Source organism: Coffea arabica, chromosome 10e, assembly GCF_036785885.1.
Source record: "Coffea arabica cultivar ET-39 chromosome 10e, Coffea Arabica ET-39 HiFi, whole genome shotgun sequence".
In the NCBI taxonomy this organism is placed as follows: Eukaryota; Viridiplantae; Streptophyta; class Magnoliopsida; order Gentianales; family Rubiaceae; genus Coffea; species Coffea arabica.
In genome coordinates this window covers 47,660,537-47,798,252 of record NC_092328.1, presented here as the reverse complement: position 1 = coordinate 47,798,252, position 137,716 = coordinate 47,660,537, and the positions used below count along the sequence as shown (strand labels likewise).

The following is a 137,716-nucleotide window of genomic DNA, read 5'->3' as shown; positions in this document are numbered from 1 at the left end:
CTCCCAAAACCAATCAACAGAAAGAACTGTACCACACACCAAACAAAGAAAATAGTTAACCCCAAAAGAAAGTGAAAAACAGGAAGAAAGACAAGAGCATGATGAGCAAAAAGGAAAGCCCCCAAATAATGGAAGCAGATGTGTGTGGAGAGCCATTTGGATATAGCAGATAGACTTCTATCAAGAAAACCCACCTCCTCCAAAAAAAAAAAAAAAAAAAAAAGAATGGAGAATCCCAATGCCAACCAACACTACATAGATGGATAGATTGATAGCCTCCCTCTCACACAGATAAAGAAAGAGCAAAAAACAAATGCCCACTAGACATGGACAGCTGAACTGAGGTTGTTCCCACCCCAGCCCCCCCCCCCCCCCCCCCCCCCCCTTCTCCCTCTAAGAAAATGAGAATTTATCCCATTTCTCCAGTTGTGAAGAAAAAATAAGAAACACAAAATATATTAACATCACAATCAACCAAAAACTCTCCCACCTTTATGATCTGAATTCTGATGAAGCCCATAATTCATAAAATGCATATAAACTATTATTATATCTAAATATCACTAGCACTTGTTATTCTTTTTACTTGATACAAACTGATGGTAACACTTAAAATAAATTATTATATAGCATAAACATATCAAACACTACTTTCACTTGAAGGGGTGGTTGGGAGTGAGGGGGGTGGAGAGGGGGAGTGGGGGGAGGAGGGGTTCGTTGATTCACAATAAATCTAACTAAACCGCAGACCAGATAAGAGTTTTTAGTACTTACAACTAGTGCTACTATTTACTTCTCCTCCTCCTCCTCCTCCTCCTCTTATGAGCAGTGAGGATCGCTCTTCCGAAATGTCAGAGGACGAGGAGCGCCCCCCATCCTCAGATCCCGCCACTGGGGTCGGCGGAGTAAAGCCCCCACGTAGTTCCTCAACCGTTCACGGCGGCGATTTGCCCTGCTCCTATATATCCCCGAACCCAGATCAAGTCCTCGAGAATGTGCTGGAAAACGTGCTCTGTTTCTTGACCTCCAGGCGGGACCGCAACGCCGCCTCCCTGGTCTGCAGGTCATGGTACCGTGCGGAGGCTCTGACCAGATCCGACCTCTTCATTGGCAACTGCTATGCTGTGTCGCCTGGTCGGGTCATTAACCGGTTCAAGCGGGTCAACTCGGTGGCCATTAAAGGGAAGCCCAGGTTTGCTGATTTCAGCCTCTTGCCGGCGGATTGGGGGGCTAATTTCACCCCTTGGGTTAATTCTATGGGCCAGGCTTATCGGGGACTGGAGAAAGTTTATCTGAAGCGGATGTCCGTTGCTGATGAGGATCTGGCGGTGCTGGCTCACTCGTTCCCGAATTTCAAGGAGCTGGTTTTGGTTTGTTGTGATGGATTTGGGACTAATGGACTTGCTATTGTGGCCAGCGAGTGCAGGTTAGTAGACCATTTCTTAGCTTAGCACTAGTGTGTGATTATGTTTTAATTGAAATGGGCACTTAGATCTATATGCCTTTGTGGTAGCTTTGACGGCGTTGTGGGTTTGTCGACGTAAAGATTGGATTTTGCGATGCGGGGTTCTGATTTTTCTGAGCTGAATATTAGTTCTCGTTAGCGGGTTTTGGGTTTTTTTTTTTTTTTTTTGGGGAGGTGAACTTTGGATTTTGGGAGATGATTTTATTTTTGTATCTTTTTTGCGGCTAAAGAATGTTTCTTTTTTGGTTGGATTGATCTTTTTGAGCTAAAGATTATTTCTGTTTTGTTGAGCTAAAGGTAGGATTTTGTTTGATTCCGGACCATGTTAAGATCTATTGTATTCAAAATTTTTATTTTTTTAATACATTAGTTGTGGAACAATATTTTGCTGAATGAAACTCTGGCCTATAGTATGCACTTTACATACTACTAGGAATTTTTTATTGGATGATTGAAGTCTGGAATATTGGGATGTTTTGTGTGGTTGCATTTGGATTGGCGTCTTAAGATGTTGTGGATTAAGATTGCAATTCGATTTAAGTGTACCTGGAAGAGTGTAAATGGTGTGAGGCTCCAATATGGAGATTATGTGATCTTCTTTTGTGTAATGTGAGTTGTTTTTACGTGATCTCAGGAAGATTAGAGTGCTCGATTTGATTGAGTCAGAGTTGGTAGAAGATGAAGTGGACTGGATTTCATGTTTTCCACAGAATGGAACATGTCTCGAGTCTTTGATATTTGACTGTGTGGACTCCCCTATTAATTTTGAGGCATTGGAGAGACTTGTGGTTAAGTCACCGTCTTTGAAGAAGCTTAGATTGAATCGACATGTAACAATCGTGCAGCTCTATCGTTTGATAGTTCGAGCTCCACAGCTCACCCACTTGGGAACTGGTTCATTTGGCCCCGCAGAGATTGTTGCTCAGGGTGAACAGGAGCCAGACTACGTTTCTGCTTTTGCTGCATGCAAATCTCTAGTTTGCCTTTCTGGATTCAGAGAAATCAATGCTCATTATCTGCCTGCAATAGTTCCAGTGTGTGCTAACCTTACCTCTCTGAATCTTAGCTACGCCACAATCAGTACTGAACAACTGAAATCCTTTATCTATCATTGCCATAAGCTCCAGACTTTGTGGGTAAGTAAATGGAATTTCCGTTTGAATGTTGATTCTGTCAATCTTTTGGTTTTCCTTACCCTTGATTTATGCAGGTGCTTGACTCGGTATGCGATGAAGGACTGCAGGCAGTGGCTGCAACATGTAAGGATCTCCATGAGCTTCGTGTTTTCCCAATTGATCCTCGAGAGGATGTCGAGGGACCTGTTTCTGAAGTGGGTCTTCTCGCAATATCTGAAGGCTGTAGGAAACTGCAATCTATTCTATATTTCTGCCAGCGAATGACAAATGCAGCTGTTGTAGCAATGTCAAAGAACTGTCCTGATCTTGTGGTATTCCGTCTTTGTATCATGGGAAGACACAGGCCTGACCATTTGACTGGAGAACCAATGGATGAAGGTTTTGGTGCCATTGTCAAGAATTGCAAGAAGCTCACTCGGCTTGCCGTATCTGGTTTGCTCACTGACAAGGCTTTCAGTTATATTGGACAATATGGAAAACTAGTGAGGACCTTGTCTGTGGCTTTTGCTGGTGATGGGGACATGTCACTGAAGTATCTTCTTGAGGGCTGCCCAAATTTGCAGAAACTTGAGATAAGAGATAGCCCCTTTGGAGATTTGGGCTTGCTTGCTGGTCTACATCACTATTACAACATGAGGTTCCTGTGGATGTCGTCTTGTAGAGTAACTCGTGCAGGTTGCAGTCGAATTGCTCGCCAATTACCTCGCTTAGTAGTGGAAGTTATTAGCTCAGATGACGACGGAGAAGGAAGGGATATTGGTGATTATGACGACGTAGAAGGAAGGGATATTGGTGATCTTGTTGGGACATTATACATGTATAGGTCTCTTGATGGGCCAAGAGCTGATGCACCAAGATTCGTAAACATCCTGTGAACATGCATCTGGGAAATGTTTGTGCTGATAATGAAGTTGACGTTGAGCAATCATGGACTCTTGGTTCCGCGATATTTGATGTACTGTGGGTAGCTTTTATGACCCACATGAAGGTCCTGGCCTTGGTGAGCAAGACAGAATACGACTTGCGCGCACGATTGAGCAATTGAAATGACATTCAATACAGTTTTCCAAGGCAGTCGACAGAATTGTAGAAATTTTAGAAGCTCTTTACTCGAGCAAGGCAATGGACCATCCAATGTTGTATCGGTACGCATTTAATTTTAATGTTTCTTAATGCTTCAAATTCATTTGACAAAGAAGCCTTTGGAGGTAGTGAAAGGAGGGGTTGTTGAGCAGCACCAAAGATTGGTAGACACTGGTGCCATGTACCACTGGATCTGATTGTTTCTCCGACAACATTTAGAAAAAAGGGTCTTCAGGACCTGGAGATTGAGAAACTGAAAGTCCTCCTCAATGCATTGGGTATAGTGAATTAAGCGGATTATTGATAGAGTTCAGCAGGCGTAATTTTTAGAAATCTTAGTTTTAAGATTCCTCGCTGTAGCTGCTGATAACTAGTGCCCAGGAATATACATCAATCAATCTCTCCATCTAAATCTTTAGAAATGTTTGTTTTTCTCAGATGTGTTGTTCTCAGCACCTGACTGTTGAATTTATAATTGTTATTGTTAGAAATATGAGATGAGTAATAAATGCCAAATATGCATGGACCAGATGCAAGTGTGAGTGTGTCTTGCCTTTTCTGAATGTGGAATGATCAGCTTCATAGTGAGCCCCAGTAATTATGTATAGAAAGCATTTGTACAAGTACAAATTGCAGGACCACCGTGTGGGTTCCATGCACGAGAAAGGAGATGAGACTCTCCCTATTTTCTACCCCCTTGGATGGTCCTGATTCTGTCTCCCCTTTCTCTCTCTCTCTCTCTCTCCACATGCATACATAAGTAGTAACATAACGGAGCTGGTGCCTTGGTGTTGTAACAGTAGCGGGATGGTGTACAATCAGTTGCTGCAGAATTTCATCATTATTCTTTGAACTATATGATTTTTATGGATAAGAGTTTTCAGCTTGCTCTATTATCTGCATTGCATTCTTGATTTGTGTTGAGGTAGGATCCTTCTTATTGGTGTGTTATTGGGGCCCATCTCTTTGCTGATTTGTCACAGCCCTGTAAAGTAGCTAACTTCCTTGAACCCTTTTTTAAGGGATGAGGTATCCCTGATTGTGTTTGTGCCTTTGTGGGGTGATAATGGGCACAGAAGTCTGCCACCCCCTCTCCTCCGCTAGTATTTACTCTGGCAGGGGATGTAAAAGCAGAGGTTATATCCTCAAAGTGGGATCTGAGTGAGCAAACTTGATGAGTGATGGGAAGCAAGCTTTGCCTTTTCTGTATCGGTCTCTAACCATTTCTAGGTAAAGTGGACCAAAACTTATCACCCCATTTGGCTATGGAGAACCGCCAGACTTGCTGTCCTTCCAATACAATACCTCTGAAAGTCTCAGATATCCAAAGGAGTTAATTATTTGCAATAATCCTCCCTCCAATAGTGTTCCAAAATGCAAAAAAAAAAAAAAAAAAAAAAAAAAAAAAAAATTCTCCAAGTGTGGATCTTCTACACAAAGTACATAGCATTTAGAACGTGGGCACTATTTGCCAGACCACCAGCGGGCAGAAAATTGAGGGCTCTTTTTTGTTTTAATCTGAAAGATGGAGATTGCTAGTCCTTTCTCCCTCCGCAACAAAGACCTCTTGTGCTGCTCCAGAGATAAAAGTGCTGCATTGAAAGAAAAAACAGAGCGAAAATGACCTCACATCAAGGACACAGGCTCAAGCATCTTTCAGTGTATTTGCCATGGTCTACGTAAAAAGACCACATTGATATGCCTGTCTAACCTACTACCGAGTGTGGACAATTTAGTACAGCAATTTGATAGAAGAATTTTGCAAAAAGATGTTGCCTTGCTTCTGTACCGACTAGAGACATTGACCCCAGATTGGTTTTGGCACAAATGCAAAGGAAGGCATAAAGAAATAAACATCACTCACGCAATTCACATCTACCTCTCAACCAAGTCCAGAATTAACCAATTCAGTAAGAGCCCTTTTAGTTTCTACACCATTACAGTTTCTGATCGTCTCTCAATAGTTGATGCTCCTGGACTGTCAATAAAAGAGAAAATTAAAAAAAAAAAAAAAAAAAAAGAAAGTCAAGCACCTTCCCTTAGGGGGGCTGGCTATATCTTATATGGCGAAGAATACACAACTGATGTCGTGGACCCACCAAACTGATGGGTTGAATTTGGTGGGAATACACTAAACATTAACGAGATTTGTAAACTATATTGCCTTACGCCTTGTTTCTTGTAAGCATTTCTAATCATGTAGTAGTGGTATACTACTACTTTATTAGTACTGAATCAGCAATTTAATAACCTATACATGATGCATAGTTCAAGAAGAATTTATCTTTTCTACACTGTCGGTCGATCGGTGTACACATCGACACGAGTTGGATGAACGTCACATCATATATGAATTTGAATTTGAACATCGAATTTTATCTATATGTGAGTGACGTGACGTGTTTTTTAAGATCGCTGGTACGTACACTGTCTGTTTATCTATCGGTGCATAAAAGATTTACTCGTTTATTTAATTAATTATTGTAAGCAGTACAGCGCACAAAGAAGCTAACCAACAAACAAGAAGAAGAACAAAGGAGGGAGTAGAATTTGGAGCCAGCGAAGAAGTGGTGGATGATGGATGGACGGATGGCGTGGAATGGCAGGGTGGTGGGGAGAAAAAAATCAAAAGGTCGGTGAATCCAAAGGGGGGGTTCGGGTTTTTCCACAACTTTTGTCTGTTAAGCACATTCATGGCTGAACTAAGCACCCAGGTCAACCACTAAAAAGTACTATGTAATGCCCTCTCTCTCTCTCTCCTCCCCGGTGCTGCTTTAATTTTCCACTCCATGTTTATTTGCTTACGTATGTTATAGTACTACTCTATACTATAACTTCCCATCTTTATTTATTAGCTCTTGTTTCATTTATTTATGCATAATTCTTGACATGCTCTCTTGATGATTCGAATCAGTAATCTTTTTTTTTTTTTTTTTGTCGACACAGGGGTGTCCGGGTCAATCCTTAAGGGTCCGACTAATCCCCTGCGATCCGGCGCCCCAACCCGGCCCGAACACGTTAAGTGCGCGGAGGAATCCAGCGTAGCGGAGACTCGAACTTGTGACCTCAAGGGTCACTGGTGAGAGGCGCTGCCGCTGGACCATTCACGCGGGGCGATTCGAATCAGTAATCGACCTCTCAATTATTGATAAAACGTCTTATCAATCGAGCCGAAGAAATTCTTCGTTATCTGCAAAACCAAAACCAATTTCTCACCGGCTCAAACTCTAGGATATAAAATGCCACATAAACAACGAAACAAAAAGGAAGGAGTGCGAGATGATAGCACTAGGTCCCTTCATCTAAAATTTGAGTTTGGAGGCAAAATTTCATGGTGCGAGAATTTAAGAAACAATATACTCCTAGTAAATCAATATCACCACTCCTTGATGAAAATATCAATCTCCATTCAAAAGGGCAAAGGGGACAAGCTACTATCATCAAGGGGAATTAAATAATGAGGAGGGATCAAGTTGAAGTTTGCCTGTCCACTAAATTATTCATATGAACAGAGACTTGGTACTTGCTGGTTTTTGATCCCATGCTGGCGATCGGATCCCGGATTAAAAAATTCAAGATTGATGGGGTATGCCCGTGCTTGATCATTCATTCATTCTATTTATTTATTACGAGTCTCTTTAATTTGGTCATGGAGGCTGCTGCTAACGCTGCGTGACCGACATTTTTTTGGCACGGTCTGCATTGCTTACGAGGAAAATTGCTCAGAGAATCAAAAGAGAATCAGATGGAAGAGACATAACACAAGGAAGGAAGGAAGGGTAAAAGAATCCAGCAAGTAAATAAAGTCCATTAATAAGCCATCGGGCCTTTGGTCCAGTGGTCATCCCAAGCCTTCTTAGACTTGGTGGTGCGGGAGGTCAAGGGTTCGAACCTTGCCTCCCACAAAATTTGTCACAATATATGACGGTCTTCATTGACCAATTTCGATGGAGTTTCTACTCACATCGAGTCCCCTCCCCTTCCCCTCTAGAATAGGCTAGTTTAGGTTTATAGGAATTCTATCGTGTCGACAAAAAAAAAAAAAAAATTAATAAATAAAGTCCATTAATACACAGCTGAAAAATGAGGCCCGGAGATTTTGTTTTATTTTATTTTATGTGGGCTATCTTACTTTTCCTGTACAAGAACTACTACAATGTTGAATGGGTTTTTTTAACACGCTTGATATTTACCTAATTTATCACATATATATATATATGTATACATACTAATAATTATTATCTTCTCTTATATTTATATATATATTTTTATTTAATCTTGCTTAACCGCCCTTGTATTTATTTATTTTTTCTAATTAATTTTATATTTTTAAAAAATATAACACCTGAAAATATATCTTTATAGCACCCGTTAGTTAGACAGACCGATGTTGAATTTGACGATGTAAAAAAATCGACCATCATTCGTAACGTGACCGGTTATTATTAGAAAACACTACTAATATGATTAAATGTGTTTGGACAGGAGATTATTTGAAATAATTACTGTAACACTTTTTACGATACGATGTATATATGAGATAAAAATGTAATTAAAAAATAAAAATATGTGTTAAAAAATATATTTGTGATGCAAATTACTAATTTTATTCGTCTAAATACTTATATCTTGACTTTGTTGCTAATTGATACTCCCACATGATAAAGGTGCCCTTATCTTGACTTTGGTACTAATTGATGCATTATAAAGTTTGCCCTTATCAACATTTGGCAATCAAAGAGGTGTGATGGTTTTCGGCACCAAACCAGAACGTGCATGTGAGGGCCGTGCGAGAATTGGGGGAGGTTTCCGTGAGGAAGGAAAACTAATGCGTGAATACTTAACAAACAGCTTTGGGAATCGTGGATACTCTGTATTGGTATTGGTATGCAAACAAAATCATAAACCTAATATTTGACTTCCTGTGTAGGATGTACTGCGTGAGAATCTTCTGTTTGAAATCCTAGGCAAGCAAGGTTTCAGGCAGTCAGATTTTTACGATCTCATTTAATTTCCCTTCCTCCCTTCCCGGGGCACAAATATCCGTGATACTTTTTCTATTTCTTTTCTCTTTTTTTTTTCATATTTTTCAAATTCATACTGAAAAAAGGTGACCATGAATGACGCTCCTGTACATTTCATTTATGAATCTGCTCTGTTTGGATTGTAAATTATTTGAGATATTTTTACTGTAGCACTTTTTGAGATGTGATGTATGTGAGATAAAAAGGTAATTGGAAAGATAAAAAGGTGTGTTGGAAATTGTAATGATGATGTAAGCAAATAAATTTTGGCTAATAATCCTCTATCCAAACAGATAGATTTGAAATAGCGACGAAAAGAAATAGCGAAAGCAAATCTTTATTTTTTGATGGTATTTTAGAGAAAGGGTTTTTCTTTAATGAATATATCTAAATTTCACCTGATCTATCATGAATATATCCACACTAATAATTATTTTCGTCCTTTAGATTTATATGCTTTCTCTAATTAATTTTACTCTTTAAAATAAAAAAAAATTTGATAAAAAATTATTAATCCCAACCAACTGTCCTTTTTTATTTTGGGTGGGGGAACTATTAACTTTGGATTGACCCTTATTTTATCTAGCCAACAATCTACCCTAGGCATAGTGTATGGGTCAAGGTCATTTTGATTAGCCCACAATGGAGGGGTCACTATTCACTTCACTTTGTAAAGCTCCAACTTTATGCCCTCTTTGCCAGTCATATGGCTAAGTAGAGACGCGGGTGGGGGCCCTCTTCCATACATCCAAAGTAGAGTATTTACTACCACTACACGCTTTATTATGAGAAAGAATATCTAGTACCATTGTACTATCACAGAAAGAAAGTGAATCCACAAAGAAAAGATGAGTTGATGTTTAAAAAAGCCGCCACCATTGTACGAACAATAATATGATCCTGTCATCTGCTATTTGCAAGACCCCCATTCCAATTTCATACTCATTTCATCTTGATTTATTACGCGACTAAGCTCAAAAAAAGTCGTAACAAATGTAACTATCATATACCTACCAAAAATATCATCTCAATGCAAGTGAAGTTTTTCTTATCGAGCTTTGTAATTCTTGACCGTAATTTTAGCTTGGGGAGAGTTACAGTTTTGGTTCCCAATGTTTGGCATGTGAATAAAATTGGTAGGCACAATTAATGAAAATTTTACACTTTTGAATCCTAATATATTGATTTTGAATCATTATGTTCACCTAAACTTTAATTAGTGTGATATTAAGGGTTTTAATGTAAAACTGAGATGCAAATTAAAATAAATCAAATTGCATTAAATGGGTAATAAGAATTCTAATTAAATTCATTTTTCTCTTTTTTATTTTTATTTCATTTATTCATACCAATAATATCTCGTGTACTTTTATCTCTTTTGCGTAGTTAGTCTCAAGTTTAATATAATTGCTACTACATAAATTTCTGTATATGTTGAGCACTTAGGTTTTAAATTCTCACAGTTAGCCATTGTGATTACAAAAACTAGTACAGGTACATCTCAATGTCTAGTTCAACTATTTGTATTTTGGAAAAATAAAGTTAAATAGAAAAAGTTGATATATGCAAGGTAGTGTAATAATCGTTAGCATGTGCATTTACACAATAGGCTCTGTATACTTTAGATGTCTTAACAAGTACCCACTAAGCATCCATTAAATTTTTTTTTAAAAAAAAGCTGAGTTTACAAATATTTTATATTTCTTATATTTTAATAGGAATCCAATTACCTATTTTATTATCATTAAAAATAAAGAAAATGATAAAACTCATCATCAATTAATTATTAATAGTGTAAAACAATAACATACATATTTTATACCAAAATTTGAGATTGACTATGCAAACGAGAACAAGTATATGAGACGTTAGTGTCATGAATAAATTAAATAAAAAATAAAATAGAAGAAAAATAAATTTAATTAGAATTCTTATAATCCATTTAGTATAATTTCGTTCTAATTTGCATCTCATTTCATCCTAAACCCTTAATATCATCTTTTAAAATTTAGGGGATCTAAAATAAGAAAATTGGGGTACAAATTTAAAGTTGTTAACTAATGGAAATTTGATGTTCACCGTTTGTCATTCTTGAACTTTCATTAGTTATCCTAAATGGGAGGCCCAAAATTAGAAATTTTAGGAACAAGACTTTATTTTGGACGAAACATTAGGGATTAATATAGTATACAAGTCAAACATTAAGGACTAAAACTACAATTCTATCTTTAGCTTATCCTCAATTCCTTCTCCTTACTCCGCATAATAGGATTACCATTAGTAAGGACAAGTACGCAAGTTGAAATGATAAGATGATAGCACCATTTCTCGCAAAAATGACCGTCGATAAAAAATGATAGTAGCTTTTCTAGTAAAAGGATTAGTTCTCTCGTTGTTCTGTGATGGTCAAGCATTTTTCTTTTCTCTAGACCCGTGGAACCTATGCATAAAAGAGAGGGACTTTCATAATCAAATCAATCAGAAATTATGATGTAGGTTCGTTTTGTTGATTTTTGGCAAAACTTCCTTGGCCTTCAACTTGTCTGTCAATAAGCCATTGTCACCACCGGATTGAGCACTTGGGGGCACAAGTAGCTCTCTCATGCCCTACCAAATGGTCGTTACTAACATTCTTCATCCAGTGATGTGTCTAAAGAAAATGAAAATTTGTGGCCTTCATTGGTCTCCGAGAACTAAATCCATTTGGCCGCAAAACTTTTCGATTAAACAGCTTCATCCACTTGCTAAAAAGGAGGCACGGCTTCCAAACCATTGATGAACAATGGTTTGGGGTCATGGGAGATAATGAAGCTTCATTGATTTGAGAGAGAAAGAGAGTGAGTGAAAAAACACCGGAGAATCTTCTAATCATTTTTCCTTTTCCCCTGAGGTTTTTGATAATTTCGCTCGGCACTTTCGAACTTTAAAAAAAATCTCATTTGGCTCCCCAATTTTAATTTTTTTGCAACATTTGATTTCAAAATATGAATCGGCTCTGTTTGGATTGTAAATTATTTGAGATATTTTTACTGTAGCACTTTTTGTGATGTGATGTATGTGAGATAAAAAGGTAATTGGGAAGGTAAAAAGGTGTATTGGAAATTGTAATGATGATATAAGCAAATATATTTGACCAAATAAATTGTTGTCCAAACAAACCTAATTAATATTAAAAAACTCATTTTGGGAGAGAAAATACAAGTTCATTCCAAATTTGCCATTTTCTTGTGATTTCTTTATTATTATTATTACACATCAAATTTACCTCTTAATTTTGTAAATTGATCAATGTAGCACTTTAAAGAAATTTTAAAGTTGATAACAAGATCGAAAAACTCTTTAATAGCTTTTGTGTTATTGGTTCGAACAAAAAATGCTAATTTACTTAAATTATGAATGATGTACAATACTCTTAAAAATAACTTGCAATAATTTACAGCCATGAGAATACCTTTCTGCACTAGTTTAAAAACAATACAAACAAGTTTACATATATATAACTTTTAGCATGTTGTATCTTTTTACTTTTCAAGTCATCAATTTGGAAATAAAATTAGAAAATTAAAAAATATGTAAACAATTTATAAAACTTCTTAAATTCAAGTAATTTCAATGTGCAGTCGAATCGAAAATTGAAAACGTCTAGTCATAGCAATTCCGGAATTTCATTCAAATATCTTTTAAGTTTTCCAAAAACCATCTCCACAACCATGAATTTGAGCCATAACTCCATAGCCCTTCTTCCCATCCCCACCAAAATCGATAGAAGAACAAAAAAAAAAATTTCCCTCATTTTGATTTGGAGGAGAAGAAGAGTGGGGGTTCAATTCAACACTTCAACTTAAAAGTTGTATGGTCACCCTCCATTGGGAGGGGAAGAGCCTTTGAGGAAAAGTAAAGGGTCAACCTGTCAGGATTCAACTGCAAATGGTCAAAAGAGCTTTCAAAAGAAATTCCTGATGTTTTTCATGGTGGGGACCCAGTTTGGCAAGGACCGATCGAGCTCACACTCACAATCTTGTGAACTCGATAGTACTCTTTTTTAGTGTAAGCATGACTATAACGTCAACAAGCATCTATAAAGAAACCGTCTTCAGATATTTTGAGGCCAGGTTTGATGAGAAATAAAGCAAAGTCTTTTCTTGAATCTTGATTAGGGGCCAAAGTTTACGCTATCCCTTTATCCATTAAACGAACGAAGACGAGAAAAGGCCAATCATCAAGTTGAAAAGTACTTTAACGGGGAGCATTTGCACCTTTAATCAAGTCAGAGTTTAACTAATGAACGTTATTTTGTGAAATTTTTGATTAAAAAAATATACTGTAATGATTTGATATACGTGACGTTAAAAAGGTAATTGAAAAATGAATTTACGTGCAGAGCAGAAGAACGTAAACGCTGAACATGGAAGAAATCATTATGAATATAGAGGTACATGAGGGACGAAAAGATTCCAAAACAATCACAGTCCCCAAGGGAAAAAGAGAGATTACTTACATCGCTAACTAATTAAGGATACAATATCTGATGATATTTATATGTACCTCAAGTTCTTGGACAAGTACTGGAGGCCTAAACGCCGGATAATGATAATATGCAACCATATATTGTGATTATAGATGAAGTCAATGCGTCATGATTATTGCAATACTTTCAGTTGTAGTTATCTGAAGCAAAACAAGAGAGGCCCCATTTATCATTTACACGGCGGAGGATCACAGAATTGGAGAACAAAAACATCCACTTACTAAGCATTATGCAGTGGTTGAAAACAGCGCAATTCGACATGGTCGTTCAAATTTCACAGTATAAGAAGCTCAGGCATATGATGACACGAACTCCTAATTGCAGCACTGCTGAAGTACGTATTCTGAGCAGTTTGATCCCACAGCCCGCAAAGCTACATCTCATGTGTGCATGGTTCAAAGGCGCGGTCGTAGTCATGGTCGCGGTTCGGACCGTTCCACATCAGTTTCGTTATATCGATCGCGGTTTCGACAATATGCAAATTTTTGAAATATTTAATATTCTAAAAATTGTAAAAAAATTGATAAACAAAAATAATAAAAAATTAGTAAAAATAATAAAAATTCGAATTGATTCGAGATGACTCGGGATGATTCGACCGTTTCTATCGATCTCGGAGACGTTTAGGTCGAATTTTCGACGATCCATTATCTCAGAATGATCTCGTCTCGGTATCGGAACGGAAAGCCCTGTTTCGATGGTTTCGATGACGACTCGGCCAAGTCGTCTTAGTCTCGACCGAGTCTTTGAACCATGTATCTGTGACACATGTTTTTTTGCCGAAAGTCGAAATTGGCAATGTATATCTACGTACCTAAAATGTATATCATGCAGTAGCAAACTCCAGATTTTAAGCATGGTAGTGGACATTTTATGACATACAATAGCAGAAGAGAGGAACCTACAGTAAATAATATGACTCGAGTGGAGAAGAAAATCATCCTTATCCGAAGAACTCCATGGACATGGTATATTTGTCATACACAGCACTGCTCTTGTAGGCCTAAGAAAGAGATTCTCTACACATGACCTGACTTAGCATGCATATGAGAAAATAGTTACTTAACAACCCAGAAATAAGATCCCTCCGGAAATCTGCAGTCATCATGGCTTGCATTTGAGTGAGGCTACCGGCAAAAATCATTTTCCTGTATTAAAAAATCAGATGAATGTTTGGCAGGGTCTAGAAATCTGCAGCACATTCAAATGCTTGCATGTCGTCTAAAGACAAATGCAGAAAATACAGATAAAACATCAATTACCTGGACTCGAGCTAAACTTATTTGGTTATTCAAGTAATTGAAAGATTGCTAACTTCATAATTTGCAAGAGTGGGAACCCCTGAATTTTAAGAAAGCTATACAAGTTTCTGTAGGTGTCTATATCTGTGAATACTGAAATCACATAATCCACAGGAAACCAGTTTGGTGAGTAAGTTTGGCCCGTAGTTTAGAAACATTTCTGCCGCATCCCCAACCCCAGAAAATCGGGCAGATGAGTTTCGGGGCATCCATGCTGCTACTAACTATGCAAGGAGTGCTCGATCAATGAGCGCACACGCCTCCCCCATAAGCCAGAACCTGGTGCAAATTGGTGTCTATGCCCAGGAACATGCTTTTCTACCATTCATCTAGAGTAACTGATCAAACAAGAAATTGCAGAGATTATTTTATTACAAATGGACCAAGAAAATGCATAAGATATATATCAGTTACACGATCAGTACGATAGATAGGAAGGAAACAGAATATCAGAATTCACTGGATAGAGCAAGCCATTTATGCATACTGAGACTTATTTACAAGTATTAGGGCAAGTTGCAATACTTAAAGCTGAAAAAAGACATTCTTCTCTTCATCCGTTTAAACCTTTTGAAGGCACATTTGATTTGTTATCTTCTATCAGAGACTAATATCCATCTTCCTTTAACGTTGTCGATTTTTTTTTTCGAGTCCGTGTAAATAAGAAGAGGAAGAGAAAGAGCTGGACGCATTTCCTGTATATAAGGAAATCAACAAAAGTGAAATTTGAAAGGTGTAATATGGAGTTTTTCAAGATTATATATATATATATATATATATAGAAAAGCAACAAATTCAAGCACCCCTTTATCTAAGTTCAATCAAGCAGAAATCAGAGGTTGTTTTCTTAGGTTCCCTGGATAATTTCTCACCCCAAATTTAGCTTCAAAACAATGAGATTTTCCATGAAGAGGAAAACAGCATCCTATTAGCAAGACCCTATGTTTCTTCTTCATGTTCATTTAATCATTTTCCCCACAAAAATATTACCCTTCACCACTTTTTAACGAAAAGCACTGCATGCACAATGTTCATGGACGTTGATGCCTCTACATATCCTACAATGTACATCCTCAGTCAAAGCATGTAATCCCTAGCGCACTCCTTGTACAACTTCAACGAGACGCAGAATCCACCTTCATCTGTATTTTTGGGAACGAGTCCACATTACCAAGCTCTGTGCTGTGATCAAAACTTTTTAAAGTCGTATGGCTCCAGTTTACAACCTGATCTCTCTCAGACAATTCATCAAGCAGTGTCCGTGCCCCATTCAGGTAAAGCTACTCAAAACTCGAGCATTTGTTCAATGGTAAATGACCCCACCAATTGGCAGACGTGAATCGATCACAATCTTGGAGAATGGAGGAAGAGTTCAAAGACGCAGTCGACACTTGGCGCCTTATTAGAGAAGGCGTGAAGTGAAACAGGTGTTAATAGTTAGCTTTTGTCAGGAGCCCATTACTATTTTTGTGTGTCCTGAGTTGGGAAGGGGCATTAGTGATTAAAGTTTCAAATCAAATACCGCTGAAAATAAATCCGGTAAGCAAAATTAAGTGTAGTGCTAATTCCAAAGGCTTGAAGCCTTTGATTTTCTTACTGTGGAAGTTGTAAGTAAGAGGCCTTGGATTCAAGACTTCTCATTTACAAAAGAAAAGAAAAGAAAATCCCTTCAAGGACAAAATCTGAGAGCATAATTGCGAGATTTTCAACAAGTTCCACAACTATCTAAAGGGAAATTTCGTAATATCAATAATTACTATAAGAAGTCTGCAGGTACAGAGCCACAAAATGGCTTGTATAATTGAAGATATGGTCACTACATGCTTCGATTACAGAATTCTTCCTCTAATACTCTAGGAAGCTTTCTGTGAAGATACTTCTTGTTCAGTATAACTAGTGTTAACCTCTTTGTGTAACCTATCAAGGAACCGATGCATCTCCTCCAAAGTTTTGTCGTCTGACATAGAAAGACAATGTTGCATTGTTAGGCTTAGATCATACGAAACGAAAAGTTTACAGGAAGGAAATTGGAGGATTGAATATATAGAGCATTACCAAATCTTGGTATTGTGTGGCCCTTTGGATGATGAATGACCAAGGGGTCAACACATGATTCTATTAGTTCAGTCCCATATGGCTTCAGGAAATCCTGCTCCCCTGCAAAAGGAAGGTTGTTCTTCAATTGTCTGGAGATGATTGATTGACAGTCCAACAAATTTCCTTGTATGTTTTTGTTTCTAACATCAAACAAACTGCTCTATAGAGTATGTCGTCAAAGTTTTGCATGTGCTTGGATACCATCATCATATGATAGCTTTTGCTCAACTTTTCTACTGTGAGTTACGTACCAAATGAGCAAGTAACATGTCTTTGCTGATAATTAATCAGAATCGTCAATGGATCACAAGATATGACACAAAAGTTTCACATGAATTCAGCGCAAATTGCTCGTGCATGAGCTTGATGGGCAGGTTAAAAACAGCACTATTTATGGATCATCAAATGCAAGTGGCATGTTATGTAACCAACAGCAATATGAAATGCAAGTAAACCATGATGAGCACAGAGGCAATTGAGAGCAGGGGACATACACCAACTATGACTCAGTATTGAATAAAGATGCTCAAAGTAGCTGATAAAGAATTTGAAAGCTGCAATACTTCTAGTCTTTTTGGATATTGCTCAGTATTGAATAAACCAATTATCAAAATCCAATTACTAAAAAATGTTAAAAAAAGAAAAATAATCAAAATTCATTGTTCTCATCTCCTCCCATGAGCATAAGTTGGATTATATAGAGACCTAGCTACAATCCTGAAATGACTTCATTCTGATTTCACTTGATTTTCTCTGAAAAACGCAGTTGCAAATTTAGGACATGAATGTTATACTGCTAGCTCTCACTAGATGTGGTTATTCTGTGCTTGAACTTATTATACACATAAATTCGGATCATCAGAAAGGAAAGAATGGCCAACATAAAGTTTGAATATATACATGCAGATTAACAATATCATCATCATCAGGGATACCTACCTATGAAGTGAACAGAAGTGCACTGAATTGGTGATGCATAGGCTTTCTCTGCCACAGACTGGTTCCTAAATTTTGCCCCTCCAACTATTATCAAGAACTTTATCTTAGGTACCTTCGTAAGAGCCACACCCTGCAAAAAAGTAATACCATCTCTCCACAAGGTCAAATCACCAGGCTCCAATTGAAAATTATTTTTTTTTAAGTCCAGAAAAAATTCTCCCAACTTTAACAGCTTACCTTCTCTTGAAGTCCAGGCAATGCAGCTGATAAAATTGCTCCCTGAATTGTTCAGGAGCCTCAATTAGATAGACACACCAACCAAAATTCACACCCAAGTAATACATAATGTTTAATTCGATGGCATGCCATAATTGGCGGTTGATGGAAAGGATAGTAACAAATCCGCTAATGCATCCTTTTTGCATATTTGCAATAGCAACCAAATTATACCACGAAGGAATGTAATTCCTCTAAATGGTAGTAAGAAAGACATAGAATACGAACCTGTGAGAAACCAAGAAGACCATCAAAAGGGCCATGCTTAACCATGCAATCTTCTATGTAAGCAAGACACTCATCGAAGTTCTGATGCTCTGTAAATTCCTGAGCAAGGAAAGTAATATCATGTACGAGTATGACACTCATGTCAATTTCCAATCTTGAAAAACAGTAATTACCAAAATTTGAGTGAAAATATATCTGACCTTATTGAATTGAAACCATTCATAATAAGGAGGATCAAATATCCCTTCAACTTCGGATTTGCCCTGGCATGGAAAAGGTGCATCCACGTATACAAGATCAAGCTTGTCCAACACAGATTGAGGCCATTTAGTAGTCACTTGTTTCCTGAGAATTTCACCACTTGTTCTGAACCCGTGTAAGCACAGAAATCTGGGCTTCATGGGATTGCATCCTTCACTGCCCATCCCGGCCCCTTGATTAATTCTATTAAAAACTCTGCAATTTCAGGTTTTGGGCAGTTTCTCGAAACCTTTTTTCCGATAGTTTTGGAGAGGAAGAGGCCAGAGGATGGTGCCAAACTCAGGGAGCGACAACAACAGAAGCAATGGTTATGAGTTCTGAATGTATTATACTAGTAACTAGTCAGCGTCGTCTCTAAATTACGGTATTCTAATAAATAGATGGGTGGAGCGAGGATCCTCAGAATATAGTAAAACGCGGTGAAATCGATGGCTTGAAGGGTCTTTGAAAATTTAGGCCGTCAGCACTCAGCGGAGCGTGGACTATTAGATGGATTGGAATCTGGCAGCGGCCCAACGTGGGAGGCCAGCAGAAGAGCAGGTCCGACTCCGCGGGAGGCACGAGGAAGTTTACATATAAAGAGTTAAGCACGTGAATTAACCGGCTCTTGCCATGCCACGTGCTTCTAATCATTTTTCTTCTAAGGGATAATTTCAGAAATCTCTCCCTGGCTTCTTTCTAAATTTATAAAATTACACTAACCTCCCTTGAGGTTAATTATTTTGTATAATATTTAGGTCCAATCAATAATTAAAAAGTGATATTAAGAGAGAGAAGATAATATGATTCCATCATTGTTCTTCCTCTACTATATTATTTAATTAATTTAATGCCAACTCACATATTGAAGAAAAATATTAAAATTTGCTATTTATCATTAGAGATCAAATCACATATAGTACCAAAAAATAGTATATTATTTTATATTTTTCATTTATAGTACCAAATTACATATAGTACCAAATCACATATAGTACCAAATTACTCTTTTCAATTATATTTCTATTATCAAACATGATCAATAATAAATAATTAAAAAATTTGTAACTAAAATATTACAGAGAACAAACTTTAACATCATAAATATTATTGTCAATATATTAAAGTTAGTTGTTGACATTTTTATGGTATTAAAGTTCGATCCTTGTAATATTTTGGTTGCAAAATTTTTTAATTATTTGTTGTTGATCATATTTGATAATGGATATACAACTGAAAAGAGTACTTTGAATCTTGCATTAAGTGACGTATATATAATGATTTACTATTTTTGATGTCATATGTGATTTAAACCTTGATGATAAACAACAAATTCTAATATTTTCTTTAATATTTGAGTTAATATTAGATTAATTAAATAATTTAGTAGATGAGCATCAATGGTGAAATCATATTATCTTTTCTCTCATAATATCAGTTTTTAATTATTGGTTGGACCTATATGTTACAAGATAATAAAACCTAAAAAAAAGTTAATGTAATCTTCAAAACTTGAAGGAAGATCAGTGAAATAGTCAAAAATATCGAGAGAGGTTTTTAAAATTATCCCTTCTTCTAACCAACATTCTCTTGCACATGACCTATATTTTTTTAATATTTTTTATCTCACGAACATCAAATAATCATAATACTGTATATTTTTTACCAAACCATCTAAAGATAGCAATCTGAAACGGACTAATTTTGCTTCTTGAGAAAGTCTTTTAACGTAATTGATTACCTAACTTTTTAGTTTTATAACGTGTTTAATGACTGGACTTTTAGGTAAGGTATTCTTTGCGTCATTGCCAACACCTTTTTCCTTTGCTATAGTATGCGCACAAAGCAATTTGCCAATTCCTCTTCCTCTCCAAAACTGACGTAGGCTGCAGTCCCAATTGGAATATATTGGCGCGTCCTAAATTGGCGTCTCCCTTAAGTGACGTACTAGGAGGCATAAACCGTGCTATGCACGGTGGGAAAAAGGATGAAGATGCCCAATTTAATAAAATAATTTGTACTAATTCAAAATGGATCATTAATGAAATTTGTTTGTTTTTTGATAGAATTTAGTTACAAATAAACCAAAATTAAAGTAAACTTTCATCTAAGTATGAATCATGTAAAAAATAGTAAGTGTTACTCTCATTAAAGAACCAAAATATTATAAAACTTTGTCTAAGTTATCAGCTGCACTTGCTATTTCAAGGGTAGGTTGCATTATGATTTAATTACAAGGTCCATTAATATGCATCATTAGAGCTTAGATTTTACTTCCCATGCTCTCAGATCATTTTCAAGATTAGAAAAAAAAAAAAGTGGAGGAGAGTTAATAAGGCTGTACGCAGGAAAATGCAAAATAGTAAAAGCCAAAGTGAGTAAGAAAAAAAATGAAAGCGACTTCATCCCATTTGGTAGAAACAAAATACTTCATCCCATTTGATTGTAAACAAAGGTACAACAGCCGTATAATCAATGTTTCAATTCATATGGCATAACAACCATATAATCAATGTTTCAATTCATATGGCATAACAACCGTATAATCAATATCTCAAATCACATCAGCCAGCAATAAGTTTCCTCACTTATCAACCTACAAATTGCATACAACAAATCTTAAATCTGAATAACATCCACCATACTCATGGTTAACTAAGTACTATGGCTGATATCAAAGCACGTACATAAATAAGATAATATCACATTTGTGAAGACTATGGTTGGGGACTTGCTTAAAAGAAGTAATAACAACCAGGAATTGCCAAGCAAACTTATTGAAATGTTTGACAGCAATCCAAGAGGCGTCATCTTCAAGCTGCCCTTTGTAGACAACATTGCGAGCTCTATCTCCATGTTCTGATACAATGTTTTCAATTGAGAATCTTGAAGGTGCCATCTTTAGCTCATCTAAACTGCATTCTTTAAATGCTGGCAGTTTCATCCTCGCATTTTCTCCGCATTTCTCTAAAATCCCAGAAGAAAAAAATCAGAAAAAGGGAACAAATATTACATTTTTATACGTTTAACAGAGTTTTAAGAATTACCAAGATCAGAGGAATAAGAGACGTTGGATCTGAGGTTAGAAGGTTACCAGCAAAAGCCTAATTTAGAGCAGTGAGTTCCCATTGGAATGAAGATGAATAATACTGAAAAACAAAACTGGCAATCAAGTCAAGAAAACAGACATAAAGAAGTATCACATATGGATAGAACAAAATCATAGGGACATAAAATACATGTAACACAAAAACTTTCACCAACCAAGTCAATTCAAGCGCCATTGCAGCAAAAAACTTGCAGACAAATGTGCAAAGAAGTCTCATATCATCAAAACACAAGGACAAAACACGAGAAACAAAGGACAAGGGTAAATCCCAAGAAAAGGAAAAAAAAGAGAAACCAAAGGATAAGACAAACATGTAATGGAAAGATGTAATGTTTTTCCTTTGGTCACCTCTGTTTTGAAGGAAACCATGGAAAAAATACATTTCAGAGAAAATACTAATTCGGCAACTTCTAAGGTAGAGATGATGCCGGAAAGAGGCATCATCTCCACCTTGGACACCAGAAAGAAGCACCAGATAAAACAGAAACACATTCTAAAAGTAACTTGTTATACACTTAGATTCAAACTTTTCATTGCCAATGAGGGCAGCCTCATCAACCTTATCAGCTTCAGTCTCACCAATATCAGCCTACAGTTGCTGCTCCACATAAGAACAAAGTCATGTTTAGTAATTAAAGAAGCATGACAATTGGCCATCATCATCTACAATTCGAATCAAAACAATCACAATTCAGCACAATAGGGAATCAACAAATTCAACTAAGATAAGCATGCCTTTTCAAAAACATTTTTTCCTCCTCAAACTCCACAAAATAAATCAACTCAAGAAATTAAAATTTACACTTTCAGAAACGAATTTCTTACATCAATACCAAAGAAAAAACACAGATGAACAAATCTAACACCGCCTTGATTTTATGTGTCAAATCCCCTAGTAATTAGAAAATTAGACCAGGTAAAAGGAAAATTTTGAAATTCCAAATTTACATTAGACTCCATGAAAATTGAAAGGAAGAAAAAACCTCCATAGCCAACTCGAGATCAATCCTAAACTTGGCAGAAACAAAATTCTACAATAAAATCACACAAATAACAAAAGCTGAGACCCTCCCCCCACCCACAATATTAAAGCATAACACCAACATATTATTCACAGAACCCATAGAAATTAAAGTAAGAAAACCTGAGATCCTCAAGAAACCAAAAGTACAAAAAATGCAAAAAATGTAGGTCATGACTTAAATTTACTAAAAAATAAACATCATTAATATGTGTAAAAAAGACTGCTTTTTCACTGCAAAAGACATGTCTCTAGCAGAAGGAAATGATGGAGAAAATAGATGAAAAATTCTATATATGAGGAGAGGATGATAGGAAGAACGGAAAAGAAGAATCTGTCGATCTCCAACTGGGAAAAAAAAGAATTTAAAAGGTTGGCAATTTATCAAGGTTGACGGAGTTTTCCCAACCGCTTACATCGAGAATTGGATCTGGGAGTAGCTTCCCAACCACTTACATCGAAAATTAGTACTTGTTGGATGTAAATAGACCAAAAGGAAACTAATCGCTGAAAAAGCCCCATAAGAAATTGAAAACAACCACATCTTTACTCTAGCTTTCCCACTGGTTGTAGTGTAAGGAGGAAGAGCAGATACACTTCCTTGGGAAAGAACGAAGATTCCAGCTAATTATATTTCTCTCGTGGACAACGATATCAGAGAAGTAGATGAAAGAGGACGGTAAGGAAAGAAGGCAGCAGCGATCTGTTAATTATTTGCTACTACAGGAAGATAACACGAGAACAATGGAAGAGACTCAAATCAACCAAGTTTAATCCTCTAAGGTCCAAAGATTTTGATGGACAATGACTTGGACTAATTTGGACAGCAAAAGAATGGGAAATTTTTTAAAAGCACAGATGTAAGATCATAGTTTATGGCATGCCTCGCAACATACACTCAACTGAGGCACGTAGAAAACTGAAGATAGAATAACAATTTAAAGAAACAACTGTGAGCAACAAATCACAAACAAATGTACTACCTTTGATAGTAAACGTACAACTCCAAGAAGCCTTTCCAAAAAGTTATATTTGCCACCATCACACCTTCTCCGCTTCAGACTGAAACCCAAATGGAAGGCCAAAAGTTTTGGTATGTGCAATTTGACAGAAAGTAAGAGTCTAATCATTACTAATTGTACATTACATTCACAGACTGGTCATTTAATCAAATTTTCTTGGATATTAACTTTCAACTTCCAATTTAACTTTTCAAAACCTCTCCATCAAATTACTAAGAAAACTTTAAGAATTTATGGCTTTGCGATCTACTGATGAAACCTCAATGAAATGTTGCTATTTCCTCCAGAAAAAAAATGCATGAATCACTAATCAATGCATATGGTAAACAACAATGTTGGAAAATATGCCCTTCTTTATGTTTATACCTTTCCAAAAGCTACAGTTGTTGTTTAGGCCCTTTGCCATAGATTACCAGAAAGCAGGAATTCAAGATTTCCTCCAACTTTGCTGATTGCAGAAGGCTCAAATCCCGTCTAACCTGTCACAAAATCACAATTAATTTTAAACCAACAAACCCAATAAGCAAATGCTTGAAGGCATACAGGTTAGTGCTTTTCACTGAGCACGTAAAAACTGAAACTTTAGGCCAAAAAAAAAAAAAACCAACCTTAAGCAGGTACTGAAAATAAGAGCACCTCCGATGCTAATTCTTATTTTTGCAGACAATTCTATCAAGGATTCCAAATTCTGTCTGCAGCTAACCCAAAAAAAAGTCTTCAATCTCTCCTCAACTACTCCAAACTCCAAATCCATTACCTTTAATAATACTAATAACTACACTCGTAGCTTCTATGGGCATTCACGTTTTGTACTCCACCGTAGATTCCGAAGACGAATGCACAAGGCCAGGATGAAAAATCGGTAAAATAACCTAAATCATAAAACGCCAAGAACAACATCAACAAAGTACAGTATGCAAGAGAACATATAACAAAGAAAAAATAAAGGAAAGGAAAAGTCACAGGAGAAAACCTACAGCATTTAATTCACCATAGCTGAAGACATACTTAGAACAACTAAGGTACCATCTATTTCCTTTTTTCAGTGAATAGGCAGCAACAAATATACGGAGTTATAAAAATCAAGCACGCCTCATACAAAAGAGAAATGAATTCTTTCATATCCTGATAAATACTTCAAATGTATACTAATCCCATGAACATGGTCTGCAAAGCAGACATCTTTAATGGGTTTTAAGTGGCTTTCAAATAGAGCCATGAAAAACCAGTGCTATAAAATTTAAGCCCATAATTACTCAAAATTCAAAGGAACAACAATACCACAGGTTTTGAAGCTTTAACAAAACCAATGGCTTTGCATGGCCTTCATAGTCAATCCCATGAACAGCAAATTCTACTTTTGCAAGACGATTCCAAGAGCTGTTATAGCCATGAGAAAATCATAAAACACAAAACAAAATCTAAACCTAATCAAAGATTCCAAGTTAGTTCCTTTACATTTCTGATCATTTTCTTTAAAGCTTCCACAATCATTTTCCTATTTCGCAAACAGAACACGAAAATAAAGATCAATCTGCAAATGCCTTATATATAGCGCATTTCCTAAAATATTAAAAAAACTAAAAAGGACAATTTTTTTCAAGTGAATCACGATGATATACCTTGATGGAAATTTTTCGGTCACTCTGGGGTTGCTTGAACTTGTTAACCTTTTTCTTCATTGTCTTCTTCGAAAGCAAAGGCACCGCCATCGTTGCTGATTCTTCTTACCTTTTCCCTCCTTAACCTGCACATTTCACACACAAATCACAATCAGCTATCGATCTACAAACGTCTGTAAAAAATAGCGCAGTACGGGGAAGAAGAAGAGGAGGAAAGCTGCGGCATGTTTATTAGTGAGCCAAAAATCAAAGACTCTAAAGGGAAAAAAAAAGGGAACAACCAAAAACCCAGATTTAGTAATAAAACTTAAAAGTGAAAGGCAATAAAATCAGTATCTCCATCTTCACAGCTGAAAAGAAGAAACGAAATAAAAAAACAAGAAAAAAAGGGAACAAGAAAAAACACAGATCGGGGAAACAAAAACCAAAGGCTCAAAACATCAGCGCACACCCGACGGAAACAACGAATCCTTAAAAAAAACCCATAAGCCACCTGAAGATCGGTGAAATCGACCAAGAGAAGTAAATGGGATAAAACAAAAGATTTTCTAACCCAAAAGCTATGCAAAGGCCTACCAAAAATCTCAAACTTTGAACTAGAAATGATGGCCACAACACACTCCGGGGAATTTCAATACCAGCTGCATCCATCCCCAGCCCCCATTCACTCTATCTTTCAAGCACAAACATTAGCAAACATAGCCAGTAAATCAACCAAAAACGTGCAATATGCTCAGAAACAATTAATTAGTCTCTGTCAGAAGAAGATTCTCCTCTCCAAGCATGTAATGAATATGAAAAATTAATAAAAAGAGAAGCTCTTGTGCAACAAAGATTTGTAAAAAGTTAAAGGCCAACTTAGGCATTTGTAAATCATAGTTAGCACTCAAGACCAGTACGAAGTCATATAAACTACTAACGCTAAAAACAGAATAAGCAAAGGCTAATGTAAAGCAGATTACATGCAAACATTAGTATCAGAGAAATAAAATGAACAACCAGTAAAAGACATTTTTGAATATCTGTACAGGTGCCAGCTTAGGTGGAAGCATTAAGCCAGTGCCATCACCATGAATCATGACAGTACCTCCAACAATTCACATGCTAATAACCCATGATGTCTGCCACACATATTGCCTTTGTCCATTTTCATCTGTAAACTAAACAAGCAGAAAGACTGTTTAGGGAATTGGACCTTTCATATTTCAAATACCACAAATAGAAAAGCCAAAAATTGATGCAAAACAACTATATATAGTAGGATATTTTGCAAAAGTCTTCAGCAATGAAAAAAGCTCAATAAATTTTAGCATCATCGTCAATTACACCAATTGCACAGCCTGTAGAAAATCACTGAAAAGATAAAATGGTAAAACAAAAATTTTCTCAATACACAGTACAAAATGATGACAGACACCTTTTTAACTTGCATACAAGCAATCCTGTTGAGAAACGATCGCACAGTTCAGAAAAGCACAGATCCAGAACATAACTTGATCAACAACTACACCTTTTTTACAACTTTTAGGGATCTCCTAATTCCTAAAGAATAGCATAAAAATTCAATCTTAACTCATGATTAACTGCAATAACAAGTGGTCGTTGAACTTACCATGTAATCAGTGGTGATAAATGGATCATTGATAGCAAGATGACTCTAGCAACCAAACATCCAGTTCTTCCAAAGCCTGTTAGACAAAGACCCATAATAATAAAATTACAAAAAGAGATATCACAGATCTCAACTTTGACAAAAAAAAAAAAAACAGAACTCATCGTCACAAAAATACACTGAGACAGAATAGCTAATCAAGAAAAACCCCTGCGAAAAGAGAAAAAATAGAACTGTGTCCGGTGTAACTGCAGGTGGTAGTTCAAGTGAGGGATACAGGAGGTGTAGTTTTTGGCCATTTATTCATTTTCTTGTGTCCACCATATAAGAAAACTCTTGTATGCCCTAAAATTTTAAGTTTTTTTAGACACAGTTTCATATACTAAAATTGAGAAAGGTACCAATGAATTCTTTGAACAACGACTTGATAATAATAATAATAATTAGTCATAAAGAAGGACAACAATTCATGAAATTCTATGATTATTGCGGATGTTTATATATGAGATTAAATACTCTAGAAAAGATGGGAAACAGATAGGTTAAATAAAAAGAGGAAAAAAAAAAGGAAAAGCAAAAGAAGAGGGTAAAGACTAAGAGTAAACAAAGTACGTACCTTCTGGAAAACAAACCCTTGCATAAGAACCCAAATTGCCACCAACGTCTTCTTTTTTAATTTTTTTTCCTTTTCTGTTTTTCACAGACAGAGCTAACTGCTGAAGCATTTATCCCTCCGGCCACTCCCCTTCCTGCCAGCCGGTGGAGCAGATGATTCCGACAGCCGAAAATAACAAGAGAAAAGATGAGAACCTTCCCATTTACAATAGCAGTCGAGTACTTTTATCAGTATAAATTAATTAACAAGCAGCGGAGCTATTGGATTTGGATGAAATAAAAATAAGAGATGCCTCCCAAGTAGCAATCACAAGACCTTTGGTCTCAAAAAAAAAAAAACAAGAACAAGTCAATACCTCAAGCAAGCCGTCCAGCCGAAACCTGACCCCTCCCAAAATCAACGCCAAGAAAGAATTGAAGCGGTGGTGGTGGTGGTTGTTGTTGCGGCTTGGGGGAATTGGGGGTTTTGAGAAGTGGTGGCCGAGAAGAAGGAAAGGATCAAGTTTTCTATTCTGTAGATAGATGAAGATGAAAAACAAAAGAACAAAAAAGAGAATAAAGAACGAAGGAGAGGATTGGAAGCAGAAGCGGCGGAGGTCTACAGTAGGCAAAAGAAGCAGACGAAACCCTAATATGTGAAACAACTTTTTATTTTGGTGGTGCCTCGCGCGAAGAGTTTAACGAGCTCATAAAAGACAGGGCGACCCACGTGCCGCGCACATGGGAGGACGACGAAAGTTTTGACTGAATGCTGGTGGGACGTTATCTACTTATGTTGATGAAAAAGTTTGTCAACCTCTAGAAGACGGCATATTCCAAGAGCGAATGAAATAACTAGTCATTTGACAAAAAAAAAAATGAAATAGCTAGTCAACCAAATTATTTCGAATCTTATATTTTGTTATCGGAATAGGAAAAAAAAAATTTTATAGTTATTATAAGCCTCAAAAGAAATTCAATGTTTGTTTACCTCAAATCGTTTTAAGATCGGCACATCAAGAAAATATCTGAGTGCTCGTCCTAGTTTTGGTCTAAGTTCTTAGTCAGGCTAGTAGTTGTACTACTTGACCTTGACAATGGTTGATAATATGATTCAGGAGCGGAACCGAATTGCTTCATCTCTATAGTACACAATTTTCCAAGGTTGGAAAAAATTTTGAATTAATCTTTCCTAGGATGAAAGGTATTAGATGTATACATATAATTTCTCCCTAATTTACAATTTTATTTTTTATATGTAACATGCATCTAATAAAAAGATTTTACATTTTTCATAAACACGTTTTTTAATTATTTTTTTATTTTACATACATTAAATTGTTGTAATATATTTTAAAAAAAAACTGCAAAAAAAATAGCAATTCAAATGACACGTAGATCCACTCATAAGAATTACCTTTACATTGACGATTCGGGGAAATTAGATTGAAAGTTTTGCTTGACGTCCAAATGTTTGTTTATAGTAGGCCTAGTTCTTCTTGGTTTCTCCGTCCAATTTTGTAGCAGTACTGGTCCCCTTTTGATTGCTATTTTTAGGTGTTTTTATAGAAAAATGTATTATAGCAATTTGATGTATGTGAGATAAAAAGGTGATTGAAAAATATGTTGACGAAAAACGTAAAAATTTTTCTGCAAAAAATCACAATGCAAACAAGGCAACTATGGTTTTTTTTTTTTTTTTGTCCCAACGATAACATTTCTATAACCTACTCTATCCTATTCTAGATTGAGGGGAATAACTGACAGAAAATACCATCGGAGAAAATCACTGAAAGTGGCAAGCCATAAATAGTGGCTAATGGGAGGTAATGTTTGAACCCTTGACCGTCTTGGTGGTGACCAAGAGATCAAATGGATGGATACGATAGACCTACATTTATTCTATACTAAGGGAACGAGAGATCTAAAGAGGTCCAAAAAAAATTTGGAGGGGACTAAACCACTATCTACTCAAATGGGTGCGTAGACCTACACTTATTCTATACTAGAGGGACCAGATAACATAAAGAGACTCAAGAAGAATTCAAAGGGGATTAAACTACTATCGATTTAGACGGGTGCCTACGCATCCGTTGACAATACTTTTAAAAAAATCTGAATTTTTAAAATATAGATAAGAAGATTTGATCACTTAATCTACGTTCAAACAGAGGTTTAAAACTTTCTTGGTGGCCGAGTAGTGGATTAACCATGCCTTGTTTACTCAGTAGTAATTGTTTGACTCCAAAAATTGGACCCCAACCAATATTGACTGAGTAGTATTTGTTTGACATGTCAGCAATAATAGCCGCCCTAAAAACTAACTCAAACCGTTGGATTGACCAGCCAATCATCAGAACCGACGGTAGATCACAACTCCAATTACGTCACTCAGCTCCTCCCAACCACATCCGGACACGTCAAAAATCCTCCATCACTCGCCGCGTCTGTTGGGAAAAAAAAATTCAATTTCAAACAAAAAATAAAATACAAATAAAAACTCTCCTCGTTCGAATTCAAATCAGAAAACCAAAACGATCCAGAATTCACAGCAGAATAGTAATCACCCGACTCTAGCCCTCCGCGTTGCAGAAGATCCTCTCTTCGGCTTTCCCTTATTCTTTTTCCTGTTTCCTGTTTTTTTTTTGATCAATTTTCATCTGATGGCATCGAGTTCTAGCAGACCCGGCGATTTTTATGGCGCCGCTGCCTATAGATCGAGGTAATCTTCTGCTTTTGAATTGGTAAAGATAATTGTAAAGTAATGATCTGATTTTGGTTTCATGTACAATATTTTGCCCTAATTTATAATTTGATTTTTTGTTTTTTAACCTATGTTATCAATTGTTCGATGAAATTGTGCAGAGAGGGTTTAAGTACGAGACAAGTGGGGGGATCAGATGAAATTCAATTGAGGATCGATCCGATTCATGGAGAGTTCGATGAAGAAATCACCGGTCTTCGTAAACAAGTTCGTCAGCTAAGGAATGTAAGTTTCTCATCGACCTTTTTCGTTAATTAAGAACATAATAGCATTTCAGCTTGAGAATATGTATAATTTGCTAGCTTTCTTCCAAATATTCTGAATTTTTCCATTTTTCCGGTCGTTTTTGGGGGGTATTTATTGTTGTTAGTTACTTGAAAGATAGATCAGTTAGTGGTTAAAAAAATATGTTGTTGCTTTTTTCGATATAGTGATGAACTTGGAGAAATTTGGGTATTCTGTGCTTATGGCAATTGGCGTCTGTAAATTTGTTGCAATTTTTATGTACGGGTGAAAGACAAGCTGGAGAGTACATCGTGTACGAGGTATCCACCATTGCGAGATTTGAGAAAGATAAGTTTTTCTGGGTTTAGAATGGAGTCTGTGAATTAGGTTTTGTTGTTGCTGTGCCAATGCTTTGCTATCTGCCTAGGTAACTCACGGATGTTCACTCTGATGTTCATTTGTTCCTGTGATACACTCGGTAGGATGTTAAATTTGAAATTAAAACTGAACGGCTACTGCAACACTGTGATATGTCAACCTTCTAGTTATTGGTTGTGTATGTAGATGGGAAGGTTTCATCTTTGTAGCAAAGTTGAATTTTATTTGGATTGCTGGGAATGGATGCTTGTGATTTTTATACCTTGTCATTTAGTTGCTATTTTTCATTAGATTCTATGGATTGAGGGTTATGCATATTGATTGCATCAATATGTAAGTTATTGTTCTAGTCCTTGTAGTCATTCATACATCTTTCCATAGACAGGAAGTAGACAAATTAGTTTTGAGTTCATAAACATCTACTGGAAAGGCTTATTTCTGTGCAAACACTCTTTTTTCCTTTTTTTGGGGGGGGGGGGGTGTTGGATACCGTTTTAATTTGTGAGTGATCACAATACCATGAGAAGTATGAATTGGAGCAAGATCATCTTGCCAAGGAGAAGCTGACTACTTGTGTGTCTAATGCTACTTCACAACATTCTATTTCTATATTTTCTTTCTCTGTGTTTTTTATTATTCCCCCCTGGTACCACGGAAAGCTCTGGGAAGCTTTTTCTCACTTATCCAATGGTTGGATTGGTCAAATTGAGTGGTTTTTCTGCTGCTAAGTGGAGAATCAGTGAAATTTATTGGTATATTAACTATAGTTTTGAGCCTTTCCTTCAGAAACCTGCATCGCAGCTTTGAAGTTACTCGCCTTTTCAATGTTTCTTTTTTAATGCTTGTCAAGTAAACATCAGTACATGGTTTCATGTGTCCTCTATTTTTCATGCTCTTACTCTTAAAATATGTTTGCAGGTAGCTCAAGACATCGAGACAGAAGCCAAGTTTCAGAATGATTTTATCAACCAGCTGGTATGCCAAGAGCTGTAGTTTGAAGTGTTTCAGTAGTTTGTTGATTGTCTACCAAGATTTTGATTCATTAATTTTACTTATTTGATCTCTTTGTCTCTATCAATTAGGAAATTAGCTCCCCTTTTTTTCTTTTTGGTGTGTGTGTGTACATGGTGGTTCGTTTTCGTGGGGGGCGGTGGGGGGCAAAGTCTACACTATATTGCCCATCTGCATTGATTTTTGATTTACCTGTGATATATTGTGCAAACCTGCCTTCCCTCTTCCTGAAGGAAGGGATTTCCGCAAGGCAATTGGTCACTCATTTCTTGTTTTGTTTGGACAGCAAATGACACTGATTAAAGCTCAAGCAGGGGTGAAGAACAACATGCGGAGATTGAACAAAAGTATCATCAAGGAAGGCTCAAATCACATTATGCATGTAGTTCTTTTTGCACTACTGCTGTTCTTTGTGGTCTACTTCTTATCCAAGTTCTCAAGAAGATGACGGCAGATTGTTTTTGGGATAGATTCTCATGTCAATTGTTTCAAGACCATGTCACAAGGGATCTAGTCTTAGAGAACGCAGCATGTGTCAAATGTAAATCATCTCCATGATAGTAATGCTACTTGTATTGACAGAGTTGCTAGAAAAGCATTTTCATTTCCAATCCTCCTGCCAAAAAGTAGAAAATCTGTGTTTAGGCTGCCTAATGAGAGACTACTGTGTGAGAGAATTGTCTTACTCTACTGTTAAAGTTTTGTTTAGTGGCCGAGCAATCAAGAAAGAGGAACTGATGTATAACCAAATGTGCTTTTGCCATCAAATTCTATGCTTTATGCAGTATGATTGGAATATTCATCTGTAGTTTGCTTAAACGACTGTCAACTCTTGCTAGTTGCTTGCTTATTTGATGTTTCTTGCTTTCGTGGCCCGGTTCCTGTTGCCAAAATTGACTGACTAGCAAGCACAGGTTTTTGTAGTGAGCTGCCGATCATCATCTACCTGCCTTTTGGTAGCTTCTTCCAATTTCTCTTGCCTCACTTCGTGAAGGACCTTTTTGGCCCATTCGGTAAAGTAGGTTTTGTTGTGACCAACTTGTCCATCTTTGTGGAAGAAAAAGCATTGAAGTTCATCTTTGGGGTTCGGGCACTCTTGGCCGTTTTGATCCCACCACGCCCCTCGGTGTTTCATTCCTGACATATTTGCCAGCCAGTGGTGGGCATATTGGCCTAGTCCTGCATGCTCCAGCCATCCTTTTGGGAAGAATTCCATAATGCTGCTGTTCCTATCCATGAAGAACATGTTCGTCAACTGAGCCCCGTGTGGAGATGCCACAATGTCGCTCTTGCTCATTACAAGCACCTAAAATTGGAACAACAAATTGAGTCAATGTACCAGTAGATCCATCCGCCAACACGTTTTTACCAGAAAGTGACCGAAGCACTAGCCATTACGATGACTAAGGGAAAGACTTGGACGCCCATCTACTACTTACAAGCTTTTACTCTATGGAAAACTATCCAACATTTACAGGTGAAAAATGTTTCAGTCCCTCTCTCTGTAAATACTGAATAGAGTTCAGCATTGAGAGCACGGGTATACGGGGATACCTGATCACAGAAGCTTAGATCTTCCGACTGAACCACATCGAACTGGCATCCTTCTACTGCAGCGCAAGCTTTTGCGAATATCTCTCTCACAGCCGTTGCATTCTTGAAAGACCTCGAGCCTCGTCGCATTAGCAGAGTGAACTTGATAAGTGGTAAACCTCTTTCATGGACCTCTATCCCTCTTCTTACTTGGTTGAAGCCACAAAACTTTCTGGCCTTGCAGCGTAACAAGTCAAAAGCCTTCAATTTGCTCTCCGATCCCATTGCTCCTGTATCATGCCTCATCACAAGAGCCTTCTCAAAGCAGTAAGGTCCATCTCCTTTATCAAATCCTTCCACCTTAACATCCCCATAGTTTATTTGCATCAAGTGCCCAAGCCACGATCCCATTTTGTGCCTGAGTTCTCCCCAGTGAAACAGCACCCATCTACTTGGCCTCGAGCACCCATTCTTCATAGACCATCTCACGAAAGGGGCCGCAGCAGATACACCATGCCACAAGTTATCGTGATTGAAGTAGGTGTCTGATATAAAAGTAAGGCCTTCCAAGAGAATGGCTGATTCAGGTAGACTCTCTTTCCATGCCAATGCATAGGAATTTTTTGTGCCATCACTTGTGTCACGTCCCTTCAGGCAAAGAAGCCGGCCTCGGGATGCCTCTGAAGGGAAATACAAGTGTTCAGCTTCATTCTCCTCCAGAGTGTCGTTCAATGAACTCATGAACCATGTGTTGCCTGTCATGGCAGATTCTGAAAACCTGAGGTCCTTCAGGGGCAGGAAAGTCACCGACTGCTTTAGTTTGTCAACCAAGGCATCGATGACCTTAGTCTGGTTCCACGCACCAGCCTCTGTTTTGCACTGGGGGAAAATGGCCTTCGGACTCGAACTTGGATGGAAGGAAGAATCAAGAGTGAATGATTGAACGTAGAAGACAATTACTAAGGAGAACAAAAACTGAAAGAGTATGAGGAAGGTGATTGACCGGCATTCTTTCTTGGTCTGGGTGCAAGGTTTTTCATGTTCCTCCATTTTCATCGGGTCTCCAAGATCAATCTCGCATCAATACAGGGGCCGACTTTAAGAATTTTATCACTTTAAAGAAGCAAATTAAGTCTCGAGATTGAGGCCATAATCTAGTTTAATCAAGCAGACGAAGAAGAGACCTCCAAGGTCAACGTGTCTTGGTGGTTTCCAGTCACAACTAAATTAATCTCTCGATGCCACGCACGTTCAGCAGCAAGAATACTTATATTATTTCCAAGGCAACCCACCTTTGGATCAATGTCTAATAAATGCTTAACCAAGGGGAGCTTTAATTTTGATTGTTTGACACAACCAATACTCCCATTTTATTATGGTGATCTTTTGTGGATGCCTGCAACAGGAATGTAAAAATAAAATTTTATAAGGTCTTCCATCAGCCGGCATCAACGCTAAATATGAAAGATGTACCCTTGTGGCAGCTCAGCAGATTTGGATTCTTGATCATCCATTTGCCCACGTTAGAAGATAGTTGACTTCCACCCTTCACTTCACGTAAGATGAAGTGAATGTGAGATAATTTATCACGTCCAAATCTCAACTCAAATGAGCAATGGCCGAGCACCTGTTTCACTTTCATCATGCACTCTGAGCAGATAATTCACACACTGCGCAGAACCCCTAGCTTGTTTAAACATCTTATACGGAAAGGTTAAAGAACTTGCTCAGAAAACAATGGCTGAAGGCAAGCTGGGTGGAGGTAAAGATCGACAAGTCTTGGACAAGCAATCAAGAAGCGCACTAGCGTTTTTCTTTCTTTTTAAATTCTCCAGTGCACTGGCTGCTATGCCAATCCAGCAGGGATAAATTTAACAACATAAGCAGCAAATCACTTCATTAGTCAGCACAGCATGTGCATGAAACGGGCCATACAACGTTAATCTATTTACAGATTCTCTGTATGTACATCAGATTTATTGCTTAAATCATGTAAGCAGAACTGTCAGCCTAAACCATTACAAGTCAATCTAGATTAATCCCAGAAAGTCGTAGGAGGTAGGTTATTGGGTGGAAACCCTCTTAGCTGTAGAAACTGCAGCTAGTTGGTTAATTAAGGCAGACTTGGTCCTGTCAGCTTTATGTACACGAGAGTCAAAATGCTTTGCAGAGGCTGCCAGCCTTCATGTTAGAGGAGTGCTGCTCCCGTATCGGACTGCTGGGACCATGACCACACAGCCTGCTCCTTTTAGGCTCAGATATCCTTACATGTGAAATTGCAACCGCAAGTGCATCAACTAAACCCGAGTCATCTTGCTCCCCTAAATCTTTAGGAAGACTCTCCAGTGATGAAACAGGACTTGCATCCTCAGTGGGTGTATCACCTCTTCTATTGCTATCCAGCTGCAATCTTCCTGCAGTAGCTGACATTGGAGTAGATGCGCCACCAAAATGAAGCCTAACCTTTGACTTGATAGGCAGAGTCTTCAACATCCTCTCAGTGTAGAATGAAATCCATGGATGACCTGTCATTGCATGGAATATCTTCAATGTAGGAGGAAAGCTGGTTTACAAGTTTGTGTCTAATAAGATATTGTAACTACTTCAACTAGGAAGAAAGATTTGGGTAAAGAAGCAAGTGATCAGAGGATACTAACTCCTACTTAGCTAAATTCAATATTTTCAAATATCTATTAAACAAGTGAGATAAAGGCAGCTGGTTGACGATAAAACAGAACGACGGAAAGCCAAAACCTCCAGAACAAATTAGACAAGACACAGATAAAGCTTACATAGCACTTCATCAGCAGTTATTCTTGCCGCCGCATCCCTAGTAAGAATACGCTCCAGGAGATCTCTTGCAAGTTTAGAGACTGATTTCCATGTTTCTGAATGGAAATCAAGCTCGCCATTCTTAATTGCCTCAAACACAGCATCCAAGGAGGTTCCTTGAAATGGGAGAACACCAACCAAGAGAGCATGTAAAAGAACACCAGCACTCCATATATCCACTTTCTCAGAGTAATCCCCCACTATAACTTCAGGTGCAACATAAGCTGGACTTCCAGCCAAACCAGTTAATCTCTGACCTGCTCAAACATCCCACCACATGTAAGACAAAGGCAAAGTAATCACAGTCACCATTATTGTAGACCCTTAAAAATGGCATTTACCATGAGAAAAGAAAAAGGGGGGGGGGGTTTGGGTGGGCAAAAAACCAAAAGCACCAATTACCACTGGAAAACAAGGCTAAAATTATAGTAGGAAAGTGACAATTGGACTAAAGACACATAGAAACAGCGAAGGAAAAGTTCTTCTATTCAAGGTAAATAATTAAGCAGACGTGAATAGCAATGCAGCTGAGCTTCTCTTCCTGTGAAAATGACGAAAACACATATATGCAAAAAAAAAAAAAAAAAGGAACACATCTACACAATCTTGTCTGATCTGGCATGGGGTCAGAGAGTCAATTCCAGTGGAAAATATAATTGATGGTCGAAAAAGGTATGGCCACATTGATTTTCTTCACTCTCCATTGCAAATATTGTTAATTTCTCTTCCCTAACTTAGTTCAAATGCTTTCTATTCGCTTCTGGTCATTTACTTGTCCGTCTGTTAGCAAACTCCCCCAACCCTCGGCACCTTTTCCATTTTTACCTTTTTCCCTTCTTCTTCTTCTTTAAGTCAGCTGGTATATGTAGGTATCAGTATTACATGCTCATCGGTATCCTTTTGAAAGCCAGCCAATGACTTCAACAACACTAATAGTCCAACAAAGAGTGGAAAATCCAATGATCACTTTCTAAGTCCACATTAACAGCTAGCCAGTAACTTCAACAACAGAGCAGAAAATCCAATGATTTCTTTCTGAGTGCACATTAATGCCTTGGATCTGTCCAACACCGTATCATGAGAACAAGAGTAAAGTTTTTGATCCACAAAATTGTCATAAGGTTAAGGTTGCACACAAGTAGGTAAATGGCGATTCATTCTTTGATTCAAACTCTTCCATGTTGCACTAGCATGTCGTTTCATGGAGCTAACGTTCAAGATAAAAAGCTGCCTTATCCCTCCAGGTATCCAAACTTAAATCCAAAAAAGCATTAGTGAAAGACAAAGTAAATTCAGCTACTTCCAAAGCAGCAAATCAAACTTCTGTAACATTCTGTAAAAATTAGAAACATTAAGCATTTTTGGGATCAATCACCAGAAATCAAAACAAATAAGACCAAGAAAATACACAGAGACATGATCCTACAGAGTAAGCATAAAGCGCCAAAGAAGAAAAGAAAACTTCTGTATCTATGTATAAATGCAAATCCTAATGAAAAAATTGAGTAATTTCTTTCAAGGAGATGAGATTTTACCATTGGCAATCCTCACAGCCAAGCCAAAATCTGCAAGCTTTATCTTTCCAGAAGTAGTTAGAAGAATGTTTTCAGGCTTTATATCCCTATGCACAACCCCCATTTCATGGCAATACTTGATTACCAGCATCAAGTCCTTAAATATATTAGCAGCCTGGTGCTCAGAGTACAGGCCTTCCCTGGCCATCTGATCAATCAACCTCCCACCAGAACATAGTTCCATCACCAAATGAAAACTTTCATCATCCTCATAGACTGCCTCCAATGTCACCACACCAGGATGGCCTGATAAATGCTGCATTATCTCCACCTCTCTATGAACAGTCTCCTCACCTTTCTTCAGTGTTTTACATGCGAATTGTACCCCAGTAACCTTACTCCTACACAACCAAACTGATCCAAATTTTCCTCTCCCAATCTTGTCCACCAACTCATAATCATCCTCAAGCTTATTCTTCCTACCAGTTTGAGTTGCGGTATCTATACACCCTATCTTCCGCTTAAGCCCTCGACCCGATAACCCTATGGACGAGGCCCCGCATGGTGGCGCTGTGGCAGCAATGCCAGCAAGCCTAGTACTTTTACATGACTTAACAATTTCACAACCCCCGACCCCACCATCACCCTCTTCCTTGCATCTCTTTTTCAACCTTGAATAATCTTCTAAAGAGTAATGAAATCGTAAATTCGATACCGATGAATTAAGATCATGGGATCCCTCGAAAGCCCCAATCTGTTTTGGGCCTAAAATTTCACTCCCTTTCCTCTTCTTTCTCATTAATCAGATTAAAAACTTAAATTCAAAACAAGAACATGCACCAGAGATGCTCAGGAACTTCAATCCTGCAAATTAAATTGTGAAAAAGGAAAAAAAGTAAAAACCAAAAAAAAGAAGAAGAAAGAAGATAACTTTAATCAATGACCATTGGCATAAATTAAAAAGAACCCATGATTCAGTTTTTTGCGAGAAACATACAAAAGCTATCACTTTACAAGAATTAAAGGAAATAAGACAAACCTTTCGGATTGAGGGACAAAACCCAGATGAGGTAAGGAAAGATGAGACAGAAAATATGGGATTCTTTATGGGTTGGATTTGCTTTTATGGTATAGGAAGAGGGACAGGTTGAGATCCAAAAAAAGAACCCTATATACCTTCAAGGGAAGGAAAGATCATATAGGATGGATTGGAAGGAAATTGTTGCTTAGGATTAGGAATGTTTATGATTGTGGATGATTTGGCTGTCGGAAAAATACAATGAGAGAAAAGGAACGCGTCCTATTATATTATGTGAACACCTTCAATTTGTACAGACTCCAGAAGTTGGTTCTTTCTCTAATTCCCCAAGGTTTAAGAATCAACATAGTACTCCCTCCGTCCCATTGAAAGTGTTATGCTTTCCTTTTTGGTCTGTCCCAAAATTAATGTCACTTACTATAATTGGCAATAAAACTTTCCCTCATTTCCATCTCATGCCCTTAAATATACCAGATTTTTTTTAAGTTTTTGATGGGTCCCATAAAACTACAAGAGTTGCTCTAATATGCGTGAGTCTCATCGCAAATGCAAACAATGGCCGTGCAAGCTACTTTCTAAAAAAAATGGCTGGACACATTTGTAAAGTATGGGTCCCACACATCTTGTCATCCTTGCTTTTTCTTTCTGCCACTCAATGGAGTAATGCACGGAAGGGGTAGCGCTGGAATTTAGACCAAAATGCGACACTGTTGAAAAGAAGCTCAAGACCCGAAGTGCGACATTCATTTCGGGACGGAGGGAGTAACAAAAGAGGATATGTAATCATCCGAAGGGAAAAAAGGATTTTTTAATTGTTAGATTTTTCTTTTTTAATATGTTTGTCTTGGGAAATGGGATTGGCATTGAGTACCGGAGTTTGCTGTGTCTGTGAGAAGGATGATACTGATAGTGATGCTGAATTTACCAAACTAAAAAAAGAATCATACATTAAAAAGCTATTTTAGTATTGTTTCCAAATATATAAAGAAAAGAAAGAGTTTAGTATTGTTTTAGGAGAAATTTGCCTAAATTGACAAATTTAATGACAAAATTAAATATTTATCATTATCGTTATTGCCTAGGAATCCGAGGGAAAGGTTTCAACATTTGAAACCTAAACTAGGGTTTGAGAGTTGAACCAGTAATCTCATTTGATTAATGTCTCCATCAATTAAATTTTATTTTGAGAACAAATTTTTAAACTTTAATACGTAGACAATGCTGGTGATTAGTTTCATTCTCGCCTTAAGATTGAAAAGTAAGAACAAGCAAATAAACATATTACTTATTTTATTCTCCTTTTTTAGTAATTTAGTATTTTGGGACAACAAGGTAGCAAATGAAGCCTTGTTTGGATTGCCGGTTTTCGTCGAAAAATTACGTCGTTTCCGTGATCACATTTCCCTATTACCTTTTTCCCTCACATACATCAAATCCTACAGTAATTTTTTCATGAAAAATCACGGAAAATGCAATCCAAACACATTGCTAGGAAGTTTGATATGTTATTGGTTTCTTGTCCATTTTGTGCACTAATTCACCCCTTTAATTTAATTCATGTTTTCCTCCTGCTTTAATTTTGGAGGCTTTAAGTCTCACAAATTCCAATCCCAACCATAGGCACCTTTTTCGATTGATTGTTTCGCCTAATTAGATATACTATGGTTTTGAACAATTGGTGTTTTCATTTGCTTTTGCATATAGATTTTAGATTTTTAATAACAAAAAAAATTTCAGATTCTACCAAACAATAACTTAGATTAATTTTGATTATTTCTATAATTACTTTAATTTTTCATAACCAACATTTCAAATTCAAAGCAAAAAAAAAAAGAAAAAAACTAAAAGTAAAAATGAGCAAATGAACCTTAATCACTTCTCATCCCTTGTGAATTTTTAAAAATTGATAGTTTAGTTGTCTTATTTATAATTCAACCATTACCTTATTTGTTCAGGAGGTTTTCTAATTTAAATTACCATTAGTTACTCTATTCATTTTAGAGCTTCATTCTCGTTTGCTGTAGATTTTACAAAAAAAAAAAAAATGATTATAAAAAGTGATTATGACAATCAATCAATTTGATTATTTCAATAACTAGAGCATGCAATGGATCAACAAAAATGTACATACTCGTTTGATTAATGTACCTCATTATAAATTTTGATTCTGAATAATCAAAATTATTTAACATTTTTTATGTTGATCTATTTTTGGTTCTTTTTCTTTTTTACTTTTTATATTTCTCTTGTAGATCTCTTAATAATAAAAAATTAAAATCTGGAATTTACCGAAAAAAATAGTTACTCATTATTTTCTATACTATAATCACTTTCTTTCTATAATTTACTTGTACAAAATTTATAAGGGAAAATCGCCAATTTAGTCCCTAAATATTTTCACTAACGCCAATTTGGTCCTTTAAAGTTTTTTACTATGAAATTAGTCCTCAAAGTAAAATATATACGTCAATTAAGGACCTGCGTCGTAGCGCCGCCGCAAACTTGTCTCTTATTGAAGTAGACGGCGGTCCATTCAGGGGCTTTTTGGGCATTTCATGCACTCTCTCAAAAGTTTTCCTAATTTCGGCATATGTTGGACGCAAACCAATTTTCTATCTCGAATTGAGCTCATGATCTCCTTCTGTCCTTTGACAGCATTTTCATAGCTCTGCAAAAGAGAATCAATCCACTTCCCCATTGATCCCAGAGGGATGGAAGTAGCAGCAGCAAGGACGGCCGCAACAGGAGGAACAGCCATAGCAGCAGCCATGACTGAACATATAAGAACAGCAGCAAATGCGGCAACAAAGATAATGCTCGACAATTTTCTCCAAGCATGGATGTACTTAAGCTTTTATCAAGCTTAGTCTTTCGCATTTGCAGCTTCTCAAGCATCAGAATTTGGGCATGGGAAATTTCACTAGGCTTGACAACTGGATTAGAAGCCATGGCTACTAACTTTTTGGGCAACTGGGCATATCCAGTTGGGCAAACTTCCCTATTTTTGGGCAACTGGGCAACTAGATTAGTCACCAAATTTGAAAGACTAAGCTTCTAATCCAGTTGTTTCTCTTGAAAAAATAGATATTGAAATTTTTCTGGGAGAAACAACATATGAAGAAGATTTTTTTACCTTTCATAACAGGGTAAGTGCATTGGAACAAATCTCTGAGTAATTCAATTGGTTGTAAAGATAAAAGGCGGGGAAAAATCCCAAAAGAAAAAAAAAAGGCTTCCATCTGAAAACTCATATCAACCACCGAGAATCAACAATGGTTCTAATCGTCTTTAGTCCTCAGAATTAGGAACCGTTTCAAGTAAATCAGAGCTTTAATCCTCTGTCTGAATTCCAAATCCACTCGCTTCAATTGATAGAGTAGCTATAGAAGACCCATGGACGGAGAGAGACAGATGAGGAATTCCGGCAAAAGCTCCAAAACAAATGTGAAGGCCGGCAACGGTCAGGAGATCAGGAGAGACAGGAAATCGGGTACAAGCATGAATGGATTGCCGAAGAAAGGTAGCCATGGCGCTGTTACTCCGATGCTGAGCTAGGACGGATCCACAAAGAAGCTGTCGCCGTAAATGATCCCAACTATGAAGATCCTATTAAGAACGAAGACTGAAGATCATAAATATCATCGTCGTCGTCATCGGCTGTGATTATGAAATGTTGATCTTCTGATTTCTTTGTTTTTTAAGAACTTGGAGATGTAAATACGCCTTTGATTATACCTAGGTATATGAATCTATGGTGATCTGTGATTTACCCTATTAAACAAAAAAAAAAAAAGAATTCCAATCCGATCTTCACCAACCCAGAAACTGATCTTCCGACTTGAAAATTCCTGCAATCTCCCCTGTCGAACAACATTCAGCAAAAAAAGACGAGCTTAAATTGCCAAAGATTCATACAAGAAAATCCCCGAAAATCAAATTTCCAATACCATCACTAACCTCCAAAGCTTCAGGATCAGACAGAAAAATCAGATTTCTAAGGAAACTCAAATCCCAATCCAAAGAATTCTTCTGAAAACAACTCCAATTCCTCTTGAATATCCAGTTGCCCAAATTTCACCAAGCTTCTCAAGCCCAAATTTCGCAATTTCATCGGGCTTCTTACTCATAGGACTTCCCATGGCTTCTTCTCAAGCTTCTAAGAATTCATGGCATGAAGTGCCCAAAAAGCCCCTGAATGGACTGCCGTCTACTTCAATAAGAGACAAGTTTGCGGCGGCGCTACGACGCAGGTCCTTAATTGACGTATATATTTTACTTTGAGGACTAATTTCATAGTAAAAAATTTTAAGGAACCAAATTGGCGTTAGTGAAAATATTTAGGGACTAAATTGGCGATTTTCCCAATTTATAACTACAAGAAGGATACATCCATAGGTTCAACAACCGTACATGCACCTTGTGCCCCTACATTCCATGGGTACACTAATCGTACCTCCTGATTAATCCTTCCTTTAATCAAACACAACCAAGATACTGAGTCCTGACATACCTGCACCCTCTTGTCTTGGACTTGATGCAGCGCTCGGTGTCCCAGACTGCTATTAATTCCCGGGGGTTGCCTCTATTACTGCAGACCTGTATGAAAACGGAAACTCCCCCCTCCCCTCAAAGAAAAGAAGCTTGACACTTCAGAGTTCGAAGTTCTGTTGCTTTGGGAAAGAAAATGGCCCAGAATTGTATAGGAGGAGCTCTGAGCCCTTCCAAAACCCTTACGCCAAAATGCATACCAATCAACCATCCAAACCCTTCATCCCTCTCGTCATCTTCTTTGCGTAAATTGATACTAACAAAATCCAAGAAGTGCCTTCCTCTGTCAGTTTGTATCTCTGCATCAATGTCATCAAGCCAGCAGCACCAACCGCCACTTTCTCTTGAGGCCTTGAAAACCAGTGAACACAGAAATAAATTCTTGAATGCTATCCAGAGCTCATTGAGCAATTGTTTATCTGAAACCCATCTTGATTTAACCGTTCCTGGTCTTAAATCCAAAACCAGAGGCAAGGTAACTGTTTCCAAAATCCTTTCTTTACTCGATTTTTTGTTTAGGGTAATCTTGTGGTTCTTTTTTTTTTAATTGTACTTTTTTTGTGTTTTTGTGTCTCGATGGACTTTGTATTCTTTATGAGGCGTATAATCATATATCTTACTTCTTGTCTCTGCTGCTATGCTTAGTTCAGTTATTTGATGAATGTTGGAAAAGGGAGTAAGAAAAGTTTGTCATTAGTTTGGGAGAGCTGCGAAGACTTTTTTTAAAAAAATTTTATTTTGTGTGTTGGTTGCTGCGAGTGAGAGTAAAGATAGGTTAACCCTGTTGAACACTTCATTAGCGGCTGGCCTCCTGGGGGGCCGGGGGAGCAAGGTGGGGAATGCTTTGCTGGATTGTTTTTTTTGGGGGGGGTGTGAAATGGTAGAATAAGTGGATTCTCTGATAACATAGTTGCTCTCCAGTTTCTTCGTATAGCTGATACTCAAATGATCATTTGACTCACTTTGAAGGTCAGGGACATTTATGATGGAGGAAATTATCTTGTACTGGTAACAACAGATCGGCAAAGTGCATTTGACAGAGTTCTTGCTTCAATCCCCTTCAAGGGACAGGTACATGATTCTAAACATACAGAAAAGATTCTGATTAAAGCAGAAGAATACGTATGATTGGTTGAGGCTAATGAGTGTTTTGCGGCAGGTGCTTAATGAGACAAGTTTGTGGTGGCTTAATAAAAGTCAGCACATTGTTCCAAATGCAGTTGTATCTGCACCAGACAAGAATGTGACCATCGCAAAGAAATGTTTAGTATTTCCTATTGAATTTGTTGGTGAGATATTAGTCACAATAATAGCATGACACTCTTTAAACTGTTTCGATGAATCTTACTTTTAGCTTCTGCACATTTTTTTTCCTTATATGCAATATTCTGCAAATTTTTCTGTCTCCAACTACGTGTTTGTGTAGCAGTATGAAACTATGTGGTTGTCTTTGACTTGCAGTGGCTCTCATTTCCATAGTGAGTCACAAACTAATTCACTTGTTGATTGTTTTCTATTTCTAGTTAGGGGTTATGTGACTGGAAGCACTGATACATCATTGTGGACTGTCTACAAAAAAGTAGTTCGGAATTACTGTGGCAATGTACTTCCTGATGGTGCGACATGTTACTTACTGTGTCAATTCCATCTTTTGTACAACTTCTGGTTTTTATGATTCTTCAATGAATGTATAACAGAAATGGTGAAAAACCAAAAGCTACTAGAAAATATTCTCACACCAACTACTAAAGCTGCAGATCATGATGTTCCTGTAACTCCGGATGAGGTTTTCATTTACTAAATAGAACTTGTCATTCATTAGGCATGTGTATATATTCTGTTGATTTCTAGTGTAATAAAGTAGAGACAATAATAGCCAATTGCATTTGAGTGAATTGCCTTGCTATACATAAAAAAGGGTCTATCTCATGTTGAGCACCCTACAGAAGGAAGTTCTATTTTATCTGTACAATGCGCCTGCTATTAATGTTCTGTGGGACATTGTGAAAAAAAATTCCAATTTTGCCCTCAATTTGGGCAACACATTAATGAGCATTGTTTGTTTTCCTTATCTTTAGTCGTAACCAGCTAATAGATCATACTGCTTATTTGTGCTAAAAATTTTGCATCTCAGATAATTCAACGTGGTTTAATGTCTAGAGCAGATTACGAGGAAACAAGTAAGAGGGCACTACAGTTATTTGCATATGGTCAGGTAGTTAAGTTTTGGCTTTTCTTAAGGGAAATTTGTTTTTTTATTTTCATGTAGTTTTTTTGGTTGTGGCATGGTACATACTCATGCTTTCTTCATTTGTTTAGTTTTCTGGAAACATTTGCTAGGGACATCAGTCCACTATAGCAGAATGCCATTCAAATTGGTATTAAAATTATTCTTCATCTGATGATGTTGATATCAGTTACACAAGTTGACATGAGCCTTCTGCGTGCAACTTAGGGTTAATCATGTTGAAGTCATGTAATTAGGCAGTTTTTCTAATTCTAATTTAATGATGATGGAGAAGCAGTTACTCCGTGATATTTATTAGAAGAACTGCCTCCTTAGGAATTCTAAGCATTGTGATCATTTGTTCAAACTAGGGAGTATTTGAGAAAATGCAAGAATGATCAAGGGGTGGTGAAGTGGAGCTACCATTGGTATATAAATTCTCCTTTCCTTATCCATTTTTTTTCCATAATTAACTGCAGCGGGTGGCAATAAAACATGGCCTCGTATTAGTAGACACCAAGTATGAATTTGGAAAAGCACCTGATGGTACTGTGTTTTTGGTTGATGAGGTAAATGGTATTTTCTCTCTCTCTCTGCTTGTGAAGTGCTCGTGTTTGTGTGTGTCCTGTGCATCTCTTTCTCTCTTACACTCCCTCACACACATTTCCATGTGTAATTATAACACTATCTTGTGTTCTGATTTTCTTTTGAAGGTGCATATACCAGACTCGAGTAGATATTGGATTGGTCATTCTTATCAAGAACACTTTTGGAATGGCCTTGAACCAGAAAATGTTGACAAGGTAATGCCTTGAGGGGGGAAAAAGGTTGGAATTAAAAGCAAAACCTCAAGAAGGCGAAAAACCCGAAAAGCAAAATCAACATTCCAATAATAGAAGAAGTCATTTGTCCCAAATCAAGTGTGCCTACATATATATATGTCGTGTGTGTAACTTTCTTTAATACAAGATTATACTGTTACTCTTGGAGATGCTATAGCATTCTGACTCCCATATTTTAATACTAAACCTTTCCCAGGAGTTCTTGAGGCTATGGTTCAATGATCATTGCAACCCATATGAAGATAAGGTTATTCTATTTAAATTAGTTCTCTGTGTATCATTCGAATGGCTATTCCCACTGAGTTACTCATCAGAACTGATAATGGTGATATCCTTGCTTGGGTCTTGCCTGATGCTCCAGGAGGACTGGTTTCTGAATTAGCTTGGCGGTGTGTTATTCATTCATTCACCTTTTTATATTTTGGCTCATAATGGCATATATTGTCATTTCTTATTAGTTTTTCTCGATGGAGTGAAGACATTGGCAGAGTTTATTAGTTGTGAACACATATTACTGATATTTCCTTCTAATGACAGATATATATTCTTGTTTGAGACAATAACAAATTCAAGTTTTGAGATACCTACAACAAAGGTAAAATCATAATGACTGATTTGTTATCTCAAGGTTACTAGATTAAATCTCGATATGACTTGAATGTGTTCATTCAGGAGCCAATACAGGATCGAATCACCCAAAATGTCTCACAAGCGCTGAAGTCTCTGTTATAGTGTCAGAGCTTCTTGAGGTGTTCAATGCTTAAATGTCATGATTTTCTACCAGTAGGAGCAACTGCAGCAGCAATCAGTACTACTGTAATTTAGCATGCTCAACATCTCTAGCTGACTGCTATGAATGGCTCAGTTTTGCCTATTATGAGTTTGTAGATGGAAGCTCGATTCCTACTGCTAAGATCTTGGTTCGTTTAGGGTCACAGAACTTTTAGGTTTCTTTGAGGGGACAATAGGAAAGTAAGAAAAAACAAAATGTGGGTTCCAGAGGAACTTTCTAGCCGAGCAGGTACTAATGTTGTGGTGGTGACTGAGAAGCAAGCAGAAAATGACTCCTTTCTTATTTTTTCCATTCTGTTCTCTGTTATAGTCAATGATGAAGAAAGTAGAAGTTTGGATGAAAGAGATGTGCTTCGGCCAAGAATTGGATATTCCTAAGTACTTTAACGACCTCATCCTCACTAATACACAAAATAAGAGAAATTCCAAAAATTCCTGGCCAGATACCTGGTTTTGAGCATGGATAAAGATCACCAAGAAAGCATCGGAATTGTTTGGGCCTCAGGATTCCACTACATCACTCTTCTCTTCCACCATTCTCCTGCATTACTCAGGAATTCGGAAGGAGCCACTTGTACATAACTCTTCCACCATTCTCCTGCATTAAAACATCATCAAACTTAAACATGAAATTACCTATAAATTGTTTTCTGATTTATTCAAGTCAACGTACGTGCAAAAATATTGTAGCATTTGAGTTTTATAACCAAAAACAAAACAAGAAGCAGACATTAGATGATGGGCACTTCTGCAAAAGGCTTAGGAAATGGATTTGTATCGCCTCTGTTGGGGTTAACATGGATGGCACCATGAACCGTTGCTCGAGACAAGTCACTATGAGCATGCCACCAGGCCCACCACATAGTTCCAATCTCATCAGAAAGCCTAATCTTTTGGCTAAACTATTGGTAGATTTTTTTCCCCCAAATTTAGTCCCTAATTTCCATTAAATTAGTCCCTAGTTATTTTTCGTGGGCCTACTTGATATTCATAAATCAGCAATCAATCTCAGTATTGAGAGGGACAATAATATCTGCTGGAGCAAATTATTTGGATGGTTACTAAACTTTTGCAATCGTTGAGTTTTGGTCACTGAACTATTAAAATGCTAGTTTTGACTACTGAAATGTATAAAGTTAAGAGTCGAGGCCATTCCGTTGGATTTAGTCGTTAAGTATGCCAGATCTGAGTATCGGCGTGATTCTCAAGACAAAAAAAAGGGGCAATTCAGGAAGTTCAAGAGAGAACATTATTCAAGGGGCAATTCAGAAAGTTCATCAAGAAGAACAACTTTGTAGACAAATCCACTATTCCCCCTACCAAACTCATTGAACTCCTTGAAACCATTGGTGGCATCCTTCAGTTCTGAAAGCCGGAACACTTGGGCAACCCCAAGACATTGGACCACACACGAAGGAGGATTTGGATCACCATTGACTGCAATCTCCTGCTCAGGTTTGCCAATGCAGGAAGCAAAATGTATCCTTTTTCCTCCTCCTTTTGCGGATGTGATGCGGGGTAAGAGGTACCAGCCAAGTAAAATCAACATGAATCCTGAAGCAGAAGGCCCAATTATAAGCAGCAATTCACGCAATTGATGTTGGTGCTTTGGCTTCATCTCCGGCGAAAATTGGAGCCCATAAATATCCCAGCAAGAGTTGTTCTGGTAGAGGGAGCAAGCCGTGCAAACCTTGTCAGCATCCTCAGTACGAGCACTCGAAGTGAAAAAATCCTACGGAACAATTCTGCGCACAAGGAGAACAAATCTTGAGATCTTTCCGAACACACTAGTTGGTCAGATCTAGCTCATTGAGAATGCTAGCATTGAAGGCAAATTTTCCTTCACCATAAGTAGCAGGGCTGCATAATCCGGGACTGCATAACTGCAACGGAGGATCATAATCTAAAGGTGGAGTACCATTTGCAAACCAACAATCAAGTACTAGATTAGCCTCCCTGATGTCGCAGGTAACAAAATCTGTGGAAGCAATGGTAACAAAACCAGAACTCTTTGGAGACCAAAGACGAATTAAAGTTCCCCCAGCATTCAAGTCCGTGATCATCTTCTTGAATACCACAAAAATGTTTTGCTCCAGCTACCACCGAAACTAAGCGAATCCCATCTGGTAGAATGCCAAAAGAATCATTATTACCTCATCAATTGGGCTAATTACTTAGAATATAGGTTAAAAAAAGAAAAGTCAGACATTTACTGACCTGACACAGGGTGAGTACAAATCTATGGTTGCCGGGCTGACTGACATCAAAAAAATTTTTTTTTTTTAAAAAGATGGCAGGTGTCGGGCAGTGTCAACTCGGCACCTGACATCGAATTTTTTTTAAAAAAGATGACAGGTGCCAGGCTGACACAGCCCGATATCTGACAGAATTTTTGTTTAAAAGATGTCAGGTACCGGGCTAACATGACTTAATTATTTTTAAAAAGCAGGCCAGAGCTGTCAGACCAATAAGTCGTGTGCGAGCTAAGAATTTGGCAGTTTCAGGAATTCGATTTTTGGCTCCTTTGGAAATGTTACAGAGAGAGGTTTCCCTGCTAGTTGGATTGTTGGGTTGTGACTTCTGCCATTTCAGGTTGCTTCTCTGTGTGAGCGCATGCACACACAATGGCATGCCTGTTTTACTTTGTGGTCTGTCCCAAATAAGAAGTCTAGATGCTTACTGTATTTGTTCCTAATCCCTTTTCTTTTCTATCCCTTAGTCAATTTGTAGGGATCTGCTAAAAAAAATGTAGGGATCCTTAGAATTATGGAAATATTGGCTCCGATTGGATTAGCTGTTTTTGGAGGTATTTTTTTAAAAACTTTACTGTAGCTGTGTATATGAAAAACTTTTACTGTAGATGTTTTTTGGATTACTTTTAGAGGTATTTTTAAGTATTTTTATAATTTATAATTTTTTTTGGAATTTTTTAAAAATATATACTGGCTCTGTTTCTATATATTAATATTTATTTATTTATATATATAATATTTTTTATTTCAATTTTATTTTATAATATGTATATTAATATATATTTATATATAATTTATAATAAAAAATGTATATTTTAAACAAAATATTTATATTTATATATAAATGTATAATATTTATTTCAATTGATATAATATATATAATATACATAATTAAAATATATTAATATTACTATAATTTATATATATAATATAATATACATAATTGAAATATACATATTCATATACATATTATAAAACCAAATTGAAATAAATATATTTATAAATTTATATAAATATATAAATATATATAAAAATAAATATATTTATATATTTACATAAATATATATATCAATATATTTATAAATATATTTTAAACAAAATATTTATATTTATATTTATTTATTTTTTTGTATATATATTTTATTAATTTTATTTTTTGTATATATGTTTTATTTTTATTTTTTATATATATTTTATTAATTTTATTTTTTGAAATAAATATATTTATAAATTTATATATATATATAAATAATTATATTTATATATTTACATAAATATATATTTATAAATATATTTTAAACAAAATATATTATTTTAATATTTATATATAAATATATATATTTATTTTTTTGTATATATATTTTATTAATTTTATAAGTATATATATTTATTTTAAACAAAATATAACTATTAATTTTTGTATTAATATTTATATATAAATATATATATTTATTAAACAAAATATATATTTTTATATATTATTTATATATCAATATATATTAATATATTTTTTGTATATTTGGAGTTGTTTGAATTTTTTTTTAATCATTTAAGGAGAAGATAGATCTTTGCAATTCCTCTTTTTTAATTTCAATCATTAAGGTGAAGATTTTTGTGGGAAAGAGGAAGAATTAAATAAAGAAGAAAGAGAAAAAGAAATAAAAGAAAGGAAAACAAGGTAAATGAAAAGTTAAAATAATGTAAGGGCAATTTTGTCCTAAAGAGGGTTAAGTGAGCAAAATTAAAGGTTAGGGGGTAAACTGAGAAATGAGGTATACCTTAAAGGGATAAAATGTGATTAACCCTTTTTTTTATTGATGCTGTCACATATTTTAGCTACATGTTACTTAACATTTTCTTTTTCATTCTTAAATAATGGGTTACTCTATATTAACTTATTTGATGATATTAGAAGAGAAATAAAGGTGCAATTTCCATGATGAACCACTAATCAATACTAGGTGAGCCATCCCGCGCGATGCGCGGGCGCCAGGTTGCTGTGTTTAAAAATCGGTGGAATATGGTTCTGTTAGCATTATTTTATTTTTTAATTTTTTAAATAAATTTTTTAAAGTTTTTTTATGCATTTATTATTTTCAAAATTTTAGGTATTTTTTTATCCGTAATTATATTTTCTTTAGCATTCTGTGTCATGGAAATATAGCTGCAAATAAAGGCCAGAACCTCCAGATGGAATGAGATCTTTAATGAAGTGATAAGTCTGTCCTTGAACTTTGAATGTGTAAATGCCATTAGTTCTTTTGCAGAGGGATTTATCATAATGCACTCCAAAAGAGGTGAAGCCAAACATGTTGTTGTACGTCCTGACATATGTTCTGAAAGAGGCAGCTTCATCAGAACGTCCAGTATACAATTCTATCAGAATATCTGGAAGTTTGTTTTGCTGGAGAACTACTTCACCCTCAGAACAACAGAAATTTGGTGTTTCAGAATGGAACTTTTTTGCTTCACAGTAACTGCAATGTGGTTTTGAAGGCAATATGTCTGGTTCATCGTTAATGAACTTCAATGCTCCAATTCCATCTGGATTTTTTGTCCCTACAATACATTCAATGTAATTGTAATTATTGAACAGAAGAGTAGAAGTTTAGAACAAAACTCTGGGTCTACAGTAAACTATGTTCATAATACCTGTTGGTCTCTTAGTTCTCTTATGAACGGTCTGAGTTTTTTGCAGCATTGATTTTCTGTTGGCTGTACATTTGTTAAGAACACCTTGTGAACATCGAGAGGTAGATTGGTGGTATAGTGAATATTACAATAATAAAAGTTAGTAACAGAGGATGAGTCATACCTCCACTTTTGTTAGCAGTAGATCCTGAGAACTGTCGAGTAGTCTGATATCGTGTAACAAGTGATGAAAGTTCTATAAAGAGGTAGCCATTGTCTCAATTATAGCAAACAAACTTAATGTAATTTAATAGGAAACAACATGTATGACGATACTGAAATATCAAATACCTGAAACTTGTTCAATACTTTCTGGAAAGAAGGTGTAGCAACTCATACAGACAAATGAGTCAGCTGTTAATTTAAGATAAACAATAACTGGATGAGTATGAAGAATGTGGTAGAGAGTCACATGTTGGAAAATAGATTTCTATGGTCAATACAACGCAGAAATATTCAATACAGAGTTAGTTAAAGTAGTGGCAGACCTGCAGTATATGGAATAGCATAATCTGAGCAGGTATGCTTCTGGTTGGTGCCTGAAGAACTACCTGCGATTGAAGAAATTTAGAACAATACAATAGTATTCTGAAGCAACAGTTATGTTAATGATACTAATACTTGTTTAAAAATAACAGGGATCAAGACCTTGTTCATAAGTGGAAAAGCAGGAGACACCATTCTTCAATTTTGATGCACTGTCAGGTATAGAAACCTCATTGTTTACTAAGTAGACAGAAACACAGAGTTCAGGACACCAATAAAAAACGAACAAACAATTGTGACAGTTCCTCGTAGTAGTAAGTATAACCATTAGGTATGTACCATAATCATGCATGGTGGCATCTACCATTAGGCATCTATCAATTAATTGAGAGCCAGTATCAAGATATTGCAAGACAAACAGTCAGATAACTGTTGGAAAGCGTAGAAAAGAAATCTGTATGGAAATAGCTGAGGGTTAGAAGAGGTAGCTATGTTGACACAGCCATCAGCTCTCTGACCAAGTGTATTTGCATGAAGTTTTGCAGCTGCAATACACGGTAGACAAAAAGTCAGGGTTCATACAACAATATCAAAAAAAAAGGATGAATAAATGAAAAAGCTTACGGATAAATGAGAAACCGAAAATTGTGCACTGGATACGTACCATCAGCACAATTGTTGGAGGTAGCTGGTATAACAGAGCCTGAAGTATCTGATGGTTTGGAAATCTGCTGAGATTGTTCAGCAAGTGGCTTGGACAAGAGTTTGGTTAACTTTCTTCTGTGATACGCATCTCTATTTTTCCTTCGATGAGCCTCTTTTTGTTCTACCGAAAGAGCAGCAAATTTTTCTCTCTTTTTTCTATTCCTCTCATTTTTTTTCTCACGAACATTTAGAGGATTATCAGGTCGATGTAACCTAGAGGAACTCATGTTGTCCGTATAACAATCGAGGAGATTCTTTTTAATATAATTACACAGTGAATAAAACAGACGCTTCTTAAGCATAATAAGCAAAGAACACTGATAACAACAACAGGGAAGACGGTACAGACAAACTATGAACTAACAGGCATGTTAATAAACCTAGGAAAACAATACCTCCATTGATGGCTAAGGCAGAAAGCAGTGCAGCAAATTTGTTGAAGACCTGAATAAAAAGCAGTGCAGCAAATTTTTTGATAAACAAAGAAACCAGGGAGACCGAAGTTCAGAATATAAGATGATAACAGAGTAAGGAAAAGATTTCCATCGAATATCAAATATGAGATAATATAAAAATACCTTGTGTGTGGGTTTCTGCGTTCACAACAACTGAGAAGAAGGTTTACGTGCAACTGAGAAGTGAAGTGCGCAGCCGATTTTGCATGAACACTGTTTGCATTTTAGAAGTCAATGAAAGAAACGCGAAATTACAAATATAACCAAGCGGTGGCATGCAGTGGTGTAGAAAAGAGATAGCTTCCGGAACATATTGGTAAACAACAAAGGTTAATGGCCGACAATTAATAAAACCTGGCCATCAATTGTAAGCAAGGGTTGACCGATAAATGACACGTATGTTTTCAGAGGATGACAAGGAACATGTAATTGGATTGCTTTGCCTTACATATATATCCCCATATTTTATATATCTACGTACTTATTTAATTTTTAGTTAAACAGTAATTAAATTTTAGTTAAATTGTAGTTAAATTTGAGTTAAATTTTATATATAAAGAAAATAATATAAAGGATTAGGGGAACATGTGATTGAATTGTTTCATCTTACATATATCTCTATTTTATATGTATCTGTATATATATATCCATTTTATATACCTACGTACCTACTTAAATTTTAATTAAACAGTAATTGAATTTTAGTCAAATAGAGGATTAGGGGAACATGTGATTGAATTGTTTCATCTTACATATATCTCTATTTTATATATCTCTATATATCCTTACATATATATATATGTAGATGTACATATTATATTTTACCCATATATAATAAAAGATATATACATATATATATATATATATATATCTGAATTTTGCACATAGCCTTTAAATTTTGCAGGGCATAATACCAGAAAAAAAGATATATTTACATATTATATTTTACACATATATAATAAAAGATATAGACATATATATCTGAATTTTGCACATAACCTTTAAATTTTGCAGGGCATAATATCAGAAAAAAAGAAGAAGATATGTAGCATATATACAGAATAGCTTTAGCATACACAATGGCTCTGTATACGTGTCTCTCAATTTCTTAAGAGTCGGGGCCCATAAGTGCCAGGAGCACAAAACACAATTGATTGGCAGCAATTAATGTCCACTGCAGTTGAACGCCGACCTCAAGGTACAAGAACTTTAGCAAGAGTTTCAGCACTCAAAAGTACAACACATGGAAGCAAAGTTGCACTTGAAAATAGCTCCACCATAGAAACAGAAAGTGCTTCTTATGTATATGTAAGGATAAGATCTGATTAGACAATCTTTCATGCTTGCAGTTTATAGAATCTGATGATTTGGGGGAGATTACATCGAGGAAAGTGAAAGGATATGTTGATCGGTCGTTGGAAGCTGCATGCATGAGGGTAAATCACGTAAAATGGTTTCAGATATTTACTTCTTTAGTGGATGCCTGTTACTATTTTTGACAAAATAGTGTGGCAACAATAATGTAATGCTTAAAAGTTGATGTCTTGGTATTTCAGGGGATGGATAATATATATTTCGGATCAGAAGTAGATAGGACACATCCCTTGGCTCTCCTTGCAAGTGAGCTTAAAATTATCAGCTCCGGACATCTTTTTTAAAAAAATTCTGGCAGGTTCCAGGCTGTGTCAGCCCGGCACCTGCCATCGTTTTTAAAAAATTTCGATGTCAGGTGTCGAGCTGACACTGCCGGCACCAGCCGTCTTTTTTAAAAAGAAAATTTTGTGACACGATATCCATAGATTTGTACTTACCCTGTGTCAGATCAGTAAATGTCTGACTTTTCTTTTTTTAACTTATATTCTAAGTAATTAGCCAGCAATTTGCCCCATTCTTTTGGGAATCGCACGAGCACTCAGATCTGACATATATAACGATTAAATCTAATAGAGTGGCCTTGAATATTAATTTTATATATTTTAGTGACCAAAATCTAACTTTTAATAATTCAGTGACTAAAACTCGACTATTCCAAAAGTTTAATGACCATCGAATAATTTGCTCTATCTGCTGAGATATGAACTGTCAAAAGTACGGTCACATAGCGGCATCTTGTGCGAAATTAAGAAAATCTGAGCAATCAAATATTCAAATGAATGGCTTATTTGACCCGGCAATTGTCGGAAATATGATGACTTGACTTTTACCCATTCGCTTATTGGATGTCATCCCCGTCCACATCTTTTGGTTGTAGGGCAAAAAAATAAAGAGAAAAGCATCACAGCACAAGAAGTTTGTGGCTTATATTCTCCTATTTAGTCAGCGCTCAAACAGGGAGGATCATTTTTAGCCTTCTTGTCAAGCCTTTAAAATTGCAGTGACATTAGGTGGGTGAACCAAGTAAAAAAATTGCAGCGTAACACTACTGAGATAGACTGAGAAGCTTTGCTTGCCACTAAGCTTTAGGTTCGAGAATGGCAGGAGAGGGTGTCAAATTGCTGGGATACTGGGGAAGCCCTTTTGCACTCAGGGTTAGGTCGGCATTGAAACTCAAAGGCATTGAATATGAGTACCAAGAAGAAGATCTTGGAAACAAGAGCCCCCTGCTCTTGCAGAGCAATCCTGTTTATAAGAAGATTCCAGTTCTGCTGCACAACGGGAAATCAATATCAGAATCCCTTGTAATACTCGAGTATATCGATGAAGTTTGGAAGCATAATCCCCTCCTCCCTGAAGATCCTTATGAAAGAGCTAGATCGCGCTTTTGGGCCAAATTTGTTGATGAGAAGGTAAGTAAGAAGGCATAATTCTGCAGATCACAACAATTTGTACTGTTTACAGTAGAAAATATGAATACTAATATTTTAGTTGGAGCGCAAGGATGACTGAGTAGTCCAGAGATTTTTCCCTTGCTGTGATGTATATTTCAGGCAAATTTTAAGCATACTGTGATCACAAAGCAATTTAATACCAGCTTTATGAAGTTTTGTCTCCCAAGTGAGATTTGTGAGTATCTAACTTAAAAGTCTTAGTCCGAGAGGCAATGAGATCTGTCCCGAAAGTATCTCTCTTTGAGTATTTGAGCAATCAAATTGATTAATTTAGTGATGAGTTAGTGGAAGTTAAGTGAATGCTTTCAGCCATATACAGATTAAAGCAGCTGGTCACCAATTGGGTGGCATTGATGTCGTATTTATCCTGTAATTATGTGTCAACGTTTGTAATCTTATATCCATCATGAGACTACTCCACTAGAAGCAACCAGCATAATAATACAGGTTGTATCATATGCTGTCAGGTTTTAATATCGCCACTTGCGAGTCAATAGAGAGAGAATATTTAATGTTCCCTGTAAAGATTCCAAGTTCACACATTACTGGAGTTGATTTCATTTACAGTGCTCCTTTTTTTTTTTTTTTTAATCTTTTCTTTCCAGTGTGTGCCTGCACTGGTAGGAACAATCTCCAAAGTCGGGGAGGAGCTGGAAAAGGGTGCAAGAGAAGCTCGTGAACATCTGAAGACCCTAGAAAGTGGACTGGATGGAAAACGCTGTTTTGGAGGCACGAAGATAGGTTTTGCAGATGTTGCTATTGCCTGGGTTGCATACTTGGCTAGAATGGAGCAGGAAGCTTTAAAGATACAACTCATTGATCAGCAAAATATGCCTGTGCTCGCTGCATGGATTGATTACGTCCTTGAAGATCCAGTCATGAAAGAATTAATGCCACCTCACGACAAAGTGTTCAAGCACATGATAGATATGCGTGAGAAGTTGATAGCAATTGTATCAAATTGAAGTGTGACACTGCCAATTCGATTCACGGGTTCCTGCATATGATTTGTCTAAGTCTACTGCTAGATCAACGATGCATCAGCTATAGCAGAATAAAATACTCTGATGAGAAACAGGCAGTTGTGTGCTAGCAGATAAGTAAATTATGCAACTAAACCATATGTGTTATGAGATGTTATTCAGAATTATTGGCTTCCATCAGCTTTGGATATTATGTGGCAGCATGAAAAAAATTTTAAGCTTTCTTTGTTTATCCGGGAAGGGGGGGAGAAAGAATATGTCCCCCTTCCCGCCGTTGATGTTTAAGCAAAATTCGTCACCCATGAACAAAATCAATTCTCGCAGGGGAGACAGAATACTTGACTTGGTGTTGTGAAGCTGGTAGTTTGATACACACACCAACCTCAACCCCTGTCCCCAAAACCCAACTAGCTGGCGGAAAAAGAAGAGAAGAAAAAGAGAAATCGCTAATAAGAAGGCAAAAAGAAATTGCTAATGGAACAAGCAAGCTTATAGCATTACCATGAACTCGTTCACAAACAAATTCAGATTACTGATGCAAAAAGATATTGCGGAGCAGAAGATTCTATCCCGAATCAGAAAAACCAGAATTTGGAGATAAGTTATACCAGGATTAACGGATGGGACATAAATGGAAACCAAAATTCTTCCAGAAATCCTTATGATACAGAGTGAAAAACATGAACGAAGGGGAAACTTTGCTGCAACATTTCTGGCATCAGAAGAGAAATTTAAACAATTCTATCAACAAATCTCCGGAATGAAAATGAGAAAAGAGTTCAGAATATGTGCTTTTGCCAAAAAGAAAGCAATTCAGGCATTTATCTGGCACGGGTAGCACGTTCCTCAGTTGGCAGCTACGCATGAAACAGGGACAATGTAGTTGGTTAGCTATCTCAAAGCTACCAAGATGTTGACAGCAGTCTAAAATATGGTTCACTGCTTTTGAACGTTATGCTGTTGCTGTTTTCAAGTGAACTTGAATTTGAGTTCTTGTGATAAAACCCTGAATGTTGGATGCCATAGACAGAGGGACATGCTACAAGTCTACTTAGTAATTCCTTTGTGGTTGAGAAATAACGCGAATGGTGTGGCTTTGCCTGTATGTTGCCATTTGTTAATTTGCCTTGATTTGGTTTAGTATAGGGCAAGGCTGGCATCTCTGTTCACCTTGTGTTTTGGTGTAGTTATATATGTGTGTGTTCGTATCCTCTTGTTTGACTGTAATATGTGAATGTGTATGCATTTGTTGCAGTGACTGTTGGGTAATGTGTCTGTGAAGCATTCCCCACATGGTTTGCATTTCTACTTCTTATTTGAGTTGTCTTAAGTATGGAATCCATAAGTAGCAGATATGCAGATAAATTGTATACATAAATCTATAGTTGTATTGTAAAAATGTAAGCTGTCTAGCACCGAAGTTATGTTTACTCAGACTTGTGCAGTTGCAGGATTTTATTGTACCCTCCTGATTTTGTTCCTAATGGGCTATTATTGTCCAAGCGCTTCATTCATGCCACAGGTTTTCTCTTTGATTTAAAGTGAAAAGTTGTCTTGATTCTGTGGAGATTTTTGTGACCAATTGTGTTATGTTTCTGATTCTACTGCATGCAAATTAATTCGCAGGACCTTCCAATTCCACGGAAAGAGATTACTATGAAATTCTTGGGGTCTCTAGAAATGTTACCAAAGAGGAGATTAAGAAGGCTTTTCATGCTGTGAGTGTATTCTGATCCCTCTATTTAGTGTTAATTTTCAAACTTCACAGCTTTACACACAGACACACATACATTCACATATATGTTTTTCTTTGGTATGTGTGTACATATAGTTTTACTTTTTTTTGGGTGATCAAGAGCTATGATGTATTGCTAACTTCTTATTTGGAGTACTTCGAGTTGAATTTCTCTTTAACTAAGTACTTTTGAACGCTTAAAAGACGATTTCAACTTTTCTTTGACTATGCTTGTAATAAAAGATAAAAAGACACTCAATTTGACAGACACCTGTAGAAGAGGTAATATGAGGATAGGATGCATGGAGTGTGATTAAGATTAGGCATTGTAATTCAATATTTTTATATACCAATGAAGTATAAGTTGAGCATTTGAGGTGTAAATCACTCCAAAAAGAAGAATGAACAAAGTGCAAAAAGACTGGATTAGGTAGAAGTTTTGTTTATTAGGTACATCATAATTTGATGATCAGCACCTATAAACTATGCTTCATCCACAATTAAATGTTGCAAATGGGGTGAAGCAAAAATGGTTTTCATAACTTAATATTGTATGAATCATTACAAGGATGTGGGAGTATAAATCTAATGGTTGAACATGCTCAAGATTATACTTGTTGAAAATGCTCTGCTTGCGTGTCTATTTACTGTCATAGTCTTGGAAATCAATGTTGCCATCTTCTGAGTTCTGACTTTTATGAAGTTCACTGTGCATTTTGTCTGAAAAAACTCAGAGGATAAGTGTTGCTAATCATGTTATTGCATGTCGTGTTAAATGTGTTGTAATGATTAGTCTTAAGATGTTAAGGTGAGATCTATCATGTTGAGAATAAGGGAAAATGTCCAAGATGGTTTGGACATATTTCAGGTCATCATATAGGAAGTGCATAATGGATTCTTGGAAGTAGAGGAAGCTAGAGAAGCAGATGAAATGAACTAATGATGACTGCCATGATTTCAGTTTAGCAGAGACATCAACCTTGAGAAAGGAGACTGAGATAGTGGATTTATATAGCCAACAGAGTATTGATATGTGGTTTTTAGTTGAATATTGTGTTAAGTAATATTTCAATATTTTTCTGACATTTTATTATTGTCTCTTTGGCAAATAATATATTATTGTGTTAGCTTGCGAAGAAGTACCATCCAGATGCAAATAAGAAAAAGGATGCACCAAGCACTTATCTTTTGATGCAGATGTCCCCTGTGATACTTGCAGTGAGTGGATTGTAACTTAAAAACGTGTAATCCTAGATTATGTTTACACTTTCAACCCTGTGATACACTATGTAATTATTCACCTAAAGAAAATGGTTTAATATAGTGACATCACAGAACCATAAAGGTATGATTACTCTTATTTATTTATTTATTTTTGTCGATAACCTAAGCTAGCCTATTCTAGGGGGAGGGGGAGGGGACTCGATGTGAGTAGAAACTCCATCGAAACTGGTCAAGAAAGACCGTCACATATTGTGACAAATTTTGTGGAGATAAGGTTCGAAACCCTTGACCTTCCGCACCACCAGGCTTGGGATGACCACTGGATGATTACTCTTATTTGCTTTGTGAAAATTTGTGCATTTCTGGTTTCAGGTCACTCAAGATCCTCTTTTTGCCAGAGATGGGGCTCATATATATATATATATATATATATATATATATATGTGTGTAGATAGTAATATATTTGTGTATTCTTTTACTCTTTTATGTTTAAGTCTCCCTAATCTACAGGCACAGCTAATGCTTAATATGGACGATATTTTTTGTGTTCACTATGATTCTGAACCAAATAAGTATCCTTTTACAAGTATACTATCTGCCTACCTTTTTCGTTGGACCTTAGCTTGTGATTAGTGATCGGATAGAATCAATATGCATCTCTGTTTGGATCCTTCAGTTTTTAAAAACTAGTTTTTCAAATACTATAAAAAATTTTAAAAAGTACTCTAAAAGGTACTCTAAAAAATAGAGTACTTTAAAAACTCTGTTACAGTAAAATTTTTCAAAAATATTCATAAAAACAGCTAATCCAAATGGAGGAGTAGAGATATTTGTACCATCTCATTATTATATGTTTCTTGGCCCTGTGAAGCTCAAATACCAATGTATGATGGTTTCAGCATAGGCAGAGAGATTTAAAGTAAGGCCTGTTTGGTCTCTGATTACTGTTCTGATTTAATCTAAAAAATTTACTAAATAATCTTTTTCAAAGCATTTTTGTGTTCCGTTATTCAGTTGCTGTGAAAAATTGTACCCAAAAACTAATTAACATTTAAGCTGGAATTTGGATAAATAAATACAAAAATATGGGAAACAAACTCAAAAGATGGGATTTCAAAATGTTGCTACATCTTACTATTACCTTTTTTTTTCCCTGAAACCTGTATCACTTGTTGTTTCAATTTAGAAAGTATAATTTTGGTAAAAAATTGTAAATTCCACCTTGAATGAACCAATCAAGGTGTTTATCTAACTGCTTTATTTTGTGATTGGCATAATTGATTGTGAAAATTGTCGTTGTCAGAACTAGATTGAACAGCATTGCCATCTCTTAAGGTCTTGATTGTGTTGGAAGGGTTCAGAGCTCCTCCTATACAATTCTGGGGCATTTTCTTTCCCAAAGCAACAGAACTCCAAACTCTGAAGATTTTTTTCTTTTTTTGGTGGGAGGAGGAGGGGTGTTTCCGTTTTCATACAGGTCTGCGGTAATAGAGGCAACCCCCGGGAATTAATAGCAGTCTGGGGCACCGGGCGCTGCCTTAGGTCCCACACAAGAGGGTGCAGGTATGTCAGGATCGGCTAATTACTCAGAATATCGATAAAAAAAGAAAAGTCGGACATGTATGGGTCTGACAAGGTGGTACTGTAAAACTATGTAGCCCGGCAGTCAAAAAAGCAAAATTTTTTTTTTAAAACTCTGACACAAAATTTGTTTTTTAAAATAAATTCGCGGCCCGGCAGCCGGCAGAATTCTACAAAATCAAGAAGCATGAAGCATGAATTGAAAAACTAATTCAGTGCAAAGTCCGAACAAGAAGCATGAAGAACTCAATTGTGTTTCCCCTTGTTTTTATGTCTCTTGTCTTGAGTCTCTTTATGGCCCCTTCTATAGGCCAGCAACCCAATCTTGCCCAACAACTTTCAGTTTCCCAGTTAAAGCTGTAAGTGGAATTGAAGGGAATCCTAGATGTTTTGATGAAGCACTGAAACGGTTTCCAGCAAGTGCAATGCCTCAAAAATGTTCATGCAGTGATGCCGTGCAATGCCTCAAAAAACGGTTTCCCAGTTAAATTAAATTTCAATTGAAATAAAGATTTTATAATTATTTAAATTATTCAATGAATTTATCAATTTAAGATGAACATAAATATATATACATTAAATTGTATTATTGAAATATTTGATTTAATATGAAGGAAAGACAAAAAGAAATGGCAAGAATTTTTTTTAAAATTTATATGAGTTCTTTATATTGGTAATCACCTTTATTTGTTATTATAGTCATAATGCCTGATCATAACCGATTGAAACTCATATCCACAAGATGTATAACGATTTTTGTTATACTATTTACAACTAAAATTACTATATACTCAAATTAAAATTTTCTTTTTCCACTAAATTTTATTTTATATATGATTTATGTGTTATCATTTGTTGGTAATTAATTTAACGAAAAGATGCTCTTTAGGCTAATATGTTTTGACAATGTGGATTACTTTTAAGGATTTTAATGAGATTTAGAACTGTCAAGATATATATCTGTCAAGATATGTATCAACTTTGTATATATCTCTTGTATATATAGTCGTTAGCATATTCTTCTCCTAATTAATAGGAGACCTAGCGTAATTGTTGGTAGGGCTCTGTACTCACATGTATATATAGATAATTGCTATGCTAATGATGAAAGGAATTTTCGGCCGCACAAATCTTGTCATGGTATCAGAGCCTTGTGCTCTGATTCTTCAATAGACTTTATTCACTGATATCTTTTCTCCTCGTGCATGGCCACTTCCGATAATAAGAAGGATGGTGACTCATCCAGAAAGAGAGTAACCTCCCCATATGATCTAAATCCTAATGACAATCCTGGAAATCTGGTTACCCATGTTCAACTGAAGGGTGATAATTATGATGAATGGGCCAAAGCTATTTGTATGTCTATGCGTTCGAAGAAGAAATTGGGGGTCCTGGATGGCACAATCCAACGTCCCGATGATGACTCTGATGATCTTGAAGATTGGTATACAGTGAACTCAATGTTGGTCTCGTGGATTTTCAATACTATTGAGTCCACACTCAGATCCACCATCTCTTACAAGGATAGTGCCTTCGATCTCTGGCAAGATATCAGGGAAAGATTTCGTGTGACAAATGGGCCTCGCATTCAACAACTTAAGGTTGCCGTTGTCGAATGTAAGCAAGGAAACTCAACCATTAGTGATTATTATGGCCGGATGAAAAAGCTTTGGGAAGAATTGGCAGACCACGATGCGATTCCGATGTGTCATTGTGGACGGTGTACATGCAACTTAACAAAAGCATTTGATAAGAGAGCTGAAGATGAGAAGGTACATCAATTTCTTATGGGACTTAATTCTGATATATATGGCACGATACGTTCCACCATATTGGGTAGTGATCCATTGCCCAATATGAACAAAGTCTATGCTTCTATGATTCGAGAAGAGCAGGTTCACACTGCTAGCTCGTCTAAAGAGATGAAAGGTGAAGTGATGAGTTTTGTTGCACAAATCAATCCGGGGCGTGGGCGTGAGATGGTGAAAGATCCAACTAGATTCTGTACTCACTGCAAACGCACTGGTCATGAAGCAGACAATTGTTTCCAATTGATTGGTTATCCTGACTGGTGGGGAGATCGTACTCGTGGTGTCGGGAGAGGCACTAGCCGAGGCAAAGGAACTGGACAAGGCCGTGGGGGAGGACGTGGAGGCCAGGCGCATGCAGCTATGGCTTCTGGGTCATCTACTAATGGAGCTCTTGAAGGAGGTTTGAATCAAAATGGTCTCACAGGAATAACTGAGGACCAATGGCAAATGTTGCGGACCTTCCTTAATGCACAAACAAAACCTACACTAAAGATGATTGGTAAGAAAACAAATGTGACATGGATTATCGACACCGGAGCCTCTAATCACATGACAGGCAATCTAGAACTCTTAATTGATCTCCAGGATTTGATAGGGTGTCCGGTGGGACTTCCTAATGGTGAATCTGTTATGGCAACTAAGGCAGGGGTAGCTGTGTTAAACAAACACTTAACCTTGCATGATGTGCTTTATGTACCAAATCTGACTTGCAATTTGATCTCTGTGTCTCAATTAATTCGTCAGAATAATTGCTTCCTGTTATTCACTGACATTTTATGTGCAATACAGGGCCGCACTTCGAGGATGCTGATTGGAATGGGTGAACAGCGGGAAGGGCTCTATTATCTTTGTGGCTCCTCTACCGTAAATGCAATTAAGACTGGTGACTCAAGCACGTTTGATCTCTGGCATAACCGGTTGGGTCACCCCTCCGCTAAAATAATTGAGATGCTTCCTCATGTTGGCTCTCGAGGGTCTAGTAGCTTGACCAATAAAGTCTGTGAAGTTTGTCTTCGTGCAAAACAGACTCGAGCACGTTTTCCGCTTAGTGATCATCATTCTTTGAATATTTTTGAACTCATACATTGTGATTTATGGGGACCCTATCGTACCCCATCCTCTACTGGTGCTATTTATTTTTTAACACTTGTTGATGATTGTTCTCGTGCTGTTTGGATTTTTCTTCTCAATGATAAGACTGCTGTTCCTCAAACCATGCGCAATTTCTTTTCCTACGTGCATAGACAATTCAACAAACAAGTTAAAGTGGTTCGTAGTGATAACGGTACTGAGTTCAATTCTTTGAAGCCTTATTTTGCTGAGCATGGTGTGATTTTGAAACTTCTTGCAAGGGCACGCCTCAACAAAATGGACGTGTTGAACGCAAACACCAACACATTCTAAATGTTGGTCGGGCGTTAATGTTTCAGGGACATTTGCCTATTCAATTTTGGGGCGAATGTATTTTGACTGCCGGATACTTAATTAATCGCACACCTTCTGCTCTTTTACATGGGAAAACTCCTTATGAGATTTTATATGGAAAACCTCCTTCTTATGATCATTTCCGAACTTTTGGCTGTTTGTGTTTTGTTCATAATCAAGATCGCAAAGGGGACAAATTTGCGAGTCGGAGTAGGCGCTGTGTTTTTGTCAGTTATCCGTATGGAAAAAAAGGGTGGCATGTTTATGATTTAGATACTCATGAATATCTTGTATCGCGTGATGTGATTTTTTCTGAATCCATTTTTCCTTATTCTGCTCCTGTATCCTCTCCTATCACTGCTCCTTCTTCTGCATTGCCTACTGGTGTTGATGAGGTTGTCTCTGAGCCGGAACTTGAACCTATTGGCGAGCCTGAGCCTGAGCTTGAGCCTGAGCCTATTCATGTGGTTCTACAGGATGAACCAGCGCTCGATCATCTTGGCGAATCCTCTCGTCCTACTGATGAGCAACCTGAGGAGCTTTTGGGCCGCGGTCATCGATCTAAGCAACAGTCAGTACTTCTTCGAGATTTTGTGACACACACAATCACAACGTCGAGCCCTTCCCCCGCTTGTTCATCGCCCCAATCGCCGTCCTCAGGTACGACCTATCCTATAGCATATTTTATGAACTATGATCGATTTTCTTTGCGACACAGGGACTTTCTTGCTACTCTTACTGCTGGACTTGAACCTTCTACATATACTGAGGCTGTTGTACATGACTGTTGGCGTGCGGCTATGCAACATGAGCTACAGGCCTTGGAGACTAATGGCACTTGGGAGTTGACGCATTTACCTCCTGGCAAGAAGTCCATTGGTTGTAAATGGGTTTATCGCATCAAGTACCATTCTAATGGTACTATCGAACGGTACAAGGCCAGATTGGTCGTTCTTGGCAATCGCCAAGTTGAGGGCATTGATTATAATGAAACGTTTGCTCCTGTTGTGAAACTGGTCACCGTTCGCACTTTTCTCGCAGTAGCGGCTGCACGCAATTGGGAACTTCATCAAATGGATGTTCACAATGCTTTTCTTCATGGTGATTTGAAGGAAGAGGTGTATATGCGACCTCCACCAGGGTTTTCTCCTCCCCAGCCTAACCTTGTTTGTCGTCTGAAGAAATCTTTATACGGGTTGAAACAGGCTCCCCGGTGTTGGTTTGCCAAACTTAGTACTGCTTTAAAGCAGTATGGCTTTATTCAATCTTATGCAGACTACTCATTGTTTACCCTGCGTCGTCATGCCGCTGAGATTCATGTTTTGGTTTACGTTGATGATCTTATTATTTCAGGAAATGATAGCTCGACTATTCATCAATTCAAGAATTACTTGAGCACTTGTTTTCATATGAAAGATTTAGGTGCCCTCAAGTACTTTCTTGGTATTGAGGTCGCTCGCAGTCCTGAAGGAATTTTCTTGTGTCAACGCAAATATGCGTTAGACATTATTTCTGAGGCTGGTCTTTTAGGTAGCAAACCGGCTGCCTTTCCTCTTGAGCAGCATCATCGTTTAGCTTTGGCTGACGGTGCTCCTTTTGACACTCCCGAGCGTTACCGGCGTTTGGTTGGACGTCTTATTTATTTATCGGTGACTCGTCCTGAGCTATCTTATTGTGTTCATATTTTAGCTCAGTTTATGCAAGCACCTCGTGTGGCACATTGGGAAGCTGCTTTGCGTGTTGTTCGGTATTTAAAAAGTCATCCCGGCCAAGGTATTTTGCTACGGGCTGACTGTGACTTGCAGCTCTCTGCTTGGTGTGATTCTGATTGGGCTGGTTGTCCTTTGACTCGCCGGTCATTAACTGGGTGGCTGGTGTTTCTTGGAAATTCACCAGTATCCTGGAAAACAAAGAAACAACCTATTGTATCTCGTTCTTCCGCTGAGGCAGAATATCGCTCCATGGCTACAACTACTTCCGAGTTAAAATGGTTAAAAGCTTTATTATGTGATCTTGGGATTCTTCATTCTCAACCGATGCTCTTATATTGTGATAGTCAGGCTGCTCTACATATTGCTGCTAATCCTGTCTTTCATGAGCGCACCAAGCATATCGAGGTTGACTGTCATTTTGTCCGTGATGCCATACAGGATGGCACCATTCGCCCAGCTTATGTGTTTACTCATGCGCAATTAGCTGATATTTTCACTAAGGCTGTTGGGACGTCGCAATTTGGATCTTTCCTTCGCAAGTTGGGCATTTGTGATCTCCATGCTCCAACTTGAGGGGGGGTGTCAAGATATATATCTGTCAAGATATGTATCAACTTTGTATATATCTCTTGTATATATAGTCGTTAGCATATTCTTCTCCTAATTAATAGGAGACCTAGCGTAATTGTTGGTAGGGCTCTGTACTCACATGTATATATAGATAATTGCTATGCTAATGATGAAAGGAATTTTCGGCCGCACAAATCTTGTCAAGAACACATTTTTTATGCATTTAATCTAATTCACATTTTATTTCATTTGAAATATAATTATTTAAAAAATAAGGGACCAAAAAATATGAAGTCAAACTTTTGACTAATTCTAACTTGATTTTGACCGTTAGATATTATAGTTTTCTATTAGTTGTCCTAAATTTGGCTAAAATAAAAAATTTGGGATCATATTTATTTTGATCAAAATATAGTTTAACTCATAGACCAAATGTTGGGGGGACCAAAATTGCACAAGTTCCTTTATTTTAATCATGTTTGATATCCCGACCCTTTCTTTTATATTTACGCTTCAATTATTTCAAATTTGAAACTCAATTAAAAAATTAAATCCTCCACAATATTTGTTTTGACATGTACAAAATTCACTAAATAATGTTGAAAATTTCACCCATTTTTCACTTCAACAATTTCACCCATTTGTTTTTTTGATTAAAACTTATGCCACTTGACGTACTAAACCCGACAGTTTTTTTAGTTAATTAATTAACGTTTCAAAGTTGAAACGTAAGAAAAAGGTCAAAACAGATTTATTAAAACAATAATTATTTGATTTATCTTATGTTAAAAAAAGGTTTTGTAAAAAAGCTTGCTTTCTTGAGTTCGCAGATCCATTACCAAATCAATTGTCTCCTTCACTATAGCTTCGAGGACTTCAGACTTGTCAGCCATCTTCACTAGTTCAACTCACTTTCTCTTTAGCTATCAATCTGAGCTCTTTAGTTCAAATCTTCTTTTTTTTTTTTAAATTGGCCTGGCTGACTGCCCGGCAGCATGTCAGACTTTTTTTGAAAAAAAAAAAAAACCCTCTTTTGCTGCCGGGCTGCAGCCATAGTTTTATACCCATCGCTTGTCAGATCCATTCATGTTCGATTATCTTTTTTTTTATTGATATTCTGAGTAATTAGCCGTCAGGATCTTGGTTATGTGTTTCGTATTAAAGGAAGGATTAATCTGGAGGCACGATTAGTGGACCTATGGAATGTATGGACATGGAGACGGGTAGGACGGTCATCAAAAGGACCGTCCTTGAAAAGTTAATGGCCAGGATGTGGTTCAAATAAATTATACGGTTCAGATCATTTCTTATATCTCGTTTTTAATGTGTGTGAGATCCACAAAAATTTATTCTAAAGTTACACATTATACAAACAAAGTTACGTTGTGTGCAAACAAAGTTACGCGCAAGGAGCAAGTATAATTGTTGAACCTATGGATGTATCCTTCTTGTAGTTATAAATTTTGTACAAGTAAATTATAGAACGAAAGTGATTGTATAAAATAATGAGTAACTATTTTTTTTGGGTAAATTCTAGTTTTAATTTTTTTATTATTAAGAGATCTACAAGAGAGATATAAAAAGTAAAAAAAAAAAAAACAACAGAACGAAAAATAGATCAACATAAAAAATGTTAAATAATTTTGATTATTCAAAATCAAAATTTATAATGAGATACATTAATCAAACGAAAATAGAGCATGCACCTATGAGTATTAATATATGTACATTTTTGCTGATCTATTACGGAAGTGGTATGCTCTAGTTATTGAAATGATCAAATTGGTTGCTTGTCATAATCACTTTTTATAATCAATTTTTCGTAAAATCTACAGCAGACAAGAACGAAAACGAAGCTCTAAAATGAACAGAGTAGATTAATGGTAATTTAAATTACAAAACCTCCTGAACAAATAAAGTAATGGTTGAATTGTATTGCTAAATAGGACAACGAAACCATCAAATTTTCAAAATTCATAAGGGATGAGAAGTGATTAAGGTTCATTTGCTCATTTTTACTTTTAATTTTTTTTTTTGCTTTGAATTTGAAATGTTGGTTATAAAAAGTTAAAATAATTATAGAGAATGATCAATATTAAATTAAGTTATTGTTTGGTAGAATCTAATTTTTTTTTTTTTTGCTATTCAAAATATAAAATCTATATGCAAAAGAAAATGAAAACACCAATTGTTCAAACCCATAGTATATCTATTTAGGCGAAACAATCAACCCAAAAAGGGTGAAGGTGTGTATGGTTGGATTGGAATTTGTGAGCCTTAAAGCCTCCAAAATTAAAGCAGGAGGAAAAATGAATTAAATTAAGGGCCGAATTAGTGAACAAAATGGACAAGAAAACCAAAAACATATCAAATTTCTTGGCAAATAAGTTCATTTGCTGCCTTTGTGGTCCCAAAATACTAAATTACTAAAAAAAGAGAATAAATTAAGTAATATGGTTATTTGCTTGTTCTTACTTTTGAGTCTCAAGGTGAAAATGAAACTAATCACTAGCATTGTCGAAAACCCTTAAACGCTACTAAATTTTTTTGAAGTGTATGGTTTAAAAATTTCAAAAAAATTTTGTGATATTACTGAAGTTAAAGTTGTTAAAAAATTTATAGCAGACAAATTAGGCCAAAAATTTATTTGCCAAATAGGGTTTTAAGGAAAAATTAAAGGCCCCATTCGACAAATAAGTTTTTTTGGTGTTTGTCTAAAATTTTACTATAACTTACTGTAGAAGTTGGACGAAAATTTTCTGAAGTGTGTACATTTGGGGGTATTTCGAAATGTATAGTTTAAAGATTTTGAGAAATTTTTTGCGATTACTGTAGATATATATAGCTTAAAGACTTTGAGGAATTTTTTTGGGATTCCTGTAGATAAAATTATTAAAAAATTTACCAAAGACACAACAAAGTTTAAAAACATTTAATCAATATAATCACAACAATTATTTTTCTTTCATATTTTTGTAAATGCCGCTCACTAATATTAGATCATTAATCTACATTAAGAGCCATGTATTATTACATTGTTTTTGAAATTTACAGTACTTTAATTTTTTTAATGTAAGAAACAATCTGATTAATGTTGAGTATTCTGTAAATACACAATTATTGAGGAAGTAATTAATAAATTATTATTGGCTTTAGTGGCTTTAAAAAATGGATTTTATTATTGCAACATGAAATAAAATTGTCTGGAAAAAATGAATGCATATATTGCAAAAAAAATGAAATAAAATAGTGCTCTGTAAAATTGTTGAATGCACTGATTGTTTAGCATGTTCAGCAGTAGCTTTTGACTGCATGATTCCCAAAATTGAACAACAGTAAAAAAAAAAAAAAGAAAAGAAAAGAAGTCCAACATTGTTATCACAATTAACCAAAATTGGTTAAGGTGTCATGGACTAAAAATGGTTTCTAACCCTACTATTTTTTAAAACATACAATTATAAAGATATATTAGTCTATATCTCCATAGTACTCTATATAATTATTACAAAATTTTAATGCCCTTGTTTTTATTCTTATTTTTCGTTCTATAAAAAAGAATAATTAGTATGTTATTTAATAATAGTCCGGGCATCCAATAACAATTGTAGGATAACCGCTTGACAAAAAAACATTGTTCATGGTTAACTCTCACTTTTATATTGTTAGCTAAATATCCATATTTAATGTATATATATAATTATTATAAAATTTTTCCTAATGGCTCTAAATTTAATGTATATATATATTCATTTTTCCTAATGGCTCTAAATTACTCTAAATTGAAAAGCAATTTTGTATGCTATTTTTTTATTATTCTTTTAGTCAAACATGCAACATTAATTATATTGTTTCTTACATTAAAAAAATTAAAGTACTGTAAATTTCAAAAACAATGTAACAATACATGGCTCTTAATGTGGATTAATGATCTAATATTAGTGAACGACATTTTACAAAAATATCAAAGAAAAATAATTCTTGTGATTATATTGATTAAATGTTTTAATTTGTGCAAAAAAAAAAAGGAAATAGGCGCATATTTATGGAACTTAGTGAGTAATAGAGATATACATAAATATAGACGGGTATCTTTATAATTACCTCACCCAAACCACATAATTTATACAAATCATACCACACAAAATGTCGACACTGCATTGTCTCAATTATAGTACTTTATTAACCATTATATTACAAAATATCCTCAATACTTCACAAACTATTAACATTATATTCACCCAACCAATTTACCGCACTATTATTTTATAATTCAAGCCAGACTTTTAATAATTATATAACTTTCTATATTATAAGAAATATATAACGGCTAAAAATTAAGCAACTTAACACAAGAAATATTAGCACTCTTGTGCAACGCGCAGGCCGTCTCACTAGTCTAAGATATAAAAAGGAGAGTTGGGTTTTGAACGGTGCCTTTTTTGGTCAAGCAGTTATGCCGTTATTTTTGTGACTTTGAGGGGCGTTTTGGTCTTTTGGATGACCAGACCATCTTTCTTATCTTTTTTGGCTGATCTGAGGCGTTTTGGTCTTTTGCCATTCGATAGCAATGGCTCTGCTGGACATAAGCAGTTACTGTTGGCTGCCAAAATTGAGGTTAATGCCCAAAGTTTGACTTCGCTCCGCAACAAGTCAGAATCTAATACTCTCTAATTGGATGAACAGTAATTTTTTTCACCTGTGATGCTGACCTACTTATGCTTGCTGCTTACATTAGATAAATGCCGTTCAACCTAAAACTTTAGTAGAATATTTGGATTGAATGTAAAATGCTGGATTTCAAGATTTCTTATATTTCTTTAATAGTACTATTTGAAAAGAAGAAAAAAAAAACAAAATTATAGATTGTCAAAATTCACATGTGCTATTTTACCATCCAATCTAACCTTTACCTTATATGTTGTACATCTTAAAAAGAGACAATTTATGTGATTTAATGTTATTATATACCTTTTTATTTAGGCTCTTTAAGTTGGAATGTTGAATTTAGTGATATTTTTTTTTACTTTTTAAACAAAATTTAAAAGTTAGTCTTGTATTTTTAGTAGAAAGTTAATTTTGTGGTTAATTATTTGCTTTTGAATTTTTCTGTAAATGCACAATTATTGAGGAAACAATTAATAAATTATTATTGACTTAACATGAAATAAAATTGTTAAGTGTTCTGTAAATACACAATTATTGAGAAAATAATTAATAAATTATTATTGGCTATAGTGACTCTAAAAAATGGATTTTATTATTGTGACATGAAATAAAATTGTTTGCAGAAAAATGAATGCATATATTGCAAAAACATGAAATAAAATAGTGTTTTGTAAAATTGTTGAATACAGTGGTTGTTTAGCATGTTTAGCAGTAACTTTTGACTGCACGATTCCCAAAAATTGGACAGCAGTTAAAAAAAAAGAAGAGAAGTCCTACATTGTTATCACAATCAACCAAAATTGGTTAAGGTGTCAAGGGTTTGGACTAAAATTGGTTTCTAATCCTGCTACTTTTTAAAACATACAATTATAAAGATATATTAGTCTATATATCCATATTTACTCTATATAATTATTACAAATTTTTAATGCCCTTGTTTTCATTCTTATTCTCTTCATTCTCTAAAAAACAATAGTTAGTTTCTTATTTACTAATAGCCCGGACATCCAATAACAATTGCAGGATAACCGCTTGACAAAAAAACACTGTTTACGGGGCAACTCTCAATTTTATATTGTTAGATAGATATCCATATTTAATGTATATATATAATTATTATAAAATTTTTAGCATATTCATTTTTCCTAATGGCGCTAAATTGCTCTAAATTGAAAAGCAATGTTGTATGCTATTTTTTTATTATTCTTTTAGTCAAACATGCAACATTAATTAGATTTTTTCTTACATTAAAAAATTAAAGTACTGTAAATTTCAAAAACAATGTAATAATACATGGCTCTTAATGTGGATTAATGATCTAATATTAGTGAGTAGCATTTTACAAAAATATGAAAGAAAAATAATTGTTGTGATTATATTGATTAAATGTTTTAATTTGTGCAAAAAAAAAAAAGACATAGGCCTATATTTATGAAACTTAGTGAGTAATAGAGATATCCATAAATATAGATGGGTATCTTTATAATTATCTCACCCAGACCACATAATTTATACAAATCATACTACACAAAATGTCGACACTGCATTGTCTCAATTATAGTACTTTATTAACCATTATATTACAAAATATCGTCCATACTACACAAACTATTAACACAATATTCACCCAACCAATTTACCATATTATTATTTTATAATTCAACCCAGACTTATAACAATTATATGGCTCTCTACATTATAAAACATATATAATAGCTAAAAATTAAGCAACTTAACATGGGAAATATTAGCCCTCCTGCGCATCGCGCAAGCCGTCTCACTAGTATATATAAAAACACAAGATTTTGCACCACATTTTGCCACGTGTTCGAAGGAGACTGGGGAATTCTTTTAAAAAAAGAATTAATAAAGTATATTTTAAAAAAATTCTTATTGGCCAAAAAATTTGTGATTTCCCCCCCCCCCAATTGGCCTTCCGATTTACCTTCTATGTACCCTATCTCATCTCCCAACTATGCAATTCTTTTTTTTCCCAGAAAAAGAAGAGAATCAAAGAGGGGAAAGCACTATACATCTCCCCTCCCCACCCCTAGTTGCCTTCCTAGCCAAAAACACGAAGAAAAACTCACACTTTCACATCAATTTTCAGCCATTTGATGAATTTATTGTTGAGGTTTTCTAGCCTTTTATTTTTCCCAAAATTGATTTTGGCGAGCAATCAATTTGATTATTTCAATAACTAGAGCATACCAATTCCGCAATGGATCAACAAAAATGTACATATATTAATACTCATAGGTGCATGCTCTATTCTCGTTTGATTAATGTATCTCATTATAAATTTTGATTCTGAATAATCAAAATTATTTAACATTTTTTATGTTGATCTATTTTTGGTTCTGTTGTTGTTGTTGTTTTTTTTTTTTTTTTTTTTTACTTTTTATGTCTCACTTGTAGATCTCTTAATAATAAAAAAAATTAAAATCTAGAATTTACCCAAAAAATAGTTACTCATTATTTTCTACAATCACTTTCTTTCTATAATTTACTTGCACAAAATTTATAACTACAAGAAGGATACATCCATAGGTTCAACAATCATACTTGCACCTTGTGTCCATACATTCCACAGGTACACTAATCGTACCTCCAGATTAATCCTTCATTTAATCTGAAATACACAACCAAGATCCTGACATACCTGCACCCTCTTGTCTTGAACTTGATGCAGCGCTCGGTGTCCCGGACTGCTATTAATTCCCAGGGGTTGCCTCTATTACTGCAGACCTGTATGAAAACGGAAACTCCCCCTCCCCTCAAAGAAAAGAAGCCTGACACTTCAGAGTTCGGAGTTCTGTTGCTTTGGGAAAGAAAATGGCCCAGAATTGTATAGGAGGAGCTCTGAGCCCTTCCAAAACCCTTACGCCAAAATGCATACCAATCAACCATCCAAACCCTTCATCCCTCTCGTCATCTTCTTTGCGTAAATTGATACTAACAAAATCCAAGAAGTGCCTTCCTCTGTCAGTTTGTATCTCTGCATCAATGTCATCAAGCCAGCAGCACCAACCGCCACTTTCTCTTGAGGCCTTGAAAACCGGTGAACACAGAAATAAAGTCTTGAATTCTATCCAGAGCTCATTGAACAATTGTTTATCTGAAACCCATCTTGATTTAACCGTTCCTGGTCTTAAATCCAAAACCAGAGGCAAGGTAACTGTTTCCAAAATCCTTTCTTTACTCGATTTTTTGTTTAGGGTAATCTTGTGGTTCCTTTTTTTTTTTTTAATTGTACTTTTTTGTGTTTTTTGTATCTTGATGGACTTTGTATCATTTATGAGGTGTCTAATCACATATCTTACTTCTTGTCTCTGTGTCTGCTGCTATGCTTAGTTCAGTTATTTGATGAATGTTGGAAAAGCGAGTAAGAAAAGTTTGTCATTTAGTTTGGGAGAGCTGCGAAGATTTTTTTTTTAAATTTTATTTTGTGTGTTGGTTGCTGCGAGTGAGAGTAAAGATAGGTTAACCCTGTTGAACACTTAATCAGCGGCTGGCCCCCCAGGGGGCCCGGGGGTGGGGGTGGTGGGTAATGCTCTGCTGGATTGTTTTTTGGGGGGGGGGGGTGTGAAAAAGTTGAATTGGCGGATTCTCTAATAACGTTTTTGCTTTCCAGTTTCTTCGTATGGCTGATACTCAAATGATCATTTGACTCACTTTGAAGGTCAGGGACATTTATGATGAAGGAAATTATCTTGTGCTGGTAACAACAGATCGGCAAAGTGCATTTGACAGAGTTCTTGCTTCAATTCCCTTCAAGGGGCTGGTACATGATTCTAAACATACGGAAAATATTCTGATTAAAGCAGAAGAATACGTATTATTGGTTGAGGCTAACGAGTGTTTTGCGGCAGGTGCTTAATGAGACAAGCTTGTGGTGGTTTAATAAAACTCAGCACATTGTTCCAAATGCAGTTGTATCTGCACCAGACAAGAATGTGACCATCGCAAAGAAATGTTCAGTATTTCCTGTTGAATTTGTTGGTGAGATATTAGTCACAATAATAGCATGCCACTCTTTAAACTGTTTCTATGAATCTTACTTTTAGCTTCTGCACATTTTTTTTTTCCTTATATGCAATATTCTGCAAATTTTTCTGTCTCCAACTACGTGTTTGTGTAGCAGTATGATACCATGTGGTAGTCTTTGACTTGAAGTGGCTCTCATTTCCATAGTGAGTCACAAACTAATTCACTTGTTGATTGTTTTCTTTTTCTAGTTAGGGGTTATGTGACTGGAAGCACTGATACATCATTGTGGACTGTCTACAAAAAAGGAGTTCGGAATTACTGTGGCAATGTACTTCCTGATGGTGCGACATGTTACTTACTGTGTCAATTCGATCTTCTGTGTAACTTCAGGTTTTTATGATTCTTCAATGAATGTATAACAGGAATGGTGAAAAACCAAAAGCTACCAGAAAATATTCTCACACCAACTACTAAAGCTGCAGATCATGATGTTCCTGTAACTCCGGATGAGGTTTTCATTTACTAAATAGAACTTGTCATTCATTAGGCAAGTGTATACTGTTGATTTCTAGTGTAATAAAGTAGAGACAATAATGGCCAATTGCATTTGAATGAATTGCCTTGCTCTACATAAAAAAGGGTCTCTCATGTTGAGCACCCTACATATGGAAGTTCTATTTTATCCGTATAATGCGCCTATTAATGTTCTGTGGGACATTGTGAAAAAAAATTCCAGTTTTGCCCACAATTTGGGCAACATATTAATGAGCATTGTTTGTTTTCCTTATCTTTAGTCGTAACCAAAATAATAGATCATACTACTTATTTGTGCTGAAAATTTTGCATCTCAGATAATTCAACGTGGTTTAATGTCTAGAGCAGATTACGAGGAAGCAAGTAAGAGGGCACTACAGTTATTTGAATATGGTCAGGTAGTTAAGTTTTTGCTTTTCTTAAGGGAAATTTGTCTTTTTTTTTTCATGTAGTTTTTTTTGGTTGTGGCATGGTGCATACTCATGCTTTTTTCGTTTGTTTAGTTTTCTGGAAACATTTGCTAGGGACATCAGTCCACTATAGCAGAATGTCATTCAAATTGGTACTAAAATTATTCTTCATCTGATGATGTTGATAGCAGTTACACAAGTTGACATGAGCCTTCTGCGTGCAACTTAGGGTTAATCATGTTGAAGTCCTGTAATTAAGCAGTTTTTCTACATTCTAATTTAATGATGATGGAGAAGCAGTTACTCTGTGATATTTACCTTAGGAGTTCTAAGCATTGTGATCATTTGTACAAACTAGGGAGTATTTGAGAAAATGAAAGCATGATCAAGGGGTGGTGAAGTGGAGCTACCATTGGTATATAAATTCTCCTTTCCTTATCCATTTTTTTTCCATAATTAACTGCAGCGGGTGGCAATGAAACATGGCCTCATATTGGTAGACACCAAGTATGAATTTGGAAAAGCACCTGATGGTACTGTGCTTTTGGTTGATGAGGTAAATGGTATTCTCTCTCTCTCTCTCCCTCTCTCTCTGCTTGTGAAAGTGCTCGTGTTTGTGTGTGTCCTGTGCATCTCTTTCTCTCTTACACTCCGTCACACACATTTCCATGTGTAATTATAACACTATCTTGTGTTCTGATTTTCTTTTGAAGGTGCATACACCAGACTCGAGTAGATATTGGATTGGTCATTCTTATCAAGAACGCTTTTGGAATGGCCTTGAACCAGAAAATGTTGACAAGGTAATGCCTTGCGGGGGGAAAAAGGTTGGAATTAAAAGCAAAACCTCAGGAAGGCGAAAAACCCGAAAAGCAAAATCAACATTCCAATAATAGAAGAAGTCATTTGTCCCAAATCAAGCGTGCCTATATATATATATGTCGTGTGTGTAACTTGCTTTTTCTTTAATACAAGATTATACTGGTACTCTTGGAGATGTTGTCGCATTCTGACTCCCATATTTTAATACTAAACCTTTCCCAGGAGTTCTTGAGGCTATGGTTCAATGATCATTGCAACCCATATGAAGATGAGGTTATTCTATTTGAATTAGTTTTCTGTGTATCATTCAAATGGCTATTCCCACTGAAGTTACTCATCAGAACTGAAAATGGTGATATCCTTGCTTAGGTCTTGCCTGATGCTCCAGAAGAACTGGTTTCTGAATTAGCTTGGCGGTGTGTTATTCATTCATTCACCTTTTTGTATTTTGGCTCATAATGGCATATATAGTCATTTCTTATTAGTTTTTCTCGATGGAGTGAAGACATTGGCAGAGTTTATTAGTTGTGAACACATATTACTGATATTTCCTTCTAATGACAGATATATATTCTTGTTTGAGACAATAACAAATTCAAGTTTTGAAATACCTACAACAAAGGTAAAATCATAATGACTGATTTGTTATCTCAAGGTTACTAGATTAAATGCCGATATGACTTGAATGTGTTCGTGCAGGAGCCAATACATGATAGAATCACCCAAAATGTTTCACAGGCGCTGAAGTCTCTCTTATAGTTTCAGAGCTTCTTGAGGTGTTCAAGGCTGAAATGCCATGATTTTCTACCAGTAGGAACAGCTGCAGCAGCGATCAGTACTTCTGTAATTTAGCATGCTCAACAGCTCTAGCTGACTGCTATGAATGGCTCAGTTTTGCCTATTATGAGTTTGTAGATGGAAACTTGATTCCTGCTGCTAAGATCTGTTTTTACACATACTTCTAGTATTTACTTTGGATCTTTGAAATGTGACTGACGATCTTGGTTGGTTTGGGGTCACAGCACGTTTAGGTTTCTTTGAGGGGGCAATAGGAAACTAAGAAAAAACAAAATGTGGGTTCCAGAGGAACTTACCAGCCAAGCAGGTACTAATGTTGTGGTGGTGACTGAGAAGCAAGCAGAAAATGATCATTCCTTTCTTATTTTTTCCATTCTGTTCACTGTTATATTCAATGATGAAGAAAATATTTCCATTCTGTTCCATTGTCATATTCAGCCATGACAATGGGCTTAGTATTGGTAGATTTTTGTTTCAAATTTAGTCCCTAATTTCCATTAAATTAGCAAACCAAGTGTTATTTTATTATCCTTGGGCCTACCGGAAATTCATAAATCAGCAATCTCACTATTGAGGGGGCAATAATATCTGCTCGGATATGAACTTTCAAAAGTATAAGAATATATGAGCAATCAAATGAACGGCTTATTTGACCCGGCAATTGTCGGAAATACGATGACTTAGACTTTTAGCAATTCGCTTAATGGAAATCATGCCTGTCCACATTTTTGGTTGTAGGGCAAATAGATAAAGAGAAAAGCATCACATCACAAGAAGTTTGTGGCTTTTTAGTCAACGCTACACAGGAGGATCATTTCGAGTCTTCTTGTCACGCCTTAAAAAAATAAAATTGCAGGTATATTAGGTGGGTGAAGAAGGACAGGATTGCAGGGTAACACAACTGAGATAGACTGAGAAACTTTGCTTGTCACAAAGCTTTAGGTTCGAGAATGGCAGGAGAGGGTGTCAAGTTGCTGGGATACTGGGCAAGCCCTTATGCACTCAGGGTTAGGTCGGCATTGAAACTCAAAGCCATTGAATATGAGTACCAAGAAGAAGATCTTGAAAACAAGAGCCCCCTGCTCTTGCAGGGTAATCCTGTTTATAAGAAGGTTCCAGTTCTGCTGCACAACGGGAAATCAATATCAGAATCCCTCGTAATACTCGAGTATATCGATGAAGTTTGGAAGCATAATCCACTCCTCCCTGAAGATCCTTATGAAAGGGTTAGATCGCGCTTTTGGGCCAAATTTGTTGATGAGAAGGTAAGTAAGAAGGCATAATTCTGCAGATCATCATAACAATTTTAAGTTTTTGGCTAGAAGCAACCAGCATAATACTACAGGTTGTATCATATGCTATCAGTTTTTAAAATCGCAACTTGCGAGTCAATATAGAAAGAATATTTAATGTTCCCTGTAAAGATTCCAAGTTCACACATTACTGAAGTTGATTTCATTTACAGAGCTCCTTTTTTTTTTGAATCTTTTCTCTCCAGTGTGTGCCTGCACTGGTAGGAATAATCACCAAAGTCGGGGAGGAGCTGGAAAAGAGTGCAAGAGAAGCTCGTGAACTTCTGAAGACCCTAGAAAGTGGACTGGATGGGAAACGCTGTTTTGGAGGCACGAAGATAGGTTTTGCAGATGTTGCTATTGCCTGGGTTGCATACTGGGTTAGAATGGAGCAGGAAGCTTTTAAGATACAACTCATTGATCAGGAAAATATGCCTTTGCTCGCTGCATGGATTGATTACGTCCTTGAAGATCCAGTCATGAAAGAATTTATGCCACCTTACGACAAACTGGTCAAGCACACGAGAGGTTTGCGTGAGAAGTTGACAGCAGTTGTGTCAAATTGATGTGTAACACTGTCAATTCAATTCACAAGTTCCTGCAAATGATTTGTATAAGTCTACTGCTAGATCAACGATGCATCAGCTATAGCAGAATAAAAGACTCATAATGAGAAACAGGCAGTTGTGTGCTAGCAGATAAGTAAACCATATGTGTTATGAGATGTTATTCAGAATTATTGGCCCCATCAACTTTGGATATTATGTGGCAGCATGGAAAAAATTTTAAGCTTTCTTTGTTTATCCGGGAAGGGGGGGAGAAAGAATGTGTCCCCCTTCCCGCCGCTGATGTTTAAGCAAAATTCATCACCCATGAACAAAATCAATTCTTGCAGGAGAGACAGAATACTTGACTTGGTGTTGTGAAGCTGGTAATTTGATACACATGCCAACCTCAACCCTCGTCCCCAAAACCCAACTCCCTGGCGGAAAAAGAAGAGAAGAAAAAGAGAAATCGCTAATAAGAAGGCAAAAAGACATTGCTAATGGAACAAGCAAGCTTATAGCATTACCATGAACTCGTTCACAAACAAATTCAGATTACTGATGCAAAAAGATATTGCGGAGCAGAAGATTCGATCCCAAATCAGAAAAACCTGAATTTGGAGGTAAGTTATACCAGGATTAACGGATGAGACATAAATGGAAACCAAAATTCTTCCAGAAATCCTTATGACAAAGAGTGAAAAACATGAACGAAGGGGAAACTTTGCTGCAACATTTCTGGCACCAGAGGAGAAGATTTAAACAATTCTATCAACAAATCTCCAAAACGGAAATGACAAAAGAGTTCAGAATATGCGTATTTGCAAAAAAAAGAAAGCAATTCAGCCATCAAAGCATTTTCAGTATTTCGTGGTGGGTCTGTATCTTCATTGGAATCATTTTGTGTAAAAACAAAATTTCATTTGCTTGAAAACCAAGGAAACTTACAACTGTTATCTTGTTGTACGTCCAAGAAGAATTAACATTACGAAATGCATCCCTCCGTTTGCTGACTTTGTGTCATAGATGCAGAGAAAGAAATTGAGCATCACATTCTGATGTTATAGCAACTCTTTCATTATAGAAATTCTTGATTCTAAAACACCCAAGTTGCCAGGAGAGGGAACTCCAACTCTTTTGAAACGGGCTTTGTTGAAAACAAGCAAGTTTGACTCAACAGGCTGATCATTCCAGCTGTTTTCAGCTTCAGGGAAGAAAGTTGAAGCCCAAAAATTTGTATCTGCAAGACTTATCAAAGAATCCGCCACTACACATCTTTTGCAATCTCATATATTGAATTCATGAACAAGTGCAGAAGCCTCATAGTCCAATTCAATTCCATCCTTGTGCATAAGTTCAAGGATGTATTCAGTGGGTCTTTGTGAGTAGGCATGCATTCTTAGCAATGATTTATAGACTGGCAAACTAGCAAGGCCCAAACTTCTGATGACTCCAAGATACTGCTTTGCGTCTTCAATCTTTCCCTTCTTCTCAAAGTACTCTGCAATTGCCACCACAATACTAGCTGATGGTCTCCAATCACAGTCTTCCAACGTAGAAAGGCATCTTCTCATTGTATCTATAGCTTTATCCATTTCATTGCTCCTTACCCATCCCTCTGTGAATATCTCCCAAGTTTTATAATTTGGACATCCACCTCTGTTCAATGAACGGATAAATAATGATTCAGCTTTCTTCATCATGCCATTCCTCATGTATGCGCCTAGAAGAATGTTTGGCACCCTAATATCAAATGTCCGACACTGTGACTCCCACTCAAGAAATATATTTTCTGCTTCTTTAATGTCACCAAGCTTCACCAAACATGACAAGATGCACATGTAGTTCGCACATGTGATTCTGCCCTTTACCCCTTTGCTAGCTTTCCAAAGCCGCACAACTTCATCCTTCCTATTCAAAGAGGTATAAATTGTTGACAAAAATAGATAACCAAGGCGATTACGGCTAGATAGTTTATTTTCTGCCTCTCTCAGTGCCCAAAAAGCCTTGTTAACTGCTCCTGATTTTTGGTAAATATTTGCCAAAGTAGATAAAGAGCTCCATCCTATCACAACATTTTTGTCATGAATCATTTCTTTGTAAACATCCTCAGCTGATCCAACACCCGACAGCTCTGCACACGCATTCATCCAAAGGTTGTACGATAGGACATTTCTTGGTATTCGATTTTGTTTCATCTGCACTATGACAGCGAGCACTTTCTTATGTTGAGATGTTGCTATGTAAAGCTTCATCATCTCGTTAAATGGATGAGGGTTTACAATTAGCCCCAAGCTGTTCATCTTCTGCATGAAAGCCTCAGCCTTCTCAGTGGACCTTTCTTTAACATAAGAGTGAAGCAGAGGGAGACAAGCGGCTTTCTTAGAAACAGTGTCAGGCAAAATTTCAAAATACTCTTCAGCTTCCCCTACAGTGTGCACTTTAATTGTCAATTCCAACCTCATTGCATGATCAGCAGCAGACATTCGAGATCTTTCTTTAGCCTCCATCCATGTGAATATCTGCAAAAGAATAAAAAACCAAACAACATTGCTTCCTGCATCGAATTTCTGACATAAACCCCACAATAGGGAAAAAGAGAAATATACATAGCCTGTCTCTTGCACTTATACTCTCACATTAACATGAAAACCAGAGTAAATGTATAGCATCAGTGCCACTACAACCACCAAAAATCACCTCTCAAACAAAGAGATTGCATTTCACTGAGTTTAAGCATTTTAGTACAACAACTACAAGGTCAAAGAATGAAATTCAATCTCGGCATTCACCCTGCAAATACTACCAAAAGCAACCTTCCATGTGCAGAAAGGGATCCAAGGAAGGTCTCTCTTTCATGTGCAGAAAGGGATCCAAGCCAAGGAAATTAGCATCTATCAAGATAATCATACAGGTAATCCATCCCAGCAGCAAAGTTCTACCGGCCATACCACAAACATGAAAATAATCTAGAAATTGCAGAACAGCAGAAATCTACTATAAAACCAAAAACTTAGAAACTCATTTTCCCTTTTCACTCATAATTAATTACACCAAAGCCGTCCAAGAATCTAGCAATCTCAGCTTCAATTCTTCCAAATTTCGCGTTACTAGGAAAAGCGTCAAGATTGACACCACAATTACGAAGTGTACAAAATGAAAAAAGGGAAACAAGAAAAGGGAAAAAATGGGAACAGAAACAAGAAGGCAAGAAAGCCTAAGAAGTAGTAAAAGCATTAAGCATGAAGGACCTCCAGGGCGTGCTTGAAACGCTGCCGTTTCAGCAGTAGCCTGGATATGCAACGGAGCTCAGAGACTGAGACCCGTCCGCGGCCTTCCTCAACCCAATTCTGCAGCACGGCAGTGGCGCTCCGCCGTGGGTACACAAGCTTTAAAATACGAGTTTTGAGGCAACCACCACCACCACCACCATCTTTATCAATCTTGTGGGCCTTGTTAAATGACTCCGTACTGAGTCTAGAAATTGTTTCTGATGAGAAATGCCTCCACAACCTCCAAATCACTTCATTTGCTACACTGACAAATATAACATTTCCGCCCCACCAAAAATTAAACATCACTAAAGTGAGAAACTCTTCAGTCACAATTACTGCAACTTTCTGGGTAGTTAAGAAAGAGTTGTATTTACCTGCTTGGAGCAAAAAGCCGCAGACGAACTGCCATTCTTGATTTCTTTCCCCTCTTCTACAGCCCACAGGATTTTTTTCCCCTGTTGTCTCTTTTGTTAAACACGGTCGCTGTTTTATGCAGGACGAGTATTGCAAATGAACCGTGCTGAAGCCAAGCTTAGCTCGCGACTCCAAAGGCGTGTTCTGCAAAAGGCGTCTGTACTGCGCCTTCGTGACACGAAAGGCGTGGTTATAGGGCTGTAGCGTATATAAACTGAGAAATTACGCCTTCATTTCCAATCTTTACAATTTGTTCCAGAAACTGCTGCCGCCCGCCCAGAATCATTGTAGACTTGCTAAGCAAGCCAAGGCTTGTCACTAATCAGTAATTTCCGGTACCCAACGACGGCGTCTCTTTGTCGCTGCTCCGCCCACTGCCTTTAACCTCCCAAAAACCTCCGGATTTCCATGAGCCCGTCCGACGTCGTCGGAGACCGTTGCTCGCTTTCAACTCCCCCGTTTCAAACCTCTAAACCAATTAATCTTCCTAAAAATTTTTCATAGGTTTGAGTTCAAATAGTTTAAAATGGGCAGATGGAAGCCGCTTGGTTCGTCAGCACATTCAATTTTGAAGAATTTTTGGGTAGTTTTAATCAATAATCAATTATTTTTGCTCAATCAAAATTACTTACTATTTGATTTATCGCTTCATATCTTCTTCTGTTCTTTTTCATTTTATTTTTTGCCGCAGTTTCGGAGTTCAAATTTTCTAGAATGTTCAGCTGGAAAGAGGCCATTGCAAGTGGCATTTCCGGCCTTGGATCACCGCCGATGTAAGAAGCCGTTGTAGGCTGTAATTTGTTTAGTTATTGCGCATTGTTTGATTGTTCATTACAAAGATGGTTTTAGCAGAGTGTAGGTGTGCTTAAGGAATATATATTATCCCTTAGGAGGAAGAAAAAACAAAACTTTGCCGCCCAAAATTAAGAACAAAAATGGTAAATAAGACAAAGCTGAAATAGATTACTCAAATGGTTTGGCACAAAGGAAATGTGACTGTTCTAGGTTCCTTTATGTGTCTATTCGTTACTTAGCTTGTTGATTCACAAATTAATATAGTGTAACGAGGTCACCTGTAATTTACTGTCGAGTCTCCGTTCAATTTCCAAAGGTTTACCTTTGAGATGTATTGAGTCAGAAATGATGATTTTAAATAGAAAAGGCAATTTGGTTTTACAAATTTATTAAATGATTCTTCTTGTTATGAGTAATTAAATTTTAGAGTGACATCTGAAGGTAACAAAATCAGGTGTTAACATCATCAAATTGTGATAATATCCCCAAATTCTGATGCTATTTTTTAACTTCATTTCAACAAAGGGTGTTTATCTTCTTCTCGTTAGAATGCTTGAAAATGAAATTTGGGGACGTTTATCACAATGGCTTTTCCAGAATCAACAGTTATTTCTCTCCTCTAGAGAATGTTGTAGTCTTTTTGACAAATTGTTTTTCTCTTCTAGAGAATGTTGTAGTCTTTCAGAATCAATACTCATTTCTCTGGTAGGTCCATTTTCAGATCTGTAAAGTCCATTCTGTTGCATCCAGAATGGACAAAAATAAATATATTTTAGCTATTGTAATTAAAAAAGTTTTCTTTATGAGGTTTAGTTTAGTATTAGATGGTAGCTGAAAATGCTTATGACTAGGTCTGCTCTAGGGCAGGGCCACTCTAAGTTTGGTACTAGGCAATTTGCCAAGTATGGAGGTTGACCCTTTCTGAGGTTGCCCTGGGAATGGACATGAGCATTTGAGTTTGCAGTTCCGCATTTTCTTTTTTGGCTTCCACCGGGGATGGGAGTGGGGGAGGGGAAGGATTGACGGCAGCCACACTGGTGAAGGCAGTGTTTATTGGTAGAAATTGTAGCACTTGAAAAGTGGTTTAGTATGTCGAATTATTTTATGGGTTTTTGCATCGCTCTTAGCTGCTTGGTCTCATCTGCAGCTGTTTAACAGGGTAGTAATTGGGTGGCAAGTGTTTGCATGTGTAGTTGCATGCCAGAATCTGGTGTGGCTTGGCGTTGGAGGTAGCAGTGACATTTATCTGGCATGGGTAGCACATTCTTTAGTTGGCAGCTGAAAATGCTTATGACCAGGTCTGCTCTGGGGCATGCTTATGGTTTGGTGACATGCCCTATGTTTGGTGCTAGGCAATTTTACCAAGTATGGATGTTGACCATGTCTGAGGTAGCATTGGGCTTGTTCTGGGCATGGACGTGAGCATTCAAGTTTGCAGTTCTGTGCTTACAAAAAAAAAGTTTGCAGTTCTGCATTTTTTTGGCACCCGGGGGGGGGGGGGGGGGGTTGGTGGATTGACAGCAGCCATACTGGTGAAGGCAGTGTTCATTGGTAGAGGTTGTAGCACTTGAAAAGTGGTTTAACATGAGTAATTATTTTATGGGTTTTGCATGGCTTTTAGCTGCTTGGTATGGTCTGTAGCTGTTTACAAGGGTAGTAATTGGCTGGCAAGTGTTTGCTGTGTGTAGTTGCACGCCAGAAGCTGGTTTGGGTGGGCATTGGAGGTAGCAGTGACATTTATCTGGCACGGGCAGCACGTTCTTCAGTTGGCAGCTACGCATGAAACAGGGACAATGTAGTTGGTTAGCTATCTCAAAGCTACCAAGATGTTGACAGCAGTCTAAAATATGGTTCACTGCTTTTGAACGTTATGCTGTTGCTGTTTTCAACTGAACTTGAATTTGAGTTCTTGTGATAAAACCCTCAATGTTGGATGCCATAGACAGAGGGACATGCTACAAGTCTAATTTGTAATGCCTTTGTGGTTGAGAAATAAAGCGAATGGTGTGGCTTTGCCTGTATGTTGCCATTTGTTAATTTGCCTTGATTTGGTTTAGTATAGGGCAAGGCTGGCATCTCTGGGCCCGGTTCACCTTGTGTTTTGGTGTACTTATATGTGTGTGTTCTTATGTGCATATCCTCTTGGTTGACTATAATATGTGAATGTGTATGTATTTGTTGCAGTGACTGTTGGGTAATGTGTCTGTGAAGCATTCCCCGCATGGTTTGCATTTCTACTTCTTATTGAGTTGTCTAAGTATGGAATCCATAAGAAGCAGATGTGCAGATAATTCTGTACATAAATCTGTAGTTGTATAATAGAAATGTAAGCTGTCTAATGCTGCAGTTATGTTTCCTCAGATTTGTGCAGTTGCAGGATTTTATTGTACCCTGCTGATTTTGTTCCTAAAGGGCTATTATTGTCCAAGCGCTTCATTCATGCCACAGGTTTTCTCTTTGATTTAAAGTGAAAAGGTGTCTTGATTCTGTGGAGATTTTTGTGACAAATTGTGTTATGTTTCTGATTCTACTGCATGCAAATTAATTCGCAGGACCTTCCAATTCCACGGAAAGAGATTACTATGAAATTCTTGGGGTCTCTAGAAATGCCACCAAAGAGGAGATTAAGAAGGCTTTTCATGCTGTGAGTGTATTATGATGCCTCTATTTAGTGTTAATTTTCAAACTTCACAGCTTTACACACAGACACACATACATTCACATATATGGTTTTTTGTATGTGTGTACTTAGTTTTACTTTGTTTTGGATGATCAAGTGCTATGATGTATTGCTAACTTCTTATTGGAGTACTTCTAGTTGAATTTCTCTTTAACTAGGTACTTTTGAACACTTAAAGAGGGTTTCAACTTTTCTTTGACTATGCTTGTAATAAAAGATAAAAAGACTCTCAATTTGACAGACACCTGTGGAAGAGGTTATATGAGCATAGGATGCATGGAGTGTGATTAAGATTAGGTATTGTAATTCAATATTATTATATATCAATGAAGTATAAGTTGAGTAAATCACTCCAAAAAGAAGAATGAACAAGTGCAAAAAGACTGGATTAGGTGGAAGTTTTGTTTATTATGTGGATTATGCTGTCCATATAGTACATCATAATTTGATGATGATCAGCACCTATGAATTATGCTTCATCCACAATTAAATGTTGCAAATGGGGTGAAGCAAAAATGGTTTTCATAACTTAATATTATATCATTACAAGGATGTGGGAGTATAAATCTAATGGTTGAACATGCACAAGATTATACTTGTTGAAAATGCTCTGCTTGCGTGTCTATTTACTGTCAGTCTTGGAAATCAATGATGCCATCTTCTGAGTTCTGACTTTTATGAAGTTCACTGTGCAGTTGTCAGAGGAAACTCAGAGGATAAGTGTTGCTAATCATGTTATTGCATGTCATGTTAAATGTGTTGTAATGATTAGTCCTAAGATGTTAAGGTGAGATCTATAATGTTTAGAATAAGAGAAAATGTCCAAGATGGTTTGGACATATTTTGGGTCATCATATAGGAAGTGCAGAATGGATTCTTGGAAGCACCAGAAGTAGAGGAAAGTAGAGAAGCAGATGAAATGAACTAATGATGGCTGCCATGATTTCAGTTTAGCAGAGACATCAACCTTGAGAAAAGAGACTGAGAAAGTGGATTTATATAGCCAAAATAGGATTGATATATGCTTTTTAGTTGAATATTGTGTTAAATAATATTTCAATATTTTTCTGACATTTTATTATTGTCTCTTTGGCAATTCTTAGCTTGCGAAGAAGTACCATCCAGATGCGAATAAGAAAAATCCTTCTGCAAAGAGGAAATTTCAAGAGATAAGAGATGCTTATGAGGTTTGTAGTTGTTTCTGTATATTTGGAATCATAAATTCAGGATTGACTGTTTCCTGGAAAAGTGTTTAATTGATAACTGCTCTGTTGAATGTGAATTCCAGATTTTACAAGATCCAGAAAAGAGAGCCCAATATGACAGGGTAATAATCTTTTCAGCATTTGGTATGTTAAAATAGTTTTCCATCTGCTGTTTGACTTGTCAGTTCTCCAATCTAATTAACCATGAAAGACAGATCAGTGAATATGGCAGGACTGGAGAAGATGTGAACTATTCTTCTGGGGATGCGGATGGGTTTAGATTTACCTATGGAACTCAATTTTCTGATTCATTTTATGATGTTTTTGCTGAGGTAAAGCTGTTGTGCTTGCTTAGCTTGTCTGCTGTAGTTCTGGAATGAAATTCTTGTTATGCTTATGTACTAACTGTGGGTGATATCTTGTAGATATTCAAAGATCAAGCAAAATTTCATACCAAGGATATCCAGGTTATCTGCACTTGGGATTTTTGTGATGTTAGATATTATTGTTTCCATCTATTCCAGTTTGAGCAAGCTTAACCTATTTGGATTCTGATCGGGATGTTATAGGTGGAGCTTTCACTCTCTTTTTCTGAAGCTGCTAAAGGATGCACCAAGCATTTATCTTTTGATGCGGATGTCCCCTGTGATGCTTGCAGTGAGTGGATTGTAACTTAAAAATGTGTAATCCTAGATTATGTTTACTCTTTCAACTCTGCATCTGGTCTAACTTCATAGTTCTCTCTGAGGAAGAGTTCTTAATCAGTTTCTGCATTAAACAAGTATGAATTTAGAAGTGGTATAGCATGTTATATGTCCCATGGGTATAACAAGGTCAAGGATGATCTGGAGCACTTTAATTTTGTGATTCTTTCAAATTGTTTTTCTTTAGTCTAGTATTATGCTTTTTTGTCTTTTTGTACTGAGTTCTTCATGTTTTCTGTCTTCTCGAAAACCCAGATGGGCATGGCTATCCACCAAATGCAAAGCGAAAAATTTGCCATAATTGTCAAGGCAGTGGGATGGTTAGTGTGTTACGGTTATAATTGCGTATATTGTTGATACTAATATTATTAACACATCTAATAGTCTTGAACGCTACTAGGGTTTAAGATTATTTTGGTCTTTTTTCTGTTTAAAAGTGTCTTTGTTTTGTGATTCATGAATAATAATGGTTACATTGTAGCAAACATTTCTTCGCTTCACTGAAACGTGCAGTATGTGTAAAGGATCTGGTGTAATATTTAAGGTTGGTTTATTTCTTCTTCTTCTTCTTCTTCTTCTTCTTCTTCATCATCATCATCATCATCATCATCATTATTATTATTATTAGTAGATTTCTAATACGTATGCAATTCTAGGAATTTTGCAGGGCATGCCAAGGATCAGGTGCAGTTGAAGGAGTGAAGCATGTTAAAGTGTCAATTCCGGCAGGTTGGTGCTGAATGTTTTTCTGACCAGACTATGATCATAGGACTTGGCATTTTCATTTGAAATCATTATAAAATTAAATCTCCTATTTTTGATCTTGTATTGCATGGATAATTGAAATTGCTCAACTTCATCCATTTTAATTGGCTTTAAGGGACCATTGTTGAAGATTTTGGATCTATTAATTGCTACCAGCTGGATATTCGTTGTATAGTTCCATGTTCTTGCAAGTAGAAGAACACTTTGGTATTACAACATAATAATAGCTGGACTTCCGATATGTATCCTCCCCAGAACTTTTAATATCTTCAGGAATAGAAATTCGATCTTGAACCTTTGACAGGTGTCCTCTTAAGATTTTACAGGAAGTGGTTTATATGTTGAAGTATGACCCTTGTTGCTTATAAACTTGCTGTAGATACTTACAAATTGCCAATGCCTACATGCAGATTTTGGTGGTTTTTCAAAATTTTTTTATGAAAGCAGTTTGCTGTTCTCATACTAGTTCTGGGTTTGCATATTTCTTTTCATGCGAGGATGCTATTGTGAAATAAATTGTCTTTGCTTGTTATAGACATCAGGATATGCTAGTTTAAAAAAAAAAATCAGGATATGTTGCCTGTAAGATTGTGTCCTAGCTATTATATCATCATGATGTGACAGTGGTGGAATATTGAGTGGCTTGCTGTTTTTGCTCATCTTCATCATGGAGCAGGTGTGGACACTGGGGATACAATTCATGTTGAAAATGCTGGCAATGCTGGCAGACATGGACTCGAACCAGGCAGCCTGTTCATAAAGCTTAAGGTAGAGTCCTTCTTGCTTGAATTTGTTTTATTCCACTAAATTCTTATTTCTTGATTAATTTTATAATTTTCCACTAAATGCTTTTGTATACTACCTCTTTCTGTTTAGAGTTCCCTAATATGAACCTTGTTGTCCTTCCCACCCTCCCCCTTCTCTCTCTCTCTCTCTCTCTCTCAAGTTGTACAAGAATGTTGTTGTAACTTCTATGTCCAGTTACACTATGTAATTATCCACCTAAAGAAAATGGTTTAATATAGTGACATAACAGAACCATAAAGGTATGATTACTCTTATTTGCTTTGTGAAAATTTGTGCATCTCTGGTTTCAGGTCACTGAAGATCCTCTTTTTGCCAGAGATGGGGCTGATATATATGTAGATAGTAATATAAGCTTTACACAAGTGAGACACCATTCTTTTACTCTTTTATGTTTAAGTCTCCTTAATCTACAGGCACAGCTAATGCTTAATGTGGACAGATAATTTTTGTGTTCACTATGATTCTGAACCAAATAAGTATCCTTTTACAAGTATACTGTCTGCCTACCTTCTTTGTTGGACCTTTCTTTGTCATTCGTGATCGGATAGAATCAATATGGATGTTTTTTGAAAGTTCTATGGGGCTCTAGTGGAGATATTTGTACCATCTTATTATTATGTTTCTTGGCCCTATGAATCTCAAATGCCAATGTATGAAAGTTTCAACATAGGCAGAGAGATTTAAAGTAAGGTCTGTTTGGTCTCTGATTACTGTTCTGATTTAATCTAAAAAATTTACTAAATAAACTTTTTCAAAGCATTTTTGTGTTCCATTATTCAGTTGCTATGAAAAATTGTACCCAAAAAGTAATTAACATTTAAGCTGGAATCTGGATAGATAAATGCAAAAATAAGGGAAACAAACTCAAAAAGATGGGATTCAAAATGTTGCTACATCTTATTATAACCTTTTCTTTTTTCCCTGAAACCTGTATCACTTGTTGTTTCAATTTAGAAAGTATAATTTTGGTAAAAAATTGTAAATTCCACCTTGAATGAACCAATCAAGGTGTTTATCTAACTGTTTATTTTGTGATTGGCATAATTGATTGTAAAAATTGTCGTAGTGACAACTAGATTGAACAGTATTGCCATCTCTTAAGGTCTTGATTGTGTTGTTTCGAGCATTGGGTCCCAACAAGCAGAATTTGTATGTACTTCACTGACTTTGGAGCTAGTCTTATCTTTTAGCATACCTTATTCAACAAGTGCTTGACACGTTCTAGAGACATTTAGCTGGATGATTTCAACAAGTACTTCATGGAGAACTTGGACTTGGTTTTGGATGCGCTTAGCTATGGTTTTTTCATGCTTTCTTTGATTTTTATTTTTCTGGCGATATTTGTCTGCTCAGACAGATTGTGATGGGTTAAAGTAATGCTCTAGATAGGCATTTTTTAATCTGAAACCAGATTTACGAGGTTTCTGTTATGAGCTTTAAAACTCAGCATATATAGCTATTTAGAGACTTAATTTGATACCACTTTCAATTGATTGTTGCCACATTTTAGGGACTCTAAAATAATTTGAAGTCTTTTAAGATCCTCTATAACAGTTATGTGGTGATTGTATTTGATAGTACTGGACTTGGTGTTCAATGCTTACTAGAGTTTTTTTAACAGGCTATCCTTGGTGGAAATGTGGAAGTGCCAACTCTGTCTGGGAAGACGAAAGTGCAAGTATGATGTTTATTTCACCTTATGATGTTAATTACATGTATATGTGGTGATGTGACGTTCTCTGCCTCTCTTAAACTGTGATGTTATCCTTTAGTGGCAATATTCTGTTGGAGGGTTCTCATTGACTGGTCTACGTAATGGTGCTCATGTTGCTTCAAGACATTTACTTTCAGCCTTGTGATGTCCACTTAGTAGTTATATTGACAGGGTTTAAGGACTTCTTCAAAATTCTTTTCTGCTGATAGGGAAGATTATCTGGATCAAGATGGATTATGCATACTATGGGAGTCTTGAGTATTCAAACTTGCAGTTGAAATTTGTGCTATTTAAAACACAAAGTGCAATAAACTTTACTCAAGTTATGAGATTTCACTTTCTTGTTTTGGATATTTTGAAGAGACAAGTGATTTAATCAAGTAGGATACTGTTTCCATTTAATTTCCGTCGTTTATTTATTTATTTATTTTTTGTGAGAGGATACAACATATATGTTTGATAGAAACTGAAACATTAAGAAAATAATTTCTTCCTGACTCCTCTGTGTTCGTGTCTCTGTTTGTCTGTTTCTTCTCAATGAATCCAAGGAGCATCAATTCTGGATTTCTTAAAGCTACAGTCTTATAAAAGACTACTAGAAAGCAGTTGATATGCGGGGATGACAAAATAAAACAACATACCACTATGGCTATTGACGTTTTTCAAGATCGTAAGTTAGGCTCTTTGGATGATGCATTATGTTTGAGATAAGTTGTTGATACTCTAACATGACACTTTTTACCTCAACGACTGCTTCAAAAGCAATATAGATGTGTAAAAGTTTATGTTACTACTGGTGGCCCACGAAAATGTTTAATTTTTTCAACTGTTTCTTTCATTCTGGCTTGCTTTCCTGGTGCTTTTGTATGTTGGATTCCAACTTTACGAGGGGATTTTTACTTTTAAAGTGCTTCAGGGCTTTCTTGTAGTGACATACATTTAATAAAGCAATCTCTTGGTGATTTTTAGTTTATGGGCAGGCTTGTCTTGGTGAAGGTGTAACGCATAGGTTTATGGATTTCCTTGTGGTGTTCTTGTCATGCGATTTTGCATAAGCCCAATTGAGTTTATTTCTTTTGTCCTTGTATCTTGCCATGCGTATGTGCAAGCTTTCTTTCTCAAGGTGCAGATTTATCTAGGCAAAGTGAAAGCAGAGGGTTATAGTGACCTGTTTATGAATTTAACTCACCACTTTTTTTTTTTTCTTCCAATCAGATTCCCAAGGGTGTTCAACCTGGGCAGCTTCTGAGACTAAGAGGCAAAGGTGTGCTGAACCTTTTGCTTCCCTCAGAGAAAGCTTGATTGATGCTCTTTTACCATTTTTGTTTTTTGAAATTTACATGGAGGGATGTATGCAGGGTTGCCAAAGAGTGGCTTTTTTGTAGATCATGGGGATCAGTACGTACGGTTTCGCGTAAACTTTCCAGTGTAAGCTCTTTACGTTATTTTATTTTTCCTTGCCCTCTTGTCTGTTTCTCTGGTTGGGGAGTATTTTAGGTTAGGCCTCAGTAGATAATTCAACCAACCTGCTACAAGTAATTGCTGTATTGTTGCAGAGAAGATACAAAGAGCATTATTACTAAGTTAATAAGCTAACAAGTGAAGAATGTCTTTTGAAAGTAACGATTGCATTATACCAATAAAACATACTTTAAAAAGGTCCCTGATATGATTTCAATTAACTGCTCTGCTTCCCAGAATGCTCAAAAAATCATCTGCTAGACTTGCATACATTGAGCAGCAAACTGATTCAGTTCTGATTTTCTCACTCTTCCTTTCCCAAAATAGTTCTGTTCATGTACTCACTATTCTTTCTAAAATCTCAGTCTTAGCTTCTGAACTCTGTATAGGGCCAGTTACACAAAAAGGTTGTAGCAGTTCAATACTGATCAACTAGAATGCTGTTGCAACAACTGGTTGGGTTTACTAGCATGCGATTATTTGCATATATGCGCAATGGAACATATCTAAATTCAGGAGATGTTACTCAAGGAATATAGAGCCAACTGTTTTTATTCAGCACTATTCTACATCTATCTGCCTACCTTTCCACGGACTGAACTTTTCCATGAACCTTGTGACCATGAGAATTTTTGAATCCTGTTATTGAAGTTGCTTTCTAGCTGATTAAATTGGGAAAGGTGATAGCTGATAATTTTCTCTTATTCAGAGTCTTAAATGAACGACAGCGTGCAATACTAGAAGAATTTGCCAATGAGGAAATTTCCAGTGAGCATAACACGTCTGGTGAAGGAAGTTGGTGAGTTTGTTCTTTCTTTTAGATATGGTAATAATACTTAAACTCTTTTTTTTTCAGTTTCGAGGTGTTGTATATGCACAAAAAAATAAAACTTGGCTGTCTCTGTATATTTTCGCCTCTTCTTTCCCTCATCCCCATCCCCAAGAATTTTTTTACTTACCTTTTTTTTATCCCTATTTGCTTGAACAGCCATTGAGATTATATTACCAAATTTAAGTGTTCCAGTATAAGAAGTATGCCTTGTGATTGCCATATTGTGATGGTGATTTGTAATGCTGTAAGACTGTGATAGCTGGAATCAAATTTCAGACTTACACTAGTAGCTCATTTTAGCTCGTGTTAGAAGTATGCAACTAAAAGAAAACAAAGGTTAAGTTTTGTCCCTTTGTATCTGAAGTGTAAGTATTAGTCCCCAAGACTGAAAATATATGTGAATTTTGCGGATTGTTATTGAAGAACTGGGGCTATTCTTCATATGGGTTTCACTATTTGAAAATGCAACTTCAAAATTGACTTTGTTAAACTTTCAGTGTGTCAAGTCTCATCTTTTCGTTCAGTATCTTTGGTCTGTGGCTCTTTGTTTTATTTTTTTGGAAAGTTGGAATAGGTTCTCATGCTCCCTCCTTTGCTATTGCTTCTGTTAACATGTAATGAAGATGAATAATAATTTCTTGGAAATGGAACGGCCCATGCTGTTGAAAGGAATTTGCTGTTCTGACAAATTTTGCAACCAAGGAAATTTTGGCATGGCTTGTAACATTGCACGAGTAACTTCCTCCAATGCACTAAATGTTTGGGATCTCTTTGTATGTTTGTTTTCCAGTTTATTTAATAATGTCCTCATGGATTTAGCAGTTGAGTTTTTTGGGTTTACTTCATAATAGGATGGAATGTAAGAGGTAGGATTTTTTTCTTACATTTATCTGTATATTTATATCTTAAAAATAAGGACAAGCTGTAGCCGCGTAATTGGTTCTGAAGTTGGAAAGTCTCAGTTGCTTTCTTGGGATTCCTTGATCAATATACAGGACGTGAAGTTATGATTGAAGGAGCAACTTTGGAGTGTATTTTCTAATAGGATAATAACAGAATATAAAAAAAAAAAAAAAGAAGAAGAAGAAGGAATTATGTCTTTAAATTTTTAATGTATAAAGTTCACAATGTTCATTTAAATAACTGGTTTGTTTGAGAAGGAATATATTTGCAAACTTAAAGGGGAATAAGGACTAGTCAAATGCAACAAGTATTTTGTTTGAAAAGTAGGCTTTTCATGGCTATGCACTTGAACCAGTGGCAGGAATATATAAGAAAGAGATACATGCATAAAATCCTAAATGTGGGAAAAAAAAGTGGTAGAGTTTGTAGTAGCTTTTTGGGTAAGTTGGTAATTCAGCTGTTATTCAAATAAGGAAGTAGGTTTCGTTTGTAACTTTTGTTGCCACTTGTTATAATGCTTTCATGTTCTCGCACATAGGAACAGGGCTGTGCATGAGAGTGCTAACGGGATAAGTACTATATTATGTTTCGTTTAAAACCAGTGGAGCTCTTATATGAGATCATAGAACTGCTTCTATTAAGCCCTGTCGGACATGGAAAGGGGGTATCAGGGGTATGATGAACTCAGAAAACTGTGCAAACTTGGCTGTTAAGGTGTCTTTTTGTGCAGTACCACTGCCCTCGACCTCTTTGTTGGTTCTTTATTAAGTTGCTATGATGCATCAATCTTCGGCTTGCTGTTATATCTAATGGTAATTTCCTTGAATGCTCCCTGCGTCTGTTTTAGCTTTGCTATGCTAAGTTACATCATATGCACCCTGGATAGAAAAACGTTTATATCTTATGGTACTATATAGAGCATAGATCATTCATTCATCTTGGAGACTGTTGGTGGAAAATGGGTTCTCTCTCTTTTTAGTTACCATTCTGAATGTGGTGAACATTCTGGAACTGGTTAACAGGCTTTACCAGCAGCTGTCTACTGGTTGAACTTACAGGTGGCAGCAAATGCTCGGTCATGTTTTGGCCCCCAAATATGTGCTTGAGTTCTCCGCGTTGGTGTTAATCCTTCTGTTGGTGAAGAAGATTTTGGGATGAGAGTCATCACAAAGTGAAGATTGGAGTTATGAACGGATGGATACTTAGATGAAGAGCTATCATTTTGTGAAAAAATCGAAGTCTTGACTTTTGTATTCTTTCTTGACAATGGAATGCTATGACATCCGTCGCAATTTTGGTGCTGATGATCTTAAAAAAAAAAAAAAAAAGTATAGAAATTGTGTTGAACTGGACATTTTTATGTATCGAGTTGCTATTCTTACATTCTGATCTTCTCATGTAAAGATCTACTTGAAAGGGATGAATATATAATAACAAATTACGCCACAAAACCTTGTACATGTATATGATTGGGACCAGGGATGGATATGTAATAATGCCAAAGTTGAATGTTCAGATGGACACCTTATTGTCCTCAAAGTAAATTATGTAATAACAATATATATTTTGTACATTAAGTGACAATAACAATATATATTTTGTATTATTGTACATTAATTAATAATTAGACTCTTGAGAAATACAGCACCAACCCGAAAATCAGGGAGCAGTGCCTGAAGGCATCTCTGCTTCTGGAATTTGCTGCTTCTTGCCATGCTTGATAACACCATAAAAGTGCGAAATAAAACCCCAAAGAGAGAGGGCAAGAGCGATGCCCTTCTCTGCTTGGAACTTTTCATGGTAGAAAATGACGGCTAATACTTCTGTGATTGGAAGTAAAGCGGCGAGCATGATTCCGGACAACAAAGATGAAGCGCAGAAGATTATTCCAGTGAATCCCACGGTGAAACATTGCCAAATAATGGCACACCAAACTAGGACCAAGTAATATTTTGTTTCTCCCAGTTGATATTCTCTTGCCTCTTGGGAAATTTCCTGCATAATTACACGCTTGATAATCTTAATTTGGTCCGCCAAGATCATGTACAAGGAAGAAAGGCAAACCCAAGAAATGAGTATTCCTACATTTACCAGGCAAAAGTATGGGAGAAACAGACCTTGAAGTCATTGTTGACTAGCATCCCGACAGTTGAGAAAACCGTGGCAGAAATGCACAGCACCAACTGAAACTCCATCACCAAGGTGTAGCTGATTGCCTGCTTGGCCTTCATGTACGTCAATTCAATCAAAGGTAGAAGAAACCCAGACAAGGCTGCAGCTGCAAGTGTCAAAATGAACCCCAGAATATACATCTTATTTTTCTCACCCTTTGGTCTTTCACTCCCAGCATGAATTGCCAAAACCACTGATCCCAGTGTCAACAGCACTATGGCGTTTACCGTATACGCATTAAACTTTTGGCCGACGAGAATGAAAGCTGAAAATGCGGTGAAAACTAGCGAAGTCGCAAGGATGAGGGAGTTGGTTGACACGGGCAAGTGCCCGACGCCAAAGGAATACAAGTGATTGGATAAGCCGACTAGGCAACCGATGATTACTCCTGATATGAGCGTCCGAAGATCGATTAGGACTAGTTTGGTGTGGGAGCCTCCTTCGTGTTTCTTGCGACGATTGCAATACGAAGCTACAAGTGGGATGAGAATGAGAGGCCATGCTGCAGTTTGTAGCCACCCTGTTAACCATATTCTTTTGCCTCCATGGAGGAAATAGAGACGCATGATCAACGGACCGCCGCATGCCCCGACGGTTAGTAAAATGATGCTTACCATAAGCAGTAATTTTCTCGTAGGGTTGCTAATGAGTTGAGCTTCCATTTTCGTCTACTTGATTATCGCCAAGCTTCGTGTTTCTGAATGAATCAAGAAAGGGCTGCAAAAGATTGTAATCACCAAACTTGATTCTGGACTAATTAAATGTGGTCCAAATGAAACTTGAGTCTTTAATTTTTCGGATGAATGTGTGGATCAGAAATGGATTGATGTTGTGTGATGATTATGAAAGCTAACAACTTATACAAGGGAGATCAGGGGTCAACAGGCATTTGCTTACTGTTAACTCCAAATATTGATGGGAACACACAACAACCCACCTATGAATGCTCAATTTCATCTTTAATTCCAGCCATCGCACCATTATATCTATAACCAAAAGGTTCTTGAACTTCTAATCATTTGACAAGAATCATGATGTAGGCATCTTTAGGACTTCAATTTGTTTAGCATTTTTAAGTACCATGAGTTAGGTTTACCTGCCAAGAGATCTAATTAATAATAGCCTTAAATCTCCATTCCAATTAAAATCTATTGTGTGGTAAGCTGTAGTAGTCGAGCCCGTGAAGAAATTAGGTAATACATTATTTCTTCATAAAAGATGACAGGCTAATACATTTATTACTGTCAAAAAATAATACATTTATTACTGTCAATGCGACTCCTCATGATGCTTCCCTGCATCCTCATACTATGTTTTCAGACTCGGACCAGATATTGACTCAGTCGAGCTCAGGATCAAGGATCAATGAATTCGATCGGAATTGAACCGAATGATGTCATAAATAAAAATTATTTAAAAATTAAAAGATTGTATGTAAAATACCTAAAAGTATGTTAATATTAATAAAGATATATTCATATATATATTTGATGTTTCAAATATATTTAATAAGAAAATATAAAGAAATTAGAATGATCAAGTAGCAATTTATATTATTCAATGAACATTAACAAGTTTAGAATTAAAATTATGGACCTGATCGAGAAATAATACCAAACTTTAGGACAACATTTATAAAGTATGAAATACTTGAGGTATATTAATAATTTTTAACAACTTAGGGGTCAAAACATAACATTAAAAATGCTTTGACCTTTTCCCAAAAAAAAAAAACAGCTTTGCACACAAAGCTATTCTTCCGGTTTTTCGGTCAAACCCGGTTTTTGACCGAATTTGAACGAGTTTTTTAGAATAACATGGACCGGACACTTGGCCGGTTCCCTATTCGATCGGCTGGTCCGGTTCAAGTTTTAAAACATAGTCCTCGTAATGTATCAAGAAAAAGGAAATTATTTTGGGAAATTATGCAGGTAAAATTGGGTTCAAGGAGCTGAACGTCAATTTCACTCCTATGCATTTTCATCTTCACTTATCAATGTTTAGCCTCACAGTCAAAAATTACATGATATGAAAAAAAAAAACGCCATACCCGTAAACTAAATGCTTCTCAAAGAATATTAGCACTAATTCATGAATCATGATCTTTAATTCGAAGAACACAGTCTGCAGATGTGTTTGGTCATCCAAATCTGGATAATAAGATGAAATAAATGCATATGTACGTCTCAATTAATATGAATTTTTTTTTTTCGGTCACAACTGTATAGCAATCAACTACAATATAAGAAGGAGCTTATACTTAATTATCTCTGGTCAGTGGCTAATACTTAAATACTTTTCCACTTGCTAGAGATGCATTTTCCATCATAACTAAGCTGATCGAATGAAGACTAAGCTTATCCTAGTGATCTCAACTTAAAGAGCAGAAACTGAATACAAATAGCTGTCAAATTATTCTGCACACCATCTACGAAAAGGGAATTGAAATGATTCATATACAAGAGAGATGTGAAAGAACCGCGAAGAAAGAAGCGGAGCCTCGAAGGAACTTGACACACAAGCACCAAAATCTAACAGTTATGTATAGTAGGTTTACTACTGTCCTCTCAAATTCACCACCAACAGGCAAATTAACAAACCTTAATCAGATAGACAAAGTCCAAGGAAAATCCAGAAGAGTAAAGAAGAAGTTGCGATATGTTTTAGTTCTCAAAGGTTACCGGTTGGGCAGAGATGTCTGTTTATTCATCTATACTCTCGTTACTTGGGCTGGTAATTTTATGGCATTCGATTTCACCAAAATTAGCAGGCACATATGTTCCAATAAACCGCATTTGGGAAACAGAAATAAGACCAAAACTACCAAAATTGACATATATTATGCTTATTTATTCCGAATCAATATCACCTAATTAAGTAGTAAGAGATTTTTTTTGTTCAGGTAATTAGTAATCAGATCTTATGAGGAAACAAAATTGCTTGGCTACAATGTGTCCTTAATGTGGATGCCCTCCCTGTACATATACCTGCAGGTACTGTCTTCCTCACAACAAAAAATACCACATGTTTTACCCAAAAATTAATCAAAAGTGAAAAACCAACCCTTATCCCTAAATGAAATATTTCTCAAAGAATTGCACTAATTCATGATCATAATTTGAGGAACAGGTTGTTCAAAAGCGTCTCCTCATCTAATAATTCCCATTTATGGGGAAACAATTTTGAGTTCTATTTTTCTTGAAATAATTTCCTTGTGGCATATTTCTCAACTATCTTTTACCTTGTATATATATATCACGTCTCAAAAATTTCATATGAAAATCTTAAAACAAGTATTAGTACATAGTAGTAAACTTTTCTGTCTAATGATCTTGTGCTAAGTTTGTACACATAAGATAAATGGAGGAGGAAAGAGACCTTAAAATCATTATTCACGATCATGCCAACGGTGCAGGTTGGTGGGGGGAAAAAGCCAATCGCAATCTGAATCTCCATTATCACCAAAGCGTAGCAGATGGCCTGCTTCGCTTTCTTGTGCGCCAGTTCAGTCAACGGCAAAATCAACCCGTTTACAGCACTGGAAAGCCAATGTCAAAACAGACCCTAAAACATACATCTTCTTGCTCTATCCCTTAGGTCTGTCGCTGCCTCCATGCAAGGCCACAATCACCATTTCCACCGTTAGCAAGACGACCGCATTCATGGTATACGGAGTAAACTTTTGCTTAACAATAAGAAATGCAAAAAATGCAGTGAAAGCCAGTTGTGATGCCGCAACGAGTGAAGCAGTGGAGACCGGCAAATGCGCCACCCCAAAGGCATAGTACGTAATAAATTGCTTAGCCTTCAAGTAAATTGACTCCACCATTACCAAAATCAGCTCATACACAGCTGCAGCTGCAAGAGTCATCGTGAAACCTAAAACATGCAACCTATTTGACTCGCCCTCTGGCAAAACAACCAACCCAACCCCACGGTCAACAAAACAAGAGAAGATGCTGTGAACTTATTCTTAACAATAAGGAAAGCAAATATAGCAGTGAAAGCAAGCTGCGTAGAAACGATGATAGAAGAGGTTGAGACGGGGAGGTGGGCTAGCCCGGAGGCGCACAACTAATTCGCTACACGGGTTAGGATGCCGATGATGGCGGTCTTCGTGAAAACCAGATAATTGATAAAAAAATAGGCTGGTGTTGTGGCCTTGATTCTTGCGGCGATGGAGATAGGAGATAGTGGGATGAAAATTAGAGGCCATGCTGCGGTGTCTAACCGGCTTGATAGCCATCTACTTTTGCCTCCTTTGACGAAGTAGAGACGCAGCATCAAAGGGCCTAAGATTATCAGTTGAGAAGCAGGATTGTTTTCTCATGGTGTCGCTGACTTAAGGTTCCTGCTGTTCCACGACCAGGCCACAATGCACGTGTATATTGATGCATGCATCTATAGAAAGACCGGTAGCAGATTTAAATGGGAAATTACATACACTTTGACTTCTATGGAGACGTTTTTTTGGAACAAAATGAATCATTTTCCGCCTCTTGAATACAAAGAAATCATAGCCATGTAAATGTTTTTAAAAAAATTTCAGTAGATTCGGTTTCAATCACCATTACTAGACAAGATAGGCATAACCATGTAAGCGTGTAGTATGACAAGGAGGGAACCTCTGTGCTTATAATTTGAGACAGCATTTATTATGACAGGAGCCAAGGCTTCTACAGTCATGAGTTCAATTTACGGAAGAAAATGTAAACACTAATAACATGCAACAATTAATTAGCATAACAAATTTTGTACTATCTTAGATTGATCTCATCCATCAATTTTAAATGGCACCTAACAAAATCATTAGCTTTTCATTGCAATCAAATCTATGATTGAAGGCAATCCACACCCTGTTCTGATCCCTCCTTCGAAGCAATTGCCGCACTATTGCCTACTCACTTGACAAACTTAAAAAATTATGTGGTTGACAATACATACTTTAGTTACAGTTATAAATTGGATTAGAAAATGTCAAATGCTTATTGATAAGTGTAAAGGCTGAGACACAAACGGCAGTTTGGTAGCCTGGAAAAATATTAGAATACAATTTCATTAAAATTAACTTTATAACATTATTGCACAAATGTACGTACTCTTCTAATGGTGTTGAAAACTTCACCTTATATCTAAATGTGTGTTTTCTGCGTCAACTTCACCTTATATTTTGGCGCACAAGAATGGACGGGTCACCGCGAATATATGCAGTAAGTACTTTGAGTTTAATTGTTTATTTGTTCATGATTCCTTGAGTTGATCGAATAAATTTCTTATTGTATTCATAACTTTACACAAGATTATTATTGGTTCCGGGGTTGCTACTCCGATTATGTCACTATCTTTGACAATAAAACACAAGTTAGGCTTGAAATCTGTTTCTGCCACTACTGATTTTCAATTTTTTCTCTGGATCATTTTCAAAAACATGTTGATCAACGTTTGTAGCTTGTTACATGATCGAACAACTTTCCTGATGTTCTATATATAAGCCCTTCCTTGATTGAGCTGCCATTCCACTTTCAATGCGTTTAGTCAGTAGCCGCTCAAAATCTATCTCTTCGAGGCTCTTTATGATGTGGAAAAATTTGTGCAGAATTGTTCGAATGTAAACCTAGTTGAGAAGAAGTCCAAAATGTATAATAAAATAGATGATCCAAGGTTTTCTCATGCACTACTTACATATTCATATATTTAAATGATTGAAAAATGGTACACCTCTCACGCAATGAAAATAAAAATACTCTCAATTGAATGTGAGATCTGTATATGCAATACAAAATGCTTGACATCCTTCAGTAAGGAGAAAAAAAAAATGAAACTTATACTGTTGCGGTTTTTCCACTATTTTTTATATTTTCCTCCAAAAGAAACTCTTTTCAAGTAAAGCAATAAAATCTCTTCCATTACCCTTAGGAGCCAAACTCTTTCATTGGGCCTCTCTGCTGCAATTAAATGATCAGATCACTGTTGGTGGCGATGGAATTCTGCAATCCCAAAAAGGAATTGGCTTCAGAGATACCCTTATTTGATCTGTCGAATTAAGGATAAATTTCCAATCCATGGCAACACTTCCAATGCAACTTTGGTAATAGAGCAATCCATCTATCAGTCTATCTTTGACCAAAATATATGTCCTCCACCCTCACCCAAAAAAGTAAAAAAAAAAAAAACATTTTCTCGAGCTGAATTATGAAGAAATAAATGGTCAAATCTACCAAGCATCCAAAGGGTAACGCTGCATGCAGTCATTCCATGGATTATCATTTTCTTGAGCTGAATTTTGCAACCACTTCCAAACCAAGCTACCAATCTTGAATCCAGTCCCGAATGCAATCATCCACATTTTGTCCCCCTTTTTAACTCTCTTTTTTGCTTCAAAATAAGCCAATTCATAAAACACAAGACTGCTAGACGTGTTACCAAACCGGTTCAAACTCATCCGAGCTGGCTCAGTTACCTCCCCTCTCAATCTCAAAACCCTCGCCACTTGTTCAATTACAGCTTTACCCCCAGTATGAATACACATATGCTCAAATGCTGCTGTAAAATCAGGCACAGTTGGTTTGGACTCACCACGGGACAATGCTGCCATGGCCACCGAGTACGCGTAAAGAACGAGTTGACTCAGTGGCAAAACTCGCGGTGCAAGAATAGTAAGATGCTCCCTCAAATTCACCCCAGCCACTCTTACCAAATCCTTTGTAAGTGCAACTCCGGTATACCCTTTATCATCCTCCTCCTGAAATGCAGCCCGGTACGACCGGTCATCGGCTCCGTGGTGAGTTCGGAGCATGTCAACAAGTTCCATCTTGGCAACTGAGCGGCGACTCCGGTCATTCGTCAACATTGCGGCGGTGCATCCGACGCGAAAGATGCAGTTTGTAACAAGCATGGAACGATTGTCACCGGAGTACCAGTTTAGAGTTGTGCTTTCGGTGATCACCACAAGGGCATGTTGGACTTTTCCACTGGCACGTAAAACCCTAGCTGCACAGTCAATGGATAAAACCCCAGAACCGCATCCCATTCCACTCAGATTGTAAGTTTTCACGTCCGGTTTGAGGTTATAATGGTTTACAATAAGAGAAGAAAGCGAAGGCGAATGTGAAAAGCTACCGCATGTAACAATAACGATGTCAATGGATAGAGGGTCGATTAGGGTTTTAGACAAAAGTGCATCTATGGAAGAAAAAATTCCTTCTTGAGCTTCTTGGATGGCGCATTTTAGCGTGGGAGTAGTATCTTCCTCGAAAATGAAGGGGGGTGCGTAGGTTTCGTCACCTAGGCCGGATTTAAGGTAGATTTTACGCATGAATTCAATGGTTTCTTGGGTGAAATGTTGGTTTCGAAGTAAAAAGGATTCAGCTACCCCGTACAGGCACTTCCGGTGGGGTGGCGGCTTAAAGCACGCGTAGTTTATGAGAAAGACGGGGCTTGGGCGGGTTTTGAGCCCGCAGAAGATCGAGAGGAGCATGCAAATGGAGAGAAATATGGAGAGGTGGAGGTGAGTTAAGAGGAGACGGAGGACGACGGCTACGAATGGGATGTAGGATAAGGTGATGTGGAGCAGGAGTGTCAGTGATAAGAGACATAAAAATGAGAATTGGAGAAGTTTAATTTGCTTCAAAGATATCATGTTTGGAAATTTTACGGATGTATATTTGCTGTTTCTCCCAGAACGCAGGAGGGGGCGGTGGCAGTGTTGGTGGTGGACGGTGGCGGATAGGGTTGTGGAAGCCTGAAGTTTGCTGGTTGTGAGTGCATGTGAAGAGAGATTGGTTGTATACTTATACTAATAAGGAATTGTGGGATGCTTTTATTTAAATTAATTTATTTGGTTATTTTTGCTTTTTGGAGAAAAGGGTTGGGGAAGCATTTAAGGCTGTTAAGGATGTAGTTGGCATTAAAACATAACAGCTAGCCAATTCTGAGAATCAACGTGCTGGAGAGTATAAAATATTGTGAGCAGAACATATATACAGTATGTTGTTTAAATTTAATGCAAATTTTCTTCTTAGTTTCTGAATTCTGTTCTTGAAAGGAAAGATTCATGGTTGAAAATTGAAACTAGCAAGTGTCAAAGGTGTTTGATGACTGCCAGCCAATTCACCACTTCTGATTTGTGGGGTGACTTTTGAGGCCCAATATAAATTGCCAAAGCACAAGTAATCAGAAGGGTAGGAGAAAACCTTCCACTTGATTCTCCACTTGCACATATATATTCACAAAATTAAGACGTGGGACTAAATATGAACAGCAAAATTCATGTACCATACTGCAGTTTGATCTTTACTAAACTGGTCTTGTGAGAAAACAATCCATTATAGGATAATGCCGCACGAGCTGTGGTTTTGGGAAGGGTGAGATGAGAGCGAATAGGAAATCGATGTTTCATTTTCTTTTGCTAAATACTCTTTATTGTACTCAATTTAGCATGCATGGCCATATGCAAGAACAGTTTTTTTTCACGCAAAAGGGCTCTGGGCTTTTGAAATATTGGTCCCTAAATGGTAATGTGTTGGCAATTTTCTTTTCTTGCATTTCTTTAAAGATCATAAATTATTAAAAATTAATTTTTCCTATATTGAACATATATACAGATTGAGTTTTCAAAGAATGACAATTATAAAACTTGAATTTGAACTCCAACTTTTGCATATGTGTCATGAATTTAACGACGATAGCATAAATATTTTTAGTATATATAAAATTTAGGTTCCATTTGATAAAATTGAATCTGAATTTTGAAGTCTGAATACTGAAACAATTAATTTGCTGAATTTTAAGCACTGAAAAGAAATATATAAATGTTTGAATTTTAATGTTAAGCCTAATTATGTTGTTTGATAAACATTTATAACTGAATGGTTAATAAGTTAAATTTGATAATTTTGCCCTTATATCTTTACATTCAAAAAAGAAATAGAACCTATAATTTAATTAGCTTAAAATTATTAGACATGAAAATGAAAATATTTATTTTTAAATCAAATTAATATAAAAGATGAAATATATCATATGAGGAGTATGGAGAAGATGTAAAAGTCATTAAAATGGGGGAAAGAGAAATAGAAAACCCTTAGATAGAGAATATCAAGTTGTTTAATTAAACAAGAATTTTGAACATAATTAACAAACAATGGTGGATTTGGTAGATAATATAAGATAGTTGAAGTAATTCTATTAATTCTTATCAGAATTAAGTATTCAGTTAGGATTCTTGTGCTGAAAAAAATACACACAACTTCCGCATTGCTTAACAAATTCAATAGATGGATTTTCATTTATCAAACACTCAAAATATCTGAATGTCTGAAAAAGTTCAGTTTCAGCACTTTTTAATGTTATCAAACAGATCCTTAGTCAATTATTAACCGCCTTTCTGCTAGTTTGCAATCTTCTATGTATTCTGTTAAGTTTCGGAAAGGGTGCAAGCATGTTTGCTATTAATGCCGAGATACAGCTTTTGCTTGTTCTCATTAATTGATTTCTACTCTGGTATACAGGATTTCAGATTTCCTGTTGGCGCCACCTTGATAAGAATTCGATTTATGTGAGCAAAATATATTTTTAGGCCAAGAGGGGGCACATAATTGAGCTGCGCTGCTGTTTTCCACTGGCTGCACCGACCGATAGTATGGGCCATTTAAGTTAAATGGGTGGGAATCCAAAACTGTATGTATGTCTGTATCCCGTCTAAGTCTGTTGCCATTGTATTTGCACTCATAAATATTGGCATTGAAGTAGAAAATGACGGCTAAAACAATTATTTTAGAAACCAAAAGAGGGTTATCGAAACTTTGTGTTTTAAATGATGCTTATAGTCATAGCTAATTGAAAAATAGGAACAACGGCATTGCAAGTAATTAAATTGGGATTAGACCTTCAACCCTCTTTTTGGTCTATATTTAATCATGGAAATGATCATTGCAAGTAATTAAATTGGGATTAGACCTTCAACTCTCATTTTTGTCTGTGTTTAACCAGGGCAATGATAATCGATTTCACTACGAAACCAACTATTTTGCAATTCAAATTTGAGCATTTCATAGAATGCAAAGTTGTTGATGACCCCATTTTTTCATTAAATTGGGATTAGCCCTTCAACCCTCTTTTTTGTCAGTATTCAATTAGGGAAATGATCATAATCTATTTCACTACGAAACCAACTATTTTGCAGGTCAAATTTGAACATTTCATAGAATGCAAAGTTGCTGATGACCCCTTTTTCATTAAATTGGGATTAGATCTTCAACCCTCATTTTTGTCTGTATTTAATCAGGGAAATGATGATTTCACTATGAAACCAACTATTTTGCAGTTCAATTTTGAGCATTTCATCGAATGCAAAGTTGTTGGTAATCCCTTTTTCCCCCATTTTCTTTTATAACCTTTACGTTACGTCCAGGTGTGATGCACTCAAACGACGGGAAAATGCCAATTTTCATCCCTAAACTTTGGGTCATGGACACATTTCGCTCTTAAACTTTCTGGTATAACATATTTAGTATTTGAACTATCAATTTTTGACCAATTTCATCCTCAAACAAGAAATTAACCAATTTGAATGGAAATTGGAGTTGGGAGAGTAAAAATAGTTGTCCTATTTTGCTAATTTTAAGTCATGCAAGGCTTTTCAGTCAAGGGGTTCAAATTCATCAGGTGTCCAATTTCCTTTCAAATTACTAATTAGTTTCCCATTTAAGGATAAAACTGGTTAAAAATTGATAGTTCAGATACTAAATGTATTATGTCAAAAAGTTTAAAGACGAAATGTGTCTATGACTTAAAATTTAGGGATGAAAACTGGTATTTTTCCCTCAAACGACCAAAGAAGTCTTGTGGAATAAGAATGATGGAAATTTTAAAAGAGACAGCCAAAAAATCAATTTGATGAATTTTCAATTCATTCCTGGTCTCTGACCTTATTTATGAGCAATAATAGCTGTTGAAGCTAAAATTTACATCTTCTGCCTACCACAGAAAAAGGGGCGGCTGGGGGAAAGAGCGTCACCAACTTGGCTACATATGCTGACTCTGATTCTGTTACGTATAATTATTATTGATTTCATGGCTGAAAACCTGAAACTGAAGAAGCTATTTGTTCGAAGTTTCCTAGCACAGCAACCTTCATAAATGCGCCATAAGATGCACTTTTTCTTGCTAAAAATTTTGCCTCTTTTAATAATGTCTGTCACAAATTTTGACTCTCAAAGAGAAAAACAAATTGTTCGTGTTATCAGTTATCGTGTATGCCAGGGCTACCATATACAAAAGGCACGACTTCACATACATTCCATTTTTTTTTTTTTGTATCCACAAAGGGATTTCTTTGCATGTACTCTCATAATTTCTAGCTGCAGATATCTGTGTGGTACAAAAATTGGAATTAGGGGCAAGGACAATTAATGGTAATGGCCAAGATTAGCCCAAAAAAAATTATATAACCCGGATTATGTGGTGTGCATCATTTTCAACAATATAGATGAGGTTCACAAAATTTAATTCTGTCTTTATATTGCGTTGAAAAATTTATATTCTCTATCCAAACTACTGAAAACAAGGATGAATACAATGTTCCCTATTAAATATGAGACAGTAAAGACTCTAAAGGGACAAAAAGTCAATTGGTGAACTGTTGGTAGATAGAGAAACGAGTCGAAGAAGTTTGTTTGGACATTTAATTGGTTGAGCGTCATCAACCAGTATGAGTTCCAACTCTATATGGAAACTGATATGCCTATGAGTTACAACAGTTGCAAAGAATGTCCATGGTTCATAGTCCATGCTTGCTTACCTCAAATGATGGAAGTATGGGCAAGAAGTTCCATTCCAAGTACAAGACAAATAGTACTTAAAGGGAGCAGTAAAAAAACGACATCCCAACTCCTTGATTCATGGAATCAAAAATCAATTTTTTTTTGTTGACTTAATGAATAAAAGGGAAGAGTTAAAAAAAAAAAAGAAGACATCCCAACTGCAGAACTGCTTGATTATTCATCGACATGGGCTTGGTCAATTTGCAGGCGGTGACCTCGAATGAGTGAAAGGTGAGAATAGTGGGAAGAATTATTTTGTGTGATCAGGAGACTGTGGGAAGAGTGGAGAAAAGGGTATAGTATAACATTCGAAGGGACAGCCCATCTCGAGAAGAGAACAGATAAGACGAAGTTGTTTCCTGCTAGTTGTGGCACCCTTGCGCATCAAAAGTTAGCTGATTCAAATCTTGAATGCAACCTGGCTGTGGAATATTAGTATTTGTACATATATACTTGTTTGGGGTATGTTCTTCTCTAGATAACTAGCTACTTTGAGATTAATTAGGGTCTCAATAGTCGTGTTTAAAACACAGGCGGGGCAAAAGTCTTGAATTACAAAGAATCCTTTTAATTAAAGATCTTCAATCTTTTGAGGGAGAAAACCTAATTTTTTTTTTAAACTTGGGTGGCAATGCCCCCTCCTCCCTCCCTGGTATCTTTAAACTTGCCAAAGACGATTTAGCATGGTCTTTAATTTGGCATTAATTGAAGTTTCTTGATCCATCTCAAAACCATAAGACCATGTTTAGTAATTGCACGAGTGATGAAACAAGAGTTATTTCTTTCACGAGTATCTTCTTTTACCTGGGGTTGAAGCTTGAAGCAAAATTAAGTACGCATTAGTCAATTTCCACATCCGGAACCAGTAGATTAGTTCAATGCCTAAATGACAACCAACTAGCTATAGGCAGACGTTCATGAAACAAAGGTTCTCAGTTGCTTGGAAGGCAGACCAACATATTCTGAAATACCCAAAGAAGGCCAATTTTATCTCCCTTGAATCCTTTGCCAGACATATATATGCTTTGTTATCTTTTCCAAGAAGTTCTGAAATAGTTTTTGTTTACTTCACTTCCTCTTTTCCATAATTTTTGGATCCTCCTTTCAAAGTGTTAAGATCTTCCCCATGGTGGTTTTATTAAAGAAATCCTTAAGAGATCTTTAGAAATGGATAGACATAAGCTTACATTTCACCGGGAGATCAATGCTTCCTATCTTGAATTTCCTTTTTGCAACAAACTAGGATGTTTTCTTGTATTCTATAGGATGTTTACTTGTATTCAACGTGTGAGTTTGGATAGGAGATTATTTGGGATAATTTTTTGACAAAAATACAACGTTTACGTCCTTGATCAATTCCAACTTGTGCTTGTAAGAATATTTTGTCACTTTTGAAGTAAATATCAAATAATGACAAAGAAACGTACTAATATAATTAGTAGATTTGTTAGATTTCATTTTTTAACTTTCTTAAATGACCGGGTCAAAACCAACCAATATGCTATAATAAAGAGCTGAACATCAGTTGTTCAAGGAAGATCAGGTCATTTACAACTCTAGCTAGAAATCTGAAGTTAAAAATGTAGAGCACGAAAATGAATATGAATAATCTAGTGCGAAATGGTCATCCGGATGGGCCAAGCTAGGGGAGCCCAAAGGATCTTAGAGTAAACTGAAGGCCCTGGCACTGAAGGTTTGGGCTAGACAATTTAAGAAATACAATCGACCAAGACTAGCGGAACCGGCGTTCCCCAAAAATGGAGTGATGGGCCACAAAGATTGGGCTAAGAGTAGGTAAAATTTCTCACAGCATTTTTAAATAGGGAAGCAAAATACGAAATCTTTGAGTTATATCATGAGTTCCTGTTGACCAATCAAGGCTCTATTCAATACGTCTAATGATTTAGTGCCCTTGAAATCTTCAAACAAACGACTTTTACCTTGTTTGGGCAACAACAATGCTTGGTAAATGATTAAATGAAATACAAAATTCTCTCTTTGGTTAAAAAAAAAAAGGCGAAAAATAGGATTTGAGTTCATGTCCACGAATGATTAAAAAGAAGAAAGAGTTCATCCCTTGGCAACATATCATGGTACTTTGACTTGCAAAGATCAAGTGTACATCACTTAAAATGGGATCTGCAATTTGATGAAAAAAAAAAAAAGGATCGATCCCGTCGGCCCTGTAAAGGATGGGTCCATGCCATCACCGTCAACTCTGTTAACATTTTTTTTCTCCGCAACTCGTAATTGACAACATTTTATAACTTAATCTATCCTGTTTTATAGGTAAGGGAAGTTAAAAGAGACCGTGTCAACTCTGCTAACATGTTTGCCTCCAATTGGAATCACGAAAGATGAAAAGCCACCATGATTATTTTGGTTTTGATTTGGTGTTTTTTCACTTTTTTGGGACCATCAGAAACTTGTTATAGGTACTCAAAAACACGGGACAACTTACAAGGAAAACGTACTCAAATCTGCTTGCCCCTCTTACAGTTGACATGTTTGTTTCTTGGTAATTTCTGCTAGCAATGTTTAACTGCTATATTTAAAAGGAAAAAAGGTATAAAATACGATTATGACTAAACGAATTAAGTGATAAAGATAAAGAGAAAGATGTCTCATTTTATAATCATCCTCTATTTTTTCCTTCTTCCACAGATGAAGTTAATTCTAGAGCTCATACCACTCGTTTTTTAATGGAATCTCGTGTTGATGTTTCGCTTGATATAACAATACTATATTTAAAATATCCCCTAGTTCCCTTCTTCTTCTTCTTTTTTTAATCAAATTGACTTCCTGTTTAACAGTAGTTAACTCATATATTTCTAATTAACTTTGGAAGTATTGTATACTAAAGAACTTTATATATAAAGTGGGAATGGTACTTCAATTGTTTGCTGGTCTTTCGTCCTTCTCATGCGGAACTCACGTGGCCCGTGTGTTGGAAATGACATCTTAAGTGGGTTGCTGTCTTTTGCTCCTTCGTCATCATCATGCCCCTGCACCGCCCATCTTCTAATCCCCCTGCTATACAAAATAAGCAGCCGCCTTGCCCATTCTTTCTATTAGTCGGTGGATTCACCTCTCACCCTACACAATCTGCAATTCATTAAATATTGGCGTCTCCATGCAAGATTTGCACATCTTTAAACATGCTTTCCCGGGTTTTCATGCACCGAATAGAAGACAGGTAATCATGTAAATTTCTTTCCCTTGCATTTCAGCTTGCTTTTCTTGTTTTGCTTCATTTTATGTATTGCTTCCGCTTCTTCTTCCTCGAGCTTTTCCTTCCCTCTGTTTCGTTGTGCGTCTTTCTTCATTCACTGTTATTGGTGTTTTCTGTTGTCTGCTATTACATCTATTGTAAGTGATGCTCTATTTTCCCTCCCCCTATTTTTGTAATAGTCTTTATATTTTTTCCCCTTCCATTATTTTGTTTTTCATATTCTTCTACTTCCCATGTTTACTGCTTTTTTTTTACCTGTCACTATTATTAATATTCCTTTTGCATTTTTTTTGTTTTATGATTCTCTTTGTTCTATCATTTTTCATTCTCATTGCATTGTTGTCTCTTATTGTTTGAAGTTCGATTTTTCACTTTCATTTTGCCCAATTTTTTTGCTGCCTCTGTTTTTTTTTTTCAGCTTTCCTGTTGAAACATTGCTTTTGCTTTTGTTAGAGACTCTTTTCTCCTGTTTTTTCTCCCGCGCTTGTATGCTTCGTGTGCTTTCTTGGTCATATTCATTTATTTACTGCTATTGTTTCTACGCTTTACAGTTTAGTGGCATTTATTGTCATTCTTTATTTTTTGTATTTATTCCTATCTGACAATGACATTTTCCTATTATCCATTTTTGCATGGCCCTCTTAATTTCCTCCAAGTTTTGCTGACTACGAGCTGCTGCTTATTTTTCTTGCTGCGGCAAAAGGTACTTGCTTTTTTTTTATTGGAATTGAAGCATTATCTTTAATAGTTCATTCATCTTTGTTCTTCTCCTTTGATCAAACGCTTATTAGCTATTTTTTTTCTCCATTTTTCGTATATTATCCTAAAAAGTTTGTTTTCTCATGCTTAAACACTTAAAAAAATAACCATATTTCTTGTTTTATTTCTCACCTTCGTACACTTAACTTTTTTGTGTATGAAATACAGAACAAAGAATGCTGTGCCAGAAAGTAGCATCAGCAATGAAACCGAATTTCATTCAAAACATCTCTGATGGGCTATCATTCTATGACATCTTCACTCAGCAAAACCAGCATAATTTTGTGAGCTCTGGCTATATCCTGTTTTATTTTATCATTCATTATTTTCTTTCCCACTAATTTTTTTTTTTTTGTCGATGAACAACAGAAAGTGCCCAAGTTTGTATTCTTCTTCATGCATGGTGACAAAACTCCTCTGATCACCCTGAGAACTGGAAACAAGACAGTCACTCTTGGAATGCGTCAGAGATAGTTTACAAATAATTGGAACACATTTAAGTTTGCGCATCAACTACAATTTGACGACGCTTTAGTATTTATCTCTAAATCAAAGTCCTGCTATACTATCCTAATCTTCAACAAACATGGAGTCGAAAAACTATTCCCTTGGTACAATAAGTTCTACATCTTCTCTGATGCACCAACCGGTAGAACTTAGACCTTTCTTTTAAATTTATTCTGCAAGAAACGTTGTTCTTCTTATATGTTCAATAAACATATGAATGCCAGCTTTTATTGTCCATTCTTTTTCCATATCAATTTAACTTAGCAATTTATCGACAACATGCTGCAGAATTATTTTCAACCATTCAGGACCGTGCTTGATTTTTTGTAAAAAACTTTGAATAAATCTACAACTTCAACTTTCAACGCTTCATTATTCTCATATAATATGCAATTTTACGAGGCTTCTTGAAAAAACCAAAATAACATCTTATCTTTTAACTTATGCCTTTTATTAAGAACGGTATACTTAATATGACCATGATACAATTCAAATATATTGTAGCATAAACCAAGAAAGCTATCAAACAAAAAAAATTAAGTTAAGGTGTTCCAATAGATGCTCACAATTACATGACACACACCAAAACATGAAATACATTAAAATCAACAAGTGTGTGTATAAAAAGTCCTTCCATACATGTTGACCAAATTGGTAACTGATAGTGTGAGGAGTCAAGCCTATGTAATTTCGTGACTTTGAAACGTGACCTTTATTACCGTGACATCATATCCAAACTCAAAAAAGTTTTCACCTGTAGAAAGCCAAATAATATGTAAATATATGAATTGTAATAAATGTTCTTTAATTCTATTAATTACACCAAATTATTTTGCCTACAAATGTTCTCCATATCGTTAGTTTATAATTGCAATCCGCTGGTTACCAAATTTCATTGTGGGCATTACATAAATTCTTCACCGTGCGCAAGCACGGTATATTTCTGCTAGTATTCCCCAATTTCCCAAAATCGACTGTTTTATAACTTTTAAGTTGAAACTAAATCAGTACTTTTTCATCTTATATTTTCACTATCCTTAAAAAGTAGTATAAATATCCACATTAAAACCTTCAAGAAATGTGCGGTCACAATGAAAGCTTGCTTAATTAACCATTTCCTAATTTCCCCCGTGTCATAATGTATACTATCCTTTGTTGAAAAAAGGAATTAACTTACAGTATTGGAAAACCTTGCAATTATTCATATAGTTTCAAATTATTTCTTCCTCAATATTCTTTTTTCTTCGTTTCGGTATTTGTAAATTCACTACATTTTCTCCTTATTCAAGATTGGTTTGCGGTCAAAGAAAACGGGCACTATTTATCTTTAACAGCAAAGACAAAAATTATGTGTGGATAAATGAAGTCATACATCACAATCTGATGTCATTTTCAAGGTTAGAACGTTGAAAATTTGAAACAGCCAAAGCCAAGCCGAAAGTCCGAAACCCCACCCAAAAAGAAGAAAAAAAAAGAGGGGGAGATAAAAACAAAGAAATATTTCGTCGAGGATGTTAATTATTAAACTTTGAAGGATGGCAATTGCCCAGAGTTGTCTTACCGGGTCATAATTAAAGTCAATATATAAGTTTTGTAGTCATTGTTTGCAATGATAAAGTCAATATTGGGAGATTAGTTGATTCGTTTTATTTTTGACGAGACAATGTTACCCCGCTCCTAATTTCTTGGCCTTTCCTATGAGTTAACTTTACTAGATTTTTCTTACATTTTAAAACCAATTAATTATTCCATTACACAATATAATGGCTAATTTAAAATTGTCACTAATATGTATTATGTATTTTTTTACAAAACTTCCCGAAATTATATGATGCCAAAGATCAATCTAGCAATGTAATATGAACAGATTCCAAACTTCAAACCCAAAAAAATACATAAAAAAATCCTAAACTTTAAAGACGATCAAAAACTGAGTATAACTATAATGTCTCATAAATAAAACACTAATACGTCAAAAAGTCAACTAAAAATAACTCATATATCCACTATACAGGGAGTGAAACTTTCTAGTATATTTCAACAAAAGCACAACAGCATCTAGTATCCAGATGATGCAATGGAACCTTAATTGTGCTCATCAAAATCTGTAGAATTGAAATTGAAACAAGAATATAAAAAATAAATTTAAAAAAAAGAAGCAAAAGTTAAATTTTTTTTTACCTTTTGGACACGTACGACAATTGTGGCCAACTTTCTTGCATGTGAATACAAGATAAGGTAGGAGAAAAAATTAGAACAGGAGTAATATAGTCTAATCAAGATGCAAATGAGGTAATAGGAGTGCAAACAACATAAGAGGAGTGTAAAGAACAGGTTTGTTTGGATAGAAGATTATTTGAAATATTATTTGGAATAATTACTATAACATTTTTTGTGATTTAATCTATATGAGATAAAAAGGTGAGTTGAAAAATGTGTTTATGATGCACGCGACATATTATTTGAAAAAATGAGATATCAAAAGAATAACCAACTACAATTATGCGTGAATGAAACTGGACCCCAGTGCTAGCTAGCTATAGAGCACCAAACCTTGAGAATATTCTTACAGGTTACGTTGAAAATACTTTATGCAGAAATTGTTGGTTAGAAACATTTTTGGATATCTTTCTGTTGAAGGAACCGAATGCGTTCATTTTGCAGGGATCAACAGAGAAATAAGTTATACTCAGAAAGAGCAGAAAAAGAAATGGCAAAACAAAATACTAGCTATAAAGAACAAAAGAAAACAGGATTTTTTGGCTGCTGTATATTATTACAACTAGGATATATTAGGTCTTTTAAGGTGGGGTAAAGGGTTTCTAAAGGAACTTTCTTTTCTTCTACTTTTACCCACATTATAAACAATTGATCTCCCTTTACTTGCCACTAGCCATTTGGTCCAGTGGTCATCACCATTAAAGGTGATGCTGGAGGTCAGGGGTTCAATCCCTGCCTCCCACAAATTTGCCACAATTTGTGGCGGTTTTAATTGACCTTCATCGATGGAGTCTGTACTCACATCGAACCCCCTCCCCTTCCCCTTAGACTAGGCTAGATTAGGTTATAGGACATCTATCGTTTCGACAAAAAAAAAAAAGATCTCCCTTTACTTGATTCTTTAGAAGTATCCAACATGTTTAACTGCTCTTATACCTTATGTCTTTCATTAATTTGTCTTCAAGTTTTATTATAAACTTTCTCTACTTAATACCTTTTTGGTGGGATAAATTGTAAGATTGAAGGTAATAATTCTCTTTTCTAATTTGCTAATGTGTAAAAAAATAAGATTGTTCATTCTTCCTTTCCTTCTGAAACTTGATTCATTGCCATAATATTCCAAGTCCTGCTCAGAAGTAAAACGTAGTTTCATATGTTTATATACTCGGACAACAAGTGCCAATGAAGTAATGATTGGACATAGGCACATGCATCATAGACAGATACTCAAGTAAACTTGATCTTATAGATTGTCCTTTACTTTATTGTACCATTTTTATTGCTATTTATACTTTTCTTAGAAAAGTATAAATATTTAAAACATGTTGGCTTACGGGATCAGATCAAAATAAATATTTTCCTAAAACATAAAAGTATATATAAAAGATGAGTTTTAAGAAGCGAGAAAGGAGAAGAGATGACGAGGAAGGAGAAGAGATGACTAGAAACACGTAGTTAACTCGCACTTAAAGTTTAGAACAATGCACAGAAAAACATTCATTTTTCTTTTTGACTGAAAGAACTGAATTTGCCAAACCTAATTGCTGGTTTTTATTATCAACGACAGAGACACATTCAACACACTCCAGTTGTGGAAGGAGGAGACAATTCCGGTTTGTGGGCACTCCATTTTCTTTTTATTTATTTCCATCTCGATTCCTTAACACAGACCATCTTTGCTGTTCTGCACTGTAATCACTTTGTCTTCGCTGCTTTTTTTTTTCTTTTAAATTATCATTGAAATTTTTAGTTGAAGAATAAAAAACGGAGCAACTTTTAGTATTGTAGAAAGAAGGTGTCAATTTTGACAAAAAGAAAAACATCAAATTTGTATTAAGTAAGCAAGCATGCAAATTTTTTTTTTTTTTTTTTAAAAATCTAGTCTTAATCAGTCTTTTTCAGACAAGGAGAGGATAATATGAGCTGTGCTATTCGTCCACAAGGCAATATACGAAGCCGTCGGTACATTTACTCACGTATGATTCGTTACACTTTAAATTTTTTTTTTCATTCCAGAAAATTAAATGAAAATTGGGTATTAAGTAATGAAGGTTGGACAGAATGTAACTGTTAGAAATCTAATTAAGTTTATGAGGATATGATTAATTATTGTCACCAGATAAAGAATGAATTAGTGGTGGTGGGAATTATTCTTTGAATTATTGAAGTTTTGGTTTTTTGTTTCCTCCATCATAATCTTCAAACTTTGACCTTGTGACAGATTCAATCTAAGAATCTATTGGTTCAGAGCAGATTAAGACTTGAGAGAGGTATATTGTTAATTTGCTATAATTTATTTGGCAATGACATTTGCAGATGCTGAGAAATGATGAGGTTGACATTGGTCTCTCCTCCTCTCTTTTTTTTTTTTTTTCCCTTTTTGTCAGTTATGTAAATGACAAAAAGATATATTGTTTAGACCTGGTCTTAATTATTATTGCAATTATTTTTAAAAAAAAAGGGTGAAACATTTGCAGCTAATTATTTTTGATGGAAAATTTGGGATCGATAATTCAAAAACTGACAAGTAGCATTGTGGTATTTACCAGAGAGAGAGAGAGAAAGACAGCATCAATTAAAAAAAAAAATCAAAAGGATAAGGTTGTTGATGCTGCGTTGCTACAAATTCTTGTATTAATTAGTTAATCTTGACTTAAATGTGGTTTCCAACTGTCAGTTGTTCAATCCATTTCCCCCAGACAAATAATTTCAACTTTCAACCATTTGAGCTGATTCATTAACTACGTTTTTTTCCTAAAAGGATCTGAACTTTCTGGAGATCGACTTATCTGGGGTTTCAAACACTTGCAGATTTGAAGGAGTCGACATCATTCACCGGCCATTCATTAATTTACTTAAGTTGTCCAAATCATTGTGCTAATCGACTGGTTTGATTTCCATTAATTTTACCCCAAAAAAGATGAATCTTGGCCAGTTGTTAAGAATTTTAATCGGTGTTCCGATTGACTGTTGAGAAATGACTGGTTTGTCTTTTCCAAATTTAATTGACATTCCGATTAAGAATTTTAAATCGTTCCATCTGTTAAAAGATTCAGAGTTCCGTTTCAAAATCAATTGCGTGTGAGTGGAGCGACTCAATATCTTTATTAATTCACGTAGTTGGTCACTCAATAGCCTTTCGTTTATTTTTTATCTTTAGAATTGAGCAAGATGAACGTCAAGTTAAACGAACATGATTGGTTAGTTCTTGCCACGAAATCTCCTCCAGTTCAAAGACTAATTGATCCAAACCCCGAAAGTTGTACGCGGAATGAGGTCAAGAAAACATAATAATATTGCTTACGATCGAAGCATGCATGCATAACCATAACCATAACCATCCCTGGATTTTTTTCATGACTAAGGGAAATTCACTGGCATAGATTGTGGCCTTCTTGGATGGTAGCTGGAAACTCCGTGGACTTTTTGGTAGCAATGACAAGTAGCCATTTTTGACTTGTCCCCTGATTTTTTATTTTTTATTTTTGTCAAATCATCTTTAAATTAAGCACGAGTTTCACGAAAAAGAAGTATTTTGCTCATGCCGTGCTAAAAAAGCACTTATGCCCTAATACAGTTGATTTGTTATTTCCTTTTGCTTTGATAGAATAAACTATGTAGACTTTTTTTATTTGCTTTTTCGTTATTTGGTTGTGATTAGTGATCGTCATTTATCACCAAAGCATCAAGAAGAAAATAGCTTGATGCTTGTATATCTAGATTGCAAACATTTTTTCCTTTTTCCCTCTAAATTATGAACTTTTATTAGCTGTGATGGTATGAAATTACACAAGATAATGGCCATACACCTTGAGCTAGCTATTAGAAGAGTAGACAAGAAAACTTTTCCAACTTGCCCAAATCAAATGGTTAGGAAAGACGGGGTCTTGTGTAGTTGCTTGCACTCGCCCTAGGACTCTCTAAAGACCAGATCAATGGAATCCATTTGTTCAATTCTACAGGTAAGAAAAGATAAAATCACTCTAAAGACCAGATCAATGGAATCCATTTGTTCAATTCTACAGGTAAGAAAAGATAAAATCAAACAAGCTTCACTTTTTCACAACCCACAAGTATTTGACTTCTATTTTACCACTTTTAATTTAATGAGAACTAATTCTTACCATCCACAATTACGTGTTAAAGAATCATGTAGCACCTTTTTTTTTCCTTTGGGTAAAAAAAAAAAAAGGTTTATGTTGGTTTAGTTTCGATTACCCTTACGAGTCAGAATATATTCCCAAAACTATAAATTGCTTATAAGGACTTTTATAGGTGACTCAGTACTAATACAGTTTTCACATCAAATACACGACGTTTTGTAAAAAAAAAAAAAAAAGTCTATCATTACCAATTGAATCAATTTGTACAGTCAAGAATCATGTACTGTGATGCTTGTAAATTGACCAATGTGTCTTAGTAGCATTGGAGAAGCTTTATTTGTATATATTTTTATTAGTCTTGCAGTTGAGAGGTTCACCGACTTGCTGGAAAATATATTACTTCAACAATCTTGGGGGCAAGCAGGGTCGCAGGTTGCCTGTCTTGCAGCCACTATTAACAGTTATGGACATGATATTGAGACAAGAAGATATATTGCAACATTCCCTCTTGCCTGCAGAAGTGGTCTTTCGCTGCATGATTGATTATATAAAACGACAACTGCTTCCTCCAAATTATCAATACACTATCCCAAATAATAAGAAAATGTCGAGTGAGTGTTACACATAACAAGTGATTTTCACCCTCAAAAAGCTAAATACCAAGCTATTAACGTTCATCTATAGCCAATAATTTTATGGTCTATACTGAAATTTGGACGATCGATTTATTTATTTATTTTTAAAGTGAAATTGCTTGTATCCACTTGTACTGGTTCTCTTGGCCAGTTAGCCACAACTCATGTACCCATTTCCTAATTGCCAGTTTGCAACTACTTTTCCAAAAGCTGAATTGTTAAAAAGTGACAATATTATCATGAAAAAAGATAAAAGCAAAGAAAAGAAAGATATTTCACCGCAAATGAGCAAAAAAAAAGGGCACCACTTAGGTTATTGCACAAGAACATTGTAGCCACATGGTAGGTTTAGCAAATCCCTGAAAAAACTGATTGAAAATCTAAACCATGAATACGCGTGGCTTAGCGTGGTTGGATATAGATGATCTATAAATAACGTGCATGTGGAGTCTCCTGCATTGAAAGCTCATTTGACTATTTTATGCATACAAAGCTGCCTTCCTTCTTCAGTTTCCCAGCATCAAGAATCAGCCGCCATTGAAGCAGAAGTCCAAGCATCTAATTGCAGAGGTCGCTAGGGTTCAAACCTTCCACTTTAGTTCCTAGAGTTCGAAAGGTAAGTTCTGTCTTTACATTACATCTGGACCAATATACTGAATATATAAGTAAAGATACTGATTTTAGGCTTTTAGCACTTTATGCAGCCACTTTGTTTAATACTTCCTTCTGATCAGATTCCTTGTTGAATCTTTGCTAGCTTTTATCTGACTGTGTACACGCAGTCCACACACAGTAGACCTTTCTGGTTGTCTTTTTGACAAGGTTTTTTCATTGTTTAAACCCTTTTCTTGATCGAGATTGCCTTTCACTTTTCCTAATCCCGATTGGCAGTGCTAATTCTTTTAACACTATCGACTTCCGAGAGAGAGCTTCTGGATTCATCACCTTCTACTATAGGAAAGGATAAGATGGCTTGAATAAAATAAGGTGTTTATACAGTTCTGACAATTTTGCTCCCTCAGGACAACTTCCTGTGAGCAAATAGGGTAATTGAATCACCATACGTTGGTTTGAAGATTTGTCCAAGAAATTTTGACCAAATTAAGAAGGCAAGCTTTTCACTCATTTGAAGTTATCTTATTGGTGAGTTCTTCTGACCCCAGTTGGCTATAGTAATTAGGTTACTTGTCCCCCTGATATAGGTTAAGAGTTAAAGACAATGGAAGGAGAACTAATAAACGACAACAACAATATATGAAGTCATTTGTCATGATTAAATGTTTCTTGATTTCGTGTGTTTTAATCTATGATTGCCTGCGCATTCAATAGTGTTTAGTAGTATGTAGTTGGAATCTGTACATTCCTTGTGTATATAAGCTTCAATATTTAGTGATCAACAAAAATAAACTTTGTGCAAAAATAACATATATATATATTCACACATACATTCATATATACATATATTCTGTCTCCCAAAATGAGCTTTTTGATATTATATTTTCAAATGGGTTTCAAATGTTACAAAAGGGTTTAAAGTAGAAAAGCTAAGTGACATTTTTTAAAGTTTTGGGGTGTCAAATGAAAATGTCAGAAACCTCGAGAGAGGTTTCTGAAATTTTCCCAAAAGAATCAGCTTCCAGTTGTCAGCAGTTCACACAGTAAAAGGTACATCAGATTATTCATGTAGACCTTTGGGCCCTTCTTGTGTTCCTTCAATGATCAATCCTTCTAATGGCATCCAACTTGTGTAAATAAAATCTCTATATTGACCGTGTTTAAAAATTAATTCCTTTCATGTTTGAAAGCAAAATCTTGAATCGTTAGCTAATTAAAAGAGATAAAGGGGTAATTCCTTTCATGCTTGTGTGTATGTATGTATGTATGTGTGTGTGTTTTCTATTACTTTTATTTTTATTTTCGTGTTGAACTAGACATTTCAATTTTTTGCACATTTTTAATCCTACAATTTTATTAATGAATTCGCATGTATGGTGGAGCAAATGTGATGAACACCACCACCTTGTTGTTCCGAATTCACAAGCATCAATTTATACTGAAACTCAAATAAAAGGCAATTTATTCTTCCTCTAACTAGACTAACACAAAGTTTTGCTCATAAATAACCTCCATGTCTGGTGGAAAACAAGGGTTACTCTTTCATAAATTCTTGACTTCACGGTGTCATAACTATCCTCTTCTTATTAGTGAATCTGTAAACCAAGATCTGTAGACTTTGACATAACCTTTATTGTAATATTTTGACCATGAGTAACACAGTAAAAAGGTAAAGGGGGCAATTTTCCTGGTCAGATGGTTTAGGTCTGGTTAGGATTGAAGTTTATCACAAAATTTTTTTTGACATTTTTCGTAACTAGATTTTTTAAACACTTTTTTATCTCACATATATCAAATCATTACAGTATATTTTTCCTACAGAAAATCCAGAAATAGCGCAGTTTGCGGCCATACCGCCTAACCGTATTGTGTTGAATATTCCAGCATGACACCATTATTAGTAGATCACTTGACGGAGTGGAGATATTCTTCAGTGGAATTAAATTATAGCCAATTGCCATATGCATATTTCTACCATCTGTTTAGGCATTAAATTTTTATATTCAAGTGCAAGTCCATTCACAAAACCAACTCTTTTCTCCCACCCAAAAAGAAAAAAAAATCAAAAGTATCATTCCTCATGTTGCATTGAACTTTTACACACTGGCTATGAGTTTACACCATTTACAACTGCTTAAAAGTGAGAACATCCGCATTTTTTTCCTGCAAAATTTGCCTAGTAATTATTTAATTTCTTCAATTTTTTATTGATTTTTTATAAGTAAGAGGCATTTAATTTCTTCGAGTGATTCAAGAGAAGTAAACGAGTTAACATGATATAAAATTAAATCCTCATGTTAGAAGAGGAATCTATGTATTCCTTTGAAATTAATTTATAATGACTTTGACCGAGTCAAGCTGCTGAATTATATATATATATAGACCCACTCTCAGAATCTTTTTTTGTTCATAACCTATTTATGAAAAGTCATTGTAATGGGGTCTCAGCACAACAAAAAATACAAGAAAACAGAAGTGCAAATTGACCAAACTCTTCTTTTTTTTTTTTCTTCTTCTTCTTCTTTTAATTTCGAAGAATTTAACCCCAAAAAATTAAAAAGAAAAAAAAGGGTGTAGAAAAATGGAGATAGTATGTCTGTTTCGTCACCAGTTGGTTGGTTTTGGCTTTTTATTAGGAAGTGGAACCCTCCATCATTATCTGCGATTTTACATTATTGTAGTTTAAGTTCTGGACCATTACACTTTGCAGTGTTATAGTTGGAGAAGCCCCAGTTTCGTTGTCTCAACCAAAAGTGGTTTCTTTTCAAGTTATCACTTTCCAGTTTTCACTTGCATTTCTGGCACTTTTTTTTTTCTACTATAATCCATTTTCTACATATATTGAAAGTTGAATTGAAATAAAGATTAAAAAATCAAAAGATGATCATTTTCAGCTTTGTGTCTTTCACCGCTACTTTGGAAAATGGTCCAAACATGCTTGCTTAATGGATTTTGTCTGGATATTCTTTTTTTTTTTTTTGATAACTTGGAGGATTAATTGCCTTCACCTTAAAGAAATAAAAATCGAGATTCCTCGTAATTATACATATATTGACAAAAAAAATAGAAAAAATGGAAAGCACATAAACATGCTAGTGATTTATGGCATCTTTCTAGTACACACATTGATGTTTGCGCATGGAATTAGTGCCACTTTTCCAGTTTCAACTTAGTTGTTTATATAAATTTCTTCTACCTTCACTTGACAAGTGAGATTGGCATCGGATAGTGACCCAGAGATCCGTATGCTTTCAGTTGATTGAGGATTAGAAAAAGGCATACAATTGTTTCATCAGTACTTATAGAACTAGAAATTTTAATTTAAGGGGGCAAAATGCATGTACATATGAATTTTTGAAGCAACATAAAATTTTCTAAATTTTTAGGGAGGGGGCGCAAATAATATAAAATACATGAGAACTTTTTAAAATTTTCAAAATTTTAAAAGGGAAAGCATGATAATTTTCTAAAACTCAGCTAGTTCAGTCCTTCCACATAATACACCACCAAATTTTTTTTAAAAAAAAAAAGAAAGAAAGAAAAAAATTTCAAATTTTTGTATTTCTATTATTGTATACACATGACATATGCATTAATTACTTTATGGCCACATTTCACATGATTCCTGCCCTAAATCAAATTTTCCCTCCGTGTCATAATTAATCTCCACCTCACCATTTTAATCAAAATTTATTACCCCTAATCTAATCCACTGCCATCAATAATTAACCCAAAAATTGAAGAAATTTGAATAGTCAAACTTTCGCACCGTCCCGTTCGTATTTAAAAAAAAAAAAAAAAAAAGGGTTAGGCGTTAGTTACTTTAGTTAATCTACCCGCCATCCCATAACTCTTCCCTCATTCTTTTCCTTGGTTCTTGCTAACATTTTTACCTCAATTTTACCCTTTTTTTTTGTTTTTTTTTTCATTCCATAGCTTTTTTTAAGTTCTTCATTCAATTCTTCAAAATGAGGCAGAGTTCAACCCGTCGTCAGCAACAGGTACTTTACTGTGTGTGTGCGTGTTTATTTTTCTTGATTTTTTCTTCTTTTTTTTTTTGACTTGAGAAGAAGATTTGCAGAGAAGTTGGGCTGAAATATTGTGTTTCGGTTGCACCTGCCTGCAGCTTTTCTGGGGTCGAGTTGTGATGCGAAAATGGCTCAACATTCCGACTAAAGAGTCCGATTACAGCGCCGATACCGAGTCTGATTCCGGCTCCGACGTCTCAGACGATGGTTAGTGTTTTTTTTTTTTCCATTGTTTTCCCATTTGCTGAATTGCTCCAAATTATGATTTTCATATGTGTGGGTTCTTTTTGTTTTTTGGTGGGGTCATGGCCTTATAATTATTTTTCTTTAAATAATGTTGTTGTAGAATTCTGTGACTGGCCGAGGAGGGAATCAAGGTTTAAGGATGATAGAGGTGGACAAGTTCAGCTTGATGCTAATGGTAATATTCTAAGTTGCTGGCAATAGTAGTCCAAAGTTCAGATTTTGACTTTTCAGCTTTGATGAACTTTTATGCATCGTTCCCTTTGAGCTTCTGGTAACGTGAATGTTGCCCTTTTGAGCTTCTGATGACTCTAATGCTGCTTTGAGAAAGGTCTTGAGCTGGACTTAGTGTACTCTTGACATCTTTATGCATGTGATTTGGTATTAAATTTGTTGATCGTGTGATAGGATACCAGAAAAGTTATATTGACGCCTTTACGTAGATTAGGGATATAATTAGCGTATATGAAGTCTGTTTCTGAACTTCTGGAGAAGCTTCTTAAGGTAACAGTTAGTTACTTGAAATATTCTATACTGTGCAGTAGGAACTCCTTGAAGCTTTTCAAAAAAAAATTTTTTGGTACAAAGAAGAAATGTACTTTGTTGGGGAGTATTGGGTGATAATACTGACCAGGAGACTTGTTTTGATGTTATGAGAAGAATTCAGGAAAAGAAAAAATGACCGAATCACAGTTGTCAGAGTACAATAGATCGTTTGTCATCTTCATGTGTGATGAATTTGATGGTAAATGTAAATACAATTGGTAGCCCAGTTTAAATTGCTCTAGGGGATTGTACAGGCTAATGAATCCACAAATTCTGTAGATTACACCCAATATGAAGTCTTGGCATTTACTGTTTTCTTCGAACGGCTGTGTTTGGCGTTGCTGGATTGTACTGTTGTAACATCCAAACAGCTTTTGTTGCGATTGTTTCTGTAAAGGCTGTTAAACAGGAAACTTCTAGTTAAATGGAAAAAGGACAAAAAAGGAAGGAAAATTAATTGATTCTATGTTCAAGGTTACTCAATGCTTATAATCAGTTAGGTCATTTTCTTTCAATTTCTAACAGTTATCTTCGATTAAAGTTGTGGATTTTTTTCCTTTGCTCACAATTAAGATACGATTTGTCTCCAGATGCTCTTCCCACGTTAAGGCGACGCAAGTCAGAGACATTCAGAGCACAATATATAAATAAAAAGGAAATCAAGTATGTTCCCTTGCATAATAAGATCAAATAAACTCATTGGTGCTGAATTATCTTCTCAAATGGATAAGCTGATCTTAGAATAATTCACTAAATACTCATGCAATTTTTCTCCCTATGGCTTTGATGTTTAGAATATGTGCCGGTACATGGAATGTTGCTGGAAGAGTTCCTCCTGATGACCTAGACCTTGACGGTTGGTTAGATCTCAATGAGCCTGCTGATATTTATGTAATTGGGTAAGTTATCGATGGATTTGTCCTTTCAATGCCTCTCCCTGGATCCGCGTGATCTCAATTTATGTGTCATGTTCATTGGTTGCTTGCTGCTAGAGCTTCAGTAATTATCATGGAATTACATTACTCTGTGAATCAGATAACTATACAACCTTTCCTTCCCCAGATTTCAGGAGATTATACCACTAAACGCTGGAAATATCTTTGGTGCTGAAGACAGCCGACCTGTTTCAAAGTGGGAAGATATCATCCGCCAATCTCTTAGTAAAATCCAAGCCAAGACTAAGTTTAAATGCTTCAGTGATCCTCCTACTCCTTCAAGGTTTAAGCCAGCCGAAGATGCCCCAGATATAGAAGATGAAATCATTCTTGAATCTGACAGTGATGGAGAGGAGGAAATCTATCCCGTAAATGATGAAACCAGTGGTTTTGATGGACACATGGTTGGACCAGTCAATGAAGAAAATGAAGCTATGAATGCAGATGTTTCTTTCTACAGCCATAAGAATGATTTCTCAGCCATTGACCAAGATTTGGAGACACAGTTTTCTTCTCCAAAAAAGCTGGATAGGTTGAAATGCTTTAGAACAGAAGATAGTGAAGAAACTGAAGAGCCAAATAAGCAGTTCGACCGTAAATTACTCAGAACCCTGAGTGGAACAGAAAAAATAGGTTTTTGCTGGCCAGAGGCACCTCTTGATCTTCTGTCTCAGCATCTTTTGGAGAGACCTAATTCTTTCAAATCAATGAAGTCATTCAAAGCTTCAAAATCCTACAGAAAATATAGTTCTTTGAAGTCTGGTATGAATATTCAAAATAGAAAACAATCAGATGCAGCTTTGCTTGCGGAACTTGACCTTGAATTCTTAATAAAAAGAAAAAGAAGGCCAGCATTTGTGAGGATAGTAAGCAAACAAATGGTTGGAGTTTTCTTTAGCATATGGGTCCGGAGAAACTTGCGAAAGCATATACATAACATAAGTGTGTCGACTGTTGGTGTGGGTGCAATGGGATACATAGGTAACAAGGTCTGCTTCTGGTCAAATGTTGACTTACTTTCAATAATTCTTCTGCATTCACTACCACATTCTCTTATCATTCCCCTTGTGATAATTTTAGAATATTGTATGATGATCTCTATTTTTGTTGCTACTCATTTGCCATGTCATGCTTTAGCAATGTGTTGATCATAGTAAAACATGCAATGTTATCTGTCTGCATGTACAGATGGATTAGTGGCATTCAGTTTCACATGGCATTTGCAAACTATTTCAACTGGAGTATGATTACATTCTTGCTACATCCCTTTACTTTTGGATCATTTTTTGGCTTAAATGCACCAGAATAGATGAAATTAGTGTGAGGCTTTATGCCATTGGGCCACTAGCCCAATGGTTTCATGCTTGTTGGACTGATCCAATGTATAGGGGTCATGAGTGACACTATGCAGCCATCCCTGTAGACCAAAAAGTATGCTTAATACAACAATGACTTTGTCAAGAAAAATACGAGGCTTCTTGTATTGGCTTGAGTAAGGACTTTGAGCTCATGATATTTGACAGGAAGCGATTAATACTTTTGTAGTGTTCTTACTAGAGTTTCATCCATCAAGTAGTATTGCAGTTTTATATATCTTGTTTTACCTGTACTAAGGAGTAATATCCACTCTTAGGCCAAGGTATCTTTGGGGGAGGATGGGTGTGGAAAGAAGCATTTAAACTTTCTGGGAGGAAAACATAAGCTTGGATATCAATTATTCTGTTCAACTTGTTGCTCCGATAATTATCTGGCCGAAATTTTGAAAAGCTGACCTATTCTGGTTTCTTTTATTCCTTTTCCAGTATTAGGTAAGTGTTTCCCTTGATGGGAGTTTCGATGATATGTGTGAATGAAGAAGCATGGATTTTCTTGATATTATACATGTTATTTATTCTACATTAGTTGCTGCGTGGCTTCTATAGTCTCAGTGAGGGTGCAAGCTTAACCTAGGAAATGGGGATTTGGGCACCTTGTGCATCTTCTACTTGGCTGAGTTATTAATTTAAGTCATATAAAATAAACATCGACTTCCAGGGATAGATTTTTTCTCCACTTAAAATCAGTGTTTGGGTTTTCTTTACTTTCAATTCAGTGCGGCCAACATGCTTGTTACTTGAACCTCTTGAATATTGTGGTTTAAATTGCTAATAAAATGCAAGTTTAAATCCTTTAGGGGTTTCGCAAGTTCATGTAAACCTTTCAGTAGATAATGCTAGTATCATACATAGGTTGTAACATACTATCTCAGTAATAACCTTGATGGTAATATCTTGTCAAATGGCATAACAACACCATGTTGGATCACTTTTGGCTTGGTAGTTGAAGTGAACCAAACCGACTTTCTTCATCCACATTTTCATTTTTCTTTGTTTTCTTGTAATCATGTTTCATCCTCATGTGAAATAGATACATGAGTGCTTATGGATGCAAATGAGTGTTAAGAATAATCTAATTAGTTGGTCAATGTCTAATGTCCTTCATTTAATTAATCACATGTAAATCCTAAACTCTATTAAAACTTTTTTCCTTCAGGGATCAATATCAGTTAGCATGTCTGTATATCAGACACTCTTTTGTTTCGTGTGTAGTCACCTGACGTCAGGTGAGAAAGAGGCAGATCTTGTGAAAAGAAATGCTGATGTGTACGAAATACATCGCAGGACGCATTTTAATTCACATTCAGTTATGGGCCTACCTAAAAGCATTTATGACCATGAGTAAGTGCTATGCATTTATTGATGATTTTTTTCTAACTTTTTCTTGTGTTGTACTACTTTACTTTCTCATGAAATCTACTAGACTTCTTTCTTTCTCTCTGTGTTTTTGTTTCTTCTTTATATTATTCTTCTTTGTGGTTTTGAGGCCCAAGAATATTGAATTTCTCTTTAACTTTTTCTCTTCTTGTTAATTCTCTATATCTTCACTTTAGTTCGTAACAGGGGGAAAGAAAAAAGGAAAAAGAAATTTAACTTCATATGCACCTGTTGGATGGCAGAAACTGGGTAGCTAATGTCTTCAAATATAATACGACATGAAGTAACAAATGTATGTTGCAAGATGGTTTTTGCATGGTGATGCTGCATATTATTTTGCTCATGCACTATAAAGAACTATTCAGTTGCTCTTGCCCTTTCTGTAGAGCACTAAAATGGCTCCATTTTCTTTTGAGTTGTAAAACCTGGACATTAAATGCATGTGCTGTTTTATGAATCTGGTGAAAAGAAACTGATGTGTTAACAGAAAAGACTACTTACTGCTCAATATGTATATTTCTAGGATATCACGTCTTTTGCAGCTTTCACGTCAATTTTTCCGGTAAAATCACCTAATACCACATGCAATCAAATATGTTCTACTTGATGCCCATTCTGTGCTTCTTTTTAATTCTTCATTCTTTTAATACCGCAAAACAAATCAGCTTATTACTATTTTTTGTTTCCTTCCAGGAGAATCATATGGCTGGGTGATCTAAACTACCGCATCAACTTGTCATATGAGACAACAAGACAGCTACTCTTGAAAAAGAACTGGTCCAATTTAAGAGAGAGTGATCAGGTAAAGTTGTACAATTCATGCTGCATAATGACATAAGTGAACTATTGGATGTTCCGTCCTTTGCATAACAATATGATTTTGCCTGTGATTAATATGGATATATATATATATATATCCTTTTGAATTATGCTTATACCTTACTTATGATTTAAACAACATTGACATTTAGGATACTATATCTTCAATAGAAGGGACATAAACTTTAACTAAAGCTGGTGCTTTGTGTGTCTTAATGAGAAATTAGGGTAATTTACTTTACCATCTATTGTCCACTTCTTGTAGTAATCGCTAGTGCTATAAGGAAAAGAAGAATAATGTCTATTGCTTTGAGGTCTGTGGTATTGGTGAAAACTGACAAATCTACAGCGTCACTTTGGTATGGCTGAACAGAAAGAAGAGTTAGGAGGGATTTCCATTAGTAAATTGTGAAAGATGAATGGATCACTATCTTTAAGAGCAATGTTAATAAGTTCAATAGCATAACTTTTGGTGTAGGTTGACTCACAAGATAGTCAGTTGCAACACCAATAGAATCCTGTGTCACTTTGTCAGTCAGTATATGTTTTAACCATTTACATCTTCATCTTTTGGCAGCTTATCAAAGAGCTGAGGAAAGGTCGTGCATTTGATGGATGGTCAGAAGGTATCCTGACTTTTGCACCAACTTATAAATATGAGATCAATTCAGAAAAGTACATTGGCGATGATCCAAAAGGAAGACGTACTCCCGCATGGTATGCACTTAAAGTTCTATCTATCTAATTGCTTTGGTTCTACTTTTACTAAGAATATCTTTGTGGTTGTAATTCATTGATATTAATTGCTTCCAGTTAGATATGTCCTCTTCTGATAACAGATGCACTCAGTGCACCACTGAAAGGTTTTACATTGTTTAGCTGATCATCAGGCAATTGTTCATTAAATTAATATCTATCCCTGTTTAGACACCGTATCCTTGGAGGATAAGATGCAGAGGGTTGTGTATCCGTTTAATCTGTCTCCTGTTCTTTTCTTTTTAATTTTCACCTCCTCGTCCTTTTAATAAGCATGGCTATGGACATGGGGTAAACATAAAAGAAAGATGAATTTGGGATGATGATATACCAAAGTTGGGTCTTTTATGTGCTCTGCAGTAAATCCTTTTCTCAATAACACATTTTTTAAGTGCCATAGAAGTGCTCAAAAACAACTGCAATGCATTGCAACAGCATGACATGCTGGCTTTATTGGTCTGCAAATGATTTAATTGCCAATTTGGGAGAAGGAATTTCATAAAGAGTTACAGAGCCGGATCATTGTCTCATTATAGAAGCAATAATCAATTTCTTTAATAGAAAATTGTTTGTGTCAAAATAAATATATCAGGAATGTTCATGATAGGATGAGACGTGGATATAGCATAGCACCTAGAATAAAAGGGAGATATCACATCAATCAGCTGGATACACATCATTTCTGTTTGGGGAAAAAGCATATAAGTAGATAATTCACATTTTCCTGCCAAATTCAGCTTTGGTCAACATGCTTATTTTTACCATTGTGTATGACTTCTCTTTGTTAAAAAATGTGTCTAAATAACAAGAGACCTGTTAGAAGAAAGTTTATCCTATTAAGTAATGTAGGCACGCATATTTTCACTTGCTCACATAGAGTGTCTCATCTTTTTAAAGTTTTCATTGTTTATGTGTGTGAATTGTCAAAGATCATGCGGCAGTTAGCTCCGAGCTTCACTAGCTTGTAAGTTTCAAGTTCCTTGCCTTGGTCAACAACTATGTAGTACATACTTCTGAGGCTAGCTTGGATATATTGACCTCCTATCCTTAACCTGGCTTTAACATGTAGACTGAAACCATTGTGCAAACCTCTCTGGATTAATTCATTTTTCAACCTTTGACTTTCCTATATTGGCTTCTCCAGGTGTGACCGAGTACTCTCATTTGGAAAGGGCATGAGGTTAATAAGCTATAGAAGGAATGAGATTAAGTTTTCAGATCACCGGCCTGTAACTGCCTCTTACATGGTTGAAGTGGAGGTATTTTCTCCAAAGAAATTGCAACGTGCCCTCACTTTCACTGATGCAGAAATTGAAGAAGAGCCCATAATCTCAGATATGAGTGTTGATAGAGGAATGAGCAGACTAATGTGGGAGAGGTAAGTACTGCTGCACATCCTATATGATTTATTATTGACTATCCCCATCAAATATCTTAAGCTAATAAAAGAGAAAGTAAAGTATTTATTTATCCCATGTGGGCATGTTTCTGTTCCAGTAAGCCCAACACATGACCAGGATTATTGACCCAGTTATCTCTCTACTATGATGCCTTATTGCATCGCATCCTCAATTGAAATCTTTTACTCTGTAAAGAGAGTAACAGAGAAGAACCTGATTGTATAATTATATTTCTCTATATATCTTTTTCTTTCACAGGCATGATGGTCTGGGCTTATTCCACATTTGTTTCTCTAGTTTCACCCATTTTTGTATCATTCTGATGTTTGTCCTCTTAAAAAGTCATCACGTTGGATTCGTACGTTGGAGCTGTACTCATTACCAAATAAAGCTATTAACTGCTCTTTTCTTCAGTTTTATTCGAATGATATGCCAATTTGCACAAGAAACTTCCTTTCCTGATTCTGGCAACTGTAGTCTGTCTGTATATAAGCAAGTCGTGCCATCAATGCGCGCTCTGGCGTTGGCAAATTGTTTTCTGTTTTCCTTCTCATGGTTGTATTTACCAATGCAGGATATCTCTTACTGGGGTCGATGAGAATAAGGCGCAATAGAGGTTGTTGAGTTATGTAACTCCCTAGTCAGCTATCATAAGCTACGTATATACCATATTCTTTTGATTCTTTTAACTGTGCAGTTAGAGGTCACATGTTTGTCTGTATATTCCTGTTGTCTTTTCAAGTCTTCCCATTCTATGTCAATATTAACCTCTATGCAGAGAGATCAGTCTTTTCTTCGTTTCTTAGCAAGTAGATGTGATTCTGCAGCTCCATTGTCATACCTCTTGAGAAATCATACGCAATAGGTTTTGAGATAATCCTGGTCTCTGCTAGAAACCCTGATTTTGACTGTCTGCTCTTGGATTTCCTTTGGCAATTTTTGTTGCTGTTGTGCAAAGCATAATCATGAGTAGAATGTACTTGCTATATTCTGCTGCTGCTAAAACTTAAAATCTAAGGCAAACTTTTCACTGGCACGGATTTTTTTTTTTTTTTTTTTTTTTTTGTGTCATTCTTTTCTAATTACTTGGCTTTGTTGCTTTCGTTGCAGACCAAAGTAAAATTGTGCCATATCACATCATTTCCAGATTCTAAAATGAACCAGTGAGGTTTTAGTTCTCAGCCCTGGTTGATAGATTATGAACTTGTAATTTACCTATGTTTTTTTTTTTCTTCTATTCAGTCACAGAAGAAAAGAAAGTGAGCCTACTATCAAAACTTCAAAATTATCATCCACCTCTTGAATTACAATTGGTCAAATTTAGGAAGGATTTGGGAAGTTTGTACATAATTGGTCAAAATAAATTGGTAAGTAGTACAATTTTGTGTAAATTGATGATTATAAACAATTTGTTGCACGTGATTCGCTCGATTTAGCTGTTGTACCTGTTACAATATTTGATGTACAATTACATTATATTATTGTACTCGTAGCAACAAAAGTGATGTATATGAGTAAAACACACCAGCCCCCATGTGAATGGGCTGGTGGTTGGCGCCTCTTCCTCGGGACCGTCAGGTCCTGGGGTCGAACCTCCGCAGCAACATCGGTTTCTCCGTGCATCTAACGTGCTAGGTCTGGTTAGGGCGCTGGGCCGGACCGAAGTGGGATTAGTCGGGCCGCCTTTACGGACTTGACCCGGACACCCACTCCGTTGACAAAAAAAAAGAGTAAAACACACCAAAAATTTAAAAATAATCAGATGGATGGATCCAGTGGTACTAAACACAACAACACCGGCATCCAGTCCGTACAAGAGTGGTACTTCTTTTGAAATTGAAAGTTTATATTCAACGAGCATTCAACAAGATATTAACTGTGCCCGATTTTCCTCGCTTCTATTCTATATTCAACGAGAGCATCTAACCAATATTATCTTCTAGTGTTTACGTTTTCTTCTTGTTTTCCTTTGGGCTCTCGTATGATGCAAAGCTAATTTTTTTTTTTTTTTTTTATCAATCTGAATAAGCACAATATTATCTTTCTATTATTTTATACATATGGTAAAAATTTGACAATTCCAAACAAGCACCACATGTTGTAACCTTTTGGTGCAAAAAAAAAAAAATTCTCTCTTAATTGTGCCATTTGTACGGACACAATTATTATTCATTACAGAATCACCAAAAAACCGATTTAGATGTTAACTGACCATGGCCATAGTAACAACTATAATTAGTTATTTAGTGTAAAAAGGAAACATATATTAGGCACAAAATTCATATTTTAGCCTCTGAAACGTAAATATTTTGTCGAGACAATGTAAATGTAATATTTTAAATTAGTTTTTACAAATAAAAATTTAGTTTTCATAAACTAGGAAATTTTAGTAAACAATCAAATTCTGTTACTATTGCTCATGGGTATGCCATTTTCACCTGTGTGAAAAAACCCGTGGACTCGTATTATTAGATAAACTAGTGATAAATGCACACTCATTCAACGTGTGTGTAATAAAGAAATACATAATATTTATAGCGAATGAATTTTATGTACAAATTTTTAGTGATAAAGAAAATTTTGATTTTCTAAATTATTTTGATAAAATGATTGTTATGTTGGTAGTTACTTAAGGGTGGTTACATTAAAAACAATATGCTTAAATAGTAAATTAAAACATGCTTATGGGTAGTTATCTTAACCACAAGTGTTTAGGTAAGTAAAGTAAAATTATTGAATAAAATGCTAAGGTTGAATATAGATGAGAATGAAAGTAGTTTCCATGAGAATGAAAGTAGTGACACTAAAATGTTTATGCCAAACCATTTTCTCTGCCTTTATTGAATATAGATGTCAAACTTTTTTTAGTATAAACAATTGGCTTACAATTTCTTAAGTCAGCCGTGTAGCTGAAGTCTACGTGGCTGAAAATAAATCCATAGATTGGCTGACAAAGCATTTTCAGCGACGCCCTTTTCTTTCTTAGACATCCCAAATCATGGGAAACTGCAGACCACTTTTCTATCTTCAAATTCTTGTCTTACCATGTTTCTTCTCAAGGTATGCAAAATTTCCTTTCTGGGCTTTTTATTCTTTGTTTTCAATTCCATTTCATTCGTTTAGAATTCAGATTTTTGATGTTTTCTCTCTGGTTTTTCACTGACCTTGTAGACATGGAGAGCAACAGCTTTTGGCTTATTTGGGTACATGAATTTCACAAAATCTGGTTTCATGTAAGTTTTCAATTCCCCAATTATCCACTGATAAACTGATTTCTGTTATAACCGGAAAAAAAAAAAAAAAACCTTTAGCAGTGTCCTGAGTTTTTGATGTGTAGTTTTCTCAATTCTCGAATGAACGTATGAAAAACCTTAGCGCCAGTTAAGATTAACTGAGCCTACCTATGGTCAAGAGAGAATTTATCCTGTATGGCATCAGTTTATGTGTGTTTCTGAGATTTTATACGGTTAAACTTTCTGATCAGTTGATTAGTCTATCTCCACCCGTAAATTTGTGTATTCCTTATGTTTGTGGAGAACAAATCATATCTCATTATTCATATGAAATTTCAAATTCAGCACTTGCATTATATGTAATAGCGACATATATGCAGATAATTAAATCTTTGGGGTTTTGATGAATTCAGAGAACATTCAAAGAAATTTAATCCAGAGGATATGCAAACAAAAATTGAAGGCAAGAACTGTGTTGTCACTGGTGCAAATTCTGGCATTGGCTATGCTACTGCTGAGGGTCTTGCATCACGGTGCGCATTTTGGCTCCATGTGTTCTTGTTTTATCTTTTATGATTTGTTGCTCTTCTTGAAATTTTAGAAACTTTTGGAATGGTTTGGTGATAATATTAATAATGTCTGATATATGGCCAGTGGGGCTAATGTGTATATGGTATGCCGGAACAAGGAGAGGGGTGAAGCTGCCCTTTCAAAAATTCAGGAGGCAACTGGCAGTAAAAATGTTTATTTGGAGGTAGTTGTTTTTGCAATGCATTTTATGCTAAACGAAGAATTACATTGTTTCGTATTATTATAGGTGGCTTATCCATTATTGATGCAGGTCTGTGATATTTCTTCCATCATCGA

At 36.0% G+C, this 137,716-nt stretch overlaps 17 protein-coding genes and 3 long non-coding RNA genes across 53 annotated transcripts in view; 10 read left to right on the top strand and 10 right to left on the bottom strand.

The window, feature by feature from the left end:
* The first annotated feature begins 285 nt into the window (after positions 1-285).
* LOC140014958 (transport inhibitor response 1-like protein) lies at positions 286-4,213 on the top strand. The gene is made up of 3 exons (XM_072066685.1): positions 286-1,426; positions 2,100-2,601; positions 2,676-4,213. Exons 1-3 carry the CDS (start codon positions 822-824, stop codon positions 3,474-3,476), a joined length of 1,908 nt encoding a protein of 635 aa, XP_071922786.1. The 5' UTR covers positions 286-821; the 3' UTR covers positions 3,477-4,213.
* Positions 4,214-16,211: 11,998 nt separating this feature from the next.
* Positions 16,212-18,866, bottom strand: LOC140004143 (uncharacterized). The gene is made up of 6 exons (XM_072068062.1): positions 18,278-18,866; positions 18,078-18,176; positions 17,811-17,852; positions 17,574-17,703; positions 16,593-16,694; positions 16,212-16,494 (listed from the first exon to the last, which is right to left on the bottom strand). Exons 1-6 carry the CDS (start codon positions 18,500-18,502, stop codon positions 16,391-16,393), a joined length of 702 nt encoding a protein of 233 aa, XP_071924163.1. The 5' UTR covers positions 18,503-18,866; the 3' UTR covers positions 16,212-16,390.
* Positions 18,867-20,727: 1,861 nt separating this feature from the next.
* LOC113731834 (uncharacterized) lies at positions 20,728-28,040 on the bottom strand. Of its 12 annotated transcripts, none has more exons than XR_011822094.1 (12): positions 27,675-28,037; positions 27,320-27,452; positions 26,704-26,779; positions 26,179-26,251; positions 25,092-25,216; positions 24,928-24,967; positions 24,754-24,849; positions 24,078-24,341; positions 23,836-23,948; positions 23,431-23,509; positions 21,365-21,466; positions 20,728-21,284 (listed from the first exon to the last, which is right to left on the bottom strand). XR_011822094.1 is itself a non-coding variant. In XM_072068065.1 (12 exons), exons 2-5 carry the CDS (start codon positions 27,426-27,428, stop codon positions 25,148-25,150), a joined length of 327 nt encoding a protein of 108 aa, XP_071924166.1. In that variant the 5' UTR covers positions 27,429-27,452; positions 27,675-28,030; the 3' UTR covers positions 20,728-21,284; positions 21,365-21,466; positions 23,431-23,509; positions 23,836-23,948; positions 24,078-24,341; positions 24,751-24,849; positions 24,928-24,967; positions 25,092-25,147. The 12 variants fall into 12 exon arrangements, 7 of the variants coding, with proteins under 7 accessions (XP_071924166.1, XP_071924165.1, XP_071924169.1 ...); XM_072068065.1 differs by having other exon boundaries at positions 24,751-24,849; positions 27,675-28,030; XR_011822096.1 differs by lacking the exon at positions 24,928-24,967 and having other exon boundaries at positions 24,751-24,849; positions 26,091-26,251; positions 27,675-28,040.
* A 1,738-nt stretch (positions 28,041-29,778) lies between these two features.
* LOC140015384 (bet1-like protein At4g14600) lies at positions 29,779-32,494 on the top strand. The gene is made up of 4 exons (XM_072067856.1): positions 29,779-30,019; positions 30,163-30,286; positions 31,583-31,639; positions 31,962-32,494. The coding sequence occupies exons 1-4, from the start codon at positions 29,961-29,963 to the stop codon at positions 32,121-32,123; spliced, it is 402 nt and encodes a 133-aa protein (XP_071923957.1). The 5' UTR covers positions 29,779-29,960; the 3' UTR covers positions 32,124-32,494.
* LOC140015383 (uncharacterized) lies at positions 32,402-34,460 on the bottom strand. The gene is made up of 2 exons (XM_072067855.1): positions 33,230-34,460; positions 32,402-32,981 (listed from the first exon to the last, which is right to left on the bottom strand). Exons 1-2 carry the CDS (start codon positions 34,262-34,264, stop codon positions 32,577-32,579), a joined length of 1,440 nt encoding a protein of 479 aa, XP_071923956.1. The 5' UTR covers positions 34,265-34,460; the 3' UTR covers positions 32,402-32,576.
* A 618-nt stretch (positions 34,461-35,078) lies between these two features.
* LOC113711707 (serine/threonine-protein kinase PEPKR2-like) lies at positions 35,079-38,944 on the bottom strand. Its single transcript, XM_072067648.1, has 4 exons — positions 38,594-38,944; positions 37,576-38,418; positions 36,001-36,297; positions 35,079-35,733 (listed from the first exon to the last, which is right to left on the bottom strand). Exons 2-4 carry the CDS (start codon positions 38,351-38,353, stop codon positions 35,363-35,365), a joined length of 1,446 nt encoding a protein of 481 aa, XP_071923749.1. The 5' UTR covers positions 38,354-38,418; positions 38,594-38,944; the 3' UTR covers positions 35,079-35,362.
* Positions 38,945-40,963: 2,019 nt separating this feature from the next.
* On the bottom strand, positions 40,964-42,901 carry LOC113711013 (uncharacterized). Its single transcript, XR_003453061.2, has 2 exons — positions 42,551-42,901; positions 40,964-42,453 (listed from the first exon to the last, which is right to left on the bottom strand). It is a non-coding gene; the product is annotated as an uncharacterized lncRNA (long non-coding RNA).
* A 106-nt stretch (positions 42,902-43,007) lies between these two features.
* On the top strand, positions 43,008-47,294 carry LOC113711009 (phosphoribosylaminoimidazole-succinocarboxamide synthase, chloroplastic-like). 5 transcript variants are annotated; one of them, XM_027234133.2, is made up of 12 exons: positions 43,008-43,616; positions 44,111-44,212; positions 44,301-44,430; positions 44,665-44,757; positions 44,839-44,927; positions 45,276-45,356; positions 45,848-45,937; positions 46,082-46,171; positions 46,407-46,457; positions 46,572-46,599; positions 46,748-46,805; positions 46,883-47,294. In XM_027234133.2, the coding sequence occupies exons 1-10, from the start codon at positions 43,278-43,280 to the stop codon at positions 46,590-46,592; spliced, it is 1,086 nt and encodes a 361-aa protein (XP_027089934.1). In that variant the 5' UTR covers positions 43,008-43,277; the 3' UTR covers positions 46,593-46,599; positions 46,748-46,805; positions 46,883-47,294. The 5 variants fall into 5 exon arrangements, with proteins under 5 accessions (XP_027089934.1, XP_071923806.1, XP_071923805.1 ...); XM_072067705.1 differs by having other exon boundaries at positions 46,407-46,599; XM_072067704.1 differs by having other exon boundaries at positions 46,407-46,805.
* On the bottom strand, positions 47,241-49,209 carry LOC140015351 (uncharacterized). The gene is made up of 2 exons (XR_011821971.1): positions 48,323-49,209; positions 47,241-47,600 (listed from the first exon to the last, which is right to left on the bottom strand). It is a non-coding gene; the product is annotated as an uncharacterized lncRNA (long non-coding RNA).
* A 2,182-nt stretch (positions 49,210-51,391) lies between these two features.
* LOC140015269 (uncharacterized) lies at positions 51,392-53,906 on the bottom strand. The gene is made up of 9 exons (XM_072067208.1): positions 53,715-53,906; positions 53,096-53,580; positions 52,771-52,976; positions 52,594-52,671; positions 52,434-52,496; positions 52,237-52,299; positions 52,070-52,141; positions 51,907-51,969; positions 51,392-51,813 (listed from the first exon to the last, which is right to left on the bottom strand). Exons 3-9 carry the CDS (start codon positions 52,796-52,798, stop codon positions 51,392-51,394), a joined length of 789 nt encoding a protein of 262 aa, XP_071923309.1. The 5' UTR covers positions 52,799-52,976; positions 53,096-53,580; positions 53,715-53,906.
* A 1,969-nt stretch (positions 53,907-55,875) lies between these two features.
* LOC113711011 (glutathione transferase GST 23-like) lies at positions 55,876-57,592 on the top strand. Its single transcript, XM_027234137.2, has 2 exons — positions 55,876-56,377; positions 57,025-57,592. The coding sequence occupies exons 1-2, from the start codon at positions 56,063-56,065 to the stop codon at positions 57,382-57,384; spliced, it is 675 nt and encodes a 224-aa protein (XP_027089938.1). The 5' UTR covers positions 55,876-56,062; the 3' UTR covers positions 57,385-57,592.
* A 17,093-nt stretch (positions 57,593-74,685) lies between these two features.
* Positions 74,686-79,094, top strand: LOC113711008 (phosphoribosylaminoimidazole-succinocarboxamide synthase, chloroplastic-like). Its single transcript, XM_027234132.2, has 12 exons — positions 74,686-75,299; positions 75,808-75,909; positions 75,998-76,127; positions 76,364-76,456; positions 76,538-76,626; positions 76,967-77,047; positions 77,526-77,615; positions 77,773-77,862; positions 78,104-78,154; positions 78,251-78,297; positions 78,446-78,503; positions 78,581-79,094. The coding sequence occupies exons 1-12, from the start codon at positions 74,961-74,963 to the stop codon at positions 78,638-78,640; spliced, it is 1,230 nt and encodes a 409-aa protein (XP_027089933.2). The 5' UTR covers positions 74,686-74,960; the 3' UTR covers positions 78,641-79,094.
* Positions 78,848-80,723, top strand: LOC113711012 (glutathione transferase GST 23-like). Its single transcript, XM_027234139.2, has 3 exons — positions 78,848-78,986; positions 79,536-79,944; positions 80,178-80,723. Exons 2-3 carry the CDS (start codon positions 79,630-79,632, stop codon positions 80,535-80,537), a joined length of 675 nt encoding a protein of 224 aa, XP_027089940.1. The 5' UTR covers positions 78,848-78,986; positions 79,536-79,629; the 3' UTR covers positions 80,538-80,723.
* Positions 79,950-84,334, bottom strand: LOC113711006 (pentatricopeptide repeat-containing protein At5g27460). 6 transcript variants are annotated; one of them, XM_027234126.2, is made up of 6 exons: positions 84,166-84,334; positions 83,768-84,053; positions 81,465-83,038; positions 81,044-81,127; positions 80,881-80,953; positions 79,950-80,569 (listed from the first exon to the last, which is right to left on the bottom strand). In XM_027234126.2, the coding sequence occupies exons 1-3, from the start codon at positions 84,198-84,200 to the stop codon at positions 81,803-81,805; spliced, it is 1,557 nt and encodes a 518-aa protein (XP_027089927.1). In that variant the 5' UTR covers positions 84,201-84,334; the 3' UTR covers positions 79,950-80,569; positions 80,881-80,953; positions 81,044-81,127; positions 81,465-81,802. The 6 variants fall into 6 exon arrangements, with proteins under 6 accessions (XP_027089927.1, XP_071923018.1, XP_071923019.1 ...); XM_072066917.1 differs by having other exon boundaries at positions 80,886-80,953; XM_072066918.1 differs by lacking the exon at positions 80,881-80,953.
* A 116-nt stretch (positions 84,335-84,450) lies between these two features.
* LOC113711007 (chaperone protein dnaJ 1, mitochondrial-like) lies at positions 84,451-97,454 on the top strand. 8 transcript variants are annotated; one of them, XR_011821826.1, is made up of 19 exons: positions 84,454-84,978; positions 87,362-87,448; positions 87,553-87,644; positions 88,784-88,867; positions 88,969-89,007; positions 89,101-89,217; positions 89,311-89,352; positions 89,455-89,542; positions 89,845-89,909; positions 90,071-90,133; positions 90,246-90,318; positions 91,031-91,122; positions 91,452-91,523; positions 92,783-92,839; positions 93,424-93,545; positions 94,091-94,139; positions 94,234-94,303; positions 95,046-95,135; positions 97,130-97,454. XR_011821826.1 is itself a non-coding variant. In XM_027234131.2 (19 exons), exons 1-19 carry the CDS (start codon positions 84,732-84,734, stop codon positions 97,227-97,229), a joined length of 1,419 nt encoding a protein of 472 aa, XP_027089932.1. In that variant the 5' UTR covers positions 84,456-84,731; the 3' UTR covers positions 97,230-97,454. The 8 variants fall into 8 exon arrangements, 6 of the variants coding, with proteins under 6 accessions (XP_071923021.1, XP_027089931.1, XP_071923022.1 ...); XM_027234131.2 differs by lacking the exon at positions 93,424-93,545 and having other exon boundaries at positions 84,456-84,788; positions 84,897-84,978; XR_011821827.1 differs by lacking the exon at positions 91,452-91,523 and having other exon boundaries at positions 84,451-84,978.
* A 121-nt stretch (positions 97,455-97,575) lies between these two features.
* LOC113711010 (purine permease 3-like) lies at positions 97,576-99,183 on the bottom strand. The gene is made up of 2 exons (XM_027234134.2): positions 98,189-99,183; positions 97,576-98,066 (listed from the first exon to the last, which is right to left on the bottom strand). The coding sequence occupies exons 1-2, from the start codon at positions 98,903-98,905 to the stop codon at positions 97,731-97,733; spliced, it is 1,053 nt and encodes a 350-aa protein (XP_027089935.1). The 5' UTR covers positions 98,906-99,183; the 3' UTR covers positions 97,576-97,730.
* A 4,722-nt stretch (positions 99,184-103,905) lies between these two features.
* On the bottom strand, positions 103,906-105,971 carry LOC113710845 (3-ketoacyl-CoA synthase 4-like). The gene has a single exon (XM_027233893.2). The coding sequence runs from the start codon at positions 105,880-105,882 to the stop codon at positions 104,458-104,460; it is 1,425 nt and encodes a 474-aa protein (XP_027089694.2). The 5' UTR covers positions 105,883-105,971; the 3' UTR covers positions 103,906-104,457.
* A 7,077-nt stretch (positions 105,972-113,048) lies between these two features.
* Positions 113,049-114,800, top strand: LOC140015531 (uncharacterized). Its single transcript, XR_011822178.1, has 4 exons — positions 113,049-113,261; positions 113,954-114,000; positions 114,225-114,340; positions 114,426-114,800. It is a non-coding gene; the product is annotated as an uncharacterized lncRNA (long non-coding RNA).
* Positions 114,801-121,982: 7,182 nt separating this feature from the next.
* Positions 121,983-134,652, top strand: LOC113712896 (type IV inositol polyphosphate 5-phosphatase 3). Of its 7 annotated transcripts, none has more exons than XM_027236522.2 (13): positions 121,983-122,137; positions 122,544-122,664; positions 126,073-126,137; positions 126,218-126,371; positions 126,511-126,585; positions 127,544-127,616; positions 127,748-127,852; positions 128,016-128,877; positions 130,421-130,605; positions 131,335-131,443; positions 132,038-132,177; positions 133,361-133,594; positions 134,191-134,652. In XM_027236522.2, exons 3-13 carry the CDS (start codon positions 126,105-126,107, stop codon positions 134,228-134,230), a joined length of 2,010 nt encoding a protein of 669 aa, XP_027092323.1. In that variant the 5' UTR covers positions 121,983-122,137; positions 122,544-122,664; positions 126,073-126,104; the 3' UTR covers positions 134,231-134,652. The 7 variants fall into 7 exon arrangements, with proteins under 7 accessions (XP_027092323.1, XP_027092325.1, XP_027092322.1 ...); XM_072067625.1 differs by having other exon boundaries at positions 121,991-122,137; positions 122,413-122,664; XM_027236524.2 differs by lacking the exon at positions 122,544-122,664 and having other exon boundaries at positions 121,984-122,137; positions 126,263-126,371.
* A 1,877-nt stretch (positions 134,653-136,529) lies between these two features.
* Positions 136,530-137,716, top strand: part of LOC113712347 (uncharacterized) — a 3,077-nt gene continuing 1,890 nt past the window's right edge. Inside the window, exons 1-5 of the mRNA XM_027235736.2 lie at positions 136,530-136,676; positions 136,788-136,849; positions 137,263-137,382; positions 137,504-137,603; positions 137,691-137,716. The exon at positions 137,691-137,716 is cut by the window's right edge and continues 55 nt beyond it. Coding sequence (XP_027091537.1) covers positions 136,662-136,676; positions 136,788-136,849; positions 137,263-137,382; positions 137,504-137,603; positions 137,691-137,716 — 323 coding nt within the window. The 5' untranslated portion in view covers positions 136,530-136,661. The remainder of the gene's footprint in view (positions 136,677-136,787; positions 136,850-137,262; positions 137,383-137,503; positions 137,604-137,690) is intronic.

What these genes read in the sequence shown, in the direction of transcription:
- LOC140015383 (XM_072067855.1), bottom strand. Translation starts at nt 34,264, where the DNA reads ATGAAAATGGAGGAACATGAAAAACCTTGCACCCAGACCAAGAAAGAA. An exon ending in ATCTAAGCTTCTGTGATCAG is followed by an intron (nt 32,982 to 33,229) that starts GTATCCCCGTAT and finishes TTCCAATTTTAG; the next exon opens with GTGCTTGTAATGAGCAAGAG.
- LOC113711011 (XM_027234137.2), top strand. Translation starts at nt 56,063, where the DNA reads ATGGCAGGAGAGGGTGTCAAATTGCTGGGATACTGGGGAAGCCCTTTT. An exon ending in CCAAATTTGTTGATGAGAAG is followed by an intron (nt 56,378 to 57,024) that starts GTAAGTAAGAAG and finishes TTTTCTTTCCAG; the next exon opens with TGTGTGCCTGCACTGGTAGG.
- LOC113711008 (XM_027234132.2), top strand. Translation starts at nt 74,961, where the DNA reads ATGGCCCAGAATTGTATAGGAGGAGCTCTGAGCCCTTCCAAAACCCTT. An exon ending in ATTTCCTGTTGAATTTGTTG is followed by an intron (nt 76,128 to 76,363) that starts GTGAGATATTAG and finishes TTCTTTTTCTAG; the next exon opens with TTAGGGGTTATGTGACTGGA. An exon ending in AACCAGAAAATGTTGACAAG is followed by an intron (nt 77,863 to 78,103) that starts GTAATGCCTTGC and finishes AACCTTTCCCAG; the next exon opens with GAGTTCTTGAGGCTATGGTT.
- LOC140004143 (XM_072068062.1), bottom strand. Translation starts at nt 18,502, where the DNA reads ATGGGCAGTGAAGGATGCAATCCCATGAAGCCCAGATTTCTGTGCTTA. An exon ending in AATGGTTTCAATTCAATAAG is followed by an intron (nt 18,177 to 18,277) that starts GTCAGATATATT and finishes TTCCTTGCTCAG; the next exon opens with GAATTTACAGAGCATCAGAA. An exon ending in CCACACAATACCAAGATTTG is followed by an intron (nt 16,495 to 16,592) that starts GTAATGCTCTAT and finishes TTTCTATGTCAG; the next exon opens with ACGACAAAACTTTGGAGGAG.
- LOC113711012 (XM_027234139.2), top strand. Translation starts at nt 79,630, where the DNA reads ATGGCAGGAGAGGGTGTCAAGTTGCTGGGATACTGGGCAAGCCCTTAT. An exon ending in CCAAATTTGTTGATGAGAAG is followed by an intron (nt 79,945 to 80,177) that starts GTAAGTAAGAAG and finishes TTTTCTCTCCAG; the next exon opens with TGTGTGCCTGCACTGGTAGG.
- LOC113711006 (XM_027234126.2), bottom strand. Translation starts at nt 84,200, where the DNA reads ATGGCAGTTCGTCTGCGGCTTTTTGCTCCAAGCAG. An exon ending in CGGCTTTTTGCTCCAAGCAG is followed by an intron (nt 84,054 to 84,165) that starts GTAAATACAACT and finishes TATATTTGTCAG; the next exon opens with TGTAGCAAATGAAGTGATTT. An exon ending in GTTTCAAGCACGCCCTGGAG is followed by an intron (nt 83,039 to 83,767) that starts GTCCTTCATGCT and finishes ATTCTTTTGCAG; the next exon opens with ATATTCACATGGATGGAGGC.
- LOC140014958 (XM_072066685.1), top strand. Translation starts at nt 822, where the DNA reads ATGAGCAGTGAGGATCGCTCTTCCGAAATGTCAGAGGACGAGGAGCGC. An exon ending in ATTGTGGCCAGCGAGTGCAG is followed by an intron (nt 1,427 to 2,099) that starts GTTAGTAGACCA and finishes ACGTGATCTCAG; the next exon opens with GAAGATTAGAGTGCTCGATT. An exon ending in ATAAGCTCCAGACTTTGTGG is followed by an intron (nt 2,602 to 2,675) that starts GTAAGTAAATGG and finishes TGATTTATGCAG; the next exon opens with GTGCTTGACTCGGTATGCGA.
- LOC113711010 (XM_027234134.2), bottom strand. Translation starts at nt 98,905, where the DNA reads ATGGAAGCTCAACTCATTAGCAACCCTACGAGAAAATTACTGCTTATG. An exon ending in TAGTCAACAATGACTTCAAG is followed by an intron (nt 98,067 to 98,188) that starts GTCTGTTTCTCC and finishes GTAATTATGCAG; the next exon opens with GAAATTTCCCAAGAGGCAAG.
- LOC113711007 (XM_027234128.2), top strand. Translation starts at nt 84,732, where the DNA reads ATGGGCAGATGGAAGCCGCTTGGTTCGTCAGCACATTCAATTTTGAAG. An exon ending in AGATAAGAGATGCTTATGAG is followed by an intron (nt 88,868 to 88,968) that starts GTTTGTAGTTGT and finishes TGTGAATTCCAG; the next exon opens with ATTTTACAAGATCCAGAAAA. An exon ending in GTAATATAAGCTTTACACAA is followed by an intron (nt 91,524 to 92,782) that starts GTGAGACACCAT and finishes TTTTTTTAACAG; the next exon opens with GCTATCCTTGGTGGAAATGT.
- LOC140015269 (XM_072067208.1), bottom strand. Translation starts at nt 52,798, where the DNA reads ATGGTAGATGCCACCATGCATGATTATG. An exon ending in AAGTATTGAACAAGTTTCAG is followed by an intron (nt 52,142 to 52,236) that starts GTATTTGATATT and finishes ACCTCTTTATAG; the next exon opens with AACTTTCATCACTTGTTACA. An exon ending in TACTGCTAACAAAAGTGGAG is followed by an intron (nt 51,970 to 52,069) that starts GTATGACTCATC and finishes ACAAATGTACAG; the next exon opens with CCAACAGAAAATCAATGCTG.
- LOC113711009 (XM_072067705.1), top strand. Translation starts at nt 43,278, where the DNA reads ATGGCCCAGAATTGTATAGGAGGAGCTCTGAGCCCTTCCAAAACCCTT. An exon ending in AATCCAAAACCAGAGGCAAG is followed by an intron (nt 43,617 to 44,110) that starts GTAACTGTTTCC and finishes CTCACTTTGAAG; the next exon opens with GTCAGGGACATTTATGATGG. An exon ending in TGGCAATGTACTTCCTGATG is followed by an intron (nt 44,758 to 44,838) that starts GTGCGACATGTT and finishes AATGTATAACAG; the next exon opens with AAATGGTGAAAAACCAAAAG.
- LOC113731834 (XM_072068065.1), bottom strand. Translation starts at nt 27,428, where the DNA reads ATGCTTCAGCAGTTAGCTCTGTCTGTGAAAAACAGAAAAGGAAAAAAA. An exon ending in AAGGGTTTGTTTTCCAGAAG is followed by an intron (nt 26,780 to 27,319) that starts GTACGTACTTTG and finishes TTTGTCTAACAG; the next exon opens with GCTTTGGAAGAACTGGATGT. An exon ending in TAGCATGTGAATTGTTGGAG is followed by an intron (nt 25,217 to 26,178) that starts GTACTGTCATGA and finishes TGAAATGTGCAG; the next exon opens with GTTAAGGAGGGAAAAGGTAA.
- LOC113710845 (XM_027233893.2), bottom strand. Translation starts at nt 105,882, where the DNA reads ATGATATCTTTGAAGCAAATTAAACTTCTCCAATTCTCATTTTTATGT.
- LOC140015384 (XM_072067856.1), top strand. Translation starts at nt 29,961, where the DNA reads ATGGCATCGAGTTCTAGCAGACCCGGCGATTTTTATGGCGCCGCTGCC. An exon ending in GCCGCTGCCTATAGATCGAG is followed by an intron (nt 30,020 to 30,162) that starts GTAATCTTCTGC and finishes GAAATTGTGCAG; the next exon opens with AGAGGGTTTAAGTACGAGAC. An exon ending in ATGATTTTATCAACCAGCTG is followed by an intron (nt 31,640 to 31,961) that starts GTATGCCAAGAG and finishes TTGTTTGGACAG; the next exon opens with CAAATGACACTGATTAAAGC.
- LOC113711707 (XM_072067648.1), bottom strand. Translation starts at nt 38,353, where the DNA reads ATGAGAAAGAAGAGGAAAGGGAGTGAAATTTTAGGCCCAAAACAGATT. An exon ending in GGCTGTGAGGATTGCCAATG is followed by an intron (nt 36,298 to 37,575) that starts GTAAAATCTCAT and finishes ATGTTTGAGCAG; the next exon opens with GTCAGAGATTAACTGGTTTG. An exon ending in AACTGCTGATGAAGTGCTAT is followed by an intron (nt 35,734 to 36,000) that starts GTAAGCTTTATC and finishes ATGCAATGACAG; the next exon opens with GTCATCCATGGATTTCATTC.
- LOC113712896 (XM_027236522.2), top strand. Translation starts at nt 126,105, where the DNA reads ATGAGGCAGAGTTCAACCCGTCGTCAGCAACAG. An exon ending in TGGGATACATAGGTAACAAG is followed by an intron (nt 128,878 to 130,420) that starts GTCTGCTTCTGG and finishes TTTTTCCTTCAG; the next exon opens with GGATCAATATCAGTTAGCAT. An exon ending in AAAAGCATTTATGACCATGA is followed by an intron (nt 130,606 to 131,334) that starts GTAAGTGCTATG and finishes GTTTCCTTCCAG; the next exon opens with GAGAATCATATGGCTGGGTG.